The following is a 144,179-nucleotide window of genomic DNA, read 5'->3' on the forward strand; positions in this document are numbered from 1 at the left end:
CATGTTTGGCTCTAACCGACCGGCGGAGAGAGGAAATAGGTCGCTTATCATCAAGGTATGGTCGACTTGGTATGCAGGTCGGTCGCATCGACTTCTATGAGAACTTGTCGGGAACGCAGCTGGTCCGGGTAGCCAAATAAGTTAAACCGTCTCTGCGTGGCGGTTCTCCTCACGCAAGAAATGATGTATGTGTACCGCTAAAAGAAGGCAATAACCGATGAACGACCAAGATACTTGGAAAGGTTACCTTCGCGGGTAGTGTACTTTTGCAACCCGGGCGAAACCACCGCCATGAAGTCACTAAAGACTGGAGCTCTTCGACACCGAACCGCGGCGCCATCCGTAGTCCCCTAATTAGCGCCAGACTCCGGGCTTCATTGTTGGAAGTTGCAAAATCAACGCGGATCGACTTTTCAATCATATTTCCGTCGTGGGAAACTAAGACGACTCGATGCCGCTTCCACCGAGATTACTCGAACCATCCACAAAGAGAGACCAACGCGATTTGACTTTTTTTGTGTCCGGGAGGAGCTCGGTTTCTTGTTCCCGGTTGGGGTCCTCGACCGGGAAATCTCGCTAGGAAATCGGCGACGACCGACCTTTTCCGAGAAGTGCGGGGGACTAACTCTATGTGGTGTTCTCCGAAGTTCTTCGCCCAAACCGCCATTCGAAAGTAGTCTTGTTTTCTTTGTGAAGGACTTTCTTCAATGGAAGGTCGGTAAGAACTTTAATTTGATGTGCTTGAAAGTACGGCCCGAACTTCCGCGGCGGAATACAACAAAGCAAGTACGGCTCGCTCCAGAAGGAATAATTTTTCGGGCCGGGCGAGGAGTGTCTTACTCGTGAAGTAGATCGGCTTCTCTGAATTGTTCTCCTCTTTAAAGAGAACCGAGCTGATGGCTAAGTCGAAATGGCGTGATAAAGCCCCTGTCTCTCCATATACCGGGTTTGGCTAAGACGGAGGCGTGGTGAGATACTCTTTGAGAGTAGCTTAATGCATGATGACATTGATCGCTTCCATGAGAACGGCTCGCCTTTTTGAGGAGCCGCAGGAACGGTCTACATTTATCCGAGGCCCCTTGATATGAACGGTTGAGCCGCGACCATTCCCCGACAACTTCAGATGTTTCTTTGTGCGTGGATCGGGCATATCTAAGAACGCTTCGGATCCGGGTCGATTTGCCTCGATCCGCCACGCGACACCGATACCCTAAAACTTGCTTCGGAGGACGCCCCAAAGAGGCATTTTTTCGGTTCAACTTCATGCCCGCACGGGCGTAGTCCGGAGAACGCTTTGTTCTAAGTGGGTGAGGTGATCACCGCTTTTTTGCTTTTGACCACCATGTCGCCAATGTAGACCTCCATGGTGTCGCCTAACATGTCTTGGAACATATCCGTGACTAAAGGCGTTGGTATGTCGCCCAGCCGTTCTTAGACCGAACGGGAGGACGTTGTAACAATAAATCCCTTGCTCCGTAATGAACGAAGTCTTCTCTTGATCCGCCCTCGGCGAGTGGGATTTGGTTGTACCTTAATCAGACGATCCATAAAGGAGAGGAGTTCATGACCAGTTTGGTTTGGTCGACCGGTTGGTCAATGCGAGGCGGAAAGCTATCTTTAGGCGTGGCCCGATTGACATTTGTGAAATCGACGATAAGTTTAACCGCGGCCATTCTTTTGGGGACGGCAACAATATTGGCAATCCACGGGTAGTCTACCTTTCGATGAAACCGACTTTTTTTGAGTTTTTCGACCTCGCCATTGATGGCTTTTGAAAAGCGCAGGATAGTCGACGAGGTCGTTGTCGGACTGGTCTAGCATTGGGGTTCACGTTTAATTTGTGGCAAGCGAGGTTAGGATCGATTCCGGGCACATCGATATACGACCAAGCAAAAACATCTTTATTCATTGATAAGAAATTTACAAGTTGGGATCTGAGTGTGGGGTCGAGGTTAGCCCCCCCTATATATACAAACTTCGGTCGCCTTCGTGCCAAGATTCACTTTTTCTTTTTCTGGCCACCGGGGTTTTACAACTGGTGGCTGGCACTACTTGGCGACTCACTTCCAGAGAAGGGTGGAACTGCTGGTGGGACGATCTGACTGGTCGCTGATGGTGGAGCGAATTGTTCGCAACGCGCCGTGGGTAGCCACGAACCGGGAGTGGGATCCGCTGCAAACACATTGATGGTGCGGGCCGCTATTGGCACCTGTGGCGACGCGGCATGGGCAGAGACGATCTCTGAAACTTTAACTGACGAAGCCACTGTCGCTGGGTCAAAGCTAGAGGTCTTCGCCGGTGCATTGAGGACTCGGGGTGCGAGTGCAGGTATCGGCATTGGAGAGAACTTCTGCTTGGAAGAGCCCCGGCCGCTCGCTTGGCGTTCGGGGGTTGGACTTCGCGACTAAGTCACGCGTGCCATTGTGTAGCTGGAGGGCTCCCCGTATGGTGGGAAGCAATTCACGAAAGATCGATTCGTTGATTGGACTCGGTTACAATGGTACGCTTCAAGTTGATTGCTTCTAAGCTCCATCATGCCTCGAGGTCCGGGAAACGGAGAACTTGATGTAAAGTGGATGGGCATGATGTACCGTGATCCGATGAATCCAGCGTCGTCCGAGGATGGCATTGTATGGCGAATTTGTGCTGTCGAACGCAGAACCGAGTATTGCGGGGTAATCTTATCCCTCGAGAGCCCACCGATCTTGGTAAGATAATGTCACCAATGGGAATCGACTCTGGAGCCATTGAACCCGTAAAGGGGAGCGATTGGGTCGACGAACGGACTTGGGGAGGTTCATCTCTTGCATGGTGTGGTAAAATAAGATGTCACAGAACCGCTGTGGTCGATCGACGACGCTTTGATCGTCTCGGTCGCTGATTTTGACATGAACGACCAACGCGTCATTATGAGGAAGGCAGACTTTGCTTAAGTCGGCCTCTCGTGGAAAGTGATATCGCCTTCGGCCGCGACCGAACACGCGGGCGGAGCTGCCTGTGAAGTAAAATGATAGACTTCCCGAAGAGCCGACCTCGACGCCGTTTCTCGGGGAAGAGGTCACGGAATCGTCCGGAAAGGTAATCACATGAATAGTGCGAGCATTGTCACGATCGGACGAAGTCTTTGCCTTTCTCGTGGGCGAACGCCACGGGGAGCGCCCTCTACCGTGGAGGACGAGCCCAGTATCCCTTGGCGGTGACGGTGAGGTGGAGATCGACCACGCATTACCACGACGAGGCAAAGAACTTGTGACGCAGTCGCCATCGAATGCTAATGTAGTGTTTGATATAACCTTCCACCGTGTCTTGGAGATAATGCTTGAGCCCCCAAAGATGCATCGGTTTCATGGCACTTTGCTTTATGAAATGCACAAAAAGGCTTGCCAGTCGATCTGCTGGGGCTGCCCGATGGTTGGCCGGAAAATGAGGCGGCGCTTTTAATCTTATCCAAAGATGTGGATGGGGAACGATGTCGGACGATGAACTCTCTCTGTTGTTATCCGATCGCGCACGAAGCCGGGCATGCGACTGGCGCTTCTTGCCCCGTGGGGAACGATCCGAGACTTCGGCGACCTCGTGGCTCTCTGCTAAACCATGGAGTTTTAAAGTTTCTTGCAACTTGATGTACTTGTCCACGCGAGCATAGAGCTCGGACAATGTCTCTGGGCGTTCCTTCATCAACGACCTAGCTAGGTCGCTGTTTCGCACTCGGCAAGCATTGGAAAAGGCCAGTGTGGCGAAAGATTCTTTCAAGCCACTTTCCATGCACAGCAGTTCGGCCTTGAACCGTCCTAGGAATTCACGAATAGTTTCGCCCTCCTTGAATGATAATTGAAACAGAGAATCAAGATCTGCCTTCTTCCGCCTGTTGTGGACGTACTGGCTGGCGAACAAATCAGTAAGCTGTTCGAAAGTGTTTATAGAATCAGACTCCAGTGAAAAGAACCAATCTAGAGCCATCCTTGAGGTGGCCGGAAATCTGCAATGGAGATAATCGAACTTCGGGTGAGCTATAGAGTGCCAAACTCGGATATAGCGAGCCACATGTCGGGGCGGCATGTGCCGCCGTCGTTACATGGGAAAGCGTGGCTGGATAAAGTCGTGTGGAGAGGATTTTACCGAGGACCCTCTGCGGTGAACGGAGATGCGCTGCGACACGCCTTAAGCATCTTGTGCACAATCGTGTCGAGTCCTTCTTCGCAGAGGTCCGCCAATCCTTTGGGATAACTCGTTAAGTCTGCCGATTAACGTCATTGATCTTGTGTTCGCCCGTTTCCGACTTTGTTGTTGCCGATAACTATCCACCGAAAGCACGTAAAGTAGCATTTTCCTCCCGAGCAAGGAAATGCTCTCATTCGTTATTCCTAATCGCGGTGGGCGAGGTTCAACTTGATCTTCTATGCTAACCATGCTTCGTGGGTCGGAGAGTTAGAGATGGATGAACCGATCTAAAGTGGCTCAAGAATGTCGAAACCACGACGGCCAATGTAAAGGAGCGTTTTAGTTTTCTCCTGATTATAGTAGAAGAGGTCGAGATGGGTTTGGACTTTGGATGGGACCGAGGTTATTTGAGATTTAACCGCCCACGATCTTCTCTTGTTCTTCCTTTTGTTGGGGAGAGAAGAATCAGGTCCCGGCGTAGTTCCAGTAGATGGTATTTATAGGATTTCGGGGGTGGAGATCCTTCGACATTAACGTGTACCCTTTTGTGTACAAATGTAGGGTAGAGATCGCGGAATGAGTCTTTGGAGTGGTTTTGGTGTGAGTCATACTCTGATTGGGAGTTGGCGCGGTAGTCCCTATTTCCCGGTGGTGGGAAATGCAAATAAGATTTTGGCAATGATTACATCTGGTGGGGCGCGTTCTGTCTCTGGCCAAGTGTTCGTGCTGAAGTATCTTCGTTCGTACCACCTACTTGTAAGGAGTCGCTCGAAGATCGGTCTTGGAGGTCGATGCGTTGAGGTCGCTTGTGCTTCGTCTGCAAAACACACCTACTTGTAAGGAGTTGCTCACAGATCGGTCTTGGAGGTCGATGCGTTGAGGTCGCTTGTGCTTCGTCTGCAATGTTCCTTAGTGGGGATATTGCTCCCCTACAAATAGGTTTTTTGAGAAGGTGGAGGTGGCCTAGTAAGGGAAGAGTGAATGGTCTTGGTGGGAGGTTTTGGTGAATAAGCCGTTGAAAAAGATATTTGGTGATCAAGAGAATGACGAAAATGAGTAAGCAGTCGACTGAATCCATGGTGAAGAGAACGAATGTGATGGGGTTGAATGGATTTGATAGAATGGCGTTGAAAGAAATATAGGATCGGTACTGCCGTACTGGTGAATAGCTAAAATTAGGGACGTACAATTTCGTTAAACTTTAAACCAAGAGTCCAACACCAGAAAGCAAAATTCACAGGAACCAAGAAATGTATGTGGAACTGCTCTCACTTTTAGAGGACTGAATGCAGGAATAACAGCCAATTGTTGAGAATATGCTCATATGCACCAACTCTTATAATGGAAGTGTTCTTGGGATCAAATATTCTAACTCTTATAATGGAAGTGTTCTTGGGATCAAATATTCTAAGAGCACATCAAGGCATCAATCAGCGCTCTCTTGAAAGTGAAATGGTCATTGAAAGGATAAATAATTGACCTCTATTACGGTTGATCTTCCAAATAATACATATAAATATTTTATATATATTATCATCTTTTGCCCAGTATTTTTTTTGCACACAAGTAATGATTTTATATTAAGAACAAATAATGCTACAGCAAGATATGAGTTCTATATTCATTGGAATATAAAACAAAAGGAGTGCAAAGAAATCCGACCTACATTAATATCTATTATCTCAGGTTGTTTATAGTGAGCCACGTCAGCAAAGTTTTTTAAAAAGCCTCTGTTTTCAGAATATTTATTTTCTTTCTTACTGAAATACCCCTGAAATGGGTCTATTTCATAATTTCTTACAAGTCTATTTTGTCTTTTCAAATGTTTTGTAAAAAAAAAACTAAATACACGCCACTTTTTGAACTCTACGCCGGGGGTAATTAAGAATCCAAAATAAACAAAAATTCAACCCTATTTCTAAAACAAATCTTCCATATCATCTAATCATACACTTCCAATATCACCGTTTTGTATACTTATTCTCAAAAAGAGATAGAAAAGAGTCCAATCTCATTCAACTTCGGCATGGAGTTGTTTATCATTTCGCTTCTAATTTTCCAAGTTTGTAAGCAGATAAAGTAGGCGAAGTTCTATTTCAAATTGTTCGAATATATAAGCTTCTATCAGGAAAATATCATGTTCTTTTACCTCAGACTAAATGGTGTCATACCAATACCATATCTCATCCGCAACTTCGGGTGTACTATACGTTGGAACCGAGAAAACTGGTGGAGACTGGTCTATGTTATGTTATTGCAAATGTGGGACATATATATGAGGTTCAGAGTGTCCGGAAGGACCTGATGGAGTGATGGGTCGATTATTTCTTGGTAATCTATAACCAGTTTCCTAATCTTGCATGTACTCCAAGGTATCTCTCTTCCTATGATCATTATGACTACTCCTAACTAATGAAGAGGACCGCAAACAGCCCTTCTTTCATACGACGTCGTGTGGTCTTGCTTTTTTCCACTTCTATGACAATTCATTAATTAGAAGGTTAGTGCTACATGCCTTCTTATGTTCTATCAATCATTTGGAACCAAACGCTTGATATTACGTCTAATTCATCTTCTTATATCTAGGTCCAGATTATATCATCTTCACAGTCAGCACAGTTTGTTCCGGAGGTCTCGATTATGGTCAGAGGACCGGTCTGTATAAGTGAATTTCAGATATGCCTGTCAGTTTGTCATACCATGAATTGTGTGTTGGCGTGTTGCAACTGGGAAATTTTCTGAAGGCTAGGAGGTGGAAGATTTGGAGATGTTTTTAAAGGTGCACTCAGTGATGGCACATTGGTCGCAGTAAAGTGGTTACCTAATATTGGGCAAAGGAATGAAGGAATTTATAGCAGAAGTAAAAATAATAGGCAAGATGCACCATATCAATTTGGTAAGACTAATTGGTTTTTGCTTTGAAATGTCACATCATCGGCTTTCATACGCCCTCATTTATCTAATGACGGTGTATGAAAGCAGGCCTCATACTCAACAGAATAGAGATTCTGTTCTCAGTTGGATTACGAGATACAAGACATTGCAAAAGGATTGGTTTATCTGCAAGAGCCATGAGGAGTGTAGAGACTATAGAGTGTAGACACATAATTGTTCATTGGATATAAAGCCCCTACAACATACTTATTGACAGTGAATTTCATGGCAAACTTTCTGATTTTGGGTTATCCAAGTTAATTGATAGAGACCAGAGCTACGTGATAACCTCCACCTAGCCCCAGAGTGGCAGCACTTACTCATTACAGTAAAAAATGTCGTCTATAGCTTTAAGGTTGTCTTGATGGAAATTGTTAGTGGAAGAAAAATCTTATACTACACCAGACCCCGAGTCAAAGTTCATCTTTCAAGCCTTTTACAAAAAGAAGCTCGAAGAGAATCTATTGGTTATGCGTAGATGCTGATCAGGCAAGGAGGCCATTGATGTCTACAATGGTTAAGGTTAATTTTGATTAGTGTTTTTTATTAGTTTCGATTGGATGTTTAGTTTACATCTCAAGTTGGATCAGGCAAGGAGGCCATTGATGTCTACGATGGTTAATGTTAATTTTGATTAGTGTTTTTTATTAGTTTCGATTGGATGTTTAGTTTACATCTCAAGTTGCTTAATTTGACAATTTTCCAATTTTCTGCTACTTTTTTTGTTGATTGAAAAGAAACATCCATAAACCTTCTTGATCGGTGGTGATATTGGTACCGTTCTATTTCTTTAATATCTCTAATTCTAGGCTACATGACACAGTAGTTTTGATTTGCTAATGTACTTTTGAGTTATTGATGCAATTTAGGCTTTTTATATCATATCTGCACATGAAGGTTCGTGAATTTAATTGATTCATTAAATTCAATTAACAACTCAGAAATCCCGTAGTTTTTATAGAATTTAATTGCATGTGTGAACTGAATAATTTGTATACAACATTTGATTCAATGATAATATGATATCATATATATTGAGAATCTAAAGCTTGCATTTTTTTGTGAGAGTGTTTGCCTGTTGTGCATCTCAGATTGCAGTGATAATTTTCTATAATTAGTGTCATCTTCGTCAGACTGTTCAGTGTTAGTTGGAAATTGCAACATTTCTTCGTATTGATAAAAATTTGAAACAACCCCCCCCCCCCCCCCCTTCAAAAGAAATTATATTTTTTGCATGGTCAAATGATAGGAAATTGGATATATTTCGAAACTATTCAGTAGTTGTTATTAATCTTTTAGGATTCTTATATGATTGCATATGCTTCAACACTTATAGGGTAATCAGGTGATGCAAAGGTTGTTGCCGTGTAATTCTTACGAACATGTTATATATATTTACTGATTATGCCGTGTAAAAGTTCATGACAACTTGGAAGGAAGCATGTCAGCTGGATCCGTTTGGATTGTGGTAATATTTTTAGTTTGTTATGAACTTTTATGGCCTCGGAGTTGCTTTAGTTATGTCAAAAACTCTAGTCAGGTTCTAATTGCAAGAACTTTGATCTCTCTATCTCTTATAGAAACAAACCTTAAGGTCCCGCTTCTCTCTTGACCATGCTCAATGACTAATGAATTTTTTCCTTTTTATTTTTTGCGTCTTTAGAAATTTGTTCAAGTTTTTACTCAAGTTACTGAAACAAGAAAAATTTGTTGCAATGGCTGGGCATGGTAATACTCTTTGCGTGGTGGTAATGTGGTATTAAAGAAAGACAGAGATGTAATAAACAGATGATGTTGATGGTTCATGTTACTTAATTGGACCAATGTGGTGAACATGATACAACATACCTATGAATTAAGTATAAGGTGAGTCTAACATTCCTTTCGACTTATTATCATTTTGTTTGTGTTTATCTGAAATTGTAATTTGTAGAGAGGATCATCTTTGATTCATGTTGATTCTTCACTGATCAAGAAGTTGCTGAAGGACAGGTTGTATATATGAATGGCTTGCATTCATTGTTGAAGGACCATGTATTCTGAAGGATGAAGGCCAAAGACATCCATTTGGCGGCAGCTCTTGGATTTGAATGGGTATGGGTCAAATAATTGTTGCAGGCATAACTCCCAGTTTCAGAGATGGACACAAAAGGACATAATTTCATTGGGCAACATATTATGGGAGGTTACTTTACTAATATGTAGGTTCATTTACTTAAACCTTTTTTGGTATCATTAGCTATTAATTTATCTATGTGAAAGGATTATATTTTCTTCCCAGTTACACTAAACTTCTAAGTGGGTATGTTGATAGTTCCTATATTGGTTAAGTTTTTTACCATAATGTTATCTTATTACTCTGTAAAAATTGTAACAAAATTTTCTGATGGTTACATTTAAGAGTTGGCCGGGTTTGCTATAATTGTTGAATTATAGTGAAATAGTCTGAACAATTTTTCTGATGATTTCTAAATAATAATAAATAAGTATTTGATTGTAGAGAAGCCATTTAAGAATCGGCCCCTGAATTATAGTAAAGTGAAGTCCACTCTTTGGATTGGATGTTCATTGTTGCATGTAAATTCCACTATTGGTAGGTGGGCTTTCCGGAGTGCAGACAATCCATACATGAGACATTTTAACATTGTAATTTTAACAACTCCGTATAGCAACCTGTCAAGAAGAAACAATCAAAATAAGCACCTCTTGATTGCTATGTGGAACCTGGATTTTTGGATATGAAAAGGGGTGAATGAAATGGTTTATATAATTAGAACAATAGAGATCATGCATCACAAAAAAACATTTAAGTGAAATACTAAAATGCAATTTTTTGTTCTTTTCACCAAAATTGATTAAGCATACACAAAAACTTTGTGGACGCTTAACTTTAAGGCGAAAAAAATAATATGATATCTTTCTTCAACACAAACTTTTAAGCCCAATAAATAAACATATCCCAAATATGTATTTGCTAACCTGGTCATTTCTAACTTCTAATAAGAATGACTGAATGAATGAGTATCAGTTAAAATAATAATGATAATCTCTATAGTAGTAAGCCCGGCCACAGGACGAGCAGATTAGCTAGTCCTAATATATAGTATGACTTGTATGGGCAATTCTAAACAAGTGTGTTACTCCATATATTATAGGGACTAATGCATGTGTGGACCCTTCTTTGCTGCAGCATCTGCACTGAAGTTTCCTTCCCTCAATGTATGGGAAATCTTTTATTTTTCTAGCTTCTATTGTGATATTTGCCATCTTGATTTCAGCTAGCTGCCAAGGAAGCTTCCCCTCTTTGACTAAGGGTGGAATTCTAGTTGAGCGGCTCGGGCTCGACTTGTTTAGCTTGCTCGTTTAACTATATGAGCTGAGCTCAAGCTCAAATTAAAGTTCGTGTAACAAATGAGCTTGATGAAGCTCAGCTCGTTTAGTTCAAATAGCATATTTGTAATGTAAAATAACCGAGCCACTCGGGTTCGGCTCGAGCTCGGTCGTTTGACTACTAGAAATTGCCCGTGACTTTGTCACGAAGCTTTTAAAAGTAATTGTTCTCCTAATTGTTTCTTGTTTTCTTGCTGAAGTGTAGAAAAGAAGACTTAATATTCTATTATTTAAAGGGCAAACAGGTAAACTTGTTTAGAAACTGGAAATGAAGTATTCCTCATATACAGAAAGTAAAATGTCAACTCCTAGACCTATTAAGCAAAAGAGACAGGCTCATTACATTAGTCAAGCTATTTGTGCTAGTTACTCTTCAATTAGGATAAGTCTGCGCGGAAGGGGAGTTATTGACCCCGGCAGTAAGTGTTTGATTCAATATAGAATTTCTTTTTTGAGAATACTAATTTTGAGAATACTAATTCTACCCTCGCCCATGTTTGGTTGGTCTCATGAGTTTCTAGGTACATATCGGCAATAGCGTTTTGTCATGGGTGTTTGTTCTCAGAAACTTCACCCCTTACAATTCTCATGACAGCAATCAAATGTGAAGTTCTTGGATCATGCAGACTGACACACTTGTTTGACAACAAATGCGAAGTCTGGTGTAGTCCAGTATTGTAATGCTCCACAAAGAGACCAATATAATGTGGTTTCTTACAGTGAAATTGCTCTCTGGCCTTAACAATCCGAGAGTCAAGAGTTGGCCAAAAACGACAAATCCCTGAGAGTTTCTAAAGAGCCTGCAAATCCAGCTATCTCGAAGTTTAAGGGTGGCAGAAACGGCAGTGGACGTCTTCCATTTGGATATTACTGCCTGATTGTCCCCCTCCAATTCAGATGCTGGGCGCCTTCGTTGTCAGCTAACATAGCTCCAACTTTTGCAGCAAGGGATTCAGCTTCCTCTTGTATTCTAGCCTTGATGTCTTTATACACAACAGCTTGTGTCCTTCCGTCTGCCTCCCAGTGAAAAGTTTATCATCATTTAAACTAGGTGCAATATTTGTAGCAATATGGAAAGGATAACAGAAGAGAAATCACAATTAGGATTAGGCGTAGTGTTTCCCTACTTCTTAAAAGCTCTGCAGCTTCCTTCCCAGAGCTTGGCGATTTTTCTTCATTCGGTGCACCTGCTTCAAACTTGCAGTTGTTCCAAAATCCCATAAGTTGGATACAAGCAAAATTAGCTAGTTTAGCAAGTTGCTTATCTTTACTACATGTCTGTTACATGATCTCATCCACCCAGCTGCTCATACTCATGTTATAATCTTCAATCCTTAAGCCTATAACTGATCTCAACCAAACTCCATTCACATTCAAAGAACAATGTGCACTTGTCTCTGCACATCTTTCACAAATAGGGCAGCTATAATCACCACCATATACCTATTAGAACCATATGCCTAATATATGTTAGAATAGTTGTATGAACACAGCAACTAAAGTAGAACAGAAGGAACAATAGCAATGAAGAAACAAGGACAGCAGTAACTGGGAATAACCAAGGCGCGGATTAGGTTGTCTTTAAGGAAAGATTTAGCCCCTTCAATGGTGCGAGAAAGGCAACAATGGCGTCTTCCTCACAGAGGATTCAATGGTTAACGTGAGCGACTTTGCACTAGAACAGACTACCCCTCTCGGCGGTTGTGAAGAAGAAGAAGAGAAGAAGAAAAGGACTGGTTTGAGTTTTCTATTTCTCTCGAGTTGAGTTCCCGATCAAGTCTATTTTCTCTATGGACTCACGGTCCTATTTATAGAGTTTAGGAGAAAAGAGACCAACTCCTAATAGAACTTTGAAATTTCTTTGCTCAAGAAAAAGGCAAAACAAGTTTAGGCTATTGGTCAAACCACTACCCACAACAGTAAGCCCAAGCCCAGGCCCGAACCCTACCCGATGTGGTGGATAACTAATATGGGACTATCTACTATGCAGTAAAGTGGAGAGAACACCATTTGTTCATCTCCTCTACTTTGCACACACACACTAGTATTTAGAAATACACAAGAGATTCCAACAATCCCCCACTATTTCAAAATACTAATGAGAACACCATTTGTTCATCTCCTCTACTTTGCACACACACACTAGTATTTAGAAATACACAAGAGATTCCAACAATCCCCCACTATTTCAAAATACTAATAATCCCCCACTATTTTGGAATTGGATATTACAAAAGAAATGGGTTAACGAAATGCCGAGAGAATCGAAAAACAATGCATAAGATATTGGTGCTTTTACGGGCTTGAACGGTCATAGGATAACATGTCTTATAATACGTGAAAGTAGTGGATTAAAAATCTTTGAACCAACATTCCTTGTAGTAAAATAGAGGACATGCACCCACATTGCTCTTTCATTATATATACTGTTTTGGTGTTGCGCTTTTTTTTGGCCCTCAGCATTTTTTGTGTTCCATGAATGCTCTAGAGTACTTGCCTGAATACTCATAAGAACCGACCCAGTTCTACATTCACGTAGGTGGATATCCATCAAGTGTACATTGCAGTTAAAATACACTATCTCATTATAAAAAAAAATGGACTATGGATTCCAATAAGAGTAAAATAACTCATCCTTTCTCATTGCAATTCAAGTTATATAAAGTATACAAAAAATGCTATCTAGTCATAGGGTGGGGCGTCTCTCAAAGAAAGACAATAGCATACCGAGGCGACGAGGTGACTTGTTTTCCCTTTGAACCTAATTCATGGGATCTCCAATCACATAGGTGGGGTTGCCGTCGGTGTAAGCCCTCTATCTAAGGCAAAAAGTCCCATCCCCTCGACATTATAACCACTTGCCTCCAAAGAAGTGGTGTGGTTAGATATGTGGCCAAACTAAGTCCAACCTAACATAATCTTTTAGCAGCTGCTTGATTAAGTTATATCTCAACTTACATGTATTCTTTTCCCATTGCACATAAGATAATATGTCTTAGCTATTGCAATGAGATAGTTGCAAAGCATATACACATCAGGAGGCTGTTTAGAGCCAATAAGAAGATTTGCCAAGAGGTTGCTAACCCACTCAGCATCATCACATGCCTTTTCTAAGGCGATTAACTTAATTGGATGATATCCAAGATACTCAATTTCCACCAAAGGTAAACACATAAACATTACTGGATCCAGTTTATAACATATTACCCTTCTAACAATGATGGAAATCTACTAAATATCAGTCCATAATCAATGGCTCTGCTATAGTACTTGGATAATCTGACAATATACATCAAAGTTCCTTATAAGGACACAATGGGTTATCAGCTCAGTATGTCATTAATGTAGGCAATGTCATGTCTCACATACATTATCCATCACGTACAATTGGCTACCATTGATATTGACATATTTAGTATGAGAAAACACAAGGAGATTATTTTTCATAAGATGGATATTTGCCACAAAAGGTGTTAACACATGCTTACTATCATAATACCCATACTTTTCAATGAAAAATATTTCTACTAAGTGCTATAACAATATAATGAGACTAACATGAGTTTTAATTCCTATATTCACCGGTCATTCAATGCAGTAGTGCCGAAATTCCCCTATACCATCCGGCGGTCCGGTTTAAAAGGTATTTGTAGCCTTCAACCATATTCAAACGTCAACATCTTGACAACTGAATATAGTAGTTTCAGAAATGAGTTTAACAACATAATAAACTATCATTTTCAACCGGTTTATGATGTGTTTCAAATAGGAATTTCTCTGTCTCATACACATTCTCAATGCTAGCACTCATGATATTAAATCATCTAAACAAAAGAGATTAACACATATGTCTTGCTTTGCTCTAAAGAAAGTACACATTTTTTTTTTATCAACAACGGTACTTTGACATCCATATGACACTAATATGTTGTTGAATTGCTCATGCCATTTATAGGCGCTTGAATCAACTCATACAAAGATTTAACTAAATTGTATACCTTCAAATTTCATCATTTGGTACTACTTGGTATTGTAGTTCCGCACAACTACTCAACTAGAGTCTTTAGAATTCTGTAGAAGAAATTCTAGTTATATGAGCAAGGTTTCAAAATAGTATAAATCTTGTCTCTGATTGAAACCCCTTGGCTATTATTATTATCATTGTAGTTTGCAATATAACTATCACGTTTTAGTTTTCTCTTGAAGATCCAATTCAACCTATAGATCCCCCAATAAATCAAGAGTCCAGTTTAGAGGAGTTGTATCCTTCAAAAATGACACTTCTCATAGACAGACAACTTCCTTATAGGTTAATGAATCTTCCTCAAGAAACATATAAACATCATCACCGTGAATGATGGAAATACTCATTGATAGTCTTCCAAATTTCTTGTGCAGAAATCATGGGATTATCTTATGTAGTTCATTATGAACATCCAACCACTCTATGCTAATTTTACATAAAGCACATCCTCAAAAATAAAATTAGCATATAAGACATTCAATAATAGTGTGGTCTCTACAAGATTGTTATCACGCATGACAACTAAAACAAACATCACTATTATGAGTTTCACCAATGAACATCTACTAGATAGTTCTAGGTCTCAAAAAAATTCTTTTAGATTCATTCACAATAGCCTTGGCAAAACACCCCCCACATTTTGAAGCATTTTTGGATAGGCCCAAGACCTTTCCATACTTTGTAGTTCAGTGTCTTTCTAATTATCTTGTGAGATGAATTATGGTAAAACAGTGTTATGCATATGGGTCACCACCCCCCACAGTTCAATAGTTACTCAACCTAATCAAACTTACATGCAAAACACATTATACCGCTACAAACACTAAAAGAAACAACAACAATAAAATGCACTCTTATGACAAGAATATACTTTACCTAAGTCTATGATTCTGGATCATATTAAACATAGTCATATTATGTTCATGTTATCTATATGAAAGGAAATCCACAAAAGATTCTAATGAATCTTAAAGAATAGAAGAATTAGATGAAAAGGGTTTTACCGAGATAATATCATTATCATCCTTTCTTTTCATCATTCAACATTCAACCTGTCATAGGGAGACAATCCACGACTTGTACATCACCTTGGCTATTTATTCATAGTCATAGGAGGATAATGCCTAATAAGACAATCTACAAGCCGTTACATCTCCTTGTCTAAAATAGTCCTTTGGAGGATATTGTCTAAGAAGACAAACCATTACCTTACATCTCCTTGACTAAATTAGGTTTAAGAGGATATTGATTGTTTCCCATATTGTTTCCTCTAAGTAGACAATGATGCTCATTACTTAATAATATATGACATGGTTAAACTTCATGTCAATGTTAAATAATGCATTCATGCCAAACATGGTAAATATCATATCATAGGTTAGGAAAGTAAACTTTAACTGTACCCTCACAACAAAAAAGTATCACGATATTTAAGCAAATCTAGCATTTGAATATGCAAAACAACCGAGGACTCCACCTCTTCTTTTTACATGAGCTCAAGTAAGATAGAATACCCTATCAACAAGACCTCAAGTACTACCACAACATCTAATGGCTCAACCCATTAATGTCTTCAACTAGAAAAATTTACCAATAAACTATTATCAAGTTTAAAGTAAATCCACGATGATTAATATCCAAAACTAGCATGCTATACAACTTTAACATATGCTATATTGGATATAAGCTACAAATTACTTCATCTAACATGTATTTTCACAATAGTACAATTTTAACCATCGTCTAACAACACGCATTACACTTTCATAGAGGTAAGCAATTATGCATTGAATACATTATAATTACTATCCAAGATTTGAGTGTGATTGATATTAAATATCTTAAGGTCTCTCTTAGACCATCTACATACATCTACATATGTACAAAGAAAAATAATATCAAACTACTTCTAATCAAACCAATTAATATCTTAGTGATAAACATGTATAATTTGTTGACTAGGTTATTAAATAAGTTTAAACTTAGGGATTTCCCTCCTAAGAAAAACTAGCATGCAACTCAAGGCAAGAATATCACCATATAATCAAACCAAAAGAATTGCAAAGAGTGAAAGAATACGATACCTAACCGATTGAAAAATTGGATTACCATATTTTCCTCCTTCTAGAAAAAACAGTTCAAAAGAATTGTAATTCTGAACCAGCTCATGAAGAATTGGGCATCAAGCCTTATACCACTGGAAAGCTCTTTGAATCAGCTATCCAACACAAAAAACGGATTGCAAAACCGAGCTCTGAGCTGAAAGTTATAGCAGTTTCCGTAACGAGTGACACAGCTGTCAAAAAGACGAATTTTGACGTTTTTCTTGATAGAAATCTCATATTTGACTCCCACAAACGTAGGAGTAAGGTCTAAAACCATATAGGGTTTGATAAACCACAAAATATCAATAAATATTCAATCTTTAATTGGTTTCCCTAACAAAAACGAAATTATTAGAAAATTTCTAAAGTCATAACCCAATAACACAAACAATAACTCAAAATAAAAGACTTATCTTTTGATTGCCGTATTTAAAGCACTCTCCTTTGTTCTACTACAAATTTTTTCCTTAAGATTGTTAGAATAGTTGTATGAACACAAAGAACTAAAAGTAGAAACGAAGGAACAATAGCAATGAAAAACAAGGACCCAAGTGATGGCGGGAATAACCAAGTGGATTAGAACGTCCTTAAGGAAAGATTTAAGCCCCTTCCAATGGTGCGAAAGGCAACAATGGCGTCTTCCTCACGCGAGGATTCAATGGTTAACAATGACTGACTTTTGCACTAGAAACGGACTACCCTCTAGAATAAAGAATATAATATAACTGGCGGCCGCGCGGGGAAGAAGAGAAGAAGAAAATGACTGGTTTGAGTTTTCGTTTCTCCGAGTTGAGTTTCGATCAAGTCTATTTTCTCTATGGACTCCTGATCCTATTTATAGAGGTTAGGAGAAAGAGAGACCAACTCCTAATAGAACACTGAAATTTGTTCTTTCAAAAAAAGGCAAAACAAGTTTAGGCTATTGGTCAAACTACTACCCACAACAATGAAGCCAAGCAAGGCAGCCCAAACCCTACCCGATGTGGTGGATAACCAATGTGGGACTATCTACTATGCAGTAAAGTGGAGAGAACACCATTTGTTCACACTAGTATTTAGAAATACACAAGAGATTCCAACAATATACACTATTAAGTAGTTCTCCAGTAGGTAACAACCCCATGTATAATTTTCAAATAATGAGTTGCCAGCTGACTGCGAGATCAACACTAGATATACTGTTCACTGCCATATTCTGTTCAGTCTTTTGTTGGTAGCTGGATCCATACTTTTCCCGCTTACCTTGCATACTCAATTTGTATTCACCCTTCTCTGTGAACTTTCCACTATTATTTGGAATCCAAACAGCCCTATCTTAGTATGAACATCCCATCTTAGTATGAACATCCCAGTTGTCTTAAGAAGGAATTGTTTGCTCATGCATACCGCCCAAAGATCAACATCAAGACAACAAGTCTTTACTCTTGTATATTCACCATACTGTCGTCAACAAATTCGATTAATGCAACTGATCAGATTCCTAAAATAAAACCATTCAGTTTGAACAAGAAAGAGCGATTATTCAACGCCGTTTGAACAACGAGTTACTTTTAAAGTACGTCGTCAACGTTGGGCTTTTTGAGGACCGACGTAGGGAGGGGGCACAGAAAACAACTTGAGTGTCAGACTGTCAGCCTTACAAATATTTGTCTGTCACACCTCTAGGATCACTCCTTAGTCCTTCCTCTTTGGTCTCTTTCCGCCAAAACTAACAAAAAAAAATTCATTTTTTCATTCACACTTTTTTATCACCAACCAACAATATCCCTCTCCCTTTTGTTCTTCTTCTTCAGTCGGTCTGCCACCGCCCTTGGCGGTTTTCTAGTATATGGAGTAGTGGGCTTGTGTAATCCTTGTGGGCTTGGAATTGGAAAGAGGAGTGAATTAGGAAAACGCGTATAAGAGATTGAGGCTGGAAGGGCTCTCTATAAATATGGGTATTGACCTATAGAGATCGATGTGTTTTCACTTTTGAGACTTTGAACAAAAATAAAACTGAACTCGCCCACATACCATTGTTCTTCTTCTTTCATTTATTTTCATTCCGATATTGTATCACATGGGGAAGAATAAATATCGCGACGACGATAGCTACTACTTGGAGCTTGAGAATGCGGTGAAGAGTATTAAAAAATCTCCGGAATTAGTGATTAGCCCATCGCCGTGTTGGTTTCGGTCCTCATTGGATCGTTGTTGCTCTTTTAAGTTACAATCAGAATCAATAACCACGGGAAAAACCAGTTGGGGAAGAGGTTGTTGTATATATCTTTACGTACTTGCTACGGTCAAGTACTTTGGTGCACAATAGACCCTAGTAAAGGCACCGATTGTCGTAGTCGCAATGTTACCACTAGTCTCCCTCTAGTTTCCAACATTGGTGCTGCTAGTGCCGCCCTGGGATCCAAAATTTACATGGTGGGAGGCGATTACAACCGCAAATGGCCATGGGAGGTGAGTTCGGAAGTGTTCAGCCTCGATACAAGAAACAGTAATGGCGTGTGGCAAAAAGAACGTTCTTGCATGATGGGTAAGAGGTCTTTTACTAATGCTGTAGCAACACGAGGAAAGATGTATGTATTTGGGACTGCTACCGATCGTCCTACTCCAAAACTATGGGCTGAAGTTTTTGATCCAGCTTTAGATACATGGTCCTCATTGCCTGACCCTCCTCCTGAACTGATGGGAACTTTCCATTCCCCTTTTACCGCAGTTGTTGATAATGGGAAAAAGATTCTTTTGGGCGTGGTAGATGTGGGATTGTTCTCTTTTCATGTCATAAGTGAAACTTGGAAGCGAATTTCAAACACACCTCTTTTCAATCTTTCTCGCTGGTTTAGTACGGCTGCCACATTGGATGATGTGTTGTATACTTGTAGCGGAGACCGCGTCTTTGCTTATGATCTTGTTGGAGAGGAATGGTTTAAGGAGCCGGTACATGGTATAGGTATAGCTTCTTTCAGTGTGTTGCCCCGCAGTGAAATTAATGGCGGGTTAGTGGTGGAGTCTGGAAATAAAACTTTGTGTGTTGTTTGGAGTGACTACGAATGGAATGAGAAAGAGGAAACGGGTATTAAAATGATTCGGTGTGTTAAATTTCGAGTGACTAGAGTGGAAAATTCTGAAGGCCAGCACTATTTGCGAGCTCATGTGGAGTGTCGTTCAGCTTATCTGTCCGGAGACACCACCTCCTCTCTCTACGACTGTTTCGCCTTGTAGTCGTGAACTATTTTCCTGAACTATGAACTATGATTGTAACTTGTAACATTTGTAAGTCCTATTTTCCAAGCATGGTACTAATATGTCACGAAATTGAATTATTGATTTGAATTTTCATCTTGAAATGATTGCATAACCAAATGTACATTACGTTTAACTTTTTTGACGAAATAGTCTTTCTGGCGGTACAAAAGTTGCTAATGGGTGTGATCGATATCACTATGCCTGCAAAGCATCAAACACTTCAAACAAAATTTCTAACGTTAATGAAGTTGTGAGTCCTCTGAAGTTGTTTAGCTGAGACACGAAAACTGAGTTGGCTTTTGCTACATTCCTCGGCTAGCTGGTATGAAGCTATTCTACTCTCTCCAATGCAAGATGCCTACTAGTCATTCACCAATACAAGTTCATCATTTTCTTTTACCTTTTTTTTCCTTTTTATTGGAGAGAAATAACAAACAACGAGGGAAAGGCTTAATTGTTATGAAGAAATGATTAGTTTTCTATTTAAAACTAATTTTCATTGCTAACCATGGTTAGGGATGAGTAAAGACTGTTGACAAGTCTCAATTTCTTATTTGTCCCACATGCCCACATATAAAATTTACTCGAGTAAATATCAAGTTTTGAGATACCCACCAAAATTATTAAATATAATTTTACCTTTGAAGTTCGATCAAATGAAAGAAGAAGAAGTTGTGATCATTTGGAAACAAAGTTGTCCATTGATTTTGAGGGACTGACGGGCGATAAAAAGGTTTTTAATTTGTTTGTAGTTCAAGTTTTGAGGAGAGATGAATTAATGTTGAGGACTCAAAATCGATCGTCAAGACATTTATAAGTTTTAGATTAGTCTAATTTTTTTTTTTTAAGATATGATCTTATAACTATTATAAACATTGTCGCAAAAAAATCAAAATAATCAAACTTGCTAAATAGTATTAAGAATTGTGAAAATGTACAATCCACAATTCTTAGCAATTTTTAGTTTGTCAAGTGCATAAGTACATTTGATGGGGTTACAAGTTTCGGTGACAACGTTTAAAGTAATTAGGAGATCATATCTATAAAAAAATAGGCTAATTTAAAACTAATAAATGCCCTACCGATTTTGATTTTGTTTACATGTTTTCTTAACATTGATCCCTAAAACCCCTCCCATGATACATATTGTAGAGGTTTGGTGTTTTGGGGTGAACGACCTGGTGTTCTATTTGATAGAGAATGGCTGCACTCTTCTTGGGGCAAAAGTTGCCTACGTATCAAATTTCTCGGGGTAAACTTGAATCAAGTCTTACGTAGTTCATCTCTCTCTACTTATAGATGTTTGAGCTGACTTTCCTTATTTGCTTCAGGCCGTTATCAGGTGTAGATCCACATTGTGTGCTATCTTGATGATTCGCAATTACTCCTAATGTTACAAAGTTAATGTCTCCTTGATTGGTGTGTGTTGAGCTCGAGATTACACTTAGATGATTTGCTTCCATATATGGTCAGAGCTGAGATTTGGGATGACACGAGTCTAAGTCGTTACAACGTCTTGGCAATGTGGTATGGTGATGGAGATCGACACGGGTTGTGGACGCGTGTCTTTGTAGTGATATGAAATGTAGAGCGGAGGGTACTTACATAGCCCCCTTTGTTTTACTTCTTGTTTGGACAGCTGGGGTGTGAAACTAAAAGTTAAAACAAAGCTTTTTAACACGTGTCCGTTTGATGGGGTTTTTTTTTTTTTTTTTTAATTTTGGAAAAATGTGCGGGAACAGTTGGATCTGACCCATGGGCCCAAAAGCGCGGCGGTTTGTGGGCGAGTTATGATTGCTTTCATGGGAATACGAAAAGGTTTTGTTAGTTTTTCGAGGTTTGTGCAGTTAAGGGGTTTTGGTTTGCGAAAGGTTTTTCATCTGTTCATTTTACCAACAAAGGAAAAGCAGAGCGAAAGAAAGAAAAGAAAAGAAAATTTTTTCAATCCTTTGTTCTCAGGTTCGTCTTTCTATCTCAAAAAACTTGATCTTTTGTTTTGTTTTTGTTTTAGTAATGTCGGTCACTAGTGATAGCTTGAGTGGTAAAGTTAAGGTTGATCAGTGGAGAGAGAGAACGTTGAGTGAGGATGATGATGCTGTTAGGGCACGTAGTGGAGGTGAGGCGTCATCGTCTTCTTCATTGGAGACGATGACTGACGTGGCGGTGTCCAGGTCGGTGTGGGATATGATAAGCACCAAAACTGTAATATGAAACCTGTCACACCCCGAATTTCGACAGAATTCGGAAAAAACATTATTTGTCCCCGACCCTTCGATCTCCGAGGTGTGACGCATTCTCCACTTCCAAAAACCCATAAACGGTTTAAAAATATGCGGATAATTAAAACCAATAAAAATTTAACTTAAACAGCGGTCATCTTCATTACCAAAACAATTTACAAATGAAAATGCAAATAACCTTATCTCAACCGAAAATCTATATCACCTCGAGGGAAAACAAAACTTATCACGAGATCAACGCTTAACGCAAAACCACAAACGAAACGATTTTCTTCAACACTAAACTGTCAAGACTTATCAACTATGTTCATTTAATGAACACACCCGATAAACAAACATGCAAATCGAATTGACATTATAAACAATCTTTGGTGTGAGTAGCTCTAAAAACAACATATACTTATACAAATATATACATAATCCATCACGGTTAGTTCCTCCACCCAGAGAAGCTTTAACTTTCAACGACTAATACAACATCCTTAAGTTCAATAACTAAGGCGGGTAGTTCCTCAACCGGACTTTTAACTTCCCACTAACCACACCACAAACTATACTCATAATAAATAAAGGCATGTAGTTCCTACATCGAGAAGTTTTAGGTTCTAATTAAACTATAACCAGCCAAGCATATACAATCATCTATCTAAAGATACATCATTAACCAACACATTACCATAATTAGATTATTTCAGGCTTTCTTTGCGTGTCTCTAAAATCACGTCGTATCTATGTCTTACCTAGTTTCCCTGGCTACCACAATCGCGAAACAACCGAACATGTACATCCACATGCCTCCCTTTACATAATGAACCACTCCGTGCGTAACCACCCTGAGCGAGATGCCGCACACCAGGTAAATCCTCACACGGAAGCAATTATGTAAGTAATGCCACTATTCGGCATAAAATATTGCACATCTCGTTTTATTTTGCGAACGGAATATATCAAGCCACTATTCAGCTACGATTGCCTAACACATGGGTCAATCAACATCTCATATATATACAACATCTTATATATCAAGCCACTATTCGGCTACGATTGCCCAACACATGGGTCAATCAACATCTCATATATATACAACATCTTATATATCAACATCTTATATATCAAGCCACTATTATTACGATTGCCCAACACATGGGTCAATCAACATCTCATATATATACAACATCTTATATATCAAATACGCCCACATAGGGCAGATCACATGAGTTGTGGTAGTCAGGTTCTAGGATTTTCGTTACGTAATTTATTCAGGTGTCATACATTAATGACTCATAATAAATTCCACTATATCACGTGCAGGTCAATTACCTTATTGCACTAAACCACACTATGTAGAAATACCTCAATAATATCTCATGACCACTTTCATTCTTTCACGTGCCAATATATTATTGCACTACACCACACTCCCGTGGGCAAATATTCACCAATACTATACTATCTCATAGTAGCATCTCACATATATAATAATGGAGCGTTTATATAGATTTCTCCAAGATATTGCATTCAATATATTTATCCCAACATATTATATAAGATTTGGTCTTGGTCTTGAAGTGTATCGCGGCGCAAGTAATATGGGTACGTTGGATTGATTACTTGACCGTCAATACACACGCACGGCATGAGTGGCCCAGAATTCACAGCGTATGGTACGCCTTGCGCAGGGTAGATTTAGCCATTATATAATGTCACAAATGTTTCAACGTATCGCATACATTTTTATTATAACGTATTAGGAATATAATGTTTCATAGCATCTCAATATCGTCACGTGTCAAAAACATACACAATATCAACATCAAATCTTTCTTAGATAATGACTAACCAATTATGCAGGCTTCCACAGCATTTTATTTTATGACTTGTCTATACAATATACAACATAAAACGTAACACAATTAAACAGTCCACAGTCCACAATCAAAGCCCAATATATATAAGCTTTACACACTACTCACGTCAAATCTAAATTAGATAATGACCAACCAAGTTATACCATATCGACAATATTTTATTACTATATTTGTCCATATAAACAAACATGTGAAAAACTGGAAAAGTCAACATTCACAGTCAACGGTCAACAGTCAAAGTCAAAGGTCAAAGTCAACCATCAAAGGCAACGGTCGATGGTCAAAGTCAAACTGTCGTTTCCGTGTTCAACAGGTTCGGGGTCATAGCCGTAGTTCATGGCTAAGGTCAAAGGTGCATGACTCATGGGCTCATGACCAAGGTCACGGTTCGGACCCAACTGGCCAAGCCTAAACCTTAGAACCCGAAAGTCTAAATATTGAAAGACCCATATAGATCTATTTTAAGTCCAATGGACTGGCCCACACAATATTAGAAACTGGCCCAAAACAGTTAAGTGGTTCGGTCCAAAAACTAAACTGAAACTAATGACAAAACAAAGGAAGCGGGCCCATAGACTAATATTAGAAGCGGTCCCAAAACTTAAGTTAAACTAGGCCCAAACTAAACTTAATTAAACTGGTCCAAAGATAACTAAAAAATCGGGCCCAACCAAATAAATAGAACCGCCCACATAAAATTAGAGCTTTTGGCCCAACCAAACGGCTAAGGCCCAAGCCCCAAATCGACATTCTTGTTCATCTTCTTCCCCAGCCACCACCACCGTGACCACCAAAAACCCGTAGGCCACCATTCTCCTCTTCCCTCAAATCGGTTTTACACCAAATCAAAACCAACCGACTTTAACAAAGTTTAAAACCGAAAATCATAAAACCAAAAACTATTCCTAAATCTAGATCACGGAATTTGCCATCGATAATTGTAAAATGAATAGTTTACCTACGAAATGCTGCGATGAATCCAAATGTAAGTAAACTAAACTTATCCTTTTACGAAGTCTATTATCAAAGCTTCAACTCTCAATCGCGAATTGCACTAAATGGAGTCTGAAGTTAGTTCCACTCCTAGTTCCACTAGCATGGATTGTTTTCTAAGTCTAACTAGTAAGCTCTTAAGTCAATGAGAGCTTTCTGAAAGGTGTTATACTCACGATGAAACTAAAATGAGTCTACGTTGAATTTAACTACGAATACTATGGAAATATGTTTGTTTTGAATCTAGATAAAGGATTAGAGGGAATTGAATCCACTTTCGAATCAACTTAATAACCTAGTATAGATTCTTGTATCTCGATTCTCACGTTCTACGGCAAGAGAAATTCGAGTTCTAATCCCTAGTGTTCATGGCATTTTTCTACCGAGTACTAACTAGCATGTGAAATCGTCCACCCATTCTCATGGCGAAACCGACTTTCTAGAGTGGAATAGAATCTACAAACAATTCTACACTAACAATTAAGTTTTCATCAAGGCTTCATCAACCCCTCTAATGGAGGTTTTAGCCTTGATTCATTAAACTAACATTTCCCATTGAATCTAAACTAAACATAATATAAAGATTCTAACTTTATGAAATTTAACTAATCTAAATTAAACAATAACAAAAATCTAATTAACAACTAAGCATTGAATAACAAGTAGTAAATGAAATTAGATCTAACAATTGTAATTGACAAATCGAAATTGAATCAAGAACAACTATTTTATTATCTAATTCAAGGGAGAACAATCATTCAATACTAAATTTAAAACAAGAATAAAACTAATTACTTTAATATAAAAACTAGATCTAGAACTAAGGTTTAATGGAGGCTAACTAATCTAATTTATTTTCTAACCTAACTATCTACCATTAACAATGAACTAAGCTTTTGTTCTTATACATTCAGATCAAAATTCGTGCATGGGCTTGGAGCCATGGGTTGGGCGAGAATCGGGGCCCAAAACCCAATTCTTTTCGATCCAAAAGGCCTCTTCAGCTGCAGTTGACTTCCACAGACTTTTCGTCCACTTCTGCTCCTCTGATTGGGTCAAGGCTTGGACCATTACAAAGCTCTTTCCGAGCGGTCGTTTTGACATAAGGTATGCCCAATTCAGGTCCGAGTCCAAAGATACGGCTTTTCGGAAGTTAGCGACGACTTTGCTCGTATCTCGCTAAAAGTGGTACATTTACGCACATAATGGACTTTGAAGCCTGAAATGCATAAAAGCAGCGTAATCAGTGTTAACTCTTACTTATTATTCACATAATTGGTCTAACGATTATGATTATTAAGGGGTTAAAACTACAGGTTTGGGCTCTTATCAAACCACCCCAAACGACATTTTGCTTGTCCTCAAGCAAATATGAGAAATTAGAATAAGTGACCAAAAATGGAGTTCTAACTACTCTCGTTTAGCTGAGTGCGATTGCATTGACCATATGCAACAAGGCCTTAAACCACTAGGAATTCCCTAGTGGGACGAGTTATAACCTCGTGAGAGTTTTCGATGAAGGTACTCACAAACTTCATCTATACTTCAACGACTAAGAAAATAAAACTATTGTTTCCTTATTCATGCTCAACTATCTATACATCTCTCTAGCAATTACATAAGAATAACCAGTCAAAACCCTAAGTTAATATATGCATAATAATCAATCATCTACAATCAACATATATACAATGATAGTACTATCAAATGTTTAGCGGGTTTGTTTCGAGAACTTCGGAATAAGCGTCCTTAAATAGGTTCTCACAATAATAGTCAAGAAACAACACTCTGATTTTTGCACTCAAGTTTAAGCTACTCCGATTAATACAGTGGGCACACTTTACCTTACAATCTCAATGACAACAAGGAAGCCGGGGTCGATCAAACACATCCGCCACTTACTATCACACTAACTTTATTCCTAATTGAGCTAGAGGTCTTTATTAGGTGTTACGGGGATTAGGAGATGGTTTAAGAAGGAAGGAAATGGATATTCAAAAGGACAAGTCCGAGATAATAGAGTCTTCATTATGTAACTTAGAAAACCTTGTTATTTTTCTTTTGCTTCTATACTTTGTTTCCATCCTTAGCCATATTTTTCTTTTTTTTCTTTTCTTTGGCTTTTGACTCCCTTTTATTCTATTTTTTTTTTTTTTTTTTTGGAGTTTTTATTTTATTTCTATTTTTCTTTTCTTTGGATGGAAACTTCTTTTCTTTATTTTCTGAAGCAACTAACAATTTTTTTTTTTTTTGTTTACACAGGTTTTTTCTCTTCTTCTTTCTTCACTCATTCTATTCTCAGACTTATTCTAAATTGGGTAGGTTGATTTATTCTCTTTTTTTTTTATTTTGTTTTTGTTTTTGTAACAGGGTAAAGGAATTGTGGTTTATGGAAGGGCTAATGAAAGGCTCAGAGTGGCGACTAGCGGAAAATAATTCATAGGTTTGAATTTCGGCTATATCGATCAAAAGAGCGCCTAAATTCTCACTTAGGATATGGTTTAGTGATCAAGCAAGTGGGCGTGTGATTTCTCTATCGGATTTTACTTCTCCCTTGTGTCATTTCTCAAATGTTTAGCTCATATATAAGGCTTTAGGCTATATTCTCACAGGATTTGTAGAATAAGTACTCTAGCTTTAGATTTTGAGAAACTTCTTGCTAACAATCATAGATACTCATGTAATATATTTATAGATAGATGCAAAGATTATTACCTACGTATTAACCTAAGTTTCTAACAATTATTACGATGCAACAACTATGTGAGACTTCTAGATTGTTAAGAGCATGGAGAAAGAAAACAATACCAATATTCCTAAGTGTATAGCATAAACTTATTTATTTATATTTTTAAATTTTTGAAATTTTAACTAGAAAACAAGATGCATATTATATATATCTATATCCTAACAGATGTCTTAATTACCGTGATTCTATGCCCCCCAAACAAAAGCATGCTTTGTCCTCAAAGCATTTAAATAAAGAGGGTAGGAAAAATACCATTGAAGTAGCGTGAAATTGTGGAAACATCGCAAAACAAGGTTAGACGATACTAATATAGGAAATAAAAAGACGTAACGCTTATAAGAGTTCCACCCATTATGGGGTTAACAGAATGAAATTGCTTGGGACATAGCGGACACTATGAAACTAAAACTTACCTCCACTCCCGGACATGCATATTATCTACCCAATAGCATCATGGGTCTTGTATTTCAGCGGGCATGGCAAGTCCAAGAACAATTGCTAGCAAGACCCATAAGCGTTCCTAGCCTACGTGTGTGATCACCTCATGAAACCAAGCACCATAAGTAGTGCTTTGGAACAAATCTTTTGAAAGACTGTTACGGTATTATTATAGGAGATGTCATCTCAAAACTACGCTCTGGAGCAATTTGCAAAACAACCGGGCACAACTTCGCTGCGAAAACTGGAATTTTTCGGTCCCACGGAAGTCAGGCGCTGGCGCTTCATTATAGCGCGAGTCGCTCTGAAATTTTTTAGAATTCCAGTGTTTTAGCGAATGGTCGCGCTCAACTTGAAGTAGCTCTAGGTCCGATAGATCCTTGGTCGGCTTCGGCTTGAAGCAGGCGGCGCTCTAGGTCCGATAGATGGTCGGTCGTGCTTTCGGCTTGAAGTGGCGCTCGAGCAAAATTCAGAACAAAAAATCTGAGGAAGTCGCTCTCAGTAGAAGCCTTGAGAATGCTTTCGGAGTTGCTGAAAATTGAAAAATTGAGGCGAAGCGTGGGAGTGAAAGGTGAGTGATGGAAATTAGGTGTAGTGTGGGTTGTGAGTGTAGAATGAATGAAGTTTATATAAAATCATCTTTGGAATAGATAACACCACCCCAAACGGTTTGGGAAGGTGGGATCAACATTAACTAATCACATTACAATGAAAATAACGACATTATATTCATATTGTCATTCAAACAACATTTCACTACAAAAGTCAAAATTAACTACTGAATTTAACAACGTAACATCCTATCTACTAAAAATAATAAAAGACAACATCAAAACAACAAACAAGTAGAAATCTAGCTACTCTTCAAAGGGGCGAGGTGGGGGGTAAGAATAGAATTTGAGTGATCAAGAATGGAAAAACCAAACACCCACCCCCAAACAAATTTTTGAAAACGGGTTTGTAAAAATTTGTTTTAAAAACGGGTCTTTTAAAGTCGATTCGAGGCGTGCTAGATTACTATTTTTATATATCTTTAAACTTTTTACTTTTTTATGAATTAGGTTTAATATAAAGGAAAACAATAAGCAAGTAAAGACATAATTCACACCATAGAGAAACATGACTCAAAACCGAGAAAACATGCAAGAGTGGAAAGCGTGGAATTATGTGAAGCGTGGACTTAGGATCCGGTACTTACAAACCACACACTCCATAGGGAGGGCCGGTTACCTGAATGGTGCACTCAATAATATATTGAAATGAAAGGAAGTGCACCAAACACAAAATTGAGTCGTTTATAGTCGATACGAGACTTTATCTAAATATATGTATGAATATGCGGTTTATCATATATCAACAACCGAAATAGTTGTGGATCGTTCCATAAATAAATATCACAGAAAACATATCCAAACACAATCAAGCACCAAGATTTCCCTCGACCTTGACCCTAGTGGAATGAAAGCGAAGTCGAATAGACCTATAACATAACCGAAGCATGCACCTTATGTTTCATCTTTGAGCGAGAGGGTGTCCTAGTGAATAAGTGTGGAACAGTGAATGGTTGTGGAAGATATGGTGGATTGGGATAAGTTTTAGAGGAGAGCATGGAAAAATGAGGATGTGGGTTTAGCACAAAACTCATTCATGGTGTAGTTAGGAATGTCTCAAAGTCGAAAATGAAAGTGTCAAGTGGTTTATCCTTGGGAAGTATTTGTTTACTAGGTGGATTTAAAAATCATGAAGCCTGGGAGAAACTAAAGGATCGAGTGCAAACTTCGAGGTTCCTTTGAAAAGGTGGAGGGTGGGGAATATTGGTGATGGAAGGTGAATGATTCTCGCTAAGCTCTCAAGTCCATATCATCGAAATCTTGATATATGCAAGACATTCCTCAATAGGTGGGTCAAAAGGATCTTTGGGATAAAGATTGAAAAATTCATCTTAGTCATAGGATCAAGGGATGAATGGTTGTTGGCAAGGGGACTCGCTGAAGTGGTAAAGAAGTGGTGCAAAAGAGTTGTAGGAATTCTTCGATTTAAATTCTACTACCGGGGAGTCATTGTTAAAGTCGAATTTCGAAGGAAAGGAATTTGTTAAAATTTGTTTCTCGGAAACATGTTTTTGAAGTAATCTTGAGCTAAGCTCGATCATGCTAACCTCTCCATTTGTAGGTGAATCGGGATCGTGTCCTCGTTTTGAAAACATTTACCTCAACAGAAAGATGGCCAAAGGACAAAGGACATCGAACCATCATGGGCGGTTTATGGAGCGTTGGCGAGTAAGAAAGGACGCCTAAAATGATAGGTCTGAGTCGTTAGTGACTTACATGGTCGAGGATAACGAAGTTAAATTTGGGTAGTAAAAATTTTGGACTTTAACCAAAGACGTTCTCAACCACACCCTTAGGATACTTAATAGACCGGTCGACTAATTGCAACGCGTCATTTTAGTAGGTTGCATCTCCTCTAGACCTATTTGTTTATACAAATAAAATGGGAGTAAGTTAACACTAGCCCCCGTGTCTAATAGCGATGTCGTCGTGTGAGAATCTCCTAAGGTGCATTATCTGATAGGGCGACCGGGGTCCTTGTACTTAACAATTCCATTATTTTCGGATAAGCGTTGGGAATTGTTCGTTAAAAAGGCGTCTTTTGGTATATTGGTCTTACGCCTAGTAGTACACAACTCCTTAAGAAACTTAGCATGGTGTGGTAGCTTTTAATAGCTTCGAAAGGGAAGGTTTATAGTTAGATTTTTGAAAACGTTCCTAATCTCCTCATAATTTGTATCCCTAGTTAACATGGCTAATTTTTTGGGGAAAGCGGTGTTTTTCTCTATAATTAGCATATGAATCAACAGGATGTTTAACCTTGGCTTTTGTTTCTTAGGTTGTGGTTTAAGCGGTACCTCTACGGGTTAGGCTCTTGAGTTTCTATTTCGGTATCTAGTTCGATATCCGTTAGGAGAATCTTGATGGGGTAACTATAGGCATAGTTACTTTGTTATCAACCACTCTTCAATAACGGAGAGTGGTGATGGCATTTAGCTCACCTACGTTTGTAGTTTCCGTACTAGTATTACCGTTTTACCAAAGGCCGTGTTTCTTTGTTCTAGGGTTGGGTATCGCTTGGCTGGAAACACGCCTTTTGGTTGGGCTTTCTCTTGGGCCGCCTGTTGGTTTAAATTATTAACAGATTGTAGAATGTGTTGGTTAGATTGAGCCATGGTTTGGAAAAGTTGTTGGCTCACTTGTATGAAGGTGTCAAGACGATCGGTTGTGTGGGTGTAATAGTCACGGGTGGTGTATTTGGAACTATGTCGCGTTGATTATTTATAGGCGGATTGTGATAGTTATTATTTACTAGGAACGATACCTTTATTAGTATTATAATTATTATAACTATATTGACCTTGTGCTTGACCTTGTCGAGGTTGTGCTTGGTTGTTATAATTATTATAATTACCGACAATCCCTTGTCTGGAGGAGCTTGGTTATAAGCGTGTGTTGGCTAACATATTGATTATTGTACCACGGAGGTGTGACTTGTTGGTTATTTCTCCAACCGAAGTTGGGATTTTGTCTCGAGGCGTTAGGTTCACTATTAATAGAACAAGAATGTTCATAGGCTATGGACGATGGGGAGTCGGGATGCTCGGGACTCAATGAGAAACTACATGGATTTGAATTTACATTCATGACGGGGATAGGCTTTTGTTGTACAGAAATGGCCTCAACCTTTTTAGTTAGAGATTCGATTAAATTTTTAAGTTCTAGATCGGGTTTAACCTCAAACATACTGGTAGCCTTAACTGTGGAAGAAGAACTAGCGGAGCGGGAGTAATCGTCACTACCCCCCCAGTTGTTATTTCGCTTAGTTTGATCCTCTAAAAATTTGTAAGCCTCATTAGCTCCTTTAGTTAGGAAACTACCCCCATTCATTATGTCAAGGACTTCTTTATGGTGGTGTAGAAGTCCTTTGAAAAAGGCACGAACTAACGTGTCTTTAGCTAAGTTATGGTGTGGACACTCTATAAGCAGATCGGTGAAACGATTCCAAGCCTCAGAAAATGATTCATGAGGATTTTGTCGGAAAAAATGAATCTTGGAAAGCATCTCATCCGTCTTTAGGGGTGGGTAAAATGTTCCATAAATAGTTTGAACAAGTTTGGCCCACGAGTCCCCGAAATTTAGGCTTTGGGCGTTAACCAAGACGCCTTTATCGGCTAAGGTGAAGGAAATACCCTCGGTTTAATCATTCGCACCAACCGGTAGGATGATGGAATGTTGTAAGGACTTGTTCAATCCCTACGCGTAATGTTGGTAAGGTTTTCATGGTCTAGACCATGGAAAACGGGTAATGATTAAATATGTTTGGGGAATTTAAAAATCCCCGTTGGTCCGCTAGAACGATGCAAGATTTAGGGCTATCGCTCAAAGCTTTATAAAAGTCGAGAGAGGGTCTCTCTTTCTTGACCATAATATCGGTGTAGTGTGTGAAATTCTAGATAGGCGTGTTGTATTTATTTCTACGAAAAACAAGCCCGATTATACTAGAATTAAAACGCCCGGCCGAAGATGCGAGGGTGGAAGAAGGAGTACCGAATGCCTCCTTGCTACACGTTTGAATAGCGTCTTGTTCTGGCGTGTTCGTGTAAATAAGAGATTAGAACACTGAAAAACTTGACAACTCGGTTCGAATCAAACCCGGGGAAATCCGAAATTTCTAAAGGCTGGTATTTCGACTTATTTGGCCGGCTTCGGTAAATAAATCGAGTTCCAAGAACTTAGCTGGCTGGTCGCTCTCATTGGCGGGCCGTTCGTATTGTTGAAATTCCAATTAACATAGCTGGTCGGCGCTCTCTCGCCCTTGGCATTTCCGTGTATTTTTTCCGAATTTTTCGACAAAACGAATAACCACAAGTATGAATCAAACAAGGGTGGGTGGGTTTAATGGGACTTAAAATGACTACTTCTACAAAGAAAACAATGCTAAAGTGCAACTAAGATGGCAGCAGCGCCATTTGATAAATGTAAAATGAATAGTTTACCTACGAAATGAACTACGAATCCAAAACGTAAGTAAACTAAACTTATCCTTTTACGTGTCAATTATCAAAGCTTCTACTCTCAATGCGAATTGCACTAAATGGAGTACGAAGTTCGTTCCACTCCTAGTTCCCTAGCACGGATTGTTTTCTTTGTAGAAGTAGTCATTTTTAAGTCAATGAGAGCTTTATGAAGGGTGTTATACTACGATGAAACTAAAATGAGTCTACGTTGAATTTAACTACGAATACTATGGAAATATGCTTGTTTTGAATCTAGATAAAGGATAGAGGGGAATTGAATCCACCTCGAATCCAACTTAATAACCTAGTATAGATTCTTGTATCTCGATTCTCGTTCTTCTACGGCAAGAAATTGAGTTCTAATCCCTAGTGTTCATGGCATTTCTACCGAAAGTACTAACTAGCATGTGAAATCGTCCACCCATTCTCATGGCTTAAACACGACTTTCTAGAGTGGAATAGAATCTACAAACAATTCTACACTAACAATTAAGTTTTCATCAAGGCTTCATCAACCCCTCTAATGGAGGTTTTAGCCTTGATTCATTAAACTAACATTTCCCATTGAATCTAAACTAAACATAATATAAAGATTCTAACTTTATGAAATTTAACTAATCTAAATTAAACAATAACAAAAATCTAATTAACAACTAAGCATTGAATAACAAGTAGTAAATGAAATTAGATCTAACAATTGTAATTGACAAATCGAAATTGAATCAAGAACAACTATTTTATTATCTAATTCAAGGGAGAACAATCATTCAATACTAAATTTAAAACAAGAATAAAACTAATTACTTTAATATAAAAAACTAGATCTAGAACTAAGGTTTAATGGAGGCTAACTAATCTAATTTATTTTCTAACCTAACTATCTACCATTAACAATGAACTAAGCTTTTGTTCTTATACATTCAGATCCAAAATTCGTGCATGGGCTTGGAGCCATGGGTTGGGCCAGAGAATCAGGCCCAAAACCCAATTCTTTTCAAATTCAAAAGGCCTCTTCAGCTGCAGTTGACTTCCACAGACTTTTCGTCCACTTCTGCTCCTCTGATTGGGTCAAGGCTTGGACCATTACAAAGCTCTTTCCGAGCCGGTCGTTTTGACATAAGGTATGCCCAATTCCGAGGTCTGAGTCCAAAGATACGGCTTTCGGAAGTTCTCGACTTTTGCTCCTCAGTATCTCGCTAAAGTGGTACATTTTCACATTAATGGACTTTGAAGCTCGAAATGCATAAAACGCTGCGAATCAGTGTTAACTCTTACTTATTATTCACATAATTGGTCTAACAGTATGATTATTAAGGGGTTAAAACTACAGTTTTGGGCTCTTATCAGCCACCATTAGAGCTTGTTCCAAGCTCAAATCGACAGCCCCAACCATCCCCACTACCACCAAACATCATCCCCTCAACCCACCATACAAAAACACAGTTTAAACAATTTTAAAAACGCACCAAAACAAATCCTTCAGAAACACAGTAATGGCAGTAACGCCATTGACGCCGGATTCGAAGCTCCATTCCGCCCACTGTCAAGCCCCCACTCAACAGCCCCACACACACAACCAATACACCACAACAATTAAACCACCCATCCAAATCAGTATAACAGTTCAACCAATATCATAACCGGCGACCATTGATGAACAAAGGCGAGCTTTATAGCCACACCCAATATCCATCCTAACATTCTAACCACCGATTTCACCCAACCCATCCCCATCACGGTTTAATGGACATAGCGAACGGACAGAGGAGCGCCATTGCGGCTCCTCGAAGCTTTGCTCTTCAAAGCTTTGATTACCAATCAATAATAAAAAAACCAACACTATGCTAACCTTAGCCCATTTAACACTTGGACATTATAGAGAATAACTCTGAGAAAATCAATCTAAACCTTAGACAAGAAAAAATCTTGTTTGTATGCCCGAAAAATTATAAATCCGGTGAAATAGCAAAAATAGCTACTCTTTTGTATGAACGACTCCTGAATTTAATTTCTCCGAGTCCGAAATAGCCGCTCCACCCTCCAGAAATCCAGCTTTCATCTCTGCCTCCATTTTCATTATTTTATTATTCTCTGAACCCTATTTTCTAGAAAAATGTGTTTATATACTTGGGTCCGAAACCCAAGCCCAACACCGACTCGGGCCCAAAAACCAGGCCCACATATCCCGAGTCCAATCCGACGGATTTTGAAAATAAATAATTTAATTAAATTAATTAATAAATAATTAAATATGTCTTTTAAAAATACGGGCGTTACAAAACCCCATTGAGATATATAAATTTGGTTAATTATGTGTTTAATAATCATGAAATAAGTATATTTTCGTACTTTTGCAGGTATTCGCAGTAAACATGAAAATATTGGTTAAACCTGCGTTAAAGCACGGGGAACGATGTATATATGAATTCTTCCAAATCAGCCATGTGAAGCCCAACAAATCTGCACAGATGCATCAAACTTCCGAAGCTCCTACCTCTTGAATCTGTCAAGAATAAACAATCAAAATAAGCACCTCTTGATTGCTATGTGGAACCTGGATTTTTGGATATGAAAAGGGGTGAATGAAATGGTTTATATAATTGGAACAATAGAGATCATGCATCACAAAAAAACATTTAAGTGAAATACTAAAATGCAATTTTTTGTTCTTTTCACCAAAATTGATTAATGCCCACAAAAACTTTGTGGACGCTAACTTTTAAGACGAAAAATAATATGATATCTTTCTTCAACACAAACTTTTAAGCCCAATAAATAAACATATCCCAAATATGTATTTGCTAACCTGGTCATTTCTAACTTCTAATAAGAATGACTGAATGAATGAGTATCAATTAAAATAATAATGATAATCTCTATAGTAGTAAGCCCGGCCACAGGATGAGCAGATTAGCTAGTCCTAATATATAGTATGACTTGTATGGGCAATTCTAAACAAGTGTGTTACTCCATATATTATAGGGATTAATGCATGCGTGGAGCCTTCTTTGTCGCAAAGATCTGCTTTGACCAAGTTTCCTTCCCTCAATGTATGGGAAATCTTCTATTTTTCTAGCTTCTATAGTGATATTTGCCATCTTGATTTCAGCTAGCTGCCAAGGAAGCTTCCCCTCTTTGACTAAGGGTGGAATTCTAGCCGAGCGGCTCGGGCTCGGCTTGTTTAGCTTGCTCGTTTAACTATATGAGCTGAGCTCAAGCTCAAATTAAAGTTCGTGTAACAAATGAGCTTGATGAAGCTCAGCTCGTTTAATTCAAATAGCATATTTGTAATGTAAAATAACCGAGCCACTCGGGTTCGGCTCGAGCTCGGTCGTTTGACTACTAGAAATTGCCCGTGCCTTTGTCACGAAGCTTTTAAAAATAATTGTTCTTCTAATTGTTTCTTGTTTTCTTGTTGAAGTGTAGAAAAGAAGACTTAATATTCTATTATTTAAAGGGCAAACAGGTAAACTTGTTTAGAAACTGGAAATGAAGTATTCCTCATATACAGAAAGTAAAATGTCAACTCCTAGACCTATTAAGCAAAAGAGACAGGCTCATTACATTAGTCAAGCTATTTGTGCTAGTTACTCTTCAATTAGGATAAGTCTGCGCGGAAGGGGAGTTATTGACCCCGGCAGTAAGTGTTTGATTCAATATAGAATTTCTTTTTTGAGAATACTAATTTTGAGGAGCACTTGGGAAGTTTGGGCGGCAGTAAGTCTTTGATTCAATATAGAATTTCTTTTTTGAGAATACTAATCTTGAGGGGCATGAGATAGTTATTCTTCAATTAGGATAAGTCTGCGCGGAAGGGGAGTTATTGACCCCGGCAGTAAGTGTTTGATTCAATATAAAATTTCTTTTTTGAGAATATTAATCTTGAGGAGCACTTGGGAAGTTTTGGCGGCAGTAAGTAAGTGTTTGATTGATACATGTGTTTGACTTTTCCTTGCGCAAGTGGCCGACTATTAGAAAAGTACCTTTTCTAATTGAGTTTTATTTAAAAATAATTGTTCTCCTAATTGTTTCTTGTTTTCTTGCTGCATACATTTTCTTGTTGAAGTGTAGAAAAGAAGACTTAATATTCTATTATTTAAAGGGCTGACACGTAAACAAGTCCTATTAAGTGTTTGATTCAATATAGAATTTCTTTTTTGAGAATACTAATCTTTTGGCGGCAGTAAGTGTTTGTTTCAATATAGATTTTTTTTTAAAGAATACTAATCTCGAGGGGCATGAGATTAAATCTCAGCCACCACATAACTTTTCCAAAAACTAGACCCCGGCAGTAAGTGTTTGATTCAATATAAAATTTCTTTTTTGAGAATACTAATATTGAGGAGCACTTGGAAAGTTTTGGCGTAAGTGTTTGATTTAATATAGAATTTCTTTTTTGAGAATACTAATCTCGAGGGGCATGAGATAGTTACTCTTCAATTAGGATAAGTTTGCGCGGAAGGGGAGTTATTGACCGCGGCAGTAAGTGTTTGATTCAATATAGAATTTCTTTTTTGAGAATACTAATCTTGAGGAGCACTTGGTAAGTTTTGAAGGCAGTAAGTGTTTGATTCAATATAGAATTTCTTTTTTGAGACTACTAATCTCGAGGGGCATGAGATTAAATCTCAGCCGCCACATAGCTTTTTCCAAAACTAGTCCTATTATGTTATATTTGATATGAGCCGAGCTCGAACTCAATTTAGAGCTCGTATAATCAAGCTCGGCTCGTTTAGCTCGAATTCCACCATAGAGTCGCATTCAATCCATAATTTTGTCCAACTGCTATTTCCGCTGCTAAGACCGTACGTAGCACTGCTGTATATTCAGCAACAAAATTAGTCAGCTTTATCCAGTCAACAAATGATTATAAAAGGATATGATAATCCTACTGCTAGGAATTAATCTCAGAAAGGTCGGACGAGGTAATCATAAATTTATAAGGTCTGCAGGTGGGCTGATTTCATATCTGGAACTTACGCCACAAACCACATACCGCACATTTTGATGTCTGGTGATATTACTACTATCCATATGGCATGAGTTATTGCGTTATGAACTTGTGGTAAAGAAAGAAAATTGCAGCCAATACAAATTTCCTTTCGACAATGTTGTCAATTATCTCCCAAAATATGAGAAATCGAAAATAATAATCAAGGAATAACAATTTTAGTTTGTTCAGAAACTCGAAATTTGGAGGTTGCTGTGGAGGCCCGTTATCATTAAACAAGTTACTTGCGTGTTTGTTTTTTTTTCTTCCTCCCGCTAATCAGTTACTTGCGTGGTAAGTCACTACACGAGTCAAATTTTATTTTGTTCGTAATATCTACACGATACGATATGATAGCTAATCAGTTACTTGCGTGGTAAGTCACTACACGAGTCAAATTTTATTTTGTTTGTAATATCTACACAATACGATATGATAGGTAATCAGTTACTTGCGTGGTAAGTCACTACACGAGTCAAATTTTATTTTGTTCGTAATATCTACACGATATGATAGCTGGGTCTTCCGGAATATCCTTCCCAATATCGAGAAGGCAATTTAAGATCTCCTTATTTACTTAATTTGGAAACACTTCCCTCACTAAATTTAGAATAAGTCCCATTTTTATTAATATAATTTGAACAAGATCCATTCTTTTATTAATAATTTAGAAACATCTATCTAATGTCACTTAAATTAAATAATTACTCCTATATCCCACATTGAAATTAAAACAAGTCCTATTTTATTATTGATAATTTAAAAGAACCTCCATAATATCACTTAAATAACATAATTATCTCCCATCTTGTTAAAAATAAATAAATAGATGAGTATATCATATATAATTACAATTATCATTTACAATTAGAATCTAAAGAAACCATGCTAACTATCGATCTCGAGAGACGGGTTTCAAGACTTAAAAAAACTGATGCGTAGCAAGATTTGCTTACTAATTAAAGCATCTTTAGGTGAGACACTATCTTAGCATCAAATTCCAAATTTTCAATAATTTGGCGTTTTTTCATCTTTAGGAGAGACACATGATGAAAACACCAAAGCAAACACCAAATCAGCCAAAATTTGGTGTTTGTTTTGGTGTTGTATCAAATCTCTCTCGCGGTTTTGGATAAACCGTGCGGTTTTGCGAACACCGCGTGGGCTTTAGTGTTAGTTTGGGCTTCTATCTCTTAGTGTTTTGAACACCAAATTTTGATGTGTCGTGGTTTACCAAAAACCGTGTGGGCTTGGGCTTAGTCTCTTGCGCGGTTTTGCGAAAGTCGTGCGTGGTTTGGTGTCAAATATTTGATGTTTCTCTTGAAGTTGGTTGGTGTTTTTTTGGTTTGGTTCAAATATTTGGTGTTTTCTTGGTTTCTCTCCTAAAGATGCTCTTAGTACTTGAGAAAAAGAAAGGAGTTGATTTCATCACGTGAGAACCACGTGAACCGTGTAAAGGGATATACTAGCTTAGAGCATCTCTAGGTGGTGGTAGTATACTCTTCAAATTTGAAGAAATTTTTTGGAGAATCTGGTCACAAATTTTGACCAACTCTAGGTAGTCACAAACAGTGACTGCGCAAAATTGATTATAGAGCCCACCACGCGCGCCATTGTGCATCGGCTCATGACAAGAAGACTTTTGTCATTTCACAACTTTTTTCAACTTAGTAGTTTCTAGTTCTAGCAAAAAATGAATTCCGAGGCGGCTAAATCGTCTATAATAACCAAACAAGATGAAGTGGTGACGGTGAGGAAGAAGAATACAGTGGTAATAGTGCATACGTTTGGAATAATCTCATGGGTGATCTAGGTGATGAACCAACCACTTCCGGAGCTGGAAAAAGTGGAAATCAAGAAGCTGAGCCAGACGATCCATTGCTGCTTCAGTATCAGCAAGTTGATTTTGAATTTCCTGCTGACGCTATGGATTTCAGCCATCTTAGACCGGTGTCTAGGAGGTTTCATGATAGGCATGTCTCAAGAGTTGTTCTTGAACAACAGGTATGTATTTTAATTTTATATATTAGCAGTAGTAGTAGTTAAATATGTATATTTTTAATTTTTTTAATTTTAGTTTCATTTTGCGAGTACATCAGAGATGTGTTATGTATAAGGTTCGGTGCACTCCACGTGCGCTTTAAGATGTGGTGGGATGATATTAAAAAGTCGGTGCACTTGACCATGTTAGAGATGCAATTCTAGCGACTCCCTTCGGTCATCTAGTTGACATACCTTATAATAAGACTGACATTCAGGGACTTATCAATGGTTTAGTTGAGAGATGGTGGGATAGTACACATATTTTTCACTTCCTTCAGGGAGAGTTGGGCTTCACTATACTAGATTTTTGTATGATATCTGGTCTGACTATAAGATTAGGTAAGCCGTTGAGATGTAGCACTGAATTCCAGAGTTGTGCCCAAATGATGACTTTCTTCTTTTGTCTGACCGAGGAGTCATATGACAGTGCTGGTGTTAGGATTTCTGGTATCAAGGCTGCATACATTACACCGTTGACTAATGATGATGGGTTGCAGTTTTTGATAAATTATTTGTCACTGGATTCTGATGATGGTCAAACACATTTTGATGAGTATGTAAGAGCTTTTTGTATGTATTTGATGGGCGTCTTGTTTCTTCTTTCTGGCCATTCCACGATTAACTTGGGGTATCTAGCCAACTTTGAGCACTTGCATGAGTTGGGCGGTATTGATTTTGGTGGAGCCATATACTGTCATTTGTTGCGTTATTTAGATAGGGCTTCTCGGCATACTGACGTTGTCAGTAGTCCCCAGATGGGAGGGTTTGTCATTCTCTTAGAGGTATGGTTTTATGAGTATTTCCGTGCTGCAAATCCTATCCCCACAGAGTATGCCGATGAGAGGCCTAGGCTCAGGGATTAGCACGGCCCTCGTCTGACTAGTGAGATCAGTCATAACATAACTTCTGTCCGAACCCAGATCGAGCTTAGCACACAGGCTTCTATTGTTTGGAGGCCTTGGCGGACCTCTGTGCACATCAGCGCGAATGACTGTAGATATGCACTGTTCATTTCTCATAGGAGGATGGTATTCACTTGTGGGAGTGATATGGAGTGGTATTTAGGGGATAGATGTTACAGACGGCTCACACCATGCTTTAGTATCCCCCCTGATCCGCCTACCCATGTATCAGAGGCTAAGGACATGACCTTACAGCAAGTCATCGAGAGGAACGTGGCTTGGAGTTGACTAGTAGCTTCTGACCTAGTTACATTGCAGACTTATGAGCAGTATTACCGTTATTGGTTTAAGGTATCTATTGGTCATTTGCTCCCAACTGTGGGTCGTATAGGCAACATTCATATGGTTAACAGAATGGGTGTCAGACGTGAATTTCAGATTGGCCAGCCGTCACAGTCCGACGTTTCAACATGGACCTGTACACACATTTGTTCCAACGCCAGATCCCCCTCAGTAAGAGTGGCCTTGGGTTTTCAGTTTGAGTGATCCGAGTGGCCGACGATTTACCATTCCATTTCTTCTATTGATGACACTTGCGTCATACAGTTAGAGCCTGACCTTGGACATCTACCTATGGTAATTATTTTGATTGGTTTTGGTTTATTATTTTTTATTATTATGGAAATGTCATAAATTATTAATGAATAATTATTTCAGGATAAGCTACGCATGAGATATGAGACAAGCATTCGTGTAAATGATGGCTTGCGCTCATCGGTATTCGCCTACAGTGTTGAGAGAGATAGACTTCTTTCCCAGGCTCATGTACATTATGACGATTTGCAACGCCAGGTTGATGAGTTACAAGCTCAGATTGATCGCACAAGGGTGAGTTCATCACATGGACAGACGAAGAGTTCAGCAGGAGGACAGTCGAGGAGGAGTTCACGGCAGAGGAGATGTATGTAGGAAGTGAGGACTTGATGATTTCTAATATTAATTTTGTTGTATGACAATTATTATTATGTTGTGTGATTTAGAATTGTTCATTTGATCTTTTTAATAATTTCTAATTTACTTCTTTTGATCAATTTGATTTAGCAAATGAATTGCAATTTTTATCAATAGAACGACAACTAATACATGATTGCAAAAATATAAAATAAAAATAAATAAATAAATAAAAGACAACTATTACATATCACCCTTATTACATACTATTAGAGTTACTCTAGTTATCAAGTCATCATTTTCTTCATCATTGGCTCCTCCGTCGTCGGAAGCTACATTTGTACTACTTGATTCAATTTTTTTTTTTCCATATTTAGCTGCAATTGCTTCTTGTTTTAGCTCTAAAACCCTTCGCAAACGAGGATTGACTTTGTCGAGTGACATTGCCAACAACCTAGTCTCATTTTCCTCCTCTTTAACACGAATTTTTTCTTTCTTCAAAAATAACTTTTTTTTTGTCTTCTCTTGCTTCATTTTCATCATAGTTTGAAATTGCTATTTAGAATCTCTTCTTTTTGTCTTCGACTTTCTTTAAAAGCTTGAAGAAATTCATCTATATTTTTAGCAGTAGATGCAACATTAGCCTTGACAGTAGAAGCAATTTTCTTGTTCTTCTCAATTTCTTTGCTCTGCTTCCTACCAACCGACCTCTCCAAAAAACCTTCGGTACTGCTAGAATCGTATTTCGAGTACAGTGAAGGTGAATGGTTAGAATGAGGTGTTGAAGGGGTTGGGGTTGAGGGTAAAAAATTGAAACCTTCAATATCTCCGGATATTGCTTTCTTCTTTGGTCTTGGAGCAAGTGTTTCGTTACATAACTAAGTTATTTGCCACTTTGGCATATTTTTTACTAGATTATAACAATCTTGTTATATCCATGGTTTCCCAGTAGTAGCCACATAAGTTCCTGCCGCGTCTGTAAGCTACGTTTATTAAAAACAAAACAAAAACAAAAACAATATCAAGTAGTATATAGACGAAGTATAAACGAATCTTACAATGTCTTCACGCCCCCCACCCGCTTGAAGGTTGTTCTTCAAGCTTTCTTAGTATAGCATGATATTTGTTGAAGAACGGTAAAAGAATCGCCCAACGTTGTGAGACTCTTTTCTACTTACGGTTGTGGTCAAAACCTTGAATTTCAATCATCCTAGCTATAATTTGTTCCGAATAAACTTGTCCCGTTTGATCATTCCCTACTATAGGATCTTCTCCAATCTCAATCCACGCTCTAGTAAGAGCAATATTTTCTTGATTTGTCCAACTTGGACCCCTGCCTTGTTTTGGTTGTGACATTGAGAGTGTTGTGTGTAAAATGGTTGAATTTTTTGATAAGAATGTTTGAGTTGAGTGTATGTAAAATGAAGAAGGAGATGAGTGATATATATATATATATATATATATATATATATATATATATATATATATATATATATATGCAAAATTATGGCCGTTTTTTGCCCCTTTTTTTCTCGTTGGAGCACGCGACATTGTCAATGGCGCGTGACATTAGGAGTGGCACATGGTGATGGTCAAAGTAAAAAAAAAATTGTGGGCGACATTTGCAATGACACGCGACATTACCACTATCGCTCTGTATCCGCATCCAAATTGCCAAATTTGCGAACAAAAATGCGGGACGACATGTGATGCGACCGAATTTGAGGCCATCTAGAGTTGGAATTCTGAAAATTTTTGACTTTTGGAAGTAAATTTGAAGAATTTGACATATAATACTACCACCTAAAGATGTTCTTAGGAATAAAGCAGTGTAAAACAGAAACAAAATCCAAGCCATGTTGTGGGTCTATAAAAATAGGAGTAGGCTCTAAGCCCGGTCCATAAACACATCAACGTTCGCCAAGGCCTCGGGATCGAAGCTCAACAAGGTTTTGTCCCTCCTTTTTTACTCCCTAAATTTTTTGATTCTTTTTTAAGCTAAAAATTTACAACAAAACAACACTCGAGAATTCAGAAAAAGAAGAATAACAATCATCGATTGATCAACCAGGATAGAATCTCGATGCCAGTGACTCTACTGTCCTTTTGTTTCTTCAAACCCTAATGTCATATTTAATATGTGTCTTTTTTCTATACTGCCCTACGTCGTTTTACACAATTCTTTACCTAGAAACCTTGAGACAACTGATCAATCTTGGGAACTTTGTTAGACACTACAGGCTTATTATAATCGTGTAACACATTGTTATCTTACTTTCAAGTGCTCAACTGAATTTTTTTGTTTTTGTTCAAAACTATAATCGTTTGTTTTAACATGTGTTTTTAGGGAACTTCAAAATTTTCTTACACAATCTCCCCATCTCCAGATATCAAAACTATTTTGTTTTTTGGTTTTGAAGGCAAGACTTTCCTCTTTTTTCAAATGCAAAAAAAGATGGGTGAAATATATTAAAAAAGAGAGAGAGGGAGGTTAAAAAAGAAGGGTGTGTTTTGATAGTATGGGGAGAATATTAATGGCTGCTATTTCTCTCTTTGTTGTCTGCTAATTTTCATGTGGTAGTCTAACATACCCAAATTCAATTGTTTTTCTTCAATATAATTTTCTAAAAATTGATTGTTTTAACAATGAGAAAATCATATGTTTTGCATTGAACTTTTCATTTTCAAAACTAGAGTTGTTCGTTTAAACATATTAACATATATTTCATGATTTTTTAAAGGATGGGGCATGGGGAAGTGTATCCCATGGTTTCTCGTGGTTTTAAAACTGTTAATTATTATTATTATTGCTGAATGCAGGGTGTGATTACTAGCATAGGAGAATATTAGCAATTACGTCTCACTTTTGTGTATTTGAGATATTTCATTTGGTAGGAAGTATTTTGCATATATATTCTCCACCCTCTACAAATTTTACAGAAAATTTAATGGAAGGAGGGGCATGGAGAAATTTCACGTGGAAAGTGAAGTGAAGAGGGAACTTACTAGTTACTACCTTATGAAAATTTTATAACTCCAAATGGGACTTACTCACAAAAAATTTCCCTAGCAATATAACACCCAAAATCTTATAACTGAGTTTTGTTTGTTTCTTTAAAATTCTTTTCATACTCCTCTAGTTACTATATGTTCTTCTTATTGTATATTTTTTCCATTCTTCTAGTTACTTAGTTAGCAACATACCGTACAAAATGGACTTGAAGCAATTTTCACTTCACTGTGTTTGTCCTATCACATTCTGATGTCATCCGCTTTTATGGAGTTTATATTTGTACTATGGTACTACGAAGGCAAGGAGCACAATCGGAACATGAAGTTGCTGCATGCCCTTTTGGTTTGCATATGTAAGTTAGTTTGAGCAGCTATTAACGCAAGGAAGGCTTTTCAGAGAAGATATCACTTTAAAATACAATATGATAGGGAAAACTGAAGCTGAGGAGTTTGGTTTGATGTTACTGGTGACTAGATTTCAAGAAGAGATAGAGGAGAAATTGGTTTGATGTAAAGATGGAGAGGAAGCTTAGGTCGAGCGGAATTGGAGTCAGCTGTCTTGGTCGTAACATGCCTCAAATGGTGGAATGATGGTATGTACATGCAATTTAGTCTTAAATTTTAGATTCCACATTCTGTTTTCTACACTTAATTACTCCTAACGGCTGAATCTGGTTCTACAAATAATCAAGTGAGAAATGCTTAGGAGATACTTCTTTAAGGAGCTTACTCGGCCTGACCCCTTAAAAGACAAGATTTTTGTGATAGGTGCCTTGGAAATTTCGTAGGTGTCTTTCTTGGCTTATATTAGTAGCTGTCTTTCTTAAAACAAATTCATTAACCTAAAAAATTAGGGTGATAACCCAAACTGCTATCATTCAACACTTTACACGCCCCACACACACAGAACAAGTGATTTCACTGTTCTTGTAATTACGAACTCCATTTATATTTCGGGATAAAACTGTTACCAACATGCACTATATAAGTGATACTGTTATTTCTCTACATTGATTGTTGTTTTTACTGAATGTAGGCTTGGTAGTGTTAACAGGTATTTTACTTGTGTAATAAAACCATACCAGGTTTAGTTATTCATGACACAATACTTTTCAGTAATTGCATTGTCCTTGAAGGAAAAGCTCATCACCGAATTCCCATTTATAACATGCATATGAATGGACTGCCACATATGCATGTTTTCTTTATCTTTTAATTTTTAAACGTAAATAAACAGTAAACAATTCACTACGTAAACAGTAAACATAAGAGATTAAAGTGACATTAATTTTACTTGCAACTAATTGATGACCCATTTATAACTTTTTCAGGAGCTTATGATTACAGTGTATGACGCATGAACTACACTTACAGAGTTACAGCTAAAGTTTTGTTACTGAAATAGGTATTTAATTGGTGAACGAAGCTTAAGGAATTATTGTGCTTGAAATAAGTTGGTAAGATCCAATGGTTCAGTGACAATGAAATTGTTGTTTGCTCTTCCTCATCTAATTAAACAATCCGTAATTGGATCATTGACCATCTGATAAGTCTGTATCACTAAGTGTGCAACTGTATTGTTAACTTCTGTGACTTCTATTCTACTCACTTCTCTCAGGAAAAATTGAAACAAATAAAGAGTTTCAGGTCTGTATATAACATAAAAATGAATACTATTCCTAGTTTGCTACTTCTAAGGTGTATCATTTTCATGTCTAGGTAGTGATATGAGTATGACGTGGCACTATCTGGAGGAATCTGATATTTCTTTGTTGCAGCCTTTGCACTAATGATTTTTCTTTGACTGTTTCATAGTCTATTGGTTCAAGAATTTGGAAATTATTTCTTCAATCTGTGCATTAAGCAGTGTTAAAGACTCGCATTTTTCAGTTTACCAAGCAGTACAGTTATTGTCAGATAATGGCAACACCAATTGTTGAATGACGTCTGTTGAGCAATGCCAACTTTGAATGTGTTTGCTAGATTGTCATCCAATAATTAACTTTAAAGCCGTACTTAATTTGAACAAGGGATGTTTCTAAATCTTCCTCTTTCTATACGAATGGCAATTGCAGTTTACAAAGTAGTCTCTGGTCTTGGTTTTATTTATTTATTTCTGTTTGTTTTGGGGGGGGGGGTGATGCACTTGCTCTTTTGAGGTGCTGTGGTACAAAATGGTTAGAGATCTAGCTACTTACTATACTTCTGAATCATGGGTAAAAGCAAGGTATGTTTAATGTGAACAAAACATTGTATTCAAGATCTGATCTGTAATACCAACAATATTGATTCTAGACTTGAAACTTGATGAAGCATATACTGAGTTTTACATCTTATATTGATTACTAACTCACGTACTATATCAACAGCATTGTTTCTAGACTTGAAACTGAGGAAGCATATGCTGAGTTTTGTAGGAGCTGTCTGTTGGATTGGTAAAAACTTTATCTTGTTAGTGCCTTCTGTTCTTTTTCTCTTTTTATTTGATAGTTACAACTTTATCCCCCTAAACCCTTTTTATGTCTTTGTTGTCAGTGGTTGGTCTAGCACATAATTCAGTAATATTACCAGACAAAAGCCTGGGATGCTTACTTGGTTTGTAGTCAAACAAATCCAGTTAGGCTTGATGTGGGAAATGGAGGTATGACAAAAGACAAATATATATCCCCTGTATGTCTTTCTCTCCCTAGGCATTCTTTTTATGGTTTATTTTGACATTCTATTAGTTTGAATACTTAACCACCTCTTCTCATTTGAGTGATGTGCGGAACAAGATAAACAAACCTTAGAGATCCTTCTTGGAGTATGGAGATCACAGTTATTAGCCTTAGAGATCCTTCTTAATTTATTTTAGTCGCAGTATTCTTATTCTTGTAAACTTGAACAGTTTCACTTGGTGTTGCAAGAAAAGAAGGTTAGAGCCAAAGGTGTGACCTTGATGTACAAAAGAGACAATCCATCATTACTACCGACATTTTATTGCTTTGGTCTGCTTTATACTGGAGTCACAAATGGTGACTTACTTCCTATATCTCTCTACCTTTTTTTATTCATTGTTTATATATACTTAGTAATTGTGCAGTTGACATACTATTATTATATGAATGATTGTTCAGGCACCTTTTCTAATTGGAGTGATGTTTGGAATACCTTAGAGATACTTGGGAATAAGGAGGTCATAGTTAACCAAAGGTGGTGCGTAGTGGGATATGGTTTTGATTTAGTTTTGTTCACATTTTCTTAGTTCTAATAATGTGAACGGTTCCACTTTGTGTTCAAGCACAGAAGAAAAAGATGGAAGGTGTGATCTTGAGGAACAAAAGAATCAATCCAGCATTACCATGTAGATCTAATGGTTTGTTATACTCTATATTGGAGCCGCTTGGGATTGAAAATCCTTTATCATTTGGGCTGGGCCAATCTTTAGCTCGGCTATAGGATTATCCTCCTTTTTAACTAAGGTCCTCGACATTCTGCCGTTACATCTCCCAAGGGGTATGTAAGTTAAGACATTTGGGAGCTGATGTTTTGGGTGATTTTTGCAGAATCGAGCAAGAAAGGAAGAGGTGAATAAGATCACGCAGGTTATGGAAGAAGTCCAAGTTATGTGTAGTCCATGTTGTTTGGTTATATAAGTACACATTTGGTGCAAAAATATTTGACAGTCTGTTTTCACAAATGGATTCATAAGCTCAAAATGGTTAGAGCGCTCTTAATTGAGAGGTTGATGGTTCAAATCCGTCAAGATCCAAGTAAGAAATGATTCATGATTGAGAATGTTAGTAGACATAAACGAAAAAAAGGGGGTTTCTCTGCTGTTTTGGTAACTCTTCTTTACTTTTTTTAATTCCTTTTTGATGGTATTTGCCATTTTCCTATTATACAAATTTAGGGTGATAGAATGCCAGTATGACATTGATAATTCCTAATTTTCTTATTTAGGAGCGATAAGAGAAGGGGAGACATATGAAAGCAGGGTTTGGTCCCGCTGATTTTATTCTAGGGTTTGTACTCTCTGTACTCCCTGTTCCATTACGTCTAATCGCCAATTATCAAATTTCTCAATTTAGTGATTGTTTATCTGTGGAATGATTGTATGTAGTTTGTATTGTTTAGAAACATGTAGGCAAGAGTTGTCAGACACCAGGAATTAATTGGACCAAATAAGTCGTCTGTGCATTGTTTTCACTGGTAATAGAATTTGATCTAAAATGAATCAAACTGCCAGTTTATATGCTTCTAAGAACGTTGCTCTCACAATTTTTATTAACATCTCCAGCTGTGATATTTGAACTACAAAGGGGAATAGTAAGATTAAACCAGGCCTTGTATGTACACAAAATCTAAGCTAAAATTTGGTGCTTCCACAGGGATCTGTAGATAAATGTTTCGTTGACATGGAAAGAGATATCATCCTATTAGCTCAATGGCCTTCAAACCAGAAGCTGGGTTACTGAGGATATTAAGTTGGTTCTTCCAAGAGCCAGTCAGGAGGAACAAAGGTGAAGTTGGATAGAGTAATGTGACAAAACCAACTTGGGGATTCTGTTTAAGGTAACAATTCTGAATCTTTCTTATTGAGCTGTGAGATGATGATTTCATTTTGCTGCATATATAATTTGATTTTTACTTGTGGACTATTTTCAGTATTTAACCAAAGAATGTGATTTAGCCTGTTGCTGTTTGCCTGCTTCATGTCCTAGTCTGAAACATTTGCATGCAGATTTGTATCCTACCAAAATTCAGGTCTCAATTTTTTCAGGTACAACAGTTGGAACTTTAACCAAGTGTTTTGCAATATATATAAATATATATAACAATCTTCTACGTGTTTTTGAGTTGATTTGCTATCCAGTATCAATTCACCAACTATATGTTTGTTAGGCACACCGTAGGCATGATTATACTTTCAACATGGAAGAAGCTCTGTAAGAATTGTGTCTTCAACCAACTTAGAAATGTTTGAAACTGAGTCCTTGAGGGAAGTGGGAGTAAGACTTGGCGAGGGTTTTGGTTGAGAATGCCATCAAAGGAGAAAATCAATATCTTTCTCTCAGAACAGAATCAATATCCTAGAAGATACCGATGTTAACTGCTTTCTACCTCCGCAGCAACGATGACGATTATGCACTTTCTGATTTCTTAGCATTTTAATGGACTACACCCCCACGGTAAATAATTTGATTATCCGTTTGCCCCTTCAAACTGTTGTACCTTTTATCTTCATTTTCTTATAAACATTCAATGTTTTGAAAATCAGATAACAGATTCCCGATGAATTAGTGGAGCATTATGTTACCAAGAGTGGATTCCAATACGACATTCAATTGTAAGTTTTTTTTTTTTTGGTTTCTCTCCATTTCATATGGTTTGAATCAAAATTGTGAAGTTGTATAGGGGGGTAAAACATTTACTTCAACTGAATGATCAAAGGAAGCTAGAATAGCAATAATGTATTAGCTGTCCCCCTCTTATTTTCAGCAATCAGTAGTTGGTTCCAAACGGACCCTAAGATTTAGAGAACTTCACAATTATATAAACCTCTGTATAGTGAACAACTGAGCAAATGCTTAAATTGTAAAGTATGGACTCTCAAAGTTGAGAGAGAAATTGCATCAGTTGCGGGCGTGGCCTATAAGTGGCCTCCAAGGACTCAGCTTTTGGCATTGTAGTACCAGGCCATTCAGTCAGGTCAACCAGCTCTGGTCCAAGCCTTTTCCACTCAAAGCACTGGATTAGTGTACCCACAACCAAAGATACTGATTTCACACCCAATCCAGCTCCCGGACATGCTCTCCTACCCAATCCAAATGGAATGAATTTAAATCCCTCCCTTTCTCCTTGGACACCTGTAAACCTCTCGGGCTTGAAACTATTGGGCTCCTCCCATAGTTTGGGGTCTCTATGAATGGCATATGCATTTACCAGTAGCATTGTGCCGCGTGGAATTTTGTATCCACCAATGGTGCACTCTTCTGATGAAGAATGCGGTACTAGTAATGGCCCAGCCGGAAATAATCGAAGTGTCTCATTTAGGATGCAGTGTAGGTAGGGGAGGTTGGAGAGATCCGATTCGTCTATCAAGCGACTGTTCTCTATGTGCGAGTCGATCTCAGCTCTTGCTTTCTCCAGCACTTCCGGATGATTCAGTAAGAGTGACATTGCCCATTCCATCGTCGCAGATGACGTGTCGGTTCCTGCCGTGAACATTATCTAACAATACCAATTCAAGGTTAGGTTGATGGTGATTTGATAATAAGTTCATTTGCCAATAACTTTCAGATGTGACCAAATAACAATATTATATATATGTGATTTTAATAGCAATTCGTGGTTAGGTTGATGGAGATTCAAGGTTAGACTTTCTTAGGTATTTAAGTATTTTCAGATCATGTACTTTGAGGTTAATGCCTTGAGGTCAAAATTGATTAGCTAAGGAAAAAAAAAAAAAAATACTAGTTCAATATTAGAAATGCTTACCGATATGATACCTTGGATGGCATCGTCAGAATAGTAATCCGGTTCCATCTTCTGTAAAGACAACAAACCATCCGTCACAGTTGTCCTATTCTTCTCTCCATCAATTGAATCATTAACTCTCTTTATCCTTGTTTCCTCTATCAAACCTTGCAAGAACTCTTCTCTAGTGCTTTGCAACTTAACCAACTTCTTATCCAATCCAACAAAACTAAAGAACCTCCTGAAAACTGGATAAATATCACCCAAGTTCAATGCCATGTTGGGCACAAATGTCTCCTTCAAAAACTCCCTCATTCTGCTTTTCTCTTCGATCCCCATATTCTCACCGTAACAAGGCCTTCCAACAACAATCCTCATCATAATATTTACAGTTAAATCAAATAACATAGATCTTACATCAATAAATTTCCACTCATCCAACCTTGTTTGACTGAACATTTCTTTAACAGAACGCTTGATCTCTTCACTGCGAAGGTGAGACGATAAGAGAAGACGATTAGATGAGAATATCTCAATCGAAGTTACACGACGAAGATTACGCCAGTGTTCACCATATGGAACCCAACCTAGAGCAGTGTAATTTTGACCCAAGTGTTGTCCAGCAACCAAATTAGGACGGTTTGCGAAAACGATATCGTTGGTTGTGAAGATTTCTTCAACGTAAGTTGGGGAGGAGACAGTGAGGACATTGCGAAAACCAAACTTAAGGAACATAATTGAACCATGTTTGAGTGATAGAGATTGGAGTGTTGTGTGGAGTGGTTTTTTGAGAAGGTGGAGGTGGCCTAGTAAGGGAAGAGTGGACGGGCTTGGTGGAAGATTTTGATTAGTAAGTTTTTGGAAAAGGTACTTGGTGATGAAGAGAATGAAGAAAATGAGTATGTAGTTGACTGAATCCATGGTGAAGAAACAAATGAGACGGGATTGATTTGTTCTTGGGAATTCAATCTGATCTATTTGTTTTGAAGTTGTGAAGAACGTGATCCGTTGAATAAAATACTAGAGTTTTGAAAATTGGCCTGTTGCTTGTTATTTTGAACAAAAACATCCGCAGCACCTGTTTAATTGACTAGAATTCGTCTACACCGAGGATATCTTCATAGGGACGAGATCTGAGGCCGTTGAATCACACATCCAACGGTCTCAAAACCCTCATCTCTACGAAGATATTCTCGTAGTAGCCCATTTATTAGTACGATGGGTAGGCAAATAGGCCTGGATGTGTGACAGTTTTCCGAGCGTGTCCTTGTCAGTTGTCACTCGTGCAGCTTGGCAGTGAAACAGCAGTATTGGGCTTCGGCCGTCTCAGTAATGTTGGAGGCCAGGAAATGAAGCCCAGCACTTGCGAGTTCATGTAAAGCTGTAAGCCTGTAACACAAGAAACATAAAGCCATGACCCTTGGGGTAAAAAACAAGTAGAAAAGTTCCATGAAGATTGGAAGTTACAAAAAAAAAAAAAAAGGACGAAGAACAAATATGGATGAATTAGGAAGTGTAGAAAGAAATTAGGAATTAGTGAAGCAACAACATCTTTAAGAATAGTGGGTTCTCAGCTTACGCCAAATGGCAGCAATTGAATAGCATGAATAAGGGCATTAGAGCATCTTTAAGAGAGCAATAAAAAAAACACCAAAATTTTGAACCAAAAACACACCAAATCAAAAAAACACCAAATAACTTTAAGAGCAACATCAAAAAAACACCAAGCAACTACGCGCGGTTTTTGCCAAAACTTATATATACGCGGTTTTGGCAGCCACTAAAGGGCAAAAAACCGCCACTAAAGCCCAACTTTTTTTTCTTTTTAAAACCACGCGGTTTTGAGAAAACCATATAAGCTATGTATCCCACATAAATTTTTTTTTTTTTTTTTTTTTCTAGTTTTTTCACCAAATTCGGGCGAGGTTTTGTAAAATCTCTATCTAATAAAAAAATCAATTGGAGCCCCGAAACTCCATCCAATGGTTGGTTTTACCAAAACCAGATCCAAAGTGTTTGGAGTAATTTGACATGCCAACCAAACTATCCAAAACCACATATCAACCCTGATTTGGTAAATTTTGGGTTTGGTGTTTTTATCAACATGTAGTTTCCCTGAAGTTGAAAAAACACCAAATTCTTGATGCTAGGTTGATATCACTGCTAAAGATACTCTTACAATATCAAACATGTCATACTAGAAGTACGCTGTCAAGCAAATAAATGGCTTTGATAGAATCAGTACTGGTGAATAGCAAAAATTAGGGAACAATTTCGTAAACTTTAATCCAACAGTCCGACACCACCAAACAAAATTCACAAGAACCAAGAAATGTATGTGGAAGTGCTCTCACTTTTAAGGGGACTGAATGCAAGAATAACAGCCAATTGTTGAGAAAAAGTTATCGGGACCTATAAAAGATAAGAAACAAGTAAGCCCGATCATATGCACCCACTCTTATAGTGGAAATGTCCATGGAATCAAATACTATAAGAGCACACTCAAGCAGCCTTCTCTTGAAGGTGAATTGGTCATTGAAAGGATGAAGAATTACTTGCTCCCAGAACCAGCTGATCGCGTTTAAGAAACAAACAACTCCCTCTCTCTCGTGTGCTGTGTCCCTTGTTTGGGATGTAATCAATACATTTTGTCACCTTTTTCCTTAATTATTTTACACACTCTTGCCTGCAGCAACAAAGTATTACCTTTCCACCTTTTTTTTCCTCTTACTTTCTTGACTATCTTTTATATCCCTTGCCTCTCAAGCCAAGGCAAACAAACTCTTTGCATTTCACTTCTTTAAGCCTTTAAGGTATAACTAACAACACTCTTGTACTTTGTAGCTAGTGACTTTTACAAATGGAGTTGTTGAAGGAGGTAACTGTTTTGCTGCTTCTCTCAGTACTCCTAGTCTCAGCACACCAGAAGAATGAAACTACAAATCTTGGAACCAAAGAGCACTTTCATGAAGCTCAGCAGCAACAGCAACAACAACAGCCACAAGAAGAAGAAGAACAACAACAACAGCATCCATTCTATGCATTCTTCACAAACAAAAGGAAGGTTCCAAACAGCTTTGACCCGCTCCATAATCGCTAAGTAGCCTTGTATTATCTGCTACTGATTTTGTTCGTTGTATTTTATCATAGTTTTCCATCTGTTCAAAGTCAAAAAGGAAATTATTGCTCTTGTTTAAATTTGTATGGTAAGTTTTAAATTTATCTAGAGTTTTAACCAGTTAATGATAAAAACAGAGAAGACGAAAGGTAAAATTGAAAAGGATATATGAGGGTGTTGTAGGAATGATGGCGAGGTACTTTTGACCTCGTGAATTGGATATGCGTTTTGTAACTTTAGTGGGTTTGATAGTTATAGAGACCTAAAAGTAGATTATAGAACATGGCAGTATGGCATGCTCTCAAGGTTTGAATTGTGTTGTCTTTTTTCCTCTCTGTTTGTCCTTTGCTTTTGAACTTGCTTTTGCTCTCTTTTTTCTTGGACTCGTCTACTTCATCTTATTTGTCCCTTTTATTCGATTATTTTCAACCCTTTGCTAAATGCCTAAATGTGAGTACAATTTTTCTGCAAAGGAAGATAATTCCACTGGAAATTTCAATTTTATTCGCACTTGTGATCGATTGTCTTCCTCGATTTGGGTACGGAAAACGGATTACTGAAAAAGGGAAAAGATTGTTCAATGTGAATGGGGTATGTACCAATGTACAATATACCACTTGACACATGTATTTTCTATCCCATTTTCTAATTGCAAAAGGCAATATAACCCTCGAACTTATAGATTTAACACTCTCCCCCTCCCCCTTTTAACAATAATTCTGCACTAACATAGCATTTGACACAGTTGACCGATACAGTGACGTGGCACTGTAAGCATCGAGAAATTAAATACCACTACAACATCAATGTTGCACTATGAAAATCACTGCAACGTCAATGTTGCACAAAGAAATATCACTGCAACATTAATGTTGCACAATAAAAACCATTGCAACGTTAATGTTGCACCATGAAAACCACTACAGTGCAACATTGAAAAATCAATGGAATGGATAGTTTGCTATGAAAAAAAGATAAGAATGACAAAATAAGAATGAAAATATGATAATGGAAAGAGAATAAATGTTTTGAGTGAGAGAAAAAAAATTTTGGCTATTATTTTCACCACTGCAACATTGACGTTCAAAGATGCCACGCCATTTGTGTCTTGACCAAGATAGTCAAGGCCAAAGAAAAGTCTTGGCGCCTAAAAGCAAGGCCGAGAGAGGCTTTTTGTGCCTCGCCCTCGGCCAGTCGCGGATACTAACATGAGGTGTGCACTTTTAGTTGAGGCGCGCGACACACAAGGCGCGCACCTTATTAACTTTTACATTTTTTTCATTTTTTTTACAATTTTTGTTATTTGTAACACATTTACACTCAATCCAATTGTTGTATGGTACAAGAAATTTTACAAATTTAGTAAGTTTTATTTGGAGTACATTCTAAACTTAATTTTGACTAGTTTTTGTTAAGTTGTTGGATTGAGAGAAAACACAAAGATGAATTAAATGAAGTTTTACGGGATTCTAAAATTTGAATAATGTGTTCTATTTCATAAAGAACTCTCAATTGGATTGGTTATTATTTTAGTTTATTGAAGTTGAGCTAGATTGTTTTGAGAGATACGAGTTTTATTTTGCTCTTTATCTATTGCTTAAGATTTTTATTTTAAATGACTACAATGGTTTCATGTTTACAATCACATAAAATTAATTTTAAAGTTTGGCTAAGTAATTCAGTGATAATTCATGTCATATTTAATATTTATTTTTTTATTACTACGCCCCTTAAGGCACAAAGAGGATATTGCGCCTTAGGTGCGCTTTAACACCTTGACTACACTAGTCTTGACTGTGTCATTTTTCCTGTGTTAATATAGTATTATGTATCTAGCTTTTTTTTTCCAATTCATTTCCGGCACTGGAAATCTGATGTGGCAAAATATTGATTACTTGGAATTTCAAGTAAGCAATGAAAATGATGGATATTAACACGTGTTAGTAAGTAATAAAACCAAAAGATAACAGAGCTGACTCAATTGCAACTTTAAAAAGTGTAATGAATCACTGAGTTGACTCATTGTCTTCTTCAAAATGTAGAACACTAACTTTCCACCACCATCGATCCATAGCCAAAATCATATAATTCATCATAAAATATTGAATTTTATGATTAAGTAACCCAAAAATAGTTTGATTTTGAGGTGAAAAACAATTTGAAAAATTAGATTCCATACTTAAATAATTTTCCACCACTAATCATGCTAAGTTTATCGATACATAACTAGATAATGTTGTTTTTATTCAATTGGGTTTATGAAATTTCGTTGTTTTTTAGGTATTTGAGCTTTTTTTTAGATGTTGAGTGTTTATATAATCTGATTTCTGTTGTAATTTCATTAGGAAGAAGATAAACAATAACCATTAGATTCAAGAAATCTTAATGGGCCAAAAGGCGCCACGTGTTATGTTTAGTTTTTATATGAGCCTTAGATCATTGTCATATGGTCTATCAAGATTCGAACACATCATTCAACTTAAGTGGGATTCCACCCCATCAAATAATAATTTGACACTGAAAATTTTGGATTTGCCACATGAGAAAAAATTAATCCATATCAGTCTTCCAGTATCGGAAATGAAATGGAAAAATGGAGCTAGCAAAGAAGAAGAGAATAGAAATTAAGAACGGACATACAAACAAAAATCTCCTAAACAACATTTTGGGCCACATAACCCCCCAGAACGTTTGTTCCAGTGAGATGAGGCACAGGTGATATACGCATGGTTTAAATAGGTGATATGTGAAATTGAAATGTATTAAAACCCACTATAGACTATAGAGATGAGAGATTGTCCTTACGAAAACAGTTCAATTGAAAATTCTAAAATTCTTATGGAACTTTTTTTTGGCTCAATCACTACTGCAACTTAACTCCTGCTTAGAGAGAGAGAGGCTAACTTCATTGCATATCAATCGGCTAAACATGCAGTCAGTCTACAAAGTAACGATTGAGACCCCATGGATCACCAATGAGAGAGAGAGAGAGGGGTTTAGTTAACTAGTGTTACCGACTGTAAGTAACCCTTGTACCCTTGTACATCTTCTTTTATCTCTTTCAATAAGTAATTCAAAATTTTGCTCACTAAGAAAAAGGAAATTGAAACAAAATAGACACAAACAATTGAGTTCATAGTATCGTAGATCACGCATTAGAGATGTCACAGTAAAAAAATGTCACAAAATATTGTAACTATGTCATACTGCCCATATCTTAGGGGTGCAGACGGATAGATTTGGATATGGATATGTATCCGAATCCCACATATGTACAACAATAGTATCTGAATCCGAATCCAATGTCCGACTAAGATATTGGATAATATCCGATCCAATAAAAAATATCACAAAAACTCAAAATAAGATTAAAATTAATAAAACTCCAAAGTTGGATCTGTCTATTCATTAAAATAAGGAAACTAAATTATTAACATCACAAGAACAGTTACCACCTCCACTTTCAGCAAGTAGTAACAATTACCATATTCAATAACAATTACTAAATTATTATTGAATATGGTGGTGGTAGTGGTATCCTAATTTTATTTTAAAAAATATTTGGAAGGATTCATTGTTGAACTAGATCCAGACTTGCTTGTTCTTATTCTTGTTACTAATAGGTTGAGAATTTGACAGAGAAAGAAGATGTGGGTGTATTTGATTCACACGAGGAGATGGAGAAAAGAGATGCTCTTGTAAGCCGTGATAGTGTCGTGCAGTGGTGGTGTTGCCTTTGAGAACTTCAAAACTTGAAAAATAAAGAGACGGAATGGTATATTAGCGTACTCAGTTTCACACTTTCTCTTTCTAAAAACATTGGCATTAATAGTTACTGGTACTGGGATAATGGACCATATTTTATAGGGTTAACTAGTATTACCTCCCCAATTAGGGTCTCTCCTCTAAACACACGGTCAACTTGGTTTGACTGTTAACTTTCAAGTCAAACAATTGAAAATTACACAAATGTCCTTATTTTTTTCGAAAAGAAAATGTTCAATTTTAATTAGGTGGGGGCATTTATGTCATTTTGAGTGTCACACATGGGGGCGTAAGCATAGCATAAATAATAAGATAAGATCGTATTTTAGTCCAACGAAGTGCTATGCTACACTCACGCCCCTGTGCTACCAACTACTCGGCTGCGTCTTCATAATCGTCGACCACGTAACTCTTTTGCCCAATTTTCAGCATATATCAGGATATTAAACTGTCTAGTGGATGAAATTTCATATCCAACCACTCGAAGACGTGCAATTCGATCTAGACGTACTTCTTTTGTCTCCTTTATTATGCTAGATACTCCTTTTCAAAGGAAACATGATCAGCCGGAATCCTCTAGTGGTAATCAGAGAGATGGAGCTCAACCTAAGAATTCTATTTATATTCAAAGGATACATGATCGGCCAGAATCCTCTAGAGGTAATCAAAGGGTTGGAGATAATGAAGAAATCTCTTCGCAAAGGGAGAGGGTGGATGATCTAGATGAAAATTGCCCGCTTAGGCAATGGATACGTAATATAAGGGTGGCAGCTCAACTTGAAAATTCTAGGCTTATTCAGAGGATATCAGATCAGCAAGAAACTTCTGGAGGTAATCACAGTGTTGAAAATCGTGATACAAATTATTTGCATGGGATTGGGGAAAGGGTTGATGATTTAGATGAAAATTGTCCTCCTCAGACAGTGGATTCGTAATATGACAAATACAACTCAACCTGAAAATTCTATGTTTATTCAGAGGATACCAGGTCAAGAACAAAGTCTGTTACAAAGTTAGAGAGTGGAAATTAGAAGAGGTGAAAATTCTGCTAGACGTAAAAGAGCACGTTCAAAACTAACAAATGAGCAACGTGCTGTTATTCGAGATATTGACACCTCTCGTCGAAAGCGAGCACGGGCAAATCAGACAACTGAGCAGCGTTCTTTGTGCCGAGATATTGATACCTCCCGACGCAATTTGTCCAACCAAAATGAAACGGCAGAGGTACATCGTTTCAAGCTGGCTTTACGTAGAGCTCGTCGAAGACTAATAGTTGAAATTCAAGACCGCTGAACGGGTCGTTTAATAACACCACGTGTTTTATAGAAAGGCAGCTCTTCGCAAAATTGCTCACCAAAGATTTTCTTGCAAAATAGTTGCTCTTTCCCGCCGGATAGTTGCTCGACATGGACGAGTTCCACACCACAATCCTATGTACAATCGAGTATCGGAGATAACAATAGATGTGAAGTGACTATTCAAACACAAATTGTGAATGATTGCTTACCTCTTACCAATGCACAAGTATTCCGAAAATCATGTAACAATATTGTATGGTTGAGTTGTCTAGAATGCAAACTAAGATTCCTTGATTTGAAGATATCTGCAGGTATTTATTCTTCTTGCAAGTCTATGGTTAAGTTGTCTAGACTCTAGATGCCAAAGAAGATTCCCTTATTTGAATTTTTCTGCAAGTATGTGTTCTTCTTGCAAGTCAGATAAGCGAGGGAACCACCAAGCTAGCATGTTCAGTGTGATGTTCAGTGTGGATAACTCAATGCATCCTGGTATTGTGTCTCTAGAATTGGCTCGTTTGACTGATTTAGAAAGAATTCTTATTGCTAGGGTGCACCCAATGATGTCTGTATATCGTGTTAAAGGTCAACAATACAAATATGGTGGTAATGTGATAAACTTTGCATAAGATGTCAACGCAATTGCAACTGTTTTGCCATACAAGCCTGCTGATTTATCTGCAATACTAGTTGTTAATAGGGGCGGGCCACATACAAGCAAGGAGTTTTGTGTTCATCGCGAGTTTGTACGTGAAGCATTGGTTTAGTTGAAAAAATATCATAGGCACTATGGTGATATAATTATTGATGACGGAACTCTAGAAAGACTTCCAGTAGATGGGATACCGGAAGACATCCCAAGTGCATGAGAAAATTTGGGAGATCTTAACAATGGAGACAAAACAGTGCATATGCAAGTAGATGAGTCTCAAGGACCACCTGAGCTAATGGACCAAGATTTTCACATTGATGATTTTCATGCTGCTGGTACTATTGCTATTCTACCGCAACCTAATCAACAAGCATGTCTCTTAAGGGCATTGCAAGTTCCAAATGCAGATCAGACACATGTGCATATGCCTTTCACTCAGAGATCATTAATGAGTTTTCAACTCCCGGATACATTACTATGGCTTTTCCAACTTTGTTTCCTTATGGCAATGCTGATTTGAGGCAAGCTCGTCAAAGAAAAGTAAACCCGTTGCAATACTTTCAATATTTGATGAAGTACGATGATGGTCGTTTTGCCAAAGATTCAAGATTTCGGTACTTTGCATGTAACTCTTTATCAAGGTGGCGTGCACTTGCATTGGGTGATGTTTTCATGAGAAAGAATCTAGGAGATGCAGAGTTGTCAATACAAGATATTCGAGATATGATTTCATCTGGTGACAAACAACTAGTCAGTCGCATTTCTTACTTTGCAAGGAATATCCGTGGTACTTGTGCTTTTTGGTTTACAAGGTTGAAAAAGTTAACAGCCATGGTGAAACAGTTAGGCCCACCAACGATATTCTTCACACTCAGTGCTGCTGACATGCAATGGCCAGAACTATTTCACATTTTGGACCCATCTAATGCACTTGAAAGGTTGTCTCATTTTAATGTTGAATGATGGTATTGTACATCATTTTAATATATATTGACTATGAATTAGGAATTATTTGAGGATCTTTACAGGTATGACATGTTGAATTATATAACTTATAAGTTGTCTCCTTTAGAAAAAAGGAGGGGACGTGCAAGGTTGGTTAATGAAAATTCAAGTGTCGTCGCATGGTTCTTTCAGGCTAGGGTATCCAATTTTTTTCAGGAATATTTAAGCAACGAGTTTTCTGTGGTTGATCATTGGTACCGGTTTGAGTGGCAGAATCGTGGCAGTGGTCATATTCATTGATTTCTTTAGTTAAGAGGTGCTCCAGATGTTAGTGGGATAGGTACAAGCACTGAGGTTAGATCAAATGTCATTGAATATTTTGATAGGCTTGTTTCCATTGTAAATCCAAATCCTACCATGGATAGAAATATGCAAGAGCATCCTTGTGCGCGTACTTTGCCACTCGAGTTGAATCTTGATACAGACGAAGATGACTATGCTTTATTGGTTAATTGGGTCATGCGACACAGCATATGTGGAAGCTATTGCTTACGTTTACATAAAACAACGAAAGAGATGGGATGCCGCTTTAGATATCTATTTGATGTACTTGATCAGTCGGAGATTGTTGAAGAACCGCCTAACAGTAATATGTTCCGGTTTATTGGGCGTCAAAATGATGAGTTAGTCTGCTCCCATAATAGAATTTTTTTGCATACATGGCGTGCAAACATTGATTGGTCGTCCGTCCTTTCGGTGCAATCTGTAGTAAATTACATTGCTAAGTATGCTTCAAAATCTGAGCCTGCATCAAAAAGTTTCACAGAAACTTTACGAGAAATTGTTGAAAATCTTCGTCAATCCATGTCAGAATGCAAAATCTGCTTTCAAGCGATTGCTTATGAAAAGTGTATCCGAAAGAGATATTTCTGCTCAAGAAATAAGTCATTTGTTAATGGGGTACCCATTAGTACGATCATCAAGGAAGTTTATCCTTTTAAATGTAAGTGAAAAGAGCATGTTAACATCAACTTTATGTCGTAGAAGAAGGGACGAAGATGAAGAGATTGTTGGAATAGACCCAAGCTTTGTAGGAAGATATATGCAAGGACCTCCTTGCTATGAAAATAAATCCCTCCTCGATATAACAAAAAGACATTACTTTCATCAGAAGGGTTGGCACACTTCTCGAGCTAGTGCAATTGTGCGTTTCGTTCCACAACTGGATGGTGACATCCTACCAAACACTGAAAAATGGGAATCATTTTGTCGTCAACAAGTCTTGATTCATCACCCTTTTCGGACTCTGGAAGACGCAAAAGGGGATTTCATACTATGGTCAGAAAGGTACATGGACTTGGGCTTCGGAGAACACCAATCAATAATTCTTCTAGAACCTGTTGATGAAGAATTTGAAAATAATATTGAGATAGAGAATGATATGGAAGACATGTTTCGAGATGAATGGATGATGGCAGTAGCAATGGGGCCCTTGTTTGTCCCTGGGGAGAATGTCGAATTAGGAAGGCGAGACTTTGATACTTCACACAATTGGACTGAAGGTTTATATTGATATCCAAACATGGAGAGTGAAAGAAAATTTGTACATACTTTGCGCGGTGGAGAAGAAGTTAACATTGAACCTCTTATTGTAACCCTTGATGAACTATCTCTTGAACAAAGAGTGGCATATGATATGGTTATTCGAGCACTAGAATGTCAAGCATGCATTCGTATGATAGTTTGTGGTGGCGCAGGCACGGGGAAGTCCACTCTCATAAATGCAATTGTGCATTCAATTACTGGATTTTTTAGATCAGCCAAAGCAGTACGTGTCATGGCTCCAACTAGAGTCGTTACTTTTAATATTGGAGGTGCAACCATACATCATGAACTCGCCATCAAAACTGAACAAAGAATTGAACGAAATGCTTCAAAAAAAATTAAATCTTTTGAAGGTGATCAATGTCAGCGTATGCAAGAGGACTTTAAAGACACCAAATTCATCATTATTGATGAATATAGTATGGTCGGAACATTTATGCTTGCGAATATTGACCGTCATTGTCGAGATATTTTTGGGCCTAATGAGCCATTTGGTAATGTCTCTATTCTCCTTGTTGGTGATATGTGTCAGTTACCTCCTGTATGCGATAGGGCATTGTATAAAGGAGGTGGGAGTCCTCAACAACTATATGGTGGACTTATGTACACTTTTTTTGATAAATGTGTTCGGTTGTCTCATATATTTCGACAAGCGGGGGATAGGCAAACATTGTTCCTGGAAGCATTGATGAGACTCAGTGATGGAACATCCACGATCAATGACTGGAAATTATTTATGACTAGAGACTTTTCCTCGCTCAGTGCGGAAGAAATTAACACCTTCAAATATGCTTTACGTCTATTTTCGACCAAGCAAGCTGCACATGATTACAATCTCAATCGACTAATTGAGCTTGGAAAACCTGTTGCTCGAATTGTATCAAAAAATAATTGTGATACTGATTCTAGGGCTTTGTCTAATGATGCGAAAGGCTTGGAAAAAGTTTTGTGTTTATCAGTCTGTGGTGCACGTGTTATGCTTCGATCAAACCTTGCCACACACAATAGTCTGGTTAATGGTGCAATAGGCATTATTGTGGACATTGTCTATGCAAATGGTTGCAAATCACCAGAAGATATTTCTCTTGTGGTCATGGTTGACTTTGATAACTATCGTGGTCCTAAGTTCCGTCCATATTCTAATATAATCCCAATTGCTCCACAAACAACTCATTGGAAGATAAATAATACTTCATGCCAAAGAACTCAGATTCCTTTAGTTTTGTGTTGGGCTATAACAATTCATAAAAGTCAGGGGCTCACTCTTGGTCAGGCTGTGGTAGATATTGGTGAAAAAGAAAGCCTTGGTTTGACATTTGTTGCTTTGTCACGTACCAGAAAGTTGTGTGATCTAGTATTTAGCCCTATGTTTACTTTAGACTACAAAGAATTGGAAGATGTGCTGGTCTTAAAGGCCGATTGCAAGAGGAGAGTTGTTTGCTCCACATGTCAATTACAAGCATTAGTTGAAACTACACTTATCTTGAGATTTTGTTTATATTCTCGGTATGTTAATTCGTGATTGCATTTTATAGTTGATTTATCTATATGTACCTTTAAACTAATGCCTAAAGTTAGACAAAATATGTTTCTGATCTTAAGTGGGAGGTGGCACATATTGGTTTTCCATAGTTTTACACTTACTAATGTGTTTCCTAATGTTTCTTATTATTTTTTTTTTATTGGCAAGCCTATTTTTAAACGAGAACAGTAACTCATTGGTGTGGTGGGGTTCGAACCCCAGACCTCTAGTATCATCACCCAAAAGTTTTACCAACTTTGATAGTTTGCACTTACAATGTTTCTTGTTATCTAGTTAGATAAGCAATATGTATATTATATTTGCTTAATTTCAATTTTACATATGCGGTTAAGCCTATAATTATCTTGTTTTTAGTTTTGAAGTAATGTCTATGTCATTACCTTGAAGAATGCTTTTTTTTTTATTACTTTGATAAAGTTAATGTTTTTTGTTTTTTGTTTTAAATCTGTGTAGGGACTCGGCAAATACCAACCATGAAGAACATTTTTTGACACTTGCTACATATGTTTAGGTGCAGCTGCAGAGTGAGAGCTCTGTAATGAAATAATTTGTAAAGTCTTATGCATATTTTGTTGTATGTATTATCTTTTTGAATTTGTAGGATGTAAACTGTTATGTACTTTTGTTTTTAGATTGTGTTGTACATCTTAGTTTTTTGTAAAAGTTGAAAGCAGATATGACGTGGAGATATGATTTAATGTTGAAATTACAGAGGAGGCTCTATCACAATTTTAGATGATGTTGAACATCTTAGTTTGTTGTATGTATTATGTTTTTGGATGGTGTTTTACAGGTATAACGTGGAAATATGATTTAATGTTGAAATTACAGAGGAGACTCTGTCAAAATTTTGAATAGTGTTATACATCTTAGTTTATTGTATGTATTATGTTTTTGGATGATGTTTTACAGGTATAACGTGGAGATATGATTTAATGATAAAATTACATAAGAGACTAAAAAAAAAATAGAAATGGAGAAAAAACGAGGTTGATGTACAACTAATTTGATTTTAGTCTGATGTTTGGTTGTTTTAGACTTATTTTGTTAATATGTTTTTTGGAATTCTTAAATTTAATAGGTGGGACTTTTAAGTATATTGTTCTAACATAGTTTGGAAACTATATCAGAAAATATAATATTTTGAAAGGCTTGAATTATAGAATTATCCGGAAAAAAAAGAAACAAATGAGTAATGATGAAATCAATTGAATTTTTTCATTTCTGAATAAAAAAAATTAAAAAAAAAACAAATGAGTCCAGGAAAAGGGCCCCCAAAAAGACAATAAAGACTATTTATATGTCTAAACCGTCATACTAGCCCAAGCCAATAACTTACATAGTCTAAGCCCAATAATTTTCCTCATTCTTTAGATTCTAAACCTACATACATGGTCCAAGCCCAATAATCAAATACATCTTCATTAGATTCTTAAAAACTAGTGTGAACCCTGCTCCTCAAAGTACAGTGGAAAGCTCAAAACCCACTAAACCAAACACAACAGCTTGTGGCAATACAACAAAAAAAAACAAAACAAAAATAGCTTTGTTTGAATAGGCCCCATTTTTTAGGCTTGCCTTGGGCCCCCAGGAACTCAGAGCCGGCCCTGTGTCAGAACCTTAACTGCTACTTGCATGCCATTAGGAAATTGCATAGACAGTTCCATAGTAACCATAGCTTACTTTAAAAGAGAATTTTGATGTAATCTGAGATCCCCATGTGAAAATCACTTCGATTTCTCTCTTGCCATTTCACTTAGTAATATTTCAGATTCGGAGTTAGCATTAGCCTTTTCTTTTAAAACATTCACAGTTTTGAAATTGTCAATCACTTTCCTATTAATAGAACATAGTATTTGAATTTTTTAACTAAACATGGTTACGTGGTTTGTCTAATCTTTTATATGAACATTTTGAATTTTTTTCAAAGTTTTTTAATTTTAGTCCAATTGTAGTGATCAAATTTTTTTTCAAAAGAAAATTTATAATTAAATAATAAGATAAGATCGTATTTTAGTCTAACTGAAGAAGTGCTCTTAAATAATAAGATAAGATCGTATTTTAGTCTAACTAAGTGCTATGCTACGGTCAGGCCCCCACTGTTCTATAGCTCCACGGATATTTATCAAAGTCAAACCAAATAAAAGAACACACACTCAATTGTTTCGCGGCAGCTAAAGAAATGAAGAGAGCGTTGAGTGTGTACGGAGAGGTGCTAAGGTTAGTGAGAAAATTGCCAAAGGAAAGTAGACCTTACTACGCCAAGTATGCAAGAGAGAATTTCGTCAACTACAGAGAACTCGATTCCAACGATCCCAAAGCCCTCGTTGAACTCTTCGATAGAGCCTACGTTCATTCCACTTGGGTCCTACATAAGGTCCACACACACTCATCCCCTCTCTTTCTCTCTCTCACACACACACATACATTTTCATTTTCTTTACGGTATTCAGCGCTAACTTGTTTTCATTGCGGTTGCAGTATTCGGTGGACAAATCTGCTGCTGACAAACTCAAAAAAGTCTGCTCTAACTGATCTTTTCTTTTCTTTTTGCTCGCTGAGTGTTTGTTGATATTCCCCAATAAGGGCAGTGTCGTCTCTTTTGCTATTTTTTATTCACTGTGTACTCTTGTCTGTTAGAATTTAGTAGTTAATTAATGTGTTATTCTCATTGTCTTGTTTTTAAGTATTAGTGGGTGTTTGTGTCTTATTTTTTCTTAAAAAATATTTTTATGAAAAAATATTTATTCTAAAAATAGTTTTTGAATAAACATGTTTGATTGTGATTTTTCTTAAAAGCTATTTTATCAAATCAAATTTCGTACTATATTTTTCAACATATCGCAACATAAAATATTAAAGTCTAAAATATCCAGACAGTTCATTTACCTTAGCCCAAAGTATTGTATAGAGAAAGTATCCCACACTATCTGCAGGGCGCACGACTCACACACAACAATAATATTTGAACTAGGCCCCAAACCTTTTTTTTTCGTGTGGCGGGAAGAAATTCTCATTGTTATCATATATGAAATGAAGGAAAAAAGAAAAAGTAGAAGACAGCGAAAAATTGAAGAAAAGAAAATTGCAGATGATCCTCTCTAATTAGAGCATTCCCAATGCAAGTAGATATGGTGGGTTTGTGACTTTATTCACCTCTCTTTTGTTCAAAATCTTTGTCCAATGCAAATGTGAATATGGAAAACAAAGGTGAAACCTTCAACCGAGATAGTGGCTGAGTTGTGAACTTCGGACGGGATGTTGAATTCCATATTGTGTGTGTTTTTTTTTTTTTTTAAAAAAAATGGGTGTTTCATTCCGTCTCGCATGATTTTCCGATTTTTTTCTGATTTTTTTTAATTTCAGGCGGGATGTTTTATTCCGTCCGGAACGTTTTTTCGATCATTCAGACGTAATCTAACATCCCGTCTATTCACTTTTGCATTGGGCAGTTTCACTTTGTTTTTTACCAAAACAGTGAAAAAGAGAGAAATACTGCCTATGTGGAGGTGAATAATAGTCAACTACATTGGGAATGCTCTTAGGTGTGCTGATTTCTTCTCCAATTAATAATCAGCTCGGTAATGTGTGTGCCAAACGCCTTATAATAATAGTAATTATTACCATAAACATTTGTGATTTGATATGCATAAAGTATTAAAACTAGTCAATGTTGGGTTACTGTATCTATCACAAGTCATCTTGAAGGAGAAAATGTTCAGGTTATATGTCACATACGTAATTATATTATGATATTTTGTTTCGTGATACGATTGAAGTGTTTAAATAAATACTTTTGCAGTTTTCGTATTACTGATCTACATATTATATATCATACTCTGTCGGTCGAAGTTTGCTGTTCAAATCAGTTGATGGCATATGTGATTATGTACACGATGATGAGTTTAATCTAAATGTCAATGAAACTATGTCGAATGGAGCTAAAATTTAATAAGAGAATGGTGATATAATTTAATTTGTGGATAAAATATGTTGAAATTAGCGTAGTAGTTGAAGATTTCTACCGTAATGAATTCCATTTCTGTCTCATTGGCTCTCATATGTTGCACTGTGCATTTTCCTATCAATTTTCTAAATTCTAGAGCTGAGATTTATTTTTATATATTTTTATGAAAATATAGAATATAGAGCTGAGATTTGGTTAGCTGTTACCTTTTTTTTTTTACAAATATACAATATGTTCTCAGAAGATGAATGCATAAAGCATTGTTTATTTCAGTATGACTCCGATCCGATAAACTGTATGTATGAACCATATTTCCTTAAGAGGTTTCCTGCTACATTGTCCAAATTCTATAATTATATCCTTCATAAAATTGCATACTGTTTTGACGTCTATTTTTCTGTGATAGGTTATAGGCAAATGAACTCCTATCCTGTTTTGGAATAAAATAGGATTTCAAGTGATGTTTACAGTTTACTTGACATCTACAAATAAACCAACTCCATCATTAACGTACAGCAAGCAACCCAAATTCTCACGCGGAGGGAAATATGGAAAAATAGTAGCTTTAGTTCTAGTAATTTTCTTTCTTTCCAAAAAAGTATTGCATATAAAGCATCATCCTAAGAACCTACCTCCAAGCCCCCGTAGTCTTCCTGTAATTGGTCATTTCCATCTCCTCGGAAAACCAATACACATAGCGGTAGATAGTCTTTTACGACAGTACGGTCAGATCCTATTTCTTTGGTTTGGATCTCGACCTGTCCTAGTTCTCTGCTCTCCCACAGCTATCAAAGAATGCTTCACCAGGAAAGACATCATCTTCGCAAGTCGTCCTCGCTTAATCCTTGGGGAAATCCTTAGCAAATACTCTGCTATTCCTATGGCTCCATACGGCGATTTGTGGCGCAATCTACGCCGATTTACTGCTTCTGAAATTTTCTCTACGAACTGCCTCGACATATCATCCAGTATCCGTCGGGAAGAAGTTTGGTCTGTAATACGAGGGATGTGTAAGAGTTGTGATGGTGAGTTTGAAAATGTGGAGTTAAATTCGATATTTAAAAAGCTCATATTTAACATTTTGATGAGAATACTTGGGATGAAACCATGTTTTGGAGAGGAAGAGATGGTGGACCCAGAGAAGGCTGAAGACAAGCTGGATGAGTTAAGTAGTAGATTTTTCCCCAAACAGGTGTTTGCAGCGGGAGACTTTTTCCCGTTTATGAAGTGGATTGATCATTGGAGGAATAAAAAGTAGTAAGTCGGAATTTTTCACAAAGAGAGACAAATACATGCAAGATATAATCGACGATCTACGATTTAAAAGGTCTAGTTCATCGTCTTCATTTAATACTAATACTACCAGAGAAATTACGAAAGATGAAAAGGAGAGTAAAAGAACAATAATTGAAGTACTATTGTCTCTTCAAGAAACCGAACCTGAATGCTATACAGATGACATTATCAAAGGCATTATTCTGGTAAGTAAGATAGTCTCTCTTTCTCACAAGCAAAATATCCGAAACATTATATTGCTTTTATCACTTGGTAGAGTTTACAGAAATACAGACGTTAGTCTAAAATCTTATTTCAGTTCTGCATCTCATTATTTGCCCCTTCCTGACGTAATCATACAATATTTACTACTTTTTGCAAATGTATAATCAGGTGGTGTTGAATGCCGGAACGGAAACATCAACAACAACCATGGAATGGGCAATGTCGTTTCTTCTTAATCATCCCGAAGTCCTAAATAAAGCAAGAAACGAGATTGATTCTATTGTAGGGTATGACAGATTGCTGAATGAATCTGATTTTGGCAAGCTCCCATATCTCCATAGTATTATCAGTGAAACACTTCGACTGCGCCCTATAGGTCCATTTATACCTCCACATGAATCAATGGAAGACTGTACGATAGGAGGTTTTGACATCCCCAAAGGTACGATGTTATTAGTGAACCAATTGGCTCTTCACAGCGACCCCAATGTGTGGCCAGAACCGATGAAATTCAAGCCAGATAGATTTGAAAAAGGCAATGGGGAAAATGGAGTTAATTGGATTGCATTTGGTCTAGGAAGGAGGGCGTGTCCCGGAGAAGGCTTGGCATTGAGGATGCTGGGATTGACATTGGGTGTCTTGATTCAGTTCTTCGATTGGGAACGAATTGGGGGAGATATGGTGGATATGAGTGTTAGGGAACAAGGCATTAGGGCTAAGGCCAAACCTTTAGAGGCCATGTATAGACCACGCAAATCTCTATTGCACCTCCTTTCTCACCTATAATTCTATGAAGTACATTACATTGGTAATATGCATACAATGGCATCTGACTCAAATGATGCGACCAATTGCTACTCAAATATGGTCACCTTTTGGAGCTCTGTAGATGAGTAGTGACTCTGAAATTAACTTTGTTTCGTTCACTGGGCTACTTTTAGTCTCGTTGAGCGCTTAGTCGCTTACCAACCGTGAAAACAAATTTTAAAAACTGTTGAGCCATGCGTTCTCTTTGCATCAATTTAAACTAAGTACTGACCGATGGTTCTTTACGTACTTCACATGTGAATCCACGCAGTATTACACGACATGTCAACCATGGCCAATCCAATCTACTACATCCTAAGGACTTTCTCATCCTTATAGCTTATGTAGTGGGAGATACATTGAACGTTACTCTAAGCACAACAGTCGTTAATCACTCCTAAATAACAAAATCGTTCAATTATCATCAAAATGACAGAGTGACTTTGTTGTTCCAAGTCTTTGTACTTGGAAATTATAGCAATCCAACAATCACTGCTATTCCCAACTCCACAAATCGATTGTAAAGCAACGCATGTCTCTCTTTCAGGCGATTGTAAAACAACGTATTAAAACTTTGTTACTAATTTCCTAACATTTGAATTTCATTTTCCAGATTATACACTTCCGTTAGCAAGAACATGTCAAACGGTGAGGAATAGAGAAGTATATGTAACGATCTCGTATAAAAGTGGCCTGGACTCCGAAATGGAGAATACGTGCATCAGTTGTTGCCATATATAGTTCTTCTATTTTGCTGCTATTGTCGCCGTTCTGTTTTTTTTCCTTTTCTTTTTTGAGTTTGACTTTGCATCAGTCACATTGGCAATGGCAGGAACACTAGATTTGAAGCTTTTACCATTTGATCCAGAAGTATATTTGACACTTCATGTCGAATAAAACTTCATACCATCTAGCTAAGCAATAAGTCTTTGAGCATTTTTCTAAACTCTGCCACTCGCTGTGCGAGGATCTTTTTCCCGCTCTATTTTTTACCATTTTGCTCAACCCTGGCGCACCCTGCAAGTCGATCAACATCCATTCTATAGAAGTCCACCAAAGTTAACCTTATCCATTGTGTATGTCTAGCATCTTATATCGCCATTTACAATCTATACTATGAACAGTTTGCTGGTGCTGATCGCCTGAATGAACTAAATACGTCAATCTACAGTAGTTTACAGATACCTAATTTCGTTCACTTTTGACACACACTTCCACTGATATCATATGTCACTAAAAGCCCAACAATTAGACAAAAAAATTCGATCGCTACAATTAGAATCTCAAAAATCATCTTTTCAGGGAAAAACATTAGAAGGAAAAATTAACGTACATTTAAGAAAAGTTCAGAATATGTAGCTGACCTTATTTTTTGAGAAAGTGGATGCCAACCACATCTTTTATCAACTGAACCTTGAAGATAAACACCACGAACAAATTTTAAACCCTGGCAGCAATTGAATTCTATGTTAATTCTCTTGAAACAGTGCAATAAACTTAACCAACCCCAAACCATAGAATAAACCTCACCTGGCAATTAAACATTGTGTAGCATGAGACTTCTCAGCCAGGGTCTACGACCCTGTGTGGAACAAAATGAAATTCTCCTCAACAATGCTATGCAAGAACATGACAATCTCTGTGCGCACAGTTGTTCTGCATTACTTATTTACTAGGATTGGAATAGAAAACAAAGAGAGACAAATTTACAAAGGTAATAGATATTGTAGTAAGGGTTATACAGGTGTAAAGACAATGAGAAGAACAGCAAGACAAGTGCTTTAGTGATTTGTGCACAAATTTCCACAGCTAGACAAGCAAATAATACATTTTACCAGTAATCCCCACAAGAACATGATCCATCAACAAAATGGTGGAACCGGTTTCTATCCCTCACAACAATCTTACGCCCTGTAATCTTAGAAATCAGCTTGGTTACAGTGTGGCAGTCTGAGCAAACCCGGAGATTCTTTACAATTTTTATTGTTGTTCCTGGTTGAGTGCTGATTAGACCAAAGGCAATAGCAAGCTTTTCACTGTGAACTCCAAGGGACTCTTCTTTCTCGGTTTCTCCAATATCATGCAACACAAGATCAGTCTGAGGAGTGTAGCCATCAGCCTTCAGCCGGCTGTATAACTCCTCCAACATCACATAAATGTCTTTGCTCTTTGGGTGCTTCAAGTCCCCAACAAGGAACTCATGCACCTTGTTATGCACTTCAATTGAACTGCAACCTGGCTCCTTCTGTATCCCACTATCTTTCATCAGAGTTCTCATTCTTGCAACCCCATCCCAATTTCCTGCGGCAGCATAGATATTTGAGAGGAGAATATAAGTTCCTGAGTTGGCCAAACCGTTGTTGACGAGAAACTCAGCGATGTGTTCCCCCAGAGCCATGTTACCATGCAACCTGCAAGATGCTAGTAAAGTGCCCCATAAAACAGGATCAGGATCCATTTTCATGCACTTGACAAGCTCGTATGCCTCGTCCAAGAACCCAGCACGGCCAAGAAGATCAACCATACATCCATAATGCTCAACTTTGGGTTCGATTCCATATGCTTCCTTCATTGAGTTGAAGAAGCGCCGACCATCAACCACCAAACCAGCATGACTGCAAGCACTAAGGACACCGATGAAAGTAATATCTGTGGGTTGGTGTCTCAAAGCAAGCATTCGAGAAAACAGTTCCAATGCATCTTGGCTATGCCCATGCATTGCGTAACCAACAATCATAGAATTCCAAGCAACCACATCCTTATCCTTAATCCCATCAAATACCAACCTCGCATCCTCCAAACTCCCAGATTTACAATACATATCAACCAATGCAGTACCGACATGAACATTAATCTGAATCCCATTATTCTTTATATAAGAATGCATCCACTTACCAGACTCCAGCGCACCGAGCTGCCCACAAGCAGATAATACAGACAGAACAGTGATTTCATTAGGTTTCACTTTCGCAGACAACATTTTCCTAAAAAGCCCCAAAGACTCACTCGGCCTCGCATGTTGAGTATACCCATCAATCATAACATTCCAACAAACAACATCTCTCTCATCCATACTATTAAAAATCACTCTAGCTTCATCAACATTCCCATGCTTTACATAACAAGTAATCATCGCGGTCAATGAAACCACACTCTTTTCAGGCATAGTATCAAACAATTGCCGCGCCGAAACAACATCCCCACCTCTTGCATAAACATCCAATAGCCCAGTTCTTACATAAACATCAGAAACAAATCCCAACTTCAAAATTTGGGAATGTATCACTTTTCCAGGTTCAAGAGAGCATGATTTCAATACAGAAGAGAATGTGAACTGATTAGGCTCAACCCCATAACTGAGCATTTGTGAATATAAAGAAAGGGCATCATTGTAAAGACCATTAAGAGTGTGACCATGTATTAGGGAAGTCCAAAAAAATACATTGGGATTATCGAAGGCGTCGAAAAGAGTGCGAGAGTAATCAAGGCGGTTATGAAAAGAGTAAGAGCGTTGGAGCTTGAAGTTTAAGATTGGGTGTTCCTCTAATCCGTTTTTAAGAATGACAGCGTGGATTTGGAGAATGTGGTGGATGGATTTTGATTTATCGAGGTGGAATGCGAGTTTATAGGAAAGGGAAGAAGGTGGTGGTGGTTTAGATGATGAAGTAACAGTGGCGGGAGTTGTAGTAATGGTGGGAAATGGGGACGTTGAGGACATTATTCAAATTCAATCCTTTTTCTTGATAATAATTAACACGTGCCCACGTTGCATTTAAAAAAACGATAAATGGCCCATTCTCTGTGCCCACGTGCGGCAGGTTCTTGTAGGATGCTGAATGCTAAATGGCCCATTCTCTGAGTGCTAAATGTTGATGGCTAAATTCTGAAAAACATGTTTGTTTTATGTTAGAATAACGATTCGTACAATTTTACTTATGATATCTATTGTAAACACTAACTTGATTTTTTGTAAAACAAAATATATATTATATTTGAGGAGGGGAGATGGATTATCGAAGAAATAAAATGATAAATAAATTTATTTAAAATATGCTTTCACAAATATATTTTAACGGTTTATTTTCATATTTTGGTTACTTTTAGAAAATATATATGTAATTCTATTTTTAACAAAGTGGATATCATTCGCCCAAAAAAATGAAAAAACCTGTGATACCAGCATCAAATTTTTAAGAACCTATTTTGAAGCCATAAAGGTCAAGATAAGAAAATAGATGGGTTCTTGAGATTGGGTTCTTAAGAAAGGGCAAGAAAAGACTTCCTCGTTTCAAGTATTAGAATTCAGCACTCAGGAGAAACTTTGGTGTTGAATGCTTAAACTACTTAAAAAAAACAAACAAGTTTTGAGGCTCTGAATGCTTAAAACTTAAGTTTAAGAGGCTATGAATGGTGAATTATGGAGCTTGGATGGAAGGTAACATTGGTTGATTTGGTTCTATTCCCATCCTTCGAACCAACCATTGCAACTATTCCAACCAGCTCAATATCAGTTGCCCATGAACAAAGATCTTCATCATTTGTAAGCATCACTAAGATTTTCATCAATTCCATAACTCTCTTACCATACAGACAAAAACTCGTTAGCTACAGTGGCAACAGACCAACTGCAAACTGCACAAGCATCATCTGCGCCTTAAGATATAACTAATATATCTCTAAAAGAAACCAAACTCGTACAAGACAAACACATAGATGTATAAAGCATAGCAAGCTAGTATTTTCCCCATAAAGGAATCAATGAAAGTGAGGATTTCCTCTCCATGTTCTCCCAAAATGTAGTCAGAGTATAATATGATTTTTTTTTAGGGTCAACGAGCGAGTATTACCCCCAACTACATGGGAAATTAGGGTTCCCCAACACACACCTAATAAACACAATAGTAGCAAGTAAGAACTTTTCTACATGCCCTTTTGCTACAAAGACCCTTAGTCCTGTGAAAAAGACTATACATGTACATGAATTAATACTGGAGATTTAGCAAAAAATAATAATAATAATAATACAAGAGGAGAAAAAAAAATTCTGTACTGAGGGTTTGATTACCAAGATATCAAATCACGACAACAACAAACGTTTTGCAGTAGTACTCTTATGGAAAACATGTTAAATTGTACAGATGCCTACATGGGATGATGAAAATCCCTATTTCACATACAAAACACAAACTGTGGTTTAAGAGGCCAGTGACGATTCATCGTTTGCATTTTCAACCTCTGTGGTTTCTACACTATTCTCTTCCACAATAAATCCATCCTTGAACCTATCGTAGTTTGTCTGCTCATCTGACTTCCAAGGGCTTTCCCCCCAGTGCTCTAATCATGTCCTGTTAGTGTAAAATCTCCTTCTCCGAAAGAATGACTAAATGTCGAGCCACATGCTCTTTATTTCGCTCCTCTTATTAGTCTACATCAATAAGAAACCATCAAAAGAGAAAATTTCACTAAAGAACTTTTATGAAGTTTTCAATCCTCTTTAGTTTTATTTAAGGGGAGATGGTTGATTGGGCTGATTGCTTTTACACGACCATTGACTTTTTAGATTTTTCGATTGGTGATTGCTTTTATGAAATAATGGTCTTTGAGATAGGATTTGGTTGAATTTCATGAGTAATCATCTCCCTAAATGTTCCATGTGCTTCTTAAAAATAGTCATTCTGAACGTATCCTACAACCATTGAGCTCCAAAAAATCACATCTCGGTATGTAGTATCTTCGAAAACAGAGCAACATATTGAATTGAATCACATTTGGTGTAAACAGATACAAGAGCATTTCTAATCCTTCTTTCAGATTCCAATATGTTCCTGTAGGAGTAGCCATGGATTTTTGTATAATTTCTTTACAATTATCAAGTTACACTAAAGATATTGCAGGCAGGGAGGACACTAAGGTTATGACATCTGGCTTCAAGCCCAAATCCAACATGTCAATGAAAATGCTCACGACATCACTAGACATAGTATATTGAGCAAGAGAAGAAACAACCTCACTATATGTAACTACGTCTACGTTTAAGCCGGCATGCTTCATGTCCCGTAGGAGTTGTATGCTATCCTCAAAAAAACCGTTTTGAACATAGCTAGAAATTAGAGCATTCCACGCCTTATTTTCTCTTCGGGCTTAAGATTTTTAGTACTAGATATTGACATTTTCCTCTCATAGAAGGCATCACAAGTACACATAATTTGGTTCTAAACTTCAGTTAATAGTGAAAATGATTCATGTTTGTCGTCTTTACCGCTGGCCATGACTTTATATTTGATGGGATTTGATTGCTATGTTTTGAACAGGTTTAATGATAGTATAGGATATCTAAATAAGGCTAACAATATATTGTCAAAGTTAGAATCAGAACCCACCCTTGACTTGCTAACAATATATTATTGGGCCACCTTTTATGTTAGTGGACCAATAATATAGTAAACCCAATAATTATAGAGCAAGCCCAATATAATATAACGGCCCAACAAAATAACAAACCCAATACAATAACCAGACCCAATATAAAAATAACCATCAATGAAAAGCCCATAATCATCAAAGTCTACCAATAATATACGTTACTACCCCACCAATGATAAACGTTAAACCCCGCCATATATCTAGTAATTGACCGGTTCCATTTTAATGGTAACAACAATAAATTTGCATTAACTTTGGAATTTACCGCGTCAAACACCCATACCAAAAATTGTAATTACTAGAATACTTAAATAAAACAGATACCAACACTCGTCACCCACATCAGTCTACACCAATTATAACACGTGAAATGATCGGATTGTCCTTACGTAAAATTCTAGGTCATTACAGAATATTACCCCCACTAGATGAGCCAATTAGGATCCCCCCCTAGATGGGAAATTAGGGTCTCTCCCCCAAATACACAAAAAAAAAATGATCAACCCAAGTTAACTTCTTTTTTTTGTGTGTACTTAGGGGGGAGACCCTAATTTCCCCATCCTAATTGGCTCACAGTGATAAGTACGCCGCAACAGAATGGGGTAGCTAAGTGCATGAACCGTATTATAATAGAAAAGGTGCAGTGTATATTGTTCAATGTTGGATTGGGCAAAACGTTTTGGGATGAGGCTTTGACTTATGCATGCTACCTTATTAACACGTTGCCTTCGTTTGCAATTGGAGATAAAACTCCTATGGAGGTTTGATCTGGTAAACCTGCTCAAGATTATGATTCCCTTCGCGTGTTTAGGTGTCCTGCTTACTTTCATGTCAAAGAGAGCAAGTTGGATCCTAGAGCAAAGAAAGCTATCTTTGTGGGTCTGAAAGGTGGAGTTAAAGACTATAAGTTATGGGATCCGCAAGATAAGAAGTTTGTCTTGAGCAGAGATGTGACATTTGATGAGGCTTCAATGTTGAAGTCTGCTGACACTCAGCAGGTGGAGAGTATGGCCAAAGAGGTATTGCAGCAGGTGGAGATTGATGCGTCTTCACCTAGTTCAGATGGTTCTGTATCTAGTAAATGGCAACCATGGGTAGTCAGTCAGTTGATGTTCTAGTTGAAGACACAGAAGTAGTGAATACAGGTGATGGAATAAATAATGATGTAGAGAATGTGACTCCATTAGAGAAGCAAATTAATGTTGGTCATTTGGCTCCGGTTCATGAGCCTATTGCAACTGGTAAATCTAAGAGGAATGTTCTCCCATTGTATTGGCTAAACGATTATGTTATCTATCCACTTTCCATTATTGAAAGCCTTGGCGAAGACGCTCCTTCCTCATATTATGGAGCAATCCAGTGCTCGCAGTCAGAAAGGTGGAAGATAGCTATGGATGAGGAGATGCAATCTCTTCATAAGAATGATACTTGGGTGTTTGTAAAGTTACCTAAGGGCAAGAGGGCGATTGGCAGGAAATGGGTGCAGTGTTTGCATTGAAAGAAGGATCTCTAAGTGATGAGTTACGTTACAAGGCAAGATGGGTAGCTAAAGGCTATGCTCAAAGGGAGGAGATTGATTATAATGAGGTGTTTTCTCCAGTTGTGAAGCACTCCTCCATACGCATCTTTTTGGCCTTGACAGCTCAGTATGATTTAGAGCTCGCCCATCTCAATGTAAAACTTTTTTTTATATGGTGATTTAGAAGAAGATATCTATATGACTCAAGCGAGTGGATTTAAAGTTGCAGAAAATGAGGATTTGGTGTGTAAACTGAAAAAATCGCTATATGGTTTGAAACAATCTCCCAGGCAATGGTACAAGCGGTTTGATCGGTTTATGCTAGGACTTAAATACACAAGAAGTCATTATGATCATTACGTTTACTTTAGCAACTCTTGTATGCTAATGATATGTTTATAGCCTCAAGAAGCAAGACTGAGATTGATGAGTTAAAATAACTTTTGTCCTCAGAGTTTGAGATGAAGGACTTGAGTGAAGCTAAGAAAATTCTTGGCATGGATGTTCAGAGAGATAGAGCAAAGTGCAGAGTTTGGTTGTCTCAAAAGACATATTTGAAGAAGGTACTACAGAAGTTTGGTATTGATGAGAACACTAAGTCTGTGAGTACTCCTCTTGCCCCTCATTTTAAACTTAGTGCTACTATGCCTTTGAGTTTCGATGAGGAACGTGAGTACATGACTCATGTTCCATATGCTAGTGTTGTTGATAGTTTGATGTATGCGATGGTATGTACTAGGCCAAACATTTCACAAATTGTTAGTGTTGTTAGTAGGTATATGCACAATTCTGGGAAGAAATATTGTTGGTACTGTAGATGTTGGTTTGAAGTTTGAGAGAATGTATTGTCACTACAAGAAAACAGGTTATTAGCCACGGCCCAAAACCGTGGCAAAAAACTTTTACCCACGGTTAACATCCGTCACACGACCGTGGGCTTTTTGTGCGTCGGTAATAGTGTGCCCACAGTCATGACCGTGGCAAAAGCCAACCAATAGCCACGGTCATTGCGTCGGTCTAAGTCCGTGGAAGTCAGCGGCGACCTAGTCCGGGGAAATGCTGGTTTTGCCCACGATCGCGACAATATTAGCCTTTGCTCGATGTGTGGGAAAAGACTTTTTTTTATTAAAAAAAATTTAGGGCCAATGTCACATTTCAACCTGTTTCTACACATTTTTTTATAATTAAACAACCACCAATTGTCCACAAAACTTTCTACAGATTCTTTATTACACAATTATCAACAATTATTAAAAAATAGTTAATAAGGAGAAATACAAGTTGTTCAATTGAAAAAAAAAGAAAATATAAGTTACGTTTTACTCTAAAATAAGAACATGGACTTCAACACACCGATCTTCATCATCTGGCCTTCACTATACCGTTAAGGCAAGTCTAACCTTTTATATTCTTCAGGCACTTCATGCTTCCCACCATCATCACTTCCATATGGGAAACTAACCTTCACAGCATACAAAAAATTCTTATTTAATTGAATAAATTCCAAAATAGTTGTTGCAAAGAATGACCGGGGAAAAGAAAAAAAAATGATTCGTCAATGTACATTCTCACAATCAAGTTGTTTTAAAGTAAGGTCCTTGTTTTTTAATGTAAATTCTCACAAGAGAAACCATTTATTTAGGAAATTCAATGTATCAAAATAAACTAGCATGCATACCACAAAACACAAAAGTAAAATGCAATCAACCCACGTGTGAGTAGCAATTATAACCCAATGAACACAGAACAAATCAACCCCTATGCCAAGTATGCGACCACTAAACAACATGTCGCCAATAACCAACTTTGAAACATGCTCCTCATGTGGTCAGTAACACAAGCCAACTTTGAGAGTCACCATGTACCAATAACCTTACATAGATGCAGTGCTGCTATTATACCCCATCTTAGTATACTCATGTTCATTGAAAATAAAAATAAAAATAAAAATAAAAATAATCTTAATAGACTCATAAAAACTTCATCCTTAGAAAACAAGGACCAATGTATTGAAAATCTGAAATCTATTAAATATTGGGGGCAACAGAAATATTTTGTAATTCATTGACAATATCATATCCTTTCTAGCCTATATGACATATATCAACCTCATGTGTCTACAAAAGATAAACATGATACATAATACATATCAAAGGTCACAACTAAAAGAATAAGATGTGAACTTCAAAGAACTAAGTAAATTTTAAATACTAGCTAGTTGCTTGTCAATGTATGAAAAACTCCAGGAGATTATACCTAGCACGAATTTAAGCTCCAACGAATTTCCTTGTACTTGTCAATGTTAAAGAACTCCAAGAGTTTTCCCAGGCATCTGCTAGACAAAGGAAGAATGTTTACATTAGCACCCTAATTATGATCTTCCAAATCCAATCATATATAAGTACCTTTATCTATTGCTTAAACACAACCTCATCAAGTTCAGCATATATAAAAAATCAAGTTAAGGTCCTTTGTGTCGTAAAATAACTCTTATTTCAAATACACATACAAAAAAAATATCTCTAGCTTTCTGTACTTCTGATATAATGATATCAATTCAAGTAGTTTTGTTAACCTGAACCCTAAACCCAAATTACTTGGTTGAAGTGCATGTTCACAGACTTCCGGCAGTATACGGAGTATTGATTAGTAAAGAAGTTAACCAAATATTGAACTATTAAATTAAATAGGTCATGGAATTGGTCAAATCAATCCATCGTACAGAGGATGTAGAGGTATCATCCATTAGAAAACCTATTTAACCATCCTTAACAATAAAAGTCAACAAAATCAGTCACAATTAATACTCGTGGTGGGAATAGCTCCAATGCCAAGTTACAATACTCAAGGTTAACCCAATATATTGGGAGCCTAAGAGTTGGGCCCTTTTAGAAGTCCAAGATAACTGCATACACACATTATCGAAAATCAATATATACTAAAAGAGCTAAACTTACCAGGTAGCGGAACAATGAGAATATCACCAGCCTTAACAACAATACTACCCATAGCACTAATATTCATAAGATCGAAACGTAGTAGAATACCTTCTTTCGCAATACCTTGCCAACTAATCCATAGGCATAACAAGATCTGATGAATAAAACAACCGCAGAGAAAATTATCGAGTAGAGTTATAAAAAGTACAAGACAATAAAACAACTAAACTCTCCCCAACAATCAAGTCTGATGGGATCCGTATCGATTTAGCATCTCTAAACCGATCAAAAGAAATAAACAAGACCAGTTAGAGAATACCAAGCCAGCAATAGATGAAATTGTATATCCGAAGGGCATGTTTTAAAATGCGTAGAAACAGATTTATGGATACCATCTACCCAAGAACAGGTAATAGGGATCATTAAAAAGAGATGGGAAGGAATGATAAGGCATTCAACATATGAGATACCATTTGCATTGGTAGTTAAAAAAGATATTAGGTCGATTCGGAAAAAGGCAACGACTTCGGAGACTTTGAGGTCAGTGTAGAAAGTGTAACCAAACATTGCATTGCAACAATCAGAATTTGAGCATTGTTCAATTGTTGATTTTGAGTGGACTAGTGTATTTAACCAAAATGTTTTAGCAAGTTCTTTGACTGTAAGTAAAGAGCTTTTAGAGTACGTAAATAGAGAGCTTTAAGAATATGTGTACAAAGAAAATGAAGTGTTTGATACATTACATTTAAATCCGAACATAAACAACAAGTAAAAGAACAAAGATTGAGTTTTTCACCAAAATTACCAACAACCGCGATTACATTTAAATGAACACCTTTGAGTTCAGAGAAACCCCAAATCGAACAATCAAAGTCCATAGCGAAATAAAACATTCAATACCGGTTGGTGGAGAGAGGGAACCCAAATTTATACCAAATGCTCAAAAATTTTCCCCGCCAAAATAGAAAAGCTTTTAAGAACAATCCCTAAATGACAACCTTTGCTCAACTTTTTGGTTTTAGTTTCTATTCAAATTTAGTAATCTTAAAATCAGTTTTCTTTCCAAACACTCAAGAAATTAGGCAACAATTTTGATGAACTGGGTTTTGGGAAACCAAAACTTGGAAAATAACTTCAATTAAACTTGAAAAGTGAAACCCCAATGAACGAAAATTATCAAAGTTTGAAATTTTTTAGATTTACCTTAAGGAAGAACAAAAGAGATTTTTTCATCTTTGATGTCGAATTGAACCAAGAAGAGATCGTCCCCCTCCTCCCCTCAAATCCCAACGACTTAATTATAATTTCGATTCAGCCGGTGTCACAAAAAATGGGGATGAAAGTTTATCTCGTTGTGTTGAAGAAGAATTTAGTTTAAGCTTCTAGGCTTTTTCTCAAGTTCATTTTTTTTTCGTATCACGTATGTTATTAGGTAGACCTTTGCCTATGGTTCTTGACTTCACAGCAACCATCGCTTAACAGTGGTTAAAGGATGCAAAATTGGTCCACGGTCCTTTTAGGAGTAGCGACGGTCACAAACTGTTGGGTATCTAGCGAGGGTAATTGACCGTGGGTAAAAAATCAAGGCATCCGTGGCCAAAAGCTCATTTTCTTGTAGTGTGTAGATGTTGGTTTGAAGTTTGAGAGGGATACTAGTCAACTTTGTGTGGGTTATGTGGACTTTGACTATACAGGTGATTTGGATAAGCGTCGGTCCACTACTGGGTATGTATTTACTTTAGTTGGTACTCTGGTGAGTTGGAGGTCTACGGTTGTATTGTCTACGATAGAGATAGAATATATGACAGTGACTGAGGCTATGAAAAAGGCTATTTAGTTGCAGGATTTGTTGGATGATTTGGAAATTGTGCAGGATCGGTTTAAGATTCATTGTGATAGCATGAGTGCTATATATTTGGCTAAGAACCAAGTTCATCATGCCCGAACGAAGCACATTGATGTGCTGTTTCATTTTATCAGAAAGATTTTAGAAGAGGGTGATATCTTACTTACTAAGATAGATACCAAGGAGAACCCCGCTGATATGTTAACCAAATTGGCTTTTGGAGTCAAGTTCCACCATTGCTTGGACTTGATTCGTATCTTTCATTTGAGATGATTTGGCTCTTATGAGCATATGTGAACTACGATTGGCTTGATCTCGTTTAGAGAGTACGTAGGTAACCATTATGTGGTGCAGTCATTGTTGGTCCTTCGAGACATTTGCTTGGTTCTTCGAGACATTTGTTTGTTTTGGTTTGGTATAGCGGATTGGTAAGCTCGAATTTGATAAATTCTTGCCAATGTGGAGAATTGTTGGGATGATGGGCCTAATGGGCTTTGGTAGCCATATGCCGAAATGAGCTAAAATTTCGTATTTCTTTGAAATTTCAACTACACTATAAAAACAAAGTTAAGATTTTAACCAAAATGTGATGAGAGATTTGTAAGTTATTTTAAAAATAGACTTTCGGTGTTCTATTGAACAAGGTGAATATGTAACACTATTTGATTATCTCAATTTGAAATTTCTCATTTGATTGTGGATGTTGATGCTTATGGAATGACTCACACAACTCACAGTGATTTTTGTGGAATATTTCTAAATGACTTTTACAAAATCTTGCTTTCAGGACACAATAATTTATCAGTTTAGTGTTTCTCTTGTGCTCAACCAAGTTGCCATAAAGCGAATTTGTGGACAGACTTGTCCACAAACACTGCTTCTCATTGGTCCAAACACTTTGTAGGCCAAATAAACAGGTTTTTCGGATAGGTAAATAATATTTCTGGGCAGCCTCTCCACCAATCAGCACACGAGGTCTTGTGAACAATAAATAGTTGTATGTCCCCAAAATTATTCTCAAGTTGTTATCTATTTTTGAAAACGTTAAAGTACTAAAATTTGCAAATATACAACATGGATTGGATTCTGACAATGAAATGTAGTTGGACCCTCATGTCGATCTCGATCTGGGAGCAGTTCCGAAAAGCTAAAATTTGGTGAGTTGTCACCATTTAAGTGGATTAAATGTCTAATTGTTGGTAAGAGTTTTGTACAGTTGGTTTATTATTTTCTTAATCTTTGGTGACAGATTATGGATTGGAGATTTGGAGTACACTGTGATGCCATGCTGCTTGTTCGTAATACAATTCGCCTGGGTTCAGTCTGGGTTTGTTTAGTTATGATAAATGGTGCTGAACATGGAGTTAGAGTACGTCTGTTGGCTGATGACACCCAATATCCCAATCTACTACTTACGTAGTTAGCCCGAGATTGGGATAACTCACAGAGCATCGTAGTTGATTCTCTTTCAAAGTTTCGGAAAATCTATTGGTTTTTTGATTTGCAGATACTGGATGGTGGTGAGCAGCTGGTAATCCTGGTTTTACAATTACATATTTTATTGTTTTACATCATCCGTGACTCTGATTATTGCTTTGGAAATGGAGATTGGACAGTGTTCTGATTATTTAGATCTTCCTAGGTAGTCTAAAACTCTAAATAATGATATCCAAGAGACAAAGACCATTAGATTCTGCTTCCTTCAAGAAGACAAAAAGATGTTCTGAAAATGTGATCACTGATGACCCAAAGAGGGAAGTCAAAAAAGAGTTGAGAAAAAGTAGAAAAGTTCCCTTTTTTCCAGAGTTTCAAAAACTTTTTTTGGCCAGTGTAAGCGTGGGTATTCAAAGCGACAATGGTCCCACTCTGCTGCAGTCAGTGTCATCTCCATACCATCTACCTCTTTTCTCATTTATTTTTTCACTCTTTTCAGATTCACTCACCATCACAAAATAGTCAAAAATATCTTTTGGGCATCAAACATTCTCACCACCACTGTTTTCATGGAAAACGGAGAAGAAGAGTGGGTTTTGGTTTCTCACCCAACAGAGCAAGACATTTGGAGTCCAACCTTTAATGATGGTGATGATGGGGAGACGACAACCCAACCTTTGAAAATTCGATTTTCTGAGCCTGCAAAACACTGGACTGATGCTGCTCCTATTGGTAATGGCCGTCTTGGTGCCATGGTTTGGGGTGGTGTTGTTTCTGAGTTGCTGCAGCTTAATGGTATTCACTTTCCCTACAAATGCCCTTTCTTACATTGCTTCTGTTGAGCTGTATCTAGTTAGTTCTTTTACAGTAATGCTGCTATGTGCTTAAAGGCTAATTGACAATTTGAAACTTGTCTGAACATTAGTCACTCATTATTGTTCGAATTCTTATGCAGAGGATACTCTTTGGACTGGAGTGCCGGGGAATTACACAAACTCTGATGCACCGGAAGCACTGTCACAGGTTAGAGAACTTGTTGATAAAGGCAAATATCCTGAAGCCACCGAAGCCGGCTTCAAATTGTCGGACAAGCCCTCAGATGTATGGATCTTTCTTCTTGTTGGCTTCCAATTGAGTTTTAAGTATTATGAAATTCCACTTAAAGACTGAAGCTGGTATAAATTTATTATATGATTTGCATTTTATATGAACCAAGTCCAGATTGATCCAGTAGGTTGACCCTCTACATTACTAAGTGTTATCAATTTAGTCAGGCTACAACATTAGGATAATAAGGATTTGCTTGAAAGCAAACTCCAGTAGTTTTAGTTTATGTCTCTTATAATTATGTCATTTCTATTTTGAAGGTCTACCAGCCTCTAGGCGATCTCAGGCTAGAATTTGATGATTCCCATATTGCATACGATGTCAAATCTTATCAAAGAGAGCTTGATTTGGATACTGCTACAGTTAAAGTGAAATATTCTGTGGGTGATGTAGTGTTTACAAGAGAACATTTCACCTCAGGCCCCCATCAGGTGATTGTGACAAAGATTTCAGCAAGCAAATCGGGTTCTCTGTCCTTTACAGTATCCCTAGACAGCAAGTTGCATCATCAATCACATGCAAATACCGAAAATCAGATCATAATGGAAGGAAGTTGTCCCGGTAAGAGGATCCCTCCACACGCAACTTTGAATGACAGTCCAAAAGGAATTCAGTTTACGGCAATCCTTAGTTTGCAGATTAGTGATGGTGTGGGAGTGGTGCAGGTTTTGGATGATAAAAAGTTAAAGGTTGAAGGTTCAGACTGGGCCGTATTGCTTTTGGTGGCTTCATCTTCTTTTGATGGACCATTTACCAAGCCAGCGGATTCTAGAAAGGATCCCACTACACAGTGTCTTAATGCATTAAGTTCAGTAAGAAAGACATTGTACTCTGATTTGTATGCACATCATTTGGATGATTATCAGAAACTTTTTCATCGGGTTTCACTGCAACTTTCAAAAAGCTCTAAGAACGACAAAATTGATAAGTTTTATGGGATGGAGAAACATAAGTCATGCACAATAGATTCTTACAGAGATCAAATCAGTCGTGATTTGGTTTCAACTGCAGAAAGGGTGAAATCCTTCAAAGTAGATGAAGATCCTTCTTTGGTGGAACTTCTGTTCCAGTATGGTCGATATTTGCTTATCTCTTCTTCAAGGCCAGGAACTCAGCCATCAAATCTACAGGGAATATGGAACAAGGATGTTGAGCCGGCATGGGAGTATGTTTTGCTCTCTCTTTGAATTGATATATGTAGTTTGTACATGCAGATTTTTCTTTTGCTGTTTGATTTTGCTGATTTACTTGACATGGCATATACATCATTCGGAATGTGTTTTCCTATCAGTGCATCTTCTGAAGATGTTTTCCTTGTTCAATACGATAAAGAGTTCATCAACTTATCGTTACTCTGAAAACTAACTAAAAGCAATGGTATACTCCAAAATGTGACAAGTATACTCCATTGCTCATGTGTTTCCATTTTTGTTACATTATCTTACTCAGTTTTATTTCAATTGCTGATACTGACATATTTTCCGAGTTCAGACAAATATTAAGCCATGAGCCTGAATTTTCTTCTACATCTTATCTACTGAGTTGTTTACGCTATAGTGATGTGTTCTGCCACTTTTTAAGTGCACAATAATTTGTCTTCATTCTTCAAGAAACAGCTCTACCGGAATTTTGATGGATAATATTAATCCCCTTCATATTTAGTGCAACAGTTTTGTTTTGTTTTCGAATTTGAATGTGATTCGTTTTTCTCTCAGTTGTGCTCCTCACTTGAATATCAACCTTCAAATGAATTACTGGCCTTCCCTTTCTGGTAATCTTCATGAGTGCCAGGAGCCTTTGTTCGATTACCTGTCCGTCCTGTCAATCAATGGGAGCAAAACAGCACGAGTAAGGTTCAAAGCTTATTTCCAACACATTTTTTCTGTATTTTTGCATTAGATTGCCAGTCCAAAGCTTGAGTAAGGTAGGAGGGTGGGTGAGGCTGACAGCCGGTGTAATGCTTTGTTATCTCCTACCTTGGCACTTGATCCTTCAATTCCTTCAGCATGTGCTTGGGCATACTTTTGGGCAGGACATGCTGCAGAAGATGGAATTGAATGGAGGAACGCAGTTGTTCCTGTTGGCCCTAAACATTGTATAATTGGAAAGACATTAGAGCCTTGGGGGATAATTTCAATTGTGACAACTGACAAGAGGCATCTAACAAGCTTGTAGATGCCCTGCTAGATGGTTAGGTAAGGTGTAGAAGCTTTACAAGCAGCGGTAGCTTGTGTCAGATAAGTTCATCCATATGGAAAGAACCATCTGTTGTGTAAAGGCTGTTCTCCCCAAAGAGTGCATGTCATGTTGTACCACAGAAGTGACATAACATAGGCATTGATCAGTATGGCCAGATCCTTAAGACTTGTATGCGAAGTCTCCACAAGGTGTGAACGCACTGGAACATGCTTATAAACCTCCCTTCTTATCTGCAATCTTCTTATTGATCTGGGATCGAACATCCAAGCTTTAGAAATGTACGCACAGCTGCACAGCTTCTTTGATGAGATCTGGAAAGCTACTTAAACTTGATTATCGTGTTTTACAGGTCAACTATGAATGTAGTGGTTGGGTAGCACATCAAGTTTCTGACATTTGGGCTAAAACATCACCAGATCGAGGTGATCCCGTGTGGGCATTTTGGCCAATGGGTGGAGCATGGCTATGTACCCACATGTGGGAGCATTTTACTTACACAATGGATAAAGTAAGAGTACGAGCTATTGAATGAACATTGTTTTACAGAGTATTTATTATGTAAGTAGTGGTGAATTTACATATTTAAATATGCAACAGAAATATGATTGGTTTTGGCATCCATGGTTTTTGACTTTGGATGGGAGTTTTACCATGAAATGACTCCAGTCTGATCCCTCAAACGTCCAATTTTTCCCAAATAAATCAAGCTGTCTACAGGATCTTTTGCATTTCTGAGTTAACCACGCCTAGCCATAGTATTGAGTCTTACTTGTTTAATGTGGCTACTCCTTGTTTAGTTTGCTCAACATTTCTACCCTTCTAGGGATTTTTAGAAGATAAAGCATACCCGTTGCTGGAAAGTTGTGCATCTTTTCTGTTGGATTGGTTGATTGAGGGCCGAGCAGGATATTTGGAAACCAACCCATCAACTTCACCAGAGCACAGGTTTATTGCCCCTGATGGTAAGCCTGCCAGTGTAAGCTATTCATCGACTATGGATATGGCTATCATAAGGGAGATATTCTTTGCAGTTATTTCTGCTGCTGAGGTAATTACATTGAAATATGTGCATTGACCCAACTTATAGATCTAGTATTCTATCATTGAATCTTTATCAACTCTTTTCATTTGTGCATCATCTTATGACTAGATTTTGGGAAGAAGTGAAGACAAATTAGTTCAAAATGTTCAGAAAGCAGAGCCCAAACTCTACCCAACAAAAATTGCTAGAGATGGTTCCATCATGGAATGGGTAAGCAAAAGTTAATACATATATGACAAGATAATGAAGATATTTGATGTTTCCAAAACCCACTATGATGTGACTTGAGGAGTTCAAGTTTATAATAAGAGGGTCCGAATTGTTTCCTTTGATGGTAATAACCTTCATTTTCACCAAAAGTCAGCTCCTGACCCATCTTCATGTGGGCCCTGTAATGCCTGTATGTGCATTGCATAGTTTTGTATTATGTTATTTGTGAGGATCCTATGGCGAGAGCTTTATGTTCGTCATGACTAGCTCTTAAATTATCTTCAAGTGACCCATTCAGCATGCAACTTAATATTGTATAGAGCAGGGAACCACTTTTATATGCTTGTCAAAGAAATTTGAGATGTCTGTGAAATGGCAGGCAGAAGACTTTCAAGATCCAGAAGTGACTCATCGGCATCTGTCGCATCTCTTTGGTCTATTTCCAGGTCATACAATTAGTGTTGAGAATACTCCAGACCTATGTAAAGCTGCTGCCAACACTCTTTACAAGCGAGGTATGTCAAAATTGTGTACGAAAATGCTCCCAATCCACATTATTAACTAAATTGGGTCAAAATTTAATTCTATGATTATAGCCTGTTCAGTATCCTGTAAAAGACCAGACCTCGACCTCTGGGATTGGCAGGGTTCTTGTCACATCTTGATGTGCTTTGACTACACTCAGATAGTACGATAGAAGCATATCTTGTGGCTTCTAATTAGCTGCGAAATTGAAGATCTCTTGTTTGTCTTTGCATTAATAAACTTTTTTGTGCTCTTGACACACTTTCAGTTTTTCCAGCATGCGGTGAGCTTTTCTCTTAATACATCGTATATTTTATCCTGCATGCAACCGTTATCACTATACCAAACTACAAAAGGGTAAACATAGCTAAAGTTTCAGAAATCTTGAGTGTATACCCTTGCACAATTGAATTTTACGACCTCCATTGATAAAATCTGGAGTGTTTTTTTACAGTAAGAATGGTCTATCAGCATTGTGGTGATTCTCTCACAAGCCTTGAGAGAGTGAAATGGTATGCTTCTGAATAGCCAATAAAAAGTGACATAAGTTTTCTTTCTTTGTCTGGGACAGGAGAAGAAGGTCCGGGATGGTCTACTACTTGGAAGACGGCTCTGTGGGCTCGTCTTCATAGCAGTGAACATTCGTATCGGATGGTCAAACATTTGATCAACTTGGTGGACCCAGATCACGAAAGTGACTTTGAAGGAGGGCTTTATAGCAACTTATTTACTGCACACCCTCCTTTCCAGATTGATGCCAACTTTGGGTAAGCAACATTAATATACGTCTGATGGAAATATTTTATAAAAACAGAGTGATTTGGTGATGATGAATAATGTGTGTTTTGGTTTTAGTTTTACTGCAGCAATTGCAGAAATGCTCGTTCAGAGTACCATGAAGGACCTGTATTTGCTTCCTGCTCTTCCACGGGATAAATGGGCTAGTGGGTGTGTGAAGGGTTTAAAGGCTCGCGGAGGAGTGACTGTCAGCATCTGTTGGAGAGAAGGAGAACTACACCAAGTTGGTCTCTGGTCAAAGGATCAAAATTCATTAAGAAATTTACACTACAATGGAACTGTAGTTACGATGAGAGTGTCTTCTGGATATGTTTACACATTCAACAATCGGCTGAGATGTGTGAAGAAACACTCCCTCTTGGGGAGTAGTTTTTAGTTGGGACTGTCAAATGAAGACAGGAAGAGTGTTAGTTCTTTCTTTCATTAGCAAGTCAACCAAGTCTTTACCTTTTTTTCTCCAGAGGTCCTATTTTCTGGTGCATCAGCCATCTAGATGTAGTGAATTTTGTTTCAATGAGTGAACATTTAGTGATTTTCAGAGGCATGTTTGCAGAAGCAATTGTTAAAGTTGATCATAATAGGGCCTGGCTTGTTGGATTTAAATTCGAATTCCTGTCAAGTGGGAATATTGACTATCATAAAAAGCATGGCCCTATATGAAATTCTTATTTGATATGGATCTAGGTGACTATTGAAAGCTTAGTGATCGTATTTGTTGTTATCCCTACAAATTTTACTGATCTGAATGGACATACGCTTATAGCTGTCATCTTTCAAACTTGAATAACTAGTATAACTGTTAGCAACTTGAATAACTAGTATAACTGTTAGCCGTTGGGAGTGAGCGGAGAGGTAATGTGAGTTTGGGGCAAGAAAAAGAGAATAGAGACTGAAAACAGTCAGATAGAAACCAAAACAATATTTTGGGCCATATAACCCTCGGCCCAGAATGTTCACTCCGTCACTTGACTATCAAAAGCCTGAGTATTGCGAGTACCCTAATTAACTACAACCTAAACCAAATAAAACCCAATTCTAACCTAAATTAGGCTGTTAATATCTATTCTCATAGGGACGAGATTTGAGACTGTTGATGTGTGATCGAATAGTTCGAAAATCAAAACAAATTTACATTCTTTCTCTTTCTTTTTGTTTTTGATTTTCGGACCGTTAAATCACACATCCAAATGGTCTCAAAACCCTTATCCCTATGAAGATATCCTCGGTAAGCTAGGCCTTTGTTTGTTTGTGTGTGTGTGTGTGTTTTTTTTTTTTTCCCGATAATTATTAGGCTGTTAATTGAGTGGTTTAGAAATTAGAAATGGATTGAGGGCGATTCTTACGAACCAAGTTAAGCATTTTCCCGTGATTTGAAGTTTTTGAACCCTATCCAATCGAATTACCATAAACAGATCGCATCCAATTAACTGACCCACTTGACACCTGGCTTAGTCTTATTCGCTAGACAAATGCTGACCTGGCCCTTGAAAATGTTCTTAAACCCAGAACACACAAAAACTCTTTTCTAGAGAACAAAAATGGCTTTCCGTGGTTCACTTTCAAGGTCACTCCTTTCGACTGCAAGATCTGCCTCATTCCGGTCATCCGCACCCCGCCTTCGCCCGTCTCCTCGTTTTCAAACGCGCCGTTTTTCTACCACAAACCCTAGGTGTTTTTTTTTTATCCTTAAACCCCAGGGCTTATTATTTCATTTTCATTTTCCCTTCTTATTCATTTCATTAAAAATATATTTTTTGTGTTTGTGTTAAAAGGACATTTGGAGAATTGGGAGCAGCGCAATCTCTTATTCTGCCACTGCAATATGTTGTTTTTGCCCCTTGCCTGACATCTCACCTCACTGTCAACGCGCGAGCGTGTTGCGAGTTGTCACACGGTACCTTCTGCCGTTCTTGTCAAGATCGCTAATTTCTTTTCTCTATTCCCCTCTGTGAGTCTTGCCATTTTTACGGCATTGATTCACTCTTATTTCGTTGGACTCTTTTTTTTTGCATTTTAGTTATAATATATACTGCCAACACTGTATTAGTTGTTTTATTAGGGCATTTCTAATGGGGTGTGTAAACCGTATAGAGTGGAAATTTTACACTCTAGATATCAAAAAACTGTCAATGGGAGTGTTATACCGTAGGTAATAGAGGATTAGTTGATAGAGAGCTTTTAAACGACACTCGAACATACCTCTGAGTAAAAACAAATTCAGACATCACTTGTCGTCTCTATCTATTTCTAAAGTCATTCGGAGACGTCCCACTTTAATTTAATCCGAATTTAAAATTGAATTTTTTTATACTTTTCCATTCTAATGACACTTAGATAGCACCTATGTGGAGGTGTAATTTTATACCGCATTGAAAATGACATTAGATGGATGGGAAGTTGGGTTAAGGATACTACTTTTTCACTTTAACATATATGACAACTAACTAAATTTGAAAAGAAGGAAAGAACTCAAGAAAAGAGCTTCAACTTTAATTGGTCTTTCTTATTGCAAGAGACACTGGTGGCACTACCAAAGTAAGCTTCTAATTTAAGCAATTTAAGATTGCAGACACGTACACATCATCACGGAAGTAGAGGGAATAGCTATATAACCTATATTTGCTCAGTCTGAGTTCTTCATTAGTAGAATTTACTTATCATATTCATGTCATTTGCAAATATTCGTGTTCTTTTTTGTAATAAGAGGTAATACTTTGTTGCACGTGTTTCTTGAACACATATAGTGAAATTTGTTATTGGTTTCAGGTACTTGAATTGAATTGAATATTAAATCAGCACTAAAGAGTGCTACAACATCTGTGGTCCACAGTCTGTGAGAGGTGTTTGCTGGTGATAGTATCTTTCTATTTTTTTTTTCCATTAGTAAAAATTAGTTAGTATCTGTTGCTATTTAGGTGAATAAGCTTCAGGTCCTTTACTTCAATGATAAAGGAGAAGTGACTGCGATTTTTCATTTGATTTCTAGCTTTAATGATTATTGTTTGGCAAGATAGTTGGTTTTTCGTGCATTTTGCAAGAGAAAAAACTGGAGAAGAAACTTATAGTAAAATGATAAATGAAAGCTTTGAAACTGTTAACCAGTTTAGATACGTAAAATTTGCACGGTCACTCAGAAATCAGCGTGCCTGTATTTGATCATTTATCCATGTCTATCTAGGAAATGTTGATTGGTTGGATGGTGGCCATCAGGACTGCAAAGTTTGCCTGGGCATCTTGGTTACCCATTGCCTTTGTCTCTGTCTAGATGCCTTGCAGATTTTGCAATCAATGACACCAAACTATTGCAATGACACAACCAAATGTGGATGGAAGGTTCCTTTGCTGCGTGCCTGACTTTCCATATATGAAATTCCTCCCATTCCCCATGTGTTTTACATTACAAATACGACTATAACAAAAGCACTTCTCATAATTTAATCTTTAGAGCAAGTCCAATGGGGAGCAGTTATAATGGGATGTTAAAAGATGCCACATAGGCCTTTTAGCAGTTCAGTCAAATTTGGCAACCTAAATTCGAAAAATCAATCTAATGGGAGACTTTTAGCAGCTATTAAGTTCGGGATACGAACGGTAGAGAGTTTCTGCCGTCTGTACGTTAAATTGCAACGGACGGCATAAACTCTGTAATCTGTCTAGTCTAGACATCCCAACGGCTAGAAATGGTTAGGTTTTTCTGAAATTATAAATTTATAGCAACTATTTTACACAACTCTCTCACTATTTGCTCCAAATTCTCATACAATTTCTATCTATTCCAACTACAACAATCACTACTCTAAGTACAACAATGGATCTAAATGAACATGCAACTATATAAAATAAAAAAAAAGTCTACAAGGTCCGCTAATTTTTCAATTTAAGAAGACGAGACTCTTTGCAAAGCATGAAATATATGTTAATGAAGATCTAATTGTTGGTGTGGGGTAACGAGTCATACTATTAGGAGAGAATATTAGAGACATTTTGAGAGAATGTTGGCGAAAACAACAAGAGAAGTAAAGATTTGGTGTCCACTCGATTTGAACACATCCAAAAAAGTTGCAATCGGTGGGTGGAAATTATTTCTTCTTCGGAGTGGACAGCAAGAAGTGGCACAACGATCCAAGATCGGTTAGCCGAGACAAAAACAACATATATGTTGGCTCATAACACACTTTCAATTTGAGCATTGTTGGGTCATCTTCAATGATAGCCCAAAATAGAATGAATAATTGGAGAGCCGGTCCACAACTACATCGAGGAGACGAACCAACGTCATTCTCGATGTAGATGACGAAGTCGTGCCTTCAACACCCACAACGCCGTCGGCAACTCTTGGTAGCGTTTCAATTGATCTATTTCCTACACAAGTTGGGGATGGAAGTGGAGGTGGAGGTGGAAATGGAAGTGGAAGTGAAACCAAGAAAAAACGACCACCGGGAACAAAGGGTGAGAAAGAAGGATGAAGAAAGGAGGAGAGAATTACAAAATGATGAAGAAGTATTTGGCACAAATGACGAATGTCGCCGATAAGGTGAAAATGATGGAACTTAAGAAGTGGAAAGAAGACAACAAAATATTAGCACAAGATATTTCTACTCTTGAGCCGGAAGTTGCCGAATACTTCAAGACAATGAAAATGGAGATAATTCGCCAAAGGAGAGAGAGTGGAACGTTTGGAACTCCAAGTGGTGCTTCTAGTGGGAGTGGTGTTTCTACTACTTAGATTGATTTCAATGTTGTTTTAGTTATTTCATTTCCATTGTTGTTGTTAGTTCATTTCCAATATTGTAATTTCAATTTTAATTTGAATTGTCTTGAAACAACATAAAGTCAAACATAGATAATACTCAAACTATAGAACAAACATAAATAATACTCAAACTACAAACATATAAATATTTATACTACATTCCTTGATCCGCACGAAATTGCCAAAGGTGATTGATGAAGTCAACTCTTAGTTGAATATTAGTTTTTCTGCTATAAATGTGACGAAATATGTTGAGTCTTCTTACAATTTCTTCATTTTGATTCCCGACAACATGCAATGCGACTGGTGGCTCCCAATCCATGTCAATTTGCCAATCTTCGATATCAATCTCTTGTTATTCATCAACAATCATATTATGTAAAATTATACACGTTTTCATTATCCTATTAATGTCATCTCTACTCCACATTCGCGCCGGCATCTTGATTATCCCCCATCTAGCTTGTATATAATATACTAAATGCACGCTCTACATCTTTGCGACACGCTTCTTGCATCTTAGTGCAAAGAAATCTCTATTTGAGTTGTTGGTAAGAGATTGTTTGTACAAGTGTAACCCATTTAAGATAAATCTCATCGGCTAGATAGTAACCCATTTTGTATTGGCGGTCATTCACGGTGTAATTGCAACGAGGAGCATCACCATGCATAAGATTGTCAAAAAGGTGAGAACGTTAAAGCACGTTGACGTCGTTGTTTGAACCCGCCATACCAAAAAAAGCGTGCCAAATCCATAAGTCTTGATCGACAACGACTTTCAAAATGATTGTAAGTTTCTTCTTATGCTCTACATGTGTACCTTGCCATACCGTAGGACACATTTTCCATTGCCAATGCATACAATCCAAACTTCCAAACATACTTGGGAAGCCACGATTTTCATCTTGTGCAAGTAGACGTTGAATGTCTTATTCGTTTGGAGCCTTAAAATATTCTTCCTCAAAGACCGCCAACATGGCATCACAAAAATGCCTCAAGCTTTCGAAAATGGTGCTATTTGCGATTTGAACGTATTCATCTCACGCATCCGCACCACAACCATATGTAAACAAACGAATGCAAACAATCACCTTTTGCATACCCGTCAAATATGGCTTTCTAATGCCATCAATCTTGTATGTGAAATACTTGTTATGGATCGGAGACGGCTTTCAAGATTTGGAGGAAGAGATGGGAGTGCATCCTAAACCTCCTACGGAAGATATCAAGGGGATATGATACTTCGGGTATTGCACGAAATAATCCCTCATAATCGTATTGTGAGTGTTGATTCGATCATGATAAATGTACTTTCTACCGGGGACCGAGCCTCGATGATCACGAGTAGCTTCGTGCATATTTTGCAACAACGAGAAAATAGGTACGAACATGTATTCATCGTCATTCATCATGTTCTCATCTTCGGATGAGGAGTTTGATTCAACATAGCGAGAAGAAGAAGCCATTTTGAATGTGAGACTAAAAATTACAAAGTTGAGAATGAATGTGAGAAGAAAGGTTGCAAAATTGAGAAATTTGTGGTTTATAAAGTTGACATAAGAAATGAGGTTGGTGGTTGAAGAGTTGAGGGTTGAGGCTTTGATGACAAGTAAATACATGTGAGTGAAAAATTGGTTGAATTTGGCTAAATCTAAATCGGATTGAGAGTCTGGAAAGTACGGACGACACAGTGTCTGCCGTCCGTCCATTTAATTAAAACAGGAGACAAACGGCATAGTTTCTACCGTCTATACATAAATAACCAACAGACGGCAGAAACTATGCCGTCCATCTCCCGTAACTTATTATGACAGCTGCTAGCGGAGGTCTTAATTTTGGTTGGGTTTTTAATTCTTTCTAAATTTAAGACCCTTTTAGCAACCCTATTGGAATGACATTTTTGTAATTGGAGTGCTATATTTGACTTTAGCTACCTATATAGCCCCCATTATACTTGCTCTTATTCATCTTTGCCTTTCCACCTGCAAAGAACACTTCTTTTGGTTGGAGTTTTTTCTTGCCGTATATATTGGGCACTAAAAGTTAAGTAGTATATATTTAGCTTTACAAACTAAGAGATGTAGCCACTCATCTCGAATGATTACCAGCTCAACTTCTGCTTCATCCACTTATTCGAGTCAGTTGAATAATTCATCAGAAATTGAAACCACAACAAGCACATATGTAAGTACTATTGGTACTTGAGCACGGAGCACCCCACATGTTTTTCAGGTGTTCTACACATGGTTTTGTATTTTTTTGGTAAATTTCACATGGTTTTGTTAAAAAAGCTAATACGTGTAAGTATCCTATAATATGGATCATCTCATGTATTTACCTGGTTGGGCATTTACAGTTCAATTGTGGACTGTGGTGTGAGATTTGAGTCCCACTTAATCATCGTCCTTGCTCATTGAAGTTAGTACTTCTAATAGTCTGGTACCTTAGGCGTATTTTAAATACTCTAGCTGTAAGAGAACAAAGAGGAACGTGGTCACGATGGTGTGTACTGTGTATTCAGTATTCACATTGGCGTAAATAAAGACTTGCCTCCTAAGTCCTAACCATCTTAAATCTAGGCTTGTTTTTTAGGCATGTGTCGCCGTGTTCCAGAGTCTTTGAATGGAAATGTATCAATTCTCGTAGCATAGAGTCCTAGCAAGTTTTAAAGTTTCTGCTGCACGGGATATTAGGACTGAAGTGAGATAAATTAGTAGGTGGTTGCTAATATACTTGTCAATCTACAAATTATCTTAATTGAAAAGAGGTATCAAATGGTGCCAAACTAATGGCGGCAGCATAGTTGTGATTGAATTTGCCTTATTGATTCTGGAACTACCTATTAAGATACCTTCTTTAAACAAACTTCTCCATTAACGTTTACTAAGTTTTCTCATTGTCACGTCCTTGCTTCGTCATGACGAGAACCATATCCACAATAAGAAGGTTATGATACGGCCGTCTTTTGTTTTCATGGCGTCACAAAAAGTTTCATGTTCTCCATTACTGTCTCATAAGAAAAGGCCTAGGCCAAGAACATTTACAAAGCAGTCAAACATGAGCATGGTGCTTTGGAGATTCTTGGCTATATCTCCTCTTATATTCTTTCTTTTTTCAAGTAGTAGTAGAGATAGAGAAAGCTACTCCTTCCTAAGGTAGCTTGAAAGGAATAAATTGAGTTCCACATTGGCTGGTCCATGAACTTCTATTTCAAGTTCTAATCCTAAAACAACTGATCGAAGGTTGAAAGCGACTAGAGAGTTACACTTAAGCTTCTGAACGTGGATTCTGGTCCCGCTACAAGTTGACAAGGATTCTCAGCTTGCAAAAGCATATCTCCCATCTCACTAGTGGATGTGCAAGTGCATCGGACTATTGATCATTACATATATTATAACTTCATTGATCATTTAAAAGACGTGAAGGGTAACTGCAAATTATTTTTATTTTGAAAGCTTCAAACACGTATATTTAATCCTCTATGCAAATATAGCAGGTTCTTGTGCTCAAAATAATATTGAGGCCAGGGGTGACTGGGTGAGACAAATCTCTTCTTTCACTCTTCACGAATCGAACACCAAGATAATTTAATCTGAACAAAGTGTCTGCATTAGAGGTTTAATTTTTTATTGATGCTTTACAGTGGTGTTCGAGTGATAGCAACATTCTGATTTCTGAAAAACCTTCATGAGAGAGCTGACTCCTCTTGTCTCTCTCACTCGGTTTTTATGGCATTATTGAAAGAATAAGTACAAGTGGTTCTCTGCATCTCTCCTACTGTGTATATACATTGCCCACTACATTGAAAGAGGTCGAGAAGGCTCCACATCACGACACACATTTAGATACCCTAGTTTATACACCCAGAGTATAAAAACACTAAGATATCACATCCACCCCCCCCACCCCCCACCCCCCACCACTTCTCTGCTTACTCAGTATCTCCATTATTGGAAGTGTTTTTGACCCTACAATCTCAAAAGTGCTGAAGTTTGATCAACCTAACAGTACTAATAATAGCATTTCCACTGACCTTATTAGTATCTTCAATAGAGCTTATCAGATCATTCATTTGCTCATGAAACGAAAGGACCCTTTCTCTTCATGTATAGTGACATAGTCTCTTCCCATTCCGCTTGCATCATTTATATTTTTACACTAGAAAATTTTACCAATGGCAACCTTAGGCAGAAATGACTACACAATAATATTTGAAGTCATTTCGTTATCAAAAAAGTACATACAGTATATATAAAGTTACTTTATTTTTTTTGCCCACTCTCTTTTTATAATCCATCTTATATATGTCTTGGCAGTCATCTTTAATCAAGGTATATAGAACTCTCATTTTCAGGTTCCATCTTTTTAACAAATGGTAAGATTCTCAAGTATCTCAACGACACTAAGAGTTGATGCTGAAAAAATACATCTATGCACGAGAGGTCCCAGTTAGGCAGTTACACGGTTACACCTGGTAAGCCACATATTCACGTTACTTACAGATCACTGATCGATCACTGAACGCTCACAGATCACTGGATAGATAAAGGAAAGGGTAGCATCACTCTTTCATTACCCTGACGGCCTGACATATCCAATCAAGTTACTGTCCTAATTTAGAAGCTACTGTTCGTTTATATTACTTCAGAAGAAACAATATGATGGCAGGAAATTGGTGGTAGCATTACTCCGCATATATATTACAAGATTATGAATTGACTCGAATTGACCATTGTAGGAAACTTTGTTGGATTGTCACTTTCTATTATTAGTTATGCTTACTAGTTATCACTCAAAGACAAGCAAGCATAGCCATAAAGTTGGTATCATCTTGAGGTAATGAACAAGTGAAAAATGGAAGTAGGGAATCATAAGGATTGACAAGGACAAACAACATTGAAAAATGACATAAGTTTTGTCCCCCTTGGAATGCCAAGCATCATTTTAGTAGGACCCTCACAAGATAAATTACAAACGAAAAAAGGAAAGAAATTCAGTGATGTCCATTTATTCCCATTGATCAACTCATTTTAAGAGCACCAACACAACTACTATATCCCTACTTTAAATTCCTTCAGTTTAACAGGCCTTCTCCTAGTGGAAATGAATAACTTCCAAAGAGGTGGAGAAGAAAACACCCGAAACAACAAATCAAGAACTAGCCATGAGAATGAAGAGGAGGGTGTGGGTGGTGAAGAAGATTTAGGTGAGTGGTTGAAGTTAGGCCTTGGAAGAAATGGTTGTCATAGGGAAGTAGATGATTCAGACACTCAGTCAAAACCCAATCCCAACAAGATTTTCTCATGCAACTTCTGTAACAGAAAGTTCTACAGCTCACAAGCACTGGGTGGTCATCAAAATGCTCATAAGAGGGAGCGAGGAGCAGCTAGAAGGTATCATTCGCACTCGCAAAGGATGATGAGCATAATGGGCTCTCTTAACTTCAATGCTCCAAATGATAGATCACTTGGAGTCCAAACCCACTCATTTCAGAAGCCCAGCAGAGAAGGTTACCACATGGGCGCTCGGTTTAGTGATTCTAATGATGGGTTTGGGCCAATCTCTAGCTCCAAGCCCTTCTTGCATGATGCATCAAGTGGCTCAATGTGGCCTGGAAGCTTTCATGTAGGCCCTAGTTTACATCCCAAACAACCGTCGGATCAACTGAAGTTGGACTTAAATCTGAGACTCTAATGGTTTAACATCGGATCCATCAGTGACGTACTCTTATTCGGCACGATTGTGGTCTTTATATTGGTTGTGTTATGCTGTGGTGCTAGTAGGTTTTTTGCTGCCTTTTTCGTTATTATTTTGATTTTGCTGAATCTTGTTTTATCAACCAGCTATTACTGGATTAAACCTTGATATTCTACATTTCTACTATTCCAGATTTTATTTTATCATGAGCATGGCTTTTTCAAGCCACGGAAGGTCCGAAGATACCCAACACATATTTCTTCTTTTTTGGTGAAAACAAGAAAAAGAGGAAAAGACACACAGGTGCGGGTCATTCGTTAGTTAATTAATTGAAACTTTATAGTGCACATGGTGTTGTTTAAGACTTTAAGTTCTGAGAAAAAAAAATTAAAAAAATAAAGCTACCTGTTACATCTATACTCCATTCCTCTGGAAATATGATCCCTGAACTTCCGAAGCAACAGCACCCTCAATTGCACTTAAAGCTGGTAGTTTTAGGTACGCTAAAAAAATCATTGAAATTGCAATACTTCCAAAGTAATTCGTTTCTACCTGCGCAAGTTAGGCAACACAAAATAATTTCCAATATAAAAAGCAAAAAGGCTTTATCCCAAGCCTACTTCAACTTCCAGATGCAAAGGAATCCTCAGAAGTCAGAAGTATAGAATGCATTTTAAGAAAAAACCTGTTCTTTCATAATTTACGCTTTCCACTATCAGCTGAAACTTGTTAATGAAGTAATCGACAATTCTTTCAACGCTCTAATATAAGTTATCGATGTCAAAAATGGTACACAATGCAGATGGGGTTACTGTCATCAGAGTGGGAAAATGTGGCTAAAACAATTCAATATGCGAAACATGGCACAAAACCACATCACAACACGGAGAAGCCTTTCACAACAATGTACCAGGTCATGGAGCAGCAGTAACTGTCTGCGCCATATAAGTGCACACTTTCCAGAAGACATACAACAGTTTCACACCAGGCAAGCTCTTCCATAGAGGAAACATACTCCCCATGAAGTCATGCCCAATTCTTGCCGGAACCAAATATCTGAATCACCTGTAAATGGCTTAAATGGTAACTGGATAAATAACAAGGACTAATCGGATTTACTCATCCTCAGGGCTAACAGTTTTTCTACTTCTAGTCTGGATAGGTGATGGAGTGGTCACTTGGTTCATCTTTCGCCCTTTTCTCCGATCCTTATGAGTTTTTGGTGAATTTGCTGGAAGAGACATTACAAGTGTCCTGGTACCACTTGAAGCCTCATTCAATGCTTGATGATCCACATCAACATTATGATCCCTTACATTGCGAATAATCTTGGGAGTGTTTGCTTCACTCGGTTCAGTGTCTTCAAATTTACTACCATCAGCATCCTTAGGAAGTAATCTTGTTTCAGGCTCGACAAGCTTGCCAGTGGTTTGGTCATCAACTGGAGACACTTTTTTGTTTCTACTTGATGCACCGTCTGATGACAGGCGCGAGCTCCATCGGGCATTTCCAAACCATTTGGTAACCTAAAAAACCAATCAGGAAGCATTAGATTAGATCAATTCAAGCTGCTTCTCAAACTGCCATCAAGTTACAAAAGATAAAGACCTGCTGGAATGTTATCCCTAGTTCTTTAGCCAAATTCTCTTTTGTCTGTCGAGCTGGGTACTCATTTTCTTTGAAAGATTCATATAGTCTCTGCGAGACACAATTGTCAACAAAAGTGGAGAAAATGACAACAGAGGATAGAAAAGCCGAACATAAGAATGCATCCAAAAGAAAGATGAAAGATAGCATAAAGAAGATGAATAGAAAGGTGCTTCATCAGCCAAATCCACATAATTAAACTATTAAAGCACTAATTTACCCCTCTTTGAGTCATGCTTCGGTAACATAACGATAAGTTGAAGCTGAGATTATGTGTTAGGTTTCCAAGATACACCAAGATAAAACTTTTAGTTCCTCCATGTGAAAAAGGTATTAAATTCCCCACTCACTTATTTTCTAGACGTCTATTTGATGCAATTGCATGCAGATGTCAAAGCAGAACACTGAAGATAAACTTTCAACACTAAATGTGAAAATGGGATTAGGGCTCCTGCTCGCTTAATTTCTAGACATCGATTTCACATAATGACATATTTGTATGCAAAAGTAGAATGTTAATATACTATGAGTGTAAACTATTAGTTCTCAAGGTTTAAGACGGCTGAGGGCTTGATCAAAGTTCATCTAGGTGATTCTGTCAATGCATAACCTGTGAAAGCCAAAGCCAAGGATGTGTTGTACTACAATAATTACAACTACAAGGGCATCTCGATACTATTATCTCAACGATTCTAGGCAGATATGTCGGCTGTACCATACTAGATCCTGGCACATACAATTAAACAACTTGTGGGTTCACATAATTTTGCCTTCTTCTTAGGATGCTCCTAACTGGATGGATTTTGAGGCGATTTCAAACAGATATATCAAATATTTTAACTCAGCACGTAAGGGAAAGATAAGTTTTAGATTTTGAATAAGAACTATGACTCTGAGTTTGACTTTCAAGTTTTCACTTATGTTCATCATCTTTTGTCTAGCTACTCAAATTTTTGGGAAGTTTAACATGGGATTCTGCATGCGATGTGTATCAATCATGACACAACCGATACTGCCAAGAGTTCAGCAAATCAAATTTCAGTATCAGAATTATTTTGTACTGTCCAAAATTCTCTCTACATGTTCAAGTTAGCACGACAACAAACACAAAAACTTACAAAGAGAATATAAATGAAACGCCTTTTCAGAAAATATTTTACGTTCTTAACATTCCAATGAAAAAAAAAAAAAGGGTTAACTAGTATTACCCCCCCTCCCCACTAGATGGGAAATTAGGGTCTCCCCCCTAAACACACGGTCAACTTGGTTTGACCGTTAACTTTCAAGTCAAACAATTGAAAATTACACAAATGCCCTCATTGTTTAAAATAAATGAAAATATTCAATTTTAAAAACAATGAGGGCATTTATGTCATTTTCAGTTGTTTGACTTGAAAGTTAACGGTTAAACCAAGTTGACCGTGTGTTTAGGGGGGAGACCCTAATTTCCCATCTAGTGGGGGGGGAATCCTAATGGCTCATCTAGTGGGGTGGGTGGGTGGTAACACTAGTTCACCCAAAAATTATCAACAAACCATCCACAATATAACATAAGTCGACCTATACAGCCTAAACATGAGTCATTAAGTCAATTAAGGCAAACTGAATAGTTGGTCACAAACTCACAATGACTTTAAGGAAAGTAGTATAACATCAGCACTCCCACATCCAATGGTCAAACTGAGAAGTACTAATATCTATTAAATATTTGTGACACTAGACCAATCAAAATGATTAATAAGTACCTGGGTTACAGCTTGTCCAAGTATTTTATATGTTGATGCAGCATCTCTTTGTTCAATGACACCTGGTTCTGAACTATCTCTATGTGTTTCAACCTCTGAATTTTTTGGACCTTCATGGCCTTTATTCTGGCATCCTCTTCTATGTGAAGTGTTTACAGTCTCTTCTGAAATTCTCTTCTGCGAACCTCTGCTAGTTCTTTTCCCCCTATTTGTTTGAGAACTTGCTTTTGCAGACACGGGACCACCATCATCCTTCTTAATTTTTGGCCCATCTGCTTCAGCCCACTCTTCGTTGTCACTTGAATCAGAAGGAACATTTCCATACGTCTCCTTAAAGAATCGGGCATAATAACAAAGTAAGTAACAGCAGGAGCAAAGAATGTACTTAGATTGAATTTCATTAGTCAAACACCCTCAAGGCTGTGTTGCATGGTTGCATACACCATTGTAATGACTATCTGACACTAAAAGAAGGTTTGACCATATCTACAGTTATCTGTTTTTACTACCTATTTCTATACTTCCATGGGGTCGCAGAAGTTTATACGAAGCTTCGAAGACAATCATCATAAAATATTGGCACACACAACTTTCTCAATATTGTAAACAATAATTTTGAAGTCCATACATTGGAATTACAAAATTGAAGAATTAGTTTATGTCAAAATGTAGTCTTAAATCTTGAAATAGGTAACTTTCAAAGATATTATACATTGGATATTACAGCCAAAGTTAGATCACTACACATGATTATGGGTCCTAAATATCGTGTAACCTAGGGATGGCGGACTAAAGACCAGGAGATATAGAACTGTCCAAAGTTTGAGCAGACTGAGTCGAACCAAATGATTAAATATAAATTTTAGACTTCAGAATATCCGAACTATAATCCTAAGATTCAGGCAAATTGAGAATGAAGTTTGAGATTCACTTCACAAAGGCTAAATTACATCCAACTTGTTAGTTTCAAATCATGTAGTAGGATTTTCATAACACTGACAATCATCATGTAACCGATATGCGACTGCACATGGATGTACAAATCCTGTTTATCAATTTATCATTTATACTAATCTAAGGGTGTGAAGATTGTTCCAAAACAATTTTGGTAATTTCCTCAAGTACCCAATAGCTACCCAGTCATAAGTTAACCAGATGACTTCTAAGGAAATGGTCCCTCTTTTATCTTTTTTTTTCCCTTATTAACTTATGCGATGAAGATGGTGAATCATGCATATCGGAAGGAATTTGGAAATATGTAGATACAAAGCATGAATGGAAACTTACATCATGCAACTTTTTGTAATCCAGCTGTTCACGCTGCCTTTTCCCCAACAGAGGTGAAGGATTCTCTTGGCCATCAGGTTCTAGTATTGACAACAACTCGGATTTTACTGATTGTTTCTTAAACCTGGTGAATTTAGATCTTCTGTTACTCGAACCAGGTGGCCTGGAGTCATGAACTGAAGAGGGTGCCAGATCTGCATCTAAGCCTGATGATCCATTGGCATCACTTGAAGCACTAAAATATTCGGAGTCAGATGTAAAATCAGAACTAGAGCTTTCATCCTTAATTTTCTCGACTTCCAGAGCATTGGGATCATATTCATCATCTTCTGAATCATCTGATGGAAGTCCAAGGATCATTCCCATGTACTGATCCCCAATTGGAGAAACCCCCATATCATCAGAAGCAGAAGTGAAGTCGGAATCATCAGACTCATCGGAGCTTGAACCCTCTGTACAAACGTCCTCTTCCACATCTGAAGCATCAGGGTTGTACTCATTATCCTCCGAATCATCTGATGGAAGTCCAAGGATCTCATCTGTCATATCTCCAGCTGTCATAGAAGCTGCTTCAGGAAAAACCTTCTGCAAGGGTTGAGAAAGTATTTGCACATAAGAGAGTCGACATACAATCAATCGAAATATTAGAAAGACAACAGGCTTCAAGTTACCTCCCATTCATCACCTAAAGAGAGATTTGTTCCTTGAGAATCATTGAGCAGGTCAATGCAATCTACCTTGCAATCGCATCCAGGGCAAAGCCAACCCTCGTCTCCAGGAGGAACTAAAACAAACAAAACAGATGAAGCGTATAATGTTCGCTGCTGAAATTAATTCTAAAATAGAAAATCACTGTAGTTAATCTCTCTAAAGTGGTTTGACTATTACTTTCATCTTTTAACAAGGGTGGTTCCAAACACATCTGATGAAAGCCACGGTCGCAGATACCATCACAGAGTATAATATCATTATCAGCAGACAGATCTTTGGACCCGCATTTGGCAAAAGATCTACCACACCAAAATAAATAAGGTGCAATTCTATTAAAAAATTAAAATTGAAATTGAAATTAAAATTAAAATTAAAAAAGTTATGAGGTCATAAACTTGCCCTACATCCTCACTGGAGATCAGGCCTTCAGAATCAAATAAAGATTCTTCAAATCTTCCTTCTGCACATAAAGAGTCCAGATGTTCAAATAATTCACGTATTCTCCGCTTGATTCGAAGAATTTCAGAGCTGGCGCGTTTAAGCTCCTTCTCTGGCTTAATTTTCTCAGCACTGCAAATTAAACATATTAAGAATTAAACAGTTGGTCCCAGAGAAAATGTAGACTCACATAGAGCACAGTTCTGCAAGAGCAGAGTGTAAAGAATGTGTGATTCACCTTGACAAATGAAAACAATGTCTTGTTTTCATCAAGAACAGATCAGCACTTCTTAAATGAAAAAGGGAGGAAAACGAATTATAATCATAATAATATAATATTACTCCAAAAAAATTTGCATTGCATCCAGACTGAAAACCAGTCAAACAAATGCACACAAGTAAGGTATATTTTATAGAAATAAGAGAAGAATGTTACAGAGTGTAAGGAAGATCCCTTTTGCAACATTAGAACCTTCAAGTGAACCTACAGTAAGTTCTATCAGGACATTCTATAACTCTTACAAACTCAGGCCTACTAATACTCCATAGAGACTGAAAACCAGTCAACTCAATTGTCACATTGATAATCATGCATGATACATTCAAGAAGTAGAGCTCTGGAAAACGCTCGATTGAATTGTCATATCAATAATCAAGCATGATTCAATTGAAAAATAGATCTCTCTACCACATCAGATTGCTCCATGGATCTTCAGATCCATAAGTACTGATTTTCATTTTCTAAACTACAATTCGTTAGGTCAGCCCAGTAAATGTAGCAAGTCTTCATTTATAAGGTATTATTTTAGGAACCACTACAATTCACATGTAAAAGAAACTAATCCAACTATGTTTCACGATGAAAAAGAATAAGGGGGCTCCAGCTGATATCCAATGAAACATTTCTAGTTCTAAACAAAATAAGAGTATCTGCAAGCAAGTGGAATAGTTCCGGACAAATCAAGGATCCTGTATTTTAGATATATAATCTCAGCAAGAAAATCAAAGCACAGTGGACATGAAAATTTCTATCCAAAACTGATAAAGATCTTTAGTATGATGCATGGTTGAGATTATAATATGCAAACCTTTGTCCTTTCCAGCCTTCACCAGAATAAGCATCAATATAGTTATGCTCAAAGCCCATTCGATACAGCAAGTATCTTAGACGCTTTCTTGTTCTCGAAAACTCATCATCCACTGCTTTATTTGTCCTTTTTCTCATCTTTCTTTTTTTGTTTCTTTCAACACTAACATTTGCAGAAATATCAGTAGGATCAGGAGCTTTACAAAGACCATTTTCTCTGGGTCGAAGAACTCTGGCACTTCCTGGGGAGGATCTCAAGACCGATTTTCTCTTTCTCGATCTTGATTGCATATTTGAATTTTCTCTTGTGTGAAAAGGTGGACTGCCTGCTACTCCAACATCGACAGATTCAGATCCTACAATCATATTTTCCGTTGGTTCACTGTGTAAATGTTCAGAGAGAAGTTCAGTATGGCATGGCTCCGTTGTTTCACAGTTGTGTTCATTAGATCCTGCGTCAGTAGCTTCAACAGGTTCAGCTTGCACATGTTCGGAGTCAAGCTCATCTTTTTCTCCTAGTGTAGTTTCTCTCAAAACTGAATTTCCAGCTATAGGATATGCCATCTCCGCATCAAATCCCACCATCTTAGTGTCCATAGGTTCACCTTGTACAGAGCGAAGTTCAATATGGCATAGATCTTTTGTTTGACAATTCTGTTCATTAGATCTTGCGACACTAACTTCCACAGGTTCAGCTAGTACAGGTTCGGATTCAAGTTCATCCTTTTCTCCTAGTGTACTTTCTTTCGAAACTGAATTTCCAGCTATAGGACATTCCATCTCTGCACCAGATCCCACTAACTTAGTGTCCGTCTGTTGTACATGTTCAGCGTGAAGTTCGTTAAGACATGAATCAGTTGTCTTACAGTTTTGTATCTTTGATCCAGTAACACTAGTTTCGATAGGTTCAGCTAGTACAGGTTTGGAATTGAGTTCATGTTTTTCTTCTAGTGTGCTTTGACTGCTTTCCTTTGAGAATGAATTCCCAACTAAAGAGCATCCCATCTCTTTATCATATCCTACTATCTTAGCGTCCATCGATTGACTTGGTACATGGTTGGAGCCTGCTTCTTGCTTTTCATTTGCTGTATTCTGCTCCAGGACTGAACTACTAATTGATTCACAGTTCCTAGTTTCCACAGGTTCACTTACTAGTTTCCCGGAACCTACCTCGTGTTTTTCTCCAGACATATTTTGCTCCTGACTTGAACATTCCATTTTCTGGCAATTCTCCATAGAGAACAGGTGATGTATCCTAGTATCTACTAACAACAGTTCGAAAACGATACAAAAGTGTCTGTGTTGCAATGAAACAAAAGTATCTACTTTACCAATACTTTCAAAATCCCGTTACAATAATCATACAAACCTGCAAGCCAAATTGCAAAGAGTAAATAGTTTGTAATTTTTATTCATCTAAAAGTGGCTTAAACATCAATTAAAAACATTAACATTGCGAAAGTGGGTGAATAACAATAATAATAACCCAATAGTTTTTATTTATTTATTTGTAACCCTAACTTTATAGTTGAATCGACATCCAATTGTTTTCAACAAAAAAAAAAACATAAATACAAATAAATAAAACGAGAGAGAGAGAGGTATCTCGCCTTTAGAGTTATGGAGCTTCGGAGGTTGTTATGAAAAAAAAAAGTGTGTGTGTGTTATGAGTTATGAGACGGGAGCGGAGAAAGGGAATAGGTGAGGTGGTTAGAAAGGATTGGAGGTGGTGAGTGAAGAGAGGAAATGAGAGGCAGATATGTTGTGAGACTAGTTATTATATAGAATAATAATAGGGTTTTCCCGCCTTTTATTATGGGATCCCTAGTCCCAAAATAAGCGTTCGTCTCTCTGCTTTGCCTTTGGGACTGTCACTTTTTATGAGTGAGAGAAAGAGAGAACCTCTGTTTTTTAATCTCTCTTGAACGTGTGGTGGGCTATCTATATGGGCTTTTTTAATAGTTAGGCCCAATATTGAATTAACAATTTAACACATTACACTATCGTTTATCTTGTGCAACCAAAACTTATTATATAACTGCTAAGCAGTGGGGGCGTGAGCGGAGGGTGGAGAAAGAGAGAGAGATGGGTTTGTGAGTGGGGAGAGAGAGAGTTAGGGTTTGGTTGAAAGGGATAGGTGAGGACAGACAGACAGAAACCAACCAATTTAGTTTTTATCTGCATAATCCTTTTTTTTGCCTAGATTCCGCTCATTTGATAAATACAAAGTAATGTTTTCTTTGTATAATAATCATATGCAGTCGTAAATAGAATTTGATACAGAATAAATCAAACAGCTAGTGTGTATTCTTCTAAGAACATTGTGCCATATTCTTATTAACATCTCTAGCTGTATTATTTGAACTACGGGGCGGGATAGTAGGATTAGAACAGGCTTTGATTTGGTCGTTAATGATAGTAAAGTATTTAATGGAGATATGTAGATGTATGTTTGATTAGGGTTGGAAATGGTACAGAATGTGACCCAAATCCAACCATATCCGAATCCATTTTAACGGATATGGTTTCTATGTTTGTGACTAGAATCCGACCCGAATATCCGAAAACCCGAATCATTTTAACAAGATTTATATTTTGATGCCTAAAAATTAATTTATATCTTACATTTATATATGAAAATCATTAAAATAGTATATTTTTTTGTGTTTTTTAATGAATATGGGTATCCATAATCTGACCCGAATCCAGATGGATCCAAATATGATAAAGAGTTTTGAGTGAGAATCCGACCCGAACCTGCTCCATTTCCAGCCCTATGTTTGATTACATATAAAGACTGCCTCCCCTCAAATAACTTGAGGTTAGAAGCAGACTGCCTCCCCTCAAATAACTTGAGGTTAGAAGCAGGGATACTAAGGATATTGCATTGGTTCTTCCAAGAGCACGTGAGGAACAACTACTGTGACATGGGAATTGGATATGGCTATATGGATATCCAATTTAGTGAAAAACTAACTTTAGGGCCATAATATATTGACATTGATTACTTTATAAACCTTACATTATGTGCGAGCCCTGCAAGAAAAGAGCACAGCCAGACACTCTGACAATACAATTTTCTGCCATATGTCCTATATATTAGCACAAAAGGATGGAGACTTTTACAAGTTAACATATATGCCTCAGCTTATAGGGTAATTATATTCTTTTTATGCTCCAGGAACAATTGAGTTCACTTTTCTGTGGAGAGGCGTTGCGTAAGAACTCCATATTTATCTCCGGAACTAAAACTGTTGCATACTCTTCTCAGGTGCAGGGACTTAAATGATACTGTTATTCTCTACTCTGATTATGGACTTGAGGCTTTCTTGTGCTAATGCTTTTTCTTAGACTGCTTCATATTTTTCATTCCTGTTTGCTAGATTATATCCATTTCTATTATTCAATAATCAACTTTGAAATTTTTGATAATGGAATTGCATATTACTATTTTCGTGTAGATATCCTTGATGACCCATAGTTCAAATAAGGCAGGTTTTTCATTCTTCTTCACTCTATATGAATGAAAATTGTGGTTTGCCTCTAATGTATTGTCCCCTAAAAACTATGGAGCACACCAACCCAATACAACGAAAGTAAACAACCAATATCAAACGCGATAGAAGCAACAACCCACAACTACAATGTATAAAATCAACTAAATAACTCATAAATAAGTAGTAAACAATATAAAGTTGTAAACTACTCACCAAATTAGCAAATCAATCAACCAAATAAGAGAGACAAAGATTTACGTGGTTTGGCTTGCGTCTAATCCACAACCAAAGAGAAACTCAAATTGAAAAAGAATTAAATAGTGTTACTCACTCACCTTATTCGATAGAACCCCCAAATTCTCTTTTTTATGGCTTTACAAATTTCTCTCTTATAAACCCTAACTTTGTTTTAAAATGTAAATGTCGGTGAGTTCATTTCGGCAAATGGTTGCCAAAATATCAAAGGCCATTCGGCTCCCAACACAATGTACCTATCCTCCGCTTACAAAGTGGAGTAGTCTTTGGTCATGATAGCTCGACTTCTTGAGTTTTCTATTGTGCGTGTGTGGGGTGGTGGGGATAATCACACCCTTGTCTTTGGGATTTCTACAGTAGTAAATATCTATAGAAATCCCGACGATGCTTAAAATACATAGGAAAGGTAAAACTGTGAATGTAAGATATTTTTATCTAAAATCGTTTATATACAAGATCTAGTCCTTTTATACATATCGCATATTGATTATTTAATTCACCGAAATTAGGTTTGTGGAGTCCACATTAAAGAAGCATGAGCCGAGCTGTCTCTGTTGGAATGGTAATTTCTTAAGTTGTTACTGTCTTTTGTTTATGTCTTGTCTCTGTAGTTAGTACTGAAGTGAAAAAAAAGCGAAGAAGTTAGTGGTGACCTTAATTAACTGTGTGATTTTCATTCATATATAGGAGAACATAATTTTGTAACACTGCAGTCTTCAAATCCCAATAATTCCCCTGAAGTCTCTGGTTGCAACATTCTAACTTATGGTAAGATCTACAGATACTTTAGTCGTCTCATTAAATAGGTGGTGATGCCTCCACAAAGAACTAGTTATTGACAAAATGTACACCTCAAATTAAGTTGGCCTCGCTTGGCATTTGGCTGCAAATTGAAATCATAACCTGTTTTACTTTTTTATTTTTATTTCTAAGGTAATGGACAAGCTGGGTATGTAGAGGAACATGATACTTACTACATCCGTGTTGATGATAAGAATCCGAGAAGCATCATTATTATTGCGATGAATGCTATTGACACCACCAAAGCTAAAAACATGTGTTTAACGATAAATGGGTTGTGTCAACTCAAGCTTCTCTTTCCCAACACTCAATTTGTCCTCCTAGCTGGCTAGGACCAACAACGTAAGAATAACCATATGTTTCACTTTAGATCTTTCTTTTCATGACATCCTTCTCTTTAATCGATTGTTTATAATCTTCAGGGAGATGTCAATGCATGGTTCATTGAGGTTTCGTTTGTTGCTTGTTTGGTCACTTATATCACAATTTTAGGTAAATACATACATGGTCTCTCTTTATGTTTGGTTTGAAGAGTTTCTCTGATGGTCTCCCTTAATATAGTCATTCTGAGAGTTTCTCTGATGGTCTCCCTTAATATAGGACTTAATGTGCTTGTTGTATTATTGGCCTTGAAATACCTTGGATATATTTATAAATCCCTTAACGTGATCTTAAACAAGTGTGAACTAACATCAAAGCTCTAAAATAGCTTGAATATTTATAATTCTTATCGAGTCCGCACAAATAGCTCCTTAGCTTGCTTCTCTACCAATTTTCGCTCACTCTAGCTTCTCCTCCACCAATTTCGCAAGTTCTCTTTCTCCAAACAAGCTACTGCCGACATTAAAACCCACCCCATCTAATTCAATTTTATCAATGCAACCTCAAGCTATTGAATTTGAATCTACATATTAATTTGAAACGAATTTAACTCACCTTTTGCGGAACTACGACGAAATTCCACTCAATTTTTGAAGCTTCACACTTGGGTTTATAGTTTCTAAGGATTGGGTGTTTGAATTCTTGGTTTTGATCACTGAAATTGGGGAGAATTGAGTCTCTCTCTCTTAGGGTTTTAAGAGGTGCGAAATTGGGGAAAAGATGGGTGCGATTTGGGGTTGTGCGATTTGTTTGGTTTGAGTTTGTCTAATTTTTTAGCTAAAAGACCATCCTACCCTTACCTTGTAATTTAGCCTCAAACAAGGTTTTTAATCCCCCTCTCGCGGCAACTTCAAGTTCAAGTTTATGACGCGATATCGAAAATTACGATTTGTCGTCCGAATGACTTGTCCGGATCTTTAAAGTTTCCGGTTTCTGATGACGGACTCTTATTGACTATGCAAGTATTTAATTATGCGCACGCGAATTTACCCGGTATCGAATTATTTTATCACGTATTATTTATCTTCTTTTCGATTTTTTTTTTCGAATATTCTAAGTAGCCAGTTATATGAAACCTTAGAATTTTTCGAGAGGTTTTCCAGAACTAACTTGGTTTTCTCGGTCGGTGTTAAATAAATTTACGTTACGTCAGGCTAACCGTCTATCCGACTGGCCCAGTACGTAATCGCCCATAAGGTTCAAGTGTCTTTTACTAGTTTACCCTTAATAATAATTCAGGACTTTACATGAGTGCACAAGTACTTAACCTGCAACACTTTACTAGTCACCAGTTCATGAATGTAGTGGTAATCAACTTCCACATGCTTAGTTCTGGCATGAAATATTGGATTAGAAGCAAGAGCAATGGAACTTATATTGTCACACCAGATGATTGGAGAATCCTTAATGTGCACTTTAAGATTGAGAAGTATCTGATTGAGAAAATAGAGTTCGGCAGCTGTGTGAGCCAAGGATATGTACTCTGCTTCAGTAGAGGATCTTCTTACTGTTGATTGTTTCTTTGCTGACCATGCTATTGGACAATTTCCCAAGAATACAATATAACCACCTGTTGATCTTCTATCATGTGGAGAGCCAGCCCAGTCATCATCAGCAGGGATATAAGTTGTTATGGTCCACTTTTGAAACAAACACCATAACTTAAAGTGCCTTTGATGTATCTAAGTATTCTTTTAACTGCACTGAAATGAGATGTCCTTGGAGCATGCATGAATTGTGATACCTGATTTACTACAAAGCTAATATCAGGCCTTGTCAAGACTAAGTACTGTAATCCTCCAACAAATGATCTGTATAAGGAAAGATCATCATAGATATCTCCTGATTCAGAGTCAAGTTTAAAACTTGTAGATGGTGTAGAAAGTGGCTTGGCCCCATCCATTTTAGCTTTCTGAACTAGTTCTCTAGCATATTTGGCTTGACAAAGATGTCAAGAATTTGCTTTTCTGTGAACTTCAAGACCGAGGAAATAATTTAGCTTACCAAGATCCTTCATAGAGAATTTCTTACTCAGCTGATGAGTGACTTCTTGAATCAGTGTTTCAGAACTGCCAGTAAGTATTATATCATCAACATATACTAAAAGGATGATAATGTCTGTACCAACAAACTTGACAAAAAGAGAAGTGTCTGCTGATGAAGTTTCAAATTGCGGTCGAGGAGAGCTTGATGTAATTCAAAGATACCAAGCATGAGGTGCTTGTTTTAGGCCATAGAGAGACTTGTGTAGCTTGCACACATGTGTAGGTTTTGTAGGATCAACAAAACCTGGTGGTTGAACCATAAATACTTCTTCTTGAAGATGCCCATGTAGAAATGCATTACACACATCCAGTTGTTTAAGTTTCCAACCATATTGAACTGCCAAAGCTATAACCATTCTGATAGTCTGAGGCTTGACAACTGGACTAAAGGTTTCACCAAAATCAATTCCAAGTTGTTGATGATATCCATTGGCAACTAATCTAGCTTTAAATTTTTGAATGGAACTGTCAGAGTGTAGTTTAAGCCTGAAAACCCACTTAGCTCCAATCAAATTATATAAAGGATCAAATGGAACTAAGGACCATGTACCAGTTTGTTGTAGAGCATTAAATTCCTCTGTCATTGCTTGCCTCCATTGAGAATTCTTCATTGCCTGAATGTGACTTGTTGGAACTTCTGGTAAAGACTGAAGTGATGATGTAAAAGCAGTCATGGGATATTTTGTGGTGATAAGTATTTTTTTTGGTTTGTGTGCACCGTTTTTGGCTCGAGTGATCATGGTATGTTGATTAGGATTTTGCACTGGTTGGGGAGGAGGTGATGGAATAGGTATAATGTTGTGTGTTGAAGCTGAAGAAGTTGAATTTTGTGATGACTGTTGAGAAGAGGTGGATTATTCAGAATTAAGATTAACAGGTAAGTGATGAGGAGTTAAAGAGTGATGTTGTGAAGTGGACTATAGAGGAGAAGTAGGAATTGGAATATGTTCAGATGCTGATGCATTTTGAATAGAAGTTAATGGTGTGTTAGTAGGAATGGAAGTAGAGACATGTGGGACATAAATATCATGAGGACATAAGCAGGGAGAGGAAGCAGAAGATAAAAGTGGTGAGTTTTTGAATGGAAATGATTTTTCATTAAATACTACATGCCTTGAAATATAGATTCTACCAGTTTTAGAATCTAAACATTTGTATCCAAGATGTTGAAGACTGTAACCAATGAATGTACATTCAATACTTCTAGGTTGCAGTTTGTTGGAGTTATATGGTCTAAGCCAAGGATAACATGAACAACCATAGACTTTTAGAAAATTATAATTAGGTGACTTTTGAAATAGAGTTTCCCAAGGTGAAATGTATTGAAGGGATTTGGATGGTAACTTGTTAATGAGGAAAACATAAGATTGAAAAAGGTCAGGCCAGTAGATGAGAGGAACACCACTATGAGCTAAAAGAGTTCTACCCATGTCAACAATGTGTCTGTGTTTCCTTTCAGCTACACCATTTTGTTCAGGTGTGTGAGCACAAGAAAACTGGTGTGTAATACCAGATTGTTGAAGATAAATCTCAAGTTTTGTACTTGTAAACTCACCGCCTTGATCTGTTATGAGAATTTTAAGTTTTGAGCTGAGTAAGTTTTCATTGATGGTTTTGAAGATTTGAAACACATAATAGAAATCAGACTTTTTATGAATAGGATATATCCAACAATATTTTGAATAATCATCAACAAAACTAGCATAGTATAAAAAAACTATTGATAGAAGCCACTAGAGCAGGACCCCAAAAATCACAATGAACAAGATGCAATGGTTTATTATATTTGGAATCTGATGAAAGAAAAGGTAATTTTGTGCTTTTACCAAGCTTACATGAAGTACGAAAATCAGGTACAATATGTCCTTCAACAGGAAGATTATTTGAAGTAACAATTTTATTCAAAATAACAAGAGATGGATGGCCAATTCTGGCATGCCAAGTAGCAGATGAAGTCCTTTCACCAATGTAAGTGCATGGACTGGAAGGTTGTGCGGAAGGCTATTGAGAAGGTTGTGCTGATGAGTGAAGCTTCTTATAAGGAAAAAGCTTGAGAGGATATAGACCATGTCTATGTGGTCCTTGGAAAAACATCTTCCCTGAGATGTTGTCCTTCACAACATATTTTAATGAGTCAAAGGTTATGGAACAATTATTATCAGTTGTAAATCGATGGACTGATAATAGATTTTGAGAAATGTGAGGTACATATAAAATGTCTTTTAAAGCAAAGTTTGTGTGTGATGATGCAGGATGAACTAAATAGTAACCAATATTGGAAATGGTGAAAGATTTACCATTTCCAACAGTCACTGCATCCTTGCCTTTGTAATCCTCATGCAGAGAAAGTTTATTGAGATCAGCTGTTACATGATTAGTTGCACCAGTGTCTACAAACCATTGAGTTGGCTGAGTTGAACTTTGTCCATAAGAAGTAGATGCATTTGCTCCATTGAACTGTGAGTTGTAAGCACCATTTCTAGTATAATAAGCAGTACTGTCATTGATGACTGTAAAATGTACTTTTCAATTAAAAATCATCCTAAGTTTAGAGATCCCCCAATGTCTCTATCAGCATAAATGATGATTTCTTAACAGATTATCTAAGGCTTAGCCAAAGTCTAAAAGGAAAGGGTACTAATTAGCTAATCAATTGGGTTGGAAAGAATACTAATGGAACTTGCTTTTTTGCGTTTTATCGAAATCCTAACTCCCATCTTAACTATAAGAAAACTGGGATCCAACGCCATAAATACGAAACTTTGTAATTGCTCAAATGGCTTATGGCTAGGTAGCGGCAATTGACAATTAAAACAATGGTACCCTGAGACCAATATTGCAATCTCTAATAACCTATTATGTGAATGTCACGATTGGCATAATTGATATAGGTGATTTAATTGGGCACTCATCAAATTGGATTGGGCAACTCTAAAAAAAAAAGAAATATTACAAGTTTGTCATATTATTATAAGTTTGCCATCAAAGCCCAGGTCCAACAACCAATCCAACCGGACTCTCCATAACGAAACCATGTACACTCAAACGGCCTCGCTATGTCGTTTGAGTATACACTCAAACGGTTTTGCAATATCGTTTGAGTGTACACTCAAGTGATTTCCGAGTGTCGTTTGAGACAAAACTCTAAGATTTTTAACTAGACGATATGGTGGGGTTGTTTGGGCAGTCTCCTGGACGACATGGCTGGGTCGTTTGGAGACTCTCTTACACGACATAGCCGGGTCATTTGGACTAAAAAAATTGAGAAGTTTATTTTGTTTTTCGGTCACTTTCATATCCCTTCCAAACACAAATTCCACTTTCATGTAATTCCGAATGCAATTTGTAATACAATTTGTCTCAAAACGAGAAAATACAATTTTTTTTTTGTCTTTTTAGGTTCAGACTCGCGAGATTCCAAATCAAATTCGGTGGTTGTTAATACAATTGTCGGGCGAATACAATTTGAATTTGTGTAATACCATTAGTCGGGCGAATGCAATTTGTTTCAAAGCGAGAAAATGCAAAAAAAAAAATTGCTTTTTTGGTGGGTGAGAGTGCGTGAGAGAGATGATACAGGTTGAGAAGGTTTTTTCGGTTTTCGCAATTTAGGTGGGGTGTACTGGGCTTTCTTTTGGACTTCACTGTTTGGGCTTGGGCTGGAGGCTGCCAAATCCAATATGTGTGGCGCCCAATACATGACTCTTGATATAACCTGAACCACTCCTACTACTAGCCATTTGGCCCGGCCTATGGTTGGATTTGCTACATAGATAGCTAATGACTCAAAAATCTAAAGTCCACTTAAATAAATAATATATGTATATTGATAGCTAATGATTTATTGGGCTTAATCATTCAGGTTACCTATTTTGGAGATTGACATTTGCTCCATCAATTCCTTGTACTTAGGACTATTTCAGGAAACTGTTATACATGACAGCTGAATTCTATAGTCTTTCGAAGTAGATGCAACTTTAAGAGCTTGTCCTTGAGGCAGTTATTTTCGAGACCGAGTTGGGCTAAGATAAGTCACATTTGCACCACACAAATGTTTACCATCTGAATGTAATTGTAATTGTGATATTATTTTCTAGTCACTTGGAAGGGTATGTTGTTGTGAATACCGTCTCATTTAACTGATGTGATCAATAGTTTCTATTAGCTATAAACATTTTCTTTTTTATGGTAAAGCTTCACTCCTCTGGTTAAATAAAAACTTGACCTAATAGATTGACTAAACACTCAAAATTGAAATTGATATAAGTGTTAGAAATTGATTGAAGGTAAGAGAAGAAGAAGGAACAAACCGTGAGTTTGTAGATTGAAAACCACGATTGGCGACGGTTATTTTCTCTATTGATTTAGTTCCATTGATTATTTTATCACCGTTCAACTAATCCAATACCAAGCCAATCTTGAAATACAAAGACGTTCTTAATCTTCTTTCAGAAATTTCACCTTAGTGTTAAGCTCTTTTGTGCTCTCATTGGACTTTAACTTAACATTGGAATCAAGTAAGGCCTTCACATGACACAACTCCGCAAACAGGAATTCCACTTTCTTGGTATGAATTTCTGCAATCTTGATCGCATCATCAGCATGGCTCAATGCTTGATTCTTTGCATCACTCAACATGGCCATCTCATGTTTCACTTGTTCGAGCTCCTCAGTAGTAGAAAGTTATAGGGCTGAGACATCAGCAACATGCTGGAGTCGGACAACATAAATCTCTTTCTACCATTCCTCTTCAATTTCCTCTTTTGTTTTGCCTTTACTCCTGCCAATTCCAATTCATCAGCCCGGAATTTCTCAATCTCAGTAGTCTCCTCCGCTCACTTTTGAGAAACTAAAGCTTCCCCAATCTTTTCAACAGGCTCCTCAGCCAATTTCTTCACTTCCTCTTCAATTTCCTCTTTTGTGTTGCCTTTACTCCTGCCAATTCCAATTCATCAGCCCGGAATTTCTCAATCTCAGTAGTCTCCTCCGCTCACTTTTGAGAAACTAAAGCTTCCCCAATCTTTTCAACAGGCTCCTCAGCCAATTTCTTCACCTTAGTTAAAAATACTCCTCATTATTGGAATCTTTCGATCACAAATTACTTCATATATGACAATACGAAAAGTTTTGACAAAGCAACCAGCACAATCATTAAAAGGAACTTCTCCAAGTTAACCAATAACAATACCTATACAATGATCATTACAATAATTAACCATAATACTTGTCATTCATTCCAAATATATATATATATATATATGAATGTGAATGTGTTAGTTCGATAGGGAAAAGGCTATAAGGTTTAACTCTAATAATTTCTATCTCATGAAAATTCAACTAAGGAAAGGTCTCCATATGAATTAGACCTACAATTCCTCCACAAATTCAAATTGGGTAGATTCACTAACAAAAGAACCCATTGGTTTGCCACCAATCTCTCATTCGTTTAAAAAATAAATAAAGCTAACCAAGGACAGACTCAAAGAATAACTTCAATGTTATAGATATGCTAAGCTAGATGAACATGCAAGGGACGCATATTAAAAATCAACTCAGTATATGATCTCAATGAATTTCGGAATTCTAGCTGTAATTTTAATAATTTTTAAAATTTTAATTTATCCTCCGTGTACACCTAGAAAATTGATAAGGAGATGTGAGAATCACTTGCAAGACCTTTTAGTAGCCTGCCACTATCAAAAGTAAAAAAAAAAAAATCAAGCCTTCTTGGAAATAAATAATAATCAAGCAAGATGATGAGTGACCAATAAGCTACAGGTCTATAGCTACCAATGACATCTTATTACTTTTACCAATGTGTACATTCGAATAAGAGAAAACCAACTTGGAATTCATCAAACACTTCCTAAGCTGGTTTCCATTACCAAGTGAATTATGATTCAACCACTGAAATAGTAGAGTGCTTTCAATTAAACCATTCACTAAATATTATAATACAACACATACATAAAATGATATGATTGTAGACTCGATTACCTTTCAAAACACCTAGACTTTCTTTAGTCATTCATGCTAATGAATAGAATGCATCTGCTGTGAACTTATCAAATTATTAATGCTTCTTTACTAGATAGAAATGGGAATCGGCCCATTCCCAACGCTTTGGCCTAGTGAGCCATCAAACACCTTCAAGACTCCAAAACTTCACAAACAGACTCCAAAAAAATGTAGTTCACTCTTGAAGCGCAAATCACTTTTCTGACTTGTCTGAAATTGAAGTTAGGAACAATGTATTGAAACCGACATTTATCTCTAAAATCTACCAATGAACAAAACCTACTATACAAACTCAAGCCATAACAAACTCAATGGAGTATACAATAGAAACCACACGCACCTTGAGAGTTTAGTTTAAGAACAAAATGTATATGACTGCTACAAACAATGTAGAACAACTCGATTATTTTACAATGTTGTATACTAAATTATCATCAAAAGTAAAGCATACCCATTAATATTAAATCTTAACTACTAACTCAAATTCGATGAAACTTGAAAAACATTATGAAGAGTTTTACTCACCAGTGTTTGATGCGTGTTTACACAAAGACCCATGAGAACCCATTAGCTCTCCACTCGAAGCTTGGGCGATTTTCTTCAATCAAACATCCACACTAACATTCATATTTTGTCTTAATGGCTGGACTTTTCTGGACGACGGCATATTGAGATCAAAATCCTTGTTCGACACAGTTAGCGTAATTTGTTTGGCTTCATTCGTCATACCAGCCTTTAAAAGAAAAGCTTAAAGAATTCATAGTGATCACCAGGCAAACTCTTCTCTAAATTATCTGAAACCGTGTAACTTACAGTGGTTAAATTGTTTTGATCATTTGAAAAAGGCAAGCCAGAGTTCGTTAAATTTCTAACCTAAAAAAAAGAATGAGAAATAAAAGAAATAACTTACATGAGTGAATTGGTGATGCCAGATTTTACATGCAAACCAATTGATAGTGCCAACTAAAAACATTCTAGACAACGGTATGCTGGTGTCCCGATTTGTTGGTAAGAAGCTTCAAAAGAAATAAACCAAGTACAAACAAATTGGGAAATAACCTAGTACCAGTGCCTGAAAACATCTCCTAGATAACAATCCAAACATCAATTATGCTTGAACACTCAGTAAAAAAGAAAGATAAAGCAAGAGCTTTTACTTGAGTTTCTAATAGAACCTATACCAAAAAACAACAACTACATCACGGTGCATAGTTGGAGTTAGAGACTAGGGAAACGATTGCATAGTACAAAATGACTCAATAACAATAAAAGATGCTTCACCTAGCCTATCAATGCTACTCTCAACTCCACATACAATTCTTATAGAAAAAAGTTGCCGGGTACACTTACCTTTTGCGAGTGTCCGCACCTAGCCGTTTCATCGCGTCATCAAGTTTTTCCTTAATTGCGGGAACAAACATTGATAGGTGAACCAATGCAAAGACCACCACCGTGAACGATCCCTTCCTCTATGGCAGCAAAGTTGCATTCTTTGCATCCTCAATCCGAGCTTACGATCTTCAAGCTTAGTTTCAGTAGCGGCACCCACCTTTATAACGCAACTCCACGAGAACTTGGCGGTTCTCTCGGCCGACTTCTCGAGAATCATACACAGAATCTGCCTCGGATAACTCCCTTTTATCCGAGCTATTCTAGCCCTGGATCTCATCTTTTGACGCAAAGATCGCAATTATTGTGGTTGAATCCTTGCTAATGGTCACCTTTTCGCAATTCCAAGCCGCTTTCAACTTCAGTATTTTCTATCATCAAGCCCGGATCATCGGCTTGGAACTTAGCTCTTATGACAAAAAGAATGCAGCAGATAAACGTAAGTAAAAGTGGAAAACAACACGGTTCGCGACTATCCAATATATTTGAAATATATCTCTAAGCCGCTATGATAGAAGGAATCACCGATAAATGCAAGTAAAAACCGAACAACATTAACAACACACGAGTTCACACAATCTAGTGTATCTTTGAAATATATCTCAGCTCTAACCATTAAAGGGTATATTTTCAAAGGAGAAAATAAAAATGAAAAAGAAATTCTTGAGGTGATTTGATTTTGTGAGCTACAAAATCAGCATCAAGGTTGTTTAATAAGATGCTCATTTTCAAACAGATAGATCAATTAGAAATGCTAGGTCTCAAGGATCTAACACCCCAACCCCTTGATTGATTTTAAAAATCTCAAGTTGAAACTTAATGCCATGTTGATCGACTCTGTTATAGCATGACGGGGACATTTGCAAGAAGGACCACACTCGTAAATGAGGGGTTTTGCTTCCACAATAGCCCCATCATGGTTGAATGGAATTTCTCCACCATTCCTAGCAACACATAAGCATTTCACTGAATCAGAGCAACCATTAGTGCATCTGCATCCCATTGGAGGGGAAATGTTATAGCGCAAAGGATATGTCATATTGGTTATATATTCAAAAGGATGGGCTTTTTCATTGTCCACTATGTTTGATAAGCACCCAAAAGTATATTATGAAACCCCATTGAGACATATAAATTTGGTTCATTATGTGTTTAATAATCATGAAATAAATATGTTTTCATACTTTTGCAGGTATTTGCAGTAAACATGGAAATATTGGTTAAACCTGCAATAAAGCACGAGGAACGGCGTATATATGAATTCTCCCAAATCCACGTTGAAGCATCAAACTTCCAAAGCTCCTACCTCTCGAACCAGGACTCCGAATGCGACAAAGAGAGCTGCTCGCATAATCGGCGATGAACTCTACTTAATAGGAAGGGAAGTTGTAAACCGCCCAAAATACCGGACTGCCACTGGACTGCACATTGACCCACTATGCGGGGCCACAAGATTGGATGAGTCATCAATCATGGAGCATGTCAAGACAAAGATAACAAATTATTGGTGCAAAGTTGACACCTTGCATGTAATAAATTAGATTAGGTGTTAATAGTGAAAAAAAAGGCAAGGTGTCACTTTGTTTTAATGTGGTAGATAAAAATGAATCAATGTGGTTTGATAATTCACGTGGGAGGAAATGAGATTTCTCTCAAATGGAGAAGAAATTAGACAAAGGTGGGGGATACTCCATTTACTCCCTTGACTTATTTTCCTCACATGACATTATTTTAGTTCCTTAGTGAAAATGAGAAGTAAGTTTTAGTTTTTGAGATTATTGAAAAGCTTGTAATAGTTTTAATGGAGGAACACTTGTTCTTCTAAGAAATAATAGAAGTGAGTTTGGTTGTGGATTTTCTTCTCTCTCTCTCTCTCTCTCTCTCTTTTGAGTTTTTATTAGTTCATAAGTCCTTGTCCCAAGGATCATGAGCTAACTTCCCTTTTGGGGAGTTAATCCAACTCATGCGAGGGAAAAACATTGGTTGTGAGTTTGGTAGGTTTTTAGGATGAACAACTAACACTACATCCTATCCCAAAATGATAGTTGGTGTAGTGTCTAGTTAGGAATCAAACAATGAGCTTAGAGATAAGTCATTGTTTGGTTTCACTTGCTAGCATGTATGAGCTCTTAAGTGAGCCATGCATGCTAGGGATCAATTCTATTTTTCCATTAGGGACTTGTCTATGAGTCTAGGAAGAATCAAAACCTTTTTCAAATAAACAACTAATGATAGTTTCACATGAGGAGGATTAACTCTCCACCTTCTTTTTTTAGTAATTTGTATTTTGTTTTAAGTGCATGATTTCAAACTTAAATGTTTTGCTTTTAATGTTTGTTAGGAAGAAACCTAGTATTATAACCTTACTCCTTAGTTCCCTTTATTGTAACATCCAATTTGTAGTTGTTCTATACTTTAGGTAGTTCGAATCCTTATTTTAACTCTACTCAACGAAGATCGTGAGTAAGGTACTTTGAGTGCTTTTTCACCAATTTAGAGAGTTAAAAACTCTAAGTGGTCTCCAAGCATATATCAAATGGCGCCGCTGCCGGTCTAAAGTCATAGAACGTGTGCTAAAGATCGGAAGTTGCATCAAGGGGGAACCCCCATTCTCTTCAATCCTTTCCTCTTCGTTCGTTTACCTTTTTTTTGTTTTTTTTTTTTTTTTTTTTTTTTACCACCTAAAAAGACACGTTTCGCTAAAAAATTTTTGCGTTCCACTTGCAGTTCCAAAAAGTTAGGACTGGGAAACAAAACTCTAGAAGATTATAAGACTTCTCGAGAAAATTTGGGCGGTTCGAAAATCGGACAAGCGTCGCGGGGTGTAGAGTCGCGTGCGCGAGTGGGACCTGCGTCCGCGGGTGAATTTCGTCAGTTTTTGCTCTTGTTCAACCAGCAGCATCTACAGATCTACATTGATCCATTTCCAGGCCTAAATATCATACCTTGTACCTGAAAATCTCGATAATCCTTTGGGATTAATCGCGTCGACAAATTGAAACGTTTGTAAGATCTTTTAAAACGCGGAAGCCACTGAGGTTCCAATTTTCAAGTATTATTGTAATTTATTTATATTATTATTATTATGTTTTTCTGCATGTATGCCATGTATATAGTATTAGGAAAAATTTATGGATTATTATTTAAGCTTTAGCCTCGAATTATGCATGAATCAAATTCAGATAACCGTAAATATTTATATACGATTACACGGACATGAATTGCATATGAATGTATATTTACATATTAATGGTATTGTATTGCATGGGTATATGTCTTTCTACGATAAATGTTGCTTGTTAAATGTTTGATATTTCACGACGATAACGCATATGGTATTGTCTAATATGTCGATTTTGTCAAGAAAGAGGAGAACATTCCAACGAGGGTTAAAATCTTAGTTGGGTAAGTTGTTTCTAAACCCACGGGTAAAGTCGCTCTCTATAGGACATTCGCAATCTCAATGAGTATTGTCGAAATCGATTTATTATGCAATACAAGAGTCGAGATTTTAGTTTGGGTATAATACTTTGCATGTTTAGTTTTGTCATCTATTCTCGCATGATGTATAACGTATTCAGTGATGCTAAGGTATTTAGATACGTATGAGTGATTCAAATTCATTGTTATTGTTGATATACATTTACGTAATATCGATTTACAAATTAGCGTACATATACGTATTACTGATGTATATTTGCCTGTACGTATGGAAATATTTATCGATGACACAAGCTTGCCTATTCGTATAGCTATACGTATGAGTAAAGTACCTTTCACATGCTACGCACCTAGTATTGTATGAGTAGATCGTATTTGTATGTTTGTATTTTAAACCTTGCATAAATTTTAAAAAAAAAAAAAAAAAAAAATTAAATTAAATTAAAATTAATTTAATACCACCTTTGCATAAATTTTAATTCCATAAATCTTAATCATATTCCAATGGTGTCTAGGAAACTTGAAAGATTGAGGTTACTTAATTAGAACCGCGGCTTGCACGGAAATCCTCCCTCATATCTATCTTGTGACTGGCCGTTGGTTTATGCACACGATTCCTAGCTTCATCAAGCTTCGTTAGCAGCAGCCTTAGGCATATGTTGTTCAACCCTAATGCTTAAGATAATAATAAAATTCGAGTCCTCATAATTCCTTCGTAAGTTAGATCTAATTTTATGCTTGCATGAGATTAAGGTCCGGTTCCACTAAAGAAATTGAACAACCCTATCGTCGAAAAAAAATACGATAAGCAATTGCGTAAGTTCTCACATAAAAATTGTTCTTCTTCTCGCTAATTACCTTCATCACAATCCTTCGCCGCCATCAACTTCGCCATTATGGCCGACGATCCTCCACCCAGCAGAGAAGCCCCTCTCGACTTCTATATCGCATTACAGGAAGGACCTTCTTCCCGATTAAACTTGAGGACATTGTCGGTGATTTTCGTGATCCCACCAAACGCCTTCAGTTTTTGTTACCAATATATCATGGTTTGGAGCACTAAAACCGCATAATCATCTTCGTAGACTTCAACAAGTGGCAACAACATTTCATCATCCGCCAGCCTCTAAGGAACAACTCTTGCTTCAACCGTTTCCATTCACTTTAGCGGAAAAGCATCAATCGGCTAGCAGACAACAATCACAATCCATAGACACATGGAATAAACTAGTTCAAGCTTTTATGCTTCAGTTTTACACTCGAAGAAAACAACTCAAATGCTTCGTAAAATTCAATTCTTCCGTCAAAATCCTCATGAATCCTTTTACGGAAGCATGGAGTCATTTTATCGATCTTCGTTAGAATGTCCTCACCACCAACTAGAAAAGTCGCGCCCTTGTTCGCTCATTCTTTAATGGTCCGTCGATCATCAAAAAGAAACTCTTGATATAATGAACGGAGGTTGCTTCATGGACAAAAAGGAGCTGAAGCTTATACTTTTCTTGAAAAACAAGTTTAAAAAAAGGTACACACCGGGTAACACCGAGCCGCCTAGATCATCAAAGGATACCGTTACAAAAGCCACATCTATTTTTGAGGTAAAACCCGATCCCTTGAAATAAAAATTTGATAGAATCCCTAACTAAAAAGTAGATGCCCTTGCAGGTTCAAGTAAACGATCAACTACCAAAACCACCATGAACGTTGACACCCTCCTTGTGTCCTTTGTCTTAGTCCCGATCATCCCGATGCATATTGTCCTTTGTTATATGCTTCCCCTACTCAACAAGCGGAGGAGGCATGTGCATTCAACATTCCTAATGCACCGTGGAGACAACATCCGAATTTCGCCAAGGCCAAAATAACCAACAAATGGGGGCTCCTCCCGGTTTCGCTTAATCAACCTGCTCGACCTACCAATAATTTTATTCCATACCGCCAAGGAAATAATCAACAATACCAACAAGGTCAATTTCAAAATAATTTAATGCTAATTATCGACCAAACCAAACTTTGTTTCAAATTTAATCCAAATCCCAACTATAATCAACAACTTCTAAGCAATAATCGAGAACTACTACCGTTGTACAACTGCGCTTTAACCATTACGGATAGGACAAATGAGACTTTCTTGGCTTACATGAACCAACAGCCTCAAATTTTAACGCCTATCCAACAATCACTTCAAAGAATCGGGCGCAAGAAAAGAGTCGAAGGTGTTTTTCTGCACAAGCAGCTTCCAAACCCTAAACCAAAGAACACACCTTTGAACCAATTAATGCCTCGGTACAAGCACCACCAACCAAGGTGAGGTGCATGCAATCACTACTCTACGATCCGAAAAACCGCCGACAATCGATACGATGCCGATAATCAACCAAAAGAACAGAGGGTTCCAAGGAATCTATTTCTAATAATGAACCTACGGAAGATTCCCCCGATACAACAAAGTCAACACCTCCGAATGTAGGAAACAAGCAAGTAGACCCCTTTGCCAAATTCTACCTAAGGCACCGCTTTTCCAAAGACGCTTTAGCAAAGAATAAACCCGATGACAATTTTGTTTAAATTCGAGAGACTTTTCAAAATTTAACAATAAACTTACCTTTTTCGATGCCTTAAAATTATTACCTAAAACATGCAAAATTTCTGAAAGATATGTGCACCACAAAAAAGAAGAACTAATGTTCTCAACAAGCCGTTCCTCATCAACAATTTCCTCCATTATTACAGAACACAATGGTATAGTAAAATACAAAGACCTCGGTAGACCAATCGGTTCCATGCACCTTAGGTGACAAATACACGGCCATCGCTTCTACTAGACCTAGGAGCTAGTGTGAACTTACTTCCATATTATTTATTTAAACAACTAGGTCTTCATGAACTTAAACCTACCACCATGACTCTACAGGTTAGCAGATCGTTCCATAAAGTATCCAAAAGGAATTGTTGAAAACGCCCTTGTAAAAGTCCAAGATTTCTTCTATCCCGTAGACTTTGTTATTTTGGATACGAGGTTGCATGTGATTCCATTCCTATCATCTTAGGACGTCCGTTCCTTGCCACCGCTAATGCTCTTATTAATTGTCGAGATGGTTCCATGACCATGTCCTTCGGAAATCTTTTCGGTCGAGGTGAATGTGTTCAAGTTGATGAAACAACTTCCGTGAGCCCGACATTGATGGTGAGGTTAACGGGGGTTGACAAAGATTCCGCAAAGAGTATTTTACAAACTTTTTTCCGAAGATGAAGTGTACCGATTTCTTCCCTTTAGCTTAATTCGAAGTTTGAGGATGATGATTATACACAAGAAGTAAATGAGTTATTAGAGTCGCATTCATTATTTGACCCTACAAATGTTGATGTCAAGTAACTTGGATGATCATCAACTGTTTACTACATGGATGATGATCTTCCTCAAGAATCTTTAATACCCAATTCCCCCCCCCTGAATTAAAACCACTTCCTTCGAATTAAAATACGCATGCCTTTGATGCGATGGTCGCCACCCGCTTATTATTTCTTCACAATTAACCGACGATCGTGAAGCTCGTTTAATTAATGTCATTCAACAACATCGCTCGCTATTGGATGGTCCCTAGATGACATTAAAGGCATTGAACCTAATGTGTGGACCCATCGCGATACACTGAAGAAAATGCAAAGACGTCGCGGAACCACAAATACGCTTAAACCCTACCATGAAAGATGTGGTCCCGAGAGGAAGTGTTAAAATTACTAGATGCGGTATTATTTACCCTATCTCTCGATAGTGTTTGGGTGAGTCCCGCATTAACGAAGTTCCAAAGAAATCGGCATTACAGCTTGTGCTAAATGATAAAGATGAATGCATTTCCGCCAGATCCCAAGAAATGGCTTAATATGCATCGACTATCGCAAACTTAATGCCGCCACTCGTAAAGATCACTTTCCACTTCCATTCATCGATTAGATGCTCGAACGCTTAGCGGGTCATGCCTATTATCGCTTTTGATGGTTATTCCGGTTATTTTCGGATAGTCATAGACCTCGCCGATCAAGAAAAGACAACGCTCATTGGCCCATTTGGTACATTTGCATATAGATTTTAATGCCTTTTGGCCTTTGCAATGCACCGGTACTTTCCAACATTTGCATGCTTCATATTTTCAGTGATATGGTTGAACGGTTTATGGAGGTATTCATGGACGACTTCTCAATTTATGGAGATTCTTTCGATATAATTTGTTTATCAAATCTTGAAAAAAGTATTTACACGCCAGGAAGAGAAAACCTTGTTCTTAATTGGGAAAAATGTCATTTCATGGTTACTAAAGGAATAGTTTTAGGACATATCGCTTCAAAGGACTAATCAAGTCCACAAAGCTAAGATAGAAAAATTGCTTCACTTCCTATACCAAAAACAGTTCGAGACATTCGCAAGATTCTTAGGACACGCAGGTTTCTATAGAGATTTATTCAAGATTTCTCAAAGGTTGCTAGACCTTTAACCAATCTCCCCGCTTAAAGATGCCGCTTTTGATTTCAGTTTCAGTTGCAAACAAGCCTTTGAGGTATTAAAACCGCGATTAACTACCGCCCCATAATTCAACCACCGATTGGTCTAAACCTTTTGAATTAATGTGTGACCGAGCGACTATGCTATTGAGTCGCACTAGGGCAACGCCGGAGAAAATAAGCCGGTTTGTCATTTACTACGCGAGTAAAACCCTTTAATGAAGCTCAACGAAACTATACCACCACCGAGAAAGAGTTTTCGCCAGTTGTATATGTGTTAGATAAGTTTTCATCCTTACCTAGTGGGTTCTCCAACTATTGTCTACACCGACCACGCGGCACTTCGCTATCTATTAGCAAAAAGATGCAAAACAAAGGTTGATCCGATGGATTCTCCTTTTGCAAGAGTTTACTCTCAAATTAGAGATAAAAAGGTAGTTTAAAATGTGGTTGCGCACCATTTATCAAGACTTGTCGCTGATGTTGATAATCGACATTGAACCTATCGCGGATTCCTTTCCGTGATGAACACTTGTACTCTATTTTTCGTCCCCTTGGTAATACCGACATAGTAAATTACTTAGTTACCGAGGAAGTTCCTTTATCTTGGTCTCAGAATGACCGGAAAAAGTTTTTATCCATCGCGGAAATTCTATTTTCGATGATCCCTACCTCTTCAAGTATTGTTCAGACTAACTAATCCGCCACAGCATTCCCCGACCGGGAACACAACGATGTATTATCCTTCCGCCATGAACAATCTTGTGGTGGTCATTTTAGTGGTAAGAAAACCGCGCCAAGGTTCTACAATGTGGGTTTTATTGGCCAACACTGTTTAGAGATGCACATGAGCATTGCAAAGCATGCAATCGCCAAAGAATTAGGTCGATTACTCAACGTAATATGATGCCCTTAAATCCCATTCTAATTGTGGAAATCTTTGATGTATGGGGCATCGACTTCATGGGTCCATTTCCAAATTCTCATGGCTTCCTATACATACCACTTGTAGCAGTTGACTATGTGTCAAAATGGATTGAGGCATTGGCATGTCGGTTAACGATCATAAAACAAATGTTTTGTTTGTAAAGAAAATATTTTTCTCGATTTGGTGTTCCAAAAGCTATAATTAGTGACGGGAAAAACATTTCGCAATAAAATTTTTGAATCATTAGTAAAGAAATATGGAGTCACGCACAAAGTGGCAACTCCGTGATCATCCTCAAACCGTTGGTCAAGTAGAAGTCTCTAATCGAGAAATAAAATCCATTTTGGAAAAAACTGCCAATCCATCTAGGAAAGATCGGGTTCTACGATTATCCGATGCCTTGTGGGCATACGTAATGCCTTTTAAGACACCTATAGGGATGTCTCCAGACGCCTCGCTTTTGGAAAACCTTGTCATCCGCCGGTTGAACTTGAGCACCGCGGCTCTATGGGCCATCAAAAGCCCCAATTATAACACTAACATGGCAGCTAAAAAAAGAAAATTGCAGCTTAAACGAGCTTGAGGAAATTCGAGTGATGCCTATGATCTCGAAATCCTATAAAGCCAACATGAAAAGAGTGCATGACAAGCACATATTGCTAAAAGAGTTCAAAGTCGGTCAAAAAGTTTTGATGTACAACTCAAGATTACACATTTTTCCAGAAAATTAAAAACTCGATGGTCCGGTCCTTTCATCGTCTCTGGCCGGCCACCCCTTATGGGGCTATCTCTCGTGAAAACTAAAATGATGGTAGCTTAATTCCAAGTAAATGGCGGTACTTTAAACATTATCATGAGTTGCGCTTCCGTGATGTCGAAGAGACTCTTCTCAATGATCCAGTCTACATGCACTAATAGATTCGCTGGTGTACTTCTTTCCATGTATTTAAACAGAAAAGTATGCCATTAGGGTAGCCGGCCCTCTTCTATTTTCTTTTTCTAAAATTCCCTAGAGTGTGTGTGGTTGCAAGCCGGAACCTTAGTCCACTAAAAACTCTTCGTAACCGAAAGTATAAATGTCTCGATAATCGAAAGCAAGCGTGCCTCCGTGAAAACAATGGGTACCAAAAATTTCAACTCCTTCTTTCTCCTCCCTTTTCTATTCTCTTCCTCGCGAACTCCAACTCATCATTTGGTCCAAATCTCACCCATCTCGAATTGGTAATGGTCGTAGTACTTTTGCTCGAAAAAGACGAGTTTAAAAGGATGGGGTGGTGTATGAACCGGCCAAACTCCTTTTTCGTCCTGTGTCTTGATCTTTTATCCGAGATGAGCGGTATAAGGTATATTATTGTCCGACACCACCAACAGATAAACTTTGTCGCCGTCCCGTCCCTCCTACAGGTTGGGATTCGCCTTGAGGATCCGCGTTAAAAGACTCACATTCGCCTTGAGGATCCGACGTTAAAAGACTCACATTCGCCTTGGAGGATCCGACGTTAAAAGACTCCACATTCGCCTTGAGGATCGACGTTAAAAGACTCACATTCGTCTTGAGGATCTGACGTTAAAAGACTCACATTCGTCTTGAGGATCTGACGTTAAAAGACTCACATTCGTCTTGAGGATCTGACGTTAAAAGACTCACATTCGTCTTGAGGATCTGACGTTAAAAGACTCAACATGTATATACACGTTTTGTTTTATTAGCACCCAGCATGGTGCCCAAAGAGAGTCGCGGATATGCACCATCGGACATTTCATAGTTCAGACGGGCAATGGATTCCCCGTGCCAACCCCGCTCAGTTTTTATGTGATCGTTTCGGGCGGGTTTGAGGCTATACCATATGTACTAAGGGTAATATTATTATTAGACCATTGCACATTGGTCAAGGATGGTACCGCCCTAAACCCTAGGCCCCCAAAACATAAAGGATAAGCCACAACCCGGCTGGATCGGGTTCACCCAGAGCCGACATGAAAGTTGCCCGAAGTTAAGCCGTTTTGTGATGTGTTGTTTTATTTGGATTTCGGTGTTGTTGACACGTTCTTCTCGACTTGTACATTTGTATATAAAGGATAAATAAATAAAACCTAAGGTTGTAAAAAAAAAAAAAAAAAAAAAAAAAAGATTTTGAATGTGATTTTTTCATATTCTAATGGATGGATTTTTAATAATCGATCGTTTCGATATCTCATCGGTTAAATTCGAGTTGAAACGAATCAATTTCCACGCTTTGAAATTTCGAACTTTTCGACATAAGAGGAATTTCTGTAATTCATTTGTACTTGGGCCAAAATTTTGACCCGACCCAAAACCCAAGATCCGGGTACAAAGCCCACGCCGGCGGGGGCACCCACGGCCCACCCCCTCACTTCTTCTTCCACAAAAACGGATCTTGGTCCCTCACCATCCACTCAAGGCATAGCATACCAAATAGAATTCGACCACAAGACGCTGGCCAAACTCCACCAACCTCAACCCCTTCCTCCAAGACCACCACCTCCTCCACCTCCTCTTGCTATTTGCACCATCAAAATCTAAATTATACCGCGCTATGGCAGCACGAAGACGAATTACAGTCGAGAGAAATTTCACAAATCTATATAATTCCGGGATGTTTCACCCATTTTTGATGAGGAAATTGAAAGTAGAGAGTGGGAATATCTTTGCATCAATCCCAGCTCAATATTCAAGATTTGGTGTTGAAATTTTATAACAATGGAGGTTTCGGGGTGACTTAATTTTGGATTACGGGCGGATGGATGGGATGGAACGTGAACTCACACCGGAGTTGATTTCGAATACCGCTGCAGATTCCGATTAACTCGGATAGCCCGACCTCGTTATTGTCGAGTATCCCACCACGAGGGATTTGATGTTTGACACGCTTCTCGAGGGAGAGTACAACATCGCTCGAATCTGCGTGTAAAGATTCGCCCGACGTAACCAATTAGCCGCCACTCAATGGTTGGCGACAACGCCATTGGAACTTCAAAGACGCCCGACGCGGAACAAGACTTTCTTGCACTCGCCGTGGATCCTACAGAGAGGAAGCACACTTTCTGTATGGTCCACTTCCGGGCCATATTATTACTTAATCGTCAAAGCCAAATAGGTCCTCTCCTGTCAGTACTTGTTACTCAAATTTTATGCTTAACTTTAGGGTTCCGGTCGCTACTCCTTTCATTGAAACAAGGTCTTTCGAGAATTTTGGAATTTTTGAGACTTGTGTTTTAGACCATCGGGACCCAAAAGAGCTAGAGATGACATTGAGCATGATAACGCATCCTCCTCCTCCGCCTTCACCACCGTGATCGCTTTTTAATGAAGATACCATGCTACCAATCAATACTCCTATGGATGCCTTGAGGAACATGAATTCTAGTATGCGTAGGATGTTTCTTTCGCAGAAGAAGAGATGATTACTTCCCTGCAATGAATTCCAAAGAAGAAATGAGAAATCGCCAAGGCCAATTCCAGAGAATGATGATGGCTAATCAGCAGAATTCCAAGATCGGTTGTTCTGAGCCTATAGGCCACATTCCGCCCTACCAAATTCCAAAGTTAAGTTCGTGGGTCAAGACGAGAAACCCGGTTCTTCTTCTCGCTAACCCGAGGATTCCCAGTAGATGTTTATTTTCTTTGGTTTAGAAATGACTATGTCATTTATTTCCCTAATGCATTGCATTTTTATTTTTTTTTAGTGCTAAATTATTATATATCGGTTGATTTCTCATAATTTTGTATCTCCAGACGGTTTAAATGAGAAATTATTTATGTTATGCGAATATAGTACTTTCAAAAATATGAGTTTGCTCCTTGATTCATTGGGCCTACTCTCAAAGCCCAACGGTCAGAACCCAACGGACTGATCCAAACGGTCACATGCCCAACGGTCAGATACCAAGTTATAAATACAACTCTCCTTTCCTCTTTCACTCATTCCCTTCTCTCAATCTTCACAACTTCTTCTTCACAAAATTTCAATTTCTTGACAATAATGAATAAACTAGAGCGATGGGAAAAGGAGCAACGCGAATGGGCTATCACATTAATTGTGATGACAGTGTTTATCATCATTCTCTTGTCACTCATGCATAACACGATGCAGCATAACTAGATCTATGTAACTTTTTTTTTTTTTTTTTTTTTTTTTTTTTTTTTTTTTTTTCTGATTTTCATTTTGTATATTAGTATGGTGTGTTAAATAATTCTCACACATTTGTACGGGTTTTACGATTAAATGGAGAAGTTCCGTATTAATTAGTTGTGTCTATTAGTTGTCTTTTTTCTTCCTAATAGATATATATATATATATATATATAATAATAATAATAATAAAAAATATAAAAAAATATAAACAATAAAAAAAAAAAAAAAAAAAAAAAATATATAAAAAAATAAAAAAATATAATAATATATAATAATAAATAAATAAAAAAATAAACAAACCATAACAAAGAAAGCCAGAAAAAAAAATTCAATAAGTAAAAAATCAAATTAATGGATACATCCAAAATTGGTGTTAATGGATAAAATCACAGAGAACGACGCTTACAAGGTACACATAACACTTGTCACAGATGTTCTCGATTATTCTATTCATATTCTATTACCGAAGTTATGATCATCAATCTGAAATTACGTGTAAGTTTAACTACCCCCCGTGAAACTTTCCTCCCAGATTTTCTAAACATTAAACAATCTCATTAATTATATTTGGATATCCGACATGACAAAGACTTTATCATGGATCCCCTATGATGTCCGTTCATAATCACATGGGTCATTAACTACACTTGGACTCCAGATTGGCTATATAAATCTCTTCTTTTTAAGCCATTCTTATTCATACAATTTTCACTATCCTTCCTCAATAATGGCTCAACCAAGAAAAATAACGGCAGAGAAAGACTACCCGAAATCTTTCAAGAGGGCCGGTTTTCTCCTTATTTTGACATCGAAATCAGTCGTCATGGGCCGGACGCCTCTTCTATATCATTCAAGAAAGCCTAGTTATTCCGAGAATTGGTTTTGATGTTCTACCAATTTAGCGGTTATGAAGATGGAAGATTCTACTTCAATGCCTATGGACAACGTTTGGAATTGAATAAGGACATGATCTCCGACATACTTCAAATCCCAATAAATAACTAGGAGTCCCTTTTTCAAGAGTCATCATTTGATTCCGCGAAAAACTTTATCATGAGCTACCAGATCTCATGGCGACGTCGAAAATACACATCACATTGTTCTTCAACGCTCTTTGAAACAGAATCAACGTGTTGTGCTCCACTGGTTGGGACATAATGTGTTAGGTACATCACACCAATCTGAAGTCACAAAGCCTCAGCTTCACCTACTTTGGATTTTGCAAACTCAGAGAGATGACTTTTGTATGATCCAACACCTCTGGAACGTAATCACCAAGAAAACAAGAAGGTCAGCAGCTCTACCCACTTTGGTTACGCAGATTATGATGCGTTGAGTTATCCAAGAATTTCTCCGAGACACCCCTTCAAAGAGCATATATAAAAAGGTCTTTCAAACAGACTACTCACTGTTGGTTTTGGACCCCTAATACTCGATAGATGAGCGTAACACCCCAAGCTCAAATTTCAACATTTATTTGATGAAAATGCCATGTGAATATTATTAATCCTATGGACGGCATTAAACTCCTTCATCGGGGTTTGAGGGAACTACACTTCGCCGTAATATCATCATCACAACTCTTCAGGATTTCCAAGATTGTCAAGCAACTCATGATGTTGAACAGGAAGAGATCTTGGAAACTCATTCTCAATCCTTGCAAAATCACGCGCTCCTAATGGAAAATCAAACTGTACTCTCGCTCACCAAGGGGACATTTCAGATGCACGGCTTCGCGCTAACAAATAGAAGACCTAAACAGTCTGGTGCAAAATATGCATCTCCTAGATCAATATCAGAATCCATGATATTACTAAGTCAATAAGTATATAATCATATATGTTATTACGTTTTCCGTCGTACTATGTATTTTATCTTATCTTTTTGTTTTATTTTGTATGAAATGCTTAGTAGGATTGTCATCATTTCCATTGTGACTAATATAATTTTAACATGTGCTACAGGAGGGTCTATTTTCTTACATACTCATTTTTCCATCCGGTCGCATACTAGTTTATTACTTCATCCACTATGGCATCTTCATCAAACACAAAGATCTTCATCATCCATGGTCCCTCCCAAAATCATTCCCGAAAGCAATCCTTTTTCAGCCTATCATGATGGATTCTAATGCCTATGGCCATCTCTTCCATGATTACATCACAAACATTGGGTGGTCTTCCCTAATTCTTCAACCCGACCAAACATATTCTCCAAGTTTTGGCTGCATACTTTTATGCTAATATGGATGACACACCAAAGATTCAACCATGCGCATGGTTTCTACTTAGACGGATTCACAATCCGAAGTTGGTGACACACCTCATATGTTTTCTCAACAACAACTTGCTCTAACTTTGGACCTTCCATATCACTTAACCCGCCAGATCTTGCAAAGACATCTTTCATAATTCTTACCGTTCCTTTTCGGTGGCAAGCGTGCCGCGACTTTTATGGTGATGGTCTTGAGATCAAACGAGAAGGAGATGGCCATGTGCCATGGCTAACATCACCATTCCATTAGCAAGCATGACCATGAACATGGGGACCGCCATGTTATTTGTATTCCTAAACATTATGGGAGATTGGCATTTTTCATCGCCAATGAGGTCGCTTTTGCATTGTATTCATGCACTAGCTTCGTGGTCATGCATTATTTAACATTTTAGGTTGTGTTGTCTCCAGCCCAAACGAGCTCGACTTTTCGGGATAAGTATATACTTTTACCATCACCACCGCCACCGAATCATGAAGACACATTTCCCACAGTTTGCGGCTACTTTTCATGATCGGGTCAAGGTGGATTCCATGTGCCCAAAGAAACGTAATCATTCGCCATTGAGGTTTCATTAAATGGAAGCGCCCCGCCGATACCGAGGCATGTTCGATGTTACCCAAAGGACTAAAAAGATGAAGACCAATTTGAGAGAATCGGAGACAAAGAATGGGCAGAAATTTTGGCGACTATTATCTATTGGCGCTGATGCTAAGGAAATGCATTTCCTTAAAGAGGACGCCGGAGACCTTCATCGCCCCTTTGGATGGTAAACTTGAGTTTGCCATTGTACAAATATCTAGCTAAACCTTCTATTTGGTGTGTTATTGTTTTTCATGTTTCAGACGCTTATGGTTCATTATATCGTGGTGCTATGTTTAGTGTGCTATGAACATTTTCTTGTTTTTTCGAATAATATATTATGATCTCCAACCTCTCTGGTTCCAAAGAATCTAGCCCTAATTTTGCTCACGGTTCTCGTGTACTTTCTCTCTTTAATTATTGATCCTTCGAGGACTAAGCATCATTTCGTTTGGGGTGCTTTAAACCTATAGCAAGAATTAGGCATCTTGTAGCCTATATATAGTTTTTATTTTCATATTAATAATTGTACTTAGTGACAAAGTCTTGTTTCCTTTTCAATGATGAAAATTGTCTAGAAATCTCACATTAGTATCCCGAATTAGGATTTGTTTTAAGAAATTTTAGATAATAACGACGCTAATAGTTTTATACATCTTTTCATGAATATTCATGTATCGAGTATCATTGATTGTACATAGCAAGAAGTTTCGGAAACAACGGTTAGTTACTTAAACTATAAACCCCGTGAGAATCTAACCAAAAGCCTTGATATGAGTGATTTGTGTGTGATGACACGAGGAGTAGTTTTTCCGATTAGAGGAAATTACGATCTACTTACTTGATCACCAACCAACCCTAAAGAGAATTTAGGCCTTCTTTGGATCGACATAGCTAAAAATTCTTACTGTTACAAATATTACCGCTAGTCACTCCAATTAAACCTTTCATCAAACCTTTCACTTTCACCACAAAAAATTCCTTACCCATCTATTAAACCAAATAAAAGAACCTACCTAAGTGATGAGTATGAGAAATAGGATGAAATGTGGAAAGAATAAAGAGAAAGACTTGTCCCAAATTTAAGCCATTGGGTTGCTTGCTTAAAAGGAAAATAGAATCATGTTCTTAAGTTCTAAAAAAAAAAAAAAAAAAAAAAAAAAAAAAATCCTTAGTATCCGGAGGCTTAAGAACAAGGTTGGAAAAACTTCAGAAGAAGAAGGAAAAAGGAAAAAGGATTTCTCTAGTATAAATATATGAAGACCCTATTCTCTCATACTCGTGAATTTTGATTATCCATTTCCATTTTCTTGTACACTATCACCTAAGCCCCACAATACCTAATAAAGACCTCTAATTCAATTAGGAGTAGGGTGGTGTGATAATAAGTAGTAGACGTGATTGATCGACATCGGCTCCTCCGACCGTCATTGAGATGTAAGGAAAACGTGCCCACCGCGCATTAACCGGAGTTAACAAAACCCCGAGTGGAAAATTTTTGAGTGAATATGTGTTTCAACACATACCGTGAGAACCCATTTAGGTATGCTCTCAAGGATCCGTAAACAACCCCGCTAGTATATTTCAATGAAAAGTTCATCGCATGAATAATCATATGTAGATGTTTTAATTATTGAATACATATTAACTTGAGTTTCAAAGAAATAAATCCTCGTTCCTCCTAAGGAGATGTATGGATATCCGAGATTAATTTAGGAAACAAGTTTCACATCGAAGTCGCCAGAGTATAAATAAAGTTTGTGAGTATCTTTTTTCGAAAACTCTCACGAGGTTATAACTCGGCCCACTAGGGAATTCCTAGTGGGTTTAAGGCCTTGTTGATATGGTCAATGCAATCGCTCGCTAAACGAGAATTAGTTTAGACTACACATTTTTGGCCACTTATCTATTTTAGTGTCTCTTCTTTGCTTCGAGGACAAGCAAAGTGTCGTTTGGGGTAGTGTGATAAGCACCCAAAAGTGTATTATGAAACCCCATTGAGACATATAAATTTGGTTCATTATGTGTTTAATAATCATGAAATAAATATGTTTTCATACTTTTGCGTGTATTTGCGAAGAAACATGGAAATATTGGTTAAACCCGCAATAAAGCACGAGGAACGGCAGATATATGAATTCTCCCAAATCCACGTTGAAGCATCAAACTTCCAAAGCTCCTACCTCTCGAACGGGACTCGAACGCGACAAGAGAGTCGCTCGCACAATCGTATGATGAACTCTACTTAATAGGCGGGAAGTTGTAAACCGCCCAAAATACCGGATCGCCATCGGATCGCATTATCGACCCACTACGGGGCCACAAGATTGGATGAGTCATCAATCATGGAGCATGTCAAGACAAAGATAACAAATTATTGGTGCAAAGTTGACACCTTGCATGTAATAAATTAGATTAGGTGTTAATAGTGAAAAAAAGGCAAGGTGTCACTTTGTTTTAATGTGGTAGATAAAAATGAATCAATGTGGTTTGATAATTCACGTGGGAGGAAATGAGATTTCTCTCAAATGGAGAAGAAATTAGACAAAGGTGGGGGATACTCCATTTACTCCCCTTGACTTATTTTTCCTCACATGACATTATTTTAGTTCCTTAGTGAAAATGAGAAGTAAGTTTTAGTTTTGAGATTATTGAAAAGCTTGTAATAGTTTTAATGGAGGAACACTTGTTCTTCTAAGAAAAATAATAGAAGTGAGTTTGGTTGTGGATTTTCTTCTCTCTCTCTCTCTTTCTTTTGAGTTTTTATTAGTTCATAAGTCTTTGTCCCAAGGATCATGAGCTAACTTCCTTTGGGGAGTTAATCCAACTCATGTGAGGGAAAAACATTGGTTGTGAGTTTGGTAGGTTTTAGGATGAACAACTAACACTACATCCTATCCCAAAATGATAGTTGGTGTAGTGTCTAGTTAGGAATCAAACAATGAGCTTAGAGATAAGTCATTGTTTGTTTTCACTTGCTAGCATGTATGAGCTCTTAAGTGAGCCATGCATGCTAGGGATCAATTCTATTTTTCCATTAGGGACTTGTCTATGAGTCTAGGAAGAATCAAAACTTTTTCAAATAAACAACTAATGATAGTTTCACATGAGGAGGATTAACTCTCCACCTTTCTTTTTAGTAATTTGTATTTTGTTTAAGTGCATGATTTCAAACTTAAATGTTTTGCTTTAATATTTGTTAGGAAGAAACCTAGTATTATAACCTTACTCCTTAGTTCCCTTATTGTAACATCCAATTTGTAGTTGTTCTATACTTTAGGTAGTTCGAATCCTTATTCTAACTCTACTCAACGAAGATCGTGAGTAAGGTACTTTGAGTGCTTTTTCACCAATTTAGAGAGTTAAAAACTCTAAGTGGTCTCCAAGCATATATCAATGTTCACAGCACCAATGGGAATCTTCTCTTTCCCTTGAGAAATATCATCTATACAGCGACCTTCACGTACTCTTGTATTCATTGACTTCTTCAATTCTTTTATGGCAAGCTCTGGTTGCCCAAGAATTTTTCTCAGTTGAAACTTAAAGACCATAGTCCCATGGTTCCCCTTTTCTTTCCAACACCTTTCAACTATGTATAATCCATCATAAGTGTATGTCGATACCCTTTTACCCCTTGTATGCAGCATATCACTTCCTTTCTTTTCTTTAAAATCACGGAGAACTTTAATACCTTTAGTCTCCTTAAATCCACGGATAACTCTGACAAGAGTTTTTTCGTCAATTCTATTCTTCAGATAGAGGTTTCCTTGCTCAAGCTTTTGATCTTTAGCTTTCTTAGTACCTACTGCCGTTTTCTAAGTTGATTGAAGTGTTGAGACTAAATGGAATCAAGCTCAGATCCATTTTCTTTAATGTTTGAACTAAAGGAGGGAAGCCATATCATCCGCATTTCTTCTTTTTATCCCAACGCCTGACTATCAACCTCAGTGCACCTTCTGCTCAGTCTTTTTTGTAGATTAAAGAATGGTTTTTTGTTTCTCTGGTTTTTTTTTTCATAGAGAGAGAGAGACGGAGAATAAACGAAGTGTTTTAAGAGAATATAGAAAGAAGTTTTTATCTATTTTGAATTACTCCAAACAATTGAAATCGGCACAATTGAAATCGGCAAAAAAAGTGTAGAATTTATTTTTTTATAAAAAATCTGATATGTCACTAGGACATTCTCAACTATTCAGTATTAATAGTCTTTGATGTCAATTATGCCGATCTCCAGTTGGGATTCACTTTTTGGTCTATGAGAAATCTGGACCACTTCTTATGTATCAATTATGGCGATCGCTGTTTAAGTATTTTTTGGACCACGAGTGACAGAAAGTTCAATTATTGTAAGTTCACCGCATCACGGGTCATTGTTGCGATTTGTGGTCTCTCTTGACATAAAGTTCATTCATCTTTCTTAGAGATTCAGATGTCTTCACCATAAAAGGATATATTTTGAATGTTAGAAACCTGCATCACTCCACTTGGTCCAAAGTTCAAACACGCATACCTTACGGTTGGCGATTTCAAGGATGCAAACATCAGAATGTGGAACTGACATCCAAATTTTTTGCGTTGACATACAATGTGATTATGAGGATGATTGCTTGAAAGAGATACTATGGTGATTGGTGAACACGTGGGTGATTCGGAAGAAGTGAAGCGATTTCAAGAGCTTGTTAGGGAGACTCTAAGATTAAGTGATGTTTCAAATGTTGGAGATTTTCTGCCAATTTGGAGATGGATTGGTGGGGACAAAGGATTTAAAAATAAAATGCTTGGGTTGAAGGCAAAACGAGATAAGTTTTTAGAAGATTTGTTAGAAGAACATCGAAGATTGAGAAGTGATCTTAAATTTGATAGAGAAGAGAAGCAAACACCGTTGATTCAAGTACTGTTGTCGCTTCAAGAGGCTGAACCCGAACACTACACTGATAATGTAGTAAAAGGCATTATGTGGGTAAGTATTTTAGTATGGGATGTTTTTATCGGTTGTTTAGTACTTGGTTGTAAGCAAATACAACATAACACAGCCCAAATTAGCTAGTTTTGAAACTATAAAGATTTTCACACATGATACTGGAAAGCTACAATATTATAAATGATGCTAGTAAAAAGAACAGGACCTGCAACTATAGATTTGCTATAAGTTAGCCAAGAAAGCCTAACCATGTGTATTTTACCCAAAAAAAATGTGTGCTTTGAAACCTTGAATTATTGTTTTTTCCAGTGTCGAGATGTTCTGGTAACACGTTGTTTGCAGGACTTGTTTGCTGCAGGAACAGACACTTCAAAGAGCACAATGGAATGGGCCATGTCACTTTTGCTTAACAATCCTCATGTATTGAAGAAAGCTCAAGAAGAGATAGACCTCCATGTGGAACCAGGCCGACTTCTTGATGAATCAGATGTCGAAAAACTCCGATACGTCCATAGCATCGTCATGGAAACACTTCGAATGTACCCACCTGGGCCATTGATGATACCACATGAGGCATCAGAAGAGTGCATTGTAGGAGGTTACAACGTTCCACGAGGCACAATGTTAATTGTAAACTTGTGGGCAATTGAAAATGATCCTAATGTATGGAATGAGCCCACTAAGTTCGTACCAGAGAGGTTTCTTGGGCTTGAAAGGACAAGAGTGGGGTTTAAATTGATGCCTTTTGGAGTAGGAAGAAGAAAATGTCCCGGTGAGGGACTAGCAACTCGGGTAATAACGTTAACTTTGGCAGCC

General features: G+C 37.5%; 9 protein-coding genes, 3 long non-coding RNA genes and 3 pseudogenes across 20 annotated transcripts in view; 10 read left to right on the forward strand and 5 right to left on the reverse strand.

The window, feature by feature from the left end:
• The first annotated feature begins 5,873 nt into the window (after positions 1–5,873).
• On the forward strand, positions 5,874–9,548 carry LOC147520638 (uncharacterized). Its single transcript, XR_015214446.1, has 3 exons — positions 5,874–6,661; positions 6,748–8,961; positions 9,088–9,548. It is a non-coding gene; the product is annotated as an uncharacterized LOC147520638 (long non-coding RNA).
• Positions 9,549–18,673: 9,125 nt separating this feature from the next.
• LOC147520639 (putative F-box/kelch-repeat protein At4g34170) lies at positions 18,674–19,947 on the forward strand. Its single transcript, XM_086594302.1, has 2 exons — positions 18,674–18,737; positions 18,821–19,947. Exons 1-2 carry the CDS (start codon positions 18,674–18,676, stop codon positions 19,828–19,830), a joined length of 1,074 nt encoding a protein of 357 aa, XP_086450428.1. The 3' UTR covers positions 19,831–19,947.
• A 25,207-nt stretch (positions 19,948–45,154) lies between these two features.
• Positions 45,155–54,919, forward strand: LOC147520640 (uncharacterized). Of its 6 annotated transcripts, none has more exons than XR_015212747.1 (14): positions 45,156–45,464; positions 45,587–45,704; positions 46,443–46,516; positions 47,481–47,546; positions 47,647–47,752; positions 47,999–48,125; positions 48,228–48,303; positions 48,397–48,934; positions 49,054–49,115; positions 49,482–49,665; positions 49,759–49,873; positions 49,996–50,282; positions 50,372–50,440; positions 54,415–54,919. It is a non-coding gene; the product is annotated as an uncharacterized LOC147520640 (long non-coding RNA). The 6 variants fall into 6 exon arrangements; XR_015212749.1 differs by lacking the exon at positions 54,415–54,919 and having other exon boundaries at positions 45,157–45,464; positions 48,397–48,572; positions 48,657–48,934; positions 50,372–51,246; XR_015212748.1 differs by lacking the exon at positions 54,415–54,919 and having other exon boundaries at positions 46,443–46,568; positions 50,372–51,246.
• Positions 50,536–52,804, reverse strand: LOC147520641 (cytochrome P450 81Q32-like). The gene is made up of 2 exons (XM_086592173.1): positions 51,592–52,804; positions 50,536–51,324 (listed from the first exon to the last, which is right to left on the reverse strand). The coding sequence occupies exons 1-2, from the start codon at positions 52,489–52,491 to the stop codon at positions 50,704–50,706; spliced, it is 1,521 nt and encodes a 506-aa protein (XP_086448299.1). The 5' UTR covers positions 52,492–52,804; the 3' UTR covers positions 50,536–50,703.
• Positions 54,920–62,927: 8,008 nt separating the features above from the next.
• LOC147520642 (ATP-dependent DNA helicase PIF1-like) lies at positions 62,928–64,472 on the forward strand. Its single transcript, XM_086594303.1, has one exon. The coding sequence runs from the start codon at positions 62,928–62,930 to the stop codon at positions 64,470–64,472; it is 1,545 nt and encodes a 514-aa protein (XP_086450429.1).
• Positions 64,473–66,586: 2,114 nt separating this feature from the next.
• LOC147520643 (complex 1 protein, LYR family protein) lies at positions 66,587–67,164 on the forward strand. The gene is made up of 2 exons (XM_086592178.1): positions 66,587–66,870; positions 66,975–67,164. Exons 1-2 carry the CDS (start codon positions 66,676–66,678, stop codon positions 67,026–67,028), a joined length of 249 nt encoding a protein of 82 aa, XP_086448304.1. The 5' UTR covers positions 66,587–66,675; the 3' UTR covers positions 67,029–67,164.
• Positions 67,165–68,781: 1,617 nt separating this feature from the next.
• On the forward strand, positions 68,782–70,772 carry LOC147520644 (cytochrome P450 81Q32 pseudogene; annotated as a pseudogene). Its single transcript, XR_015212752.1, has 2 exons — positions 68,782–69,941; positions 70,129–70,772. The product of XR_015212752.1 is annotated as a cytochrome P450 81Q32 pseudogene (transcript).
• Positions 70,773–71,651: 879 nt separating this feature from the next.
• LOC147520645 (uncharacterized) lies at positions 71,652–72,437 on the reverse strand. The gene is made up of 3 exons (XR_015212753.1): positions 72,298–72,437; positions 72,132–72,214; positions 71,652–71,784 (listed from the first exon to the last, which is right to left on the reverse strand). It is a non-coding gene; the product is annotated as an uncharacterized LOC147520645 (long non-coding RNA).
• Positions 72,438–72,453: 16 nt separating this feature from the next.
• LOC147520646 (Tetratricopeptide repeat (TPR)-like superfamily protein) lies at positions 72,454–74,543 on the reverse strand. Its single transcript, XM_086592176.1, has one exon. The coding sequence runs from the start codon at positions 74,483–74,485 to the stop codon at positions 72,599–72,601; it is 1,887 nt and encodes a 628-aa protein (XP_086448302.1). The 5' UTR covers positions 74,486–74,543; the 3' UTR covers positions 72,454–72,598.
• A 10,286-nt stretch (positions 74,544–84,829) lies between these two features.
• Positions 84,830–91,530, forward strand: FUC95A (1,2-alpha-L-fucosidase). Of its 2 annotated transcripts, none has more exons than XM_086592174.1 (11): positions 84,830–85,034; positions 85,428–85,723; positions 85,884–86,029; positions 86,296–87,200; positions 87,751–87,883; positions 88,584–88,742; positions 89,058–89,282; positions 89,385–89,486; positions 89,866–90,001; positions 90,583–90,778; positions 90,867–91,530. In XM_086592174.1, the coding sequence occupies exons 2-11, from the start codon at positions 85,498–85,500 to the stop codon at positions 91,183–91,185; spliced, it is 2,547 nt and encodes an 848-aa protein (XP_086448300.1). In that variant the 5' UTR covers positions 84,830–85,034; positions 85,428–85,497; the 3' UTR covers positions 91,186–91,530. The 2 variants fall into 2 exon arrangements, with proteins under 2 accessions (XP_086448300.1, XP_086448301.1); XM_086592175.1 differs by having other exon boundaries at positions 84,886–85,025.
• A 750-nt stretch (positions 91,531–92,280) lies between these two features.
• Positions 92,281–93,818, forward strand: LOC147520648 (uncharacterized). The gene is made up of 3 exons (XM_086592177.1): positions 92,281–92,478; positions 92,582–92,757; positions 93,576–93,818. Exons 1-2 carry the CDS (start codon positions 92,348–92,350, stop codon positions 92,733–92,735), a joined length of 285 nt encoding a protein of 94 aa, XP_086448303.1. The 5' UTR covers positions 92,281–92,347; the 3' UTR covers positions 92,736–92,757; positions 93,576–93,818.
• A 6,847-nt stretch (positions 93,819–100,665) lies between these two features.
• Positions 100,666–102,190, forward strand: LOC147520649 (zinc finger protein 7-like). The gene is made up of 2 exons (XM_086594305.1): positions 100,666–101,187; positions 102,062–102,190. Exons 1-2 carry the CDS (start codon positions 100,666–100,668, stop codon positions 102,188–102,190), a joined length of 651 nt encoding a protein of 216 aa, XP_086450431.1.
• On the reverse strand, positions 101,993–110,060 carry HAT3.1 (Homeodomain-like protein with RING/FYVE/PHD-type zinc finger domain-containing protein). The gene is given in 10 exon segments (XM_086592179.1): positions 101,993–102,785; positions 102,868–102,957; positions 104,652–104,981; positions 105,939–106,523; positions 106,610–106,722; positions 106,827–106,939; positions 106,941–106,948; positions 107,054–107,219; positions 108,176–109,543; positions 109,785–110,060. Coding segments are annotated over 9 exon segments (3,051 nt in total). The 5' UTR covers positions 109,411–109,543; positions 109,785–110,060; the 3' UTR covers positions 101,993–102,374.
• Positions 110,061–123,301: 13,241 nt separating this feature from the next.
• On the reverse strand, positions 123,302–142,306 carry LOC147520651 (histone-lysine N-methyltransferase, H3 lysine-9 specific SUVH5 pseudogene; annotated as a pseudogene).
• Positions 142,307–142,927: 621 nt separating this feature from the next.
• LOC147520652 ((+)-piperitol/(+)-sesamin synthase CYP81Q1-like) overlaps positions 142,928–144,179 on the forward strand; it is a 1,576-nt pseudogene continuing 324 nt past the window's right edge. The window contains exons 1-2 of the transcript XR_015212751.1: positions 142,928–143,402; positions 143,706–144,179. The exon at positions 143,706–144,179 is cut by the window's right edge and continues 324 nt beyond it. The product of XR_015212751.1 is annotated as a (+)-piperitol/(+)-sesamin synthase CYP81Q1-like (transcript). The remainder of the gene's footprint in view (positions 143,403–143,705) is intronic.

This window comes from Coptis chinensis, chromosome 2 (assembly GCF_015680905.1).
Source record: "Coptis chinensis isolate HL-2020 chromosome 2, ASM1568090v1, whole genome shotgun sequence".
Taxonomy (NCBI): domain Eukaryota; kingdom Viridiplantae; phylum Streptophyta; class Magnoliopsida; order Ranunculales; family Ranunculaceae; genus Coptis; species Coptis chinensis.

What these genes read in the sequence shown, in the direction of transcription:
- LOC147520641 (XM_086592173.1), bottom strand. Translation starts at nt 52,491, where the DNA reads ATGGATTCAGTCAACTACATACTCATTTTCTTCATTCTCTTCATCACC. An exon ending in CCATCCAAGGTATCATATCG is followed by an intron (nt 51,325 to 51,591) that starts GTAAGCATTTCT and finishes TGGTATTGTTAG; the next exon opens with ATAATGTTCACGGCAGGAAC.
- FUC95A (XM_086592174.1), top strand. Translation starts at nt 85,498, where the DNA reads ATGGAAAACGGAGAAGAAGAGTGGGTTTTGGTTTCTCACCCAACAGAG. An exon ending in ATGGTTCCATCATGGAATGG is followed by an intron (nt 89,487 to 89,865) that starts GTAAGCAAAAGT and finishes GTGAAATGGCAG; the next exon opens with GCAGAAGACTTTCAAGATCC. An exon ending in CAGATTGATGCCAACTTTGG is followed by an intron (nt 90,779 to 90,866) that starts GTAAGCAACATT and finishes TTTTGGTTTTAG; the next exon opens with TTTTACTGCAGCAATTGCAG.
- LOC147520648 (XM_086592177.1), top strand. Translation starts at nt 92,348, where the DNA reads ATGGCTTTCCGTGGTTCACTTTCAAGGTCACTCCTTTCGACTGCAAGA. An exon ending in TTTTCTACCACAAACCCTAG is followed by an intron (nt 92,479 to 92,581) that starts GTGTTTTTTTTT and finishes TTGTGTTAAAAG; the next exon opens with GACATTTGGAGAATTGGGAG.
- LOC147520642 (XM_086594303.1), top strand. Translation starts at nt 62,928, where the DNA reads ATGGAGAGTGAAAGAAAATTTGTACATACTTTGCGCGGTGGAGAAGAA.
- LOC147520639 (XM_086594302.1), top strand. Translation starts at nt 18,674, where the DNA reads ATGGGGAAGAATAAATATCGCGACGACGATAGCTACTACTTGGAGCTT. An exon ending in GCTTGAGAATGCGGTGAAGA is followed by an intron (nt 18,738 to 18,820) that starts GTATTAAAAAAT and finishes TGCTCTTTTAAG; the next exon opens with TTACAATCAGAATCAATAAC.
- LOC147520646 (XM_086592176.1), bottom strand. Translation starts at nt 74,485, where the DNA reads ATGTCCTCAACGTCCCCATTTCCCACCATTACTACAACTCCCGCCACT.
- LOC147520649 (XM_086594305.1), top strand. Translation starts at nt 100,666, where the DNA reads ATGAATAACTTCCAAAGAGGTGGAGAAGAAAACACCCGAAACAACAAA. An exon ending in TGTGGCCTGGAAGCTTTCAT is followed by an intron (nt 101,188 to 102,061) that starts GTAGGCCCTAGT and finishes TACACAATGCAG; the next exon opens with ATGGGGTTACTGTCATCAGA.
- LOC147520643 (XM_086592178.1), top strand. Translation starts at nt 66,676, where the DNA reads ATGAAGAGAGCGTTGAGTGTGTACGGAGAGGTGCTAAGGTTAGTGAGA. An exon ending in CCACTTGGGTCCTACATAAG is followed by an intron (nt 66,871 to 66,974) that starts GTCCACACACAC and finishes TTGCGGTTGCAG; the next exon opens with TATTCGGTGGACAAATCTGC.